Source organism: Biomphalaria glabrata, chromosome 15, assembly GCF_947242115.1.
Source record: "Biomphalaria glabrata chromosome 15, xgBioGlab47.1, whole genome shotgun sequence".
NCBI lineage: Eukaryota > Metazoa > Mollusca > Gastropoda > Planorbidae > Biomphalaria > Biomphalaria glabrata.
Genome location: NC_074725.1, coordinates 4,910,246 through 5,020,009, shown reverse-complemented (window position 1 = coordinate 5,020,009; position 109,764 = coordinate 4,910,246). Strand labels below are relative to the sequence as shown.

Sequence of the window (109,764 nt, the reverse complement as noted above, 5' to 3'; positions counted from 1 at the left end):
AGCCCCTTTCTTATGGAGGCTCTGGTTGATCTCCCTTAAATCCGGCCCTGCATGTAAATGAGTTTGTAATACTAAAACTTTGATAAAAGTTTAAAACCACGTCACTTACACGTTATTTCTCCCACACCCATTCTCGGATCAAGTTGAAACTTTAAACATTTATTTACATAACAAAATAAAAATATGTAAACTAAAAAAAAAATAAAAAATTACTCTTGGTAATTAATTATTTTGTTTTAATATCAAATAGGGGAAATAACTTCAACATTCTTGAGAGTAATAGTTGTGAGTGCGGAGTTCTTCCCCTTAGATAAACTTATTAAAAAAAGGTTTTCAAAATATTTTGCTTGTTATTCTATTTATAAGTTATGCTCATGGTTATGATTTCAGTGTGTTATGGATTATTGCTACTTTACTTTTTAGTCTTCTGTCCTGAAGCGTCTCTAAAGTTAGTGATAGTGCCACGTAATCATTTTTCTTTTATACAAGAATAGTTCGCCCCATGAATGACATACACTGACAAGACCACATTACAAATAACTATGTTCTGCTGGAGGCCGGTGTGGACAATATAGAAACACTAATTACCATTCGACAGCTGCGTTAGGTCGGACACTTATCCCGCATGGGAGACGACCGCATGCCAAAGGCTACCTTCTTTGGCGAGCTTGGAGGAGGATGGCTAACAGAGATGCCCCCCATAAGCGCTATAAAGATCAACTCCGGCGCCCTTTCGTCCTCACTGGCATATAGCAAAGTAGCTGGCAGAAGATGGCCTCTGAGAGACAGGGAGACAGTTGGAGAGCTCTCACAAAAGCTGCGAGACAAACATTTGAGACTCAAAGAAAAGCCATTATTGAAGACAGGCGCAGAAGACCGCCAGCGGACAATGGCTTTGTCTGTATGAAATGAGGGAAAGTATGCAGGTCGCAACTGGGTTCGCGCACTCAGTCTTAATTTTCGGAATCGAAGAAACATTGCCATTATTATTGTTCCATGATCTAATCAAATAAATCAAATGTGAGTATTTGTTATAAATCTCACGGCTCTATTCTGCGTCTGCTCTAGTTTCTTTATGTTCTCTTGTGGGGATGCACGTTGTGACATTGGCCTAACCAAGGTGAAATAGCAGTTTTATGTTCTTGTTTGATTTGTAAGAATTTCTTTAAATAATCCTTAATGTTTTGTTTCATTTATTTTTTCATCTCGTCAAGATGGTGATTCCTTGATAACTTTTTCATTTAAACACCTAGATATTTTGAGTAACAAATCTGTATATTACTGGTTTACTATACATAATTTTGATTTGCTTTATTTTTATTTTTTGGTTACTCTTAGTAGTTCACATTTTGTTCTGGATGGGAAGACGTGCTCCAATGAGATTTCCCTTTCTAATTTTCTTCTTTTGTGTTGCCGTATTGAAAGATATGCTGCTAACAAATGACCAAAAAAAAAACGCAAACTCTATGGCTATATTACAGGGTATTCAGGGCTCGCAAAGGCAGTATATCAGGGAACAGCACCAGGAAAAAGAGGAAGAGTCAGACAGAGAAAGAGATGGGAAGACAACATAAAAGAATGGACGGACCTGAAAGAGGTTCTATCCAAGACTAAGGAAAGAAAGGAAGGAAGGGAGGGAGATGGTTGATAAATCTTGTGTGGTACTAAACGGTCCAATAGGCAGTGTTTCCCAAACTTTGGACTGATGTGTATGTCACAAGACGCGAGCCTTGTGCTGGCGCCTTCTTCAACTGGTCGTTGTCTAGGGCGATGTCTGGAGGCCCGACTGTTCACGCTGTATTGATCTTTCGTGGCTTTAGCCCTGTCGCGATTTAGCTCTACTCCCGTACACATATAACACAGAACACCAGAATGATAATTAAAACAAGTAGCGTAGAACTTTATTAATATTGTTACGTATTTCTGATCTTCTGGCTAAATGTAGGCTACTAGTAGGCACACAAATAAAAACACTGCAAAGAACTTGACGACTCAACTTTCAGCTTTATAAAACTTTATTGAATAATAACTATAACAATTCGTCACTGTAACATGTAGCGTATACGTCTTACATCGACTGTATCGACTGTAACGGCTCAAGTCCACTCTCTTCTACTGTCTCGCACAGTAGACAACAGTAATGACGACTGTACTGAATCTTTTCATATCAACTCTCTGGTTTAAATAGAGTCCCTAATCGCTTGTCTATTGTTGCAAAAACACTGCTAGTATCCTCTGGAACAACACGTGAGGGCACGTCACATCCTGTCTTTGTTTACACTCATAGATTCCAGATAACACTCGGTGCTGTGTCATCTCGCCGGGGTCACACATAGTGACCTCTACCTGTCACTGTTCATTCGTAACAATATAGAATCATCCACAACGTTGTACATATAGATACATCAATGAAACTGACAACAAAACTAAAATATCCAAACGACTTTAAACTTTAGATTTAAATAGTGTATTCTTAAATGTAGAAGTTGAGTTGAAAATATTAGGAAAACAAGAAGCGGGTAATGCGACCCTCCGCTCTAAAAAAAAAAAAAAAACGCCGACTGCCACTTTGTCCCCAAAGTACCCAGGTCATCCTGCCTCGTTCAAGACCAGGTCACCTGGTCACGTGACAGTAAAACTAAAAGGGGAAAATATACCGGTACTTTTTTTTCCCTTTCCAATAATAAACTAAGTCTAATTTAATTAACTAAAATAGATTAGAAACACAAATAATTAAATTAGATTAGAAATAGAAATAACAATAACAAATAAATCATTCCAAAATAACTAAGGCCATGATGACGGGTAAGGGGTCAGTTGGGTTCAACATTCTATAGCCATAGCCTAGCCCCCCCCCCCACACACACACACTTTTTCAACTTTCTGGCTTGAGTGCTGTGTTAATGTTTAATGTTATCTATTCAAAATTATCTGTTTCAATCAGAAAAATAGTTGTTTCTTTTCAAGCTCATTTGCGAACAGTCCAAACGCTTAGTTATGCGTTTCAGAGTATCAGCATTAGTAACTGAATATTTGTTTTAAACTCATGAAGAGAGGGAAACGAGTCTACTTTCATTTTCAATCCATTTAGTTTTGCAATGGCAGCTTTCGCTTTATCTTGACCGTAAAACAATGAATTGTTCTTCTCCTTGTAGCGATAAACTGTGGCAGTTTAAATTAAAGAATAACTCTGCTAAATAGTCTAAATAAGAAATCCATTTCCAGTCATGCAAAACAATTTCTCAACTCATATCAATCGATGAGAAAACATTGAAGTTCATGTCTGCGTTCAATAATCGATTTAGAATTTTACCTCGAGATCGCCAACAAACATTTCATTTAATAAAACACTCAGAAAGACACAAAGATAAAGGCACATTCCTCGTTCCATATTCTAGGACAAATTTGTACAAATGCTCCTTCTTCCCTAGTGCTATTAGAAAATGGAATGGGTTGCCTGAGCTAGCCAGGAGAAGACCAGTGACTTAGCAGATTCTAAGTCATTGGTTAATATGCATGACGCGTAGGATGTAATCGTCTTCCTTTTTGCAGTAACGTCTGTATTACATAAGATAAGAAACATCAGTATGGACACGAATATGTAACGACTACCGACATACACAGACTTGCAAACAAACAAAAAAAAGTCATGCATCCAAATGAAGGTTTTTATATTAATAAACGTTTTCCATGCTTTCATCCACACCCTTCAATAAATCGATGGAATTTGACTTGCTGTCTAAGCATCATTGTGTGGGTATGACATTTAGGGCAACACTTTGAACTCGTGAAGCGAGTCCTTCATTAATTCCTACCATAAACATTGCTGCATCTGTGCTATTTCCAACACATCGATTCCAATCAATGTTGTTCTCTTGCATACTGTTTTCATAACATTAAAGATATATTCTGCTGTTGTGTGAACTTATAAAAGCCGGCAACGTCAAAATTCGTCATGAATTTCTACTTTTACTTTTTGTGTAAAAAAGAGGAATGGAGAAAGACGGTCGACAAGTCTTGCCTGGTGCCCCAACGGTCCAACAGACTAAGGGATAGGTAAAGGGTAAAGGTAAAGGTATCTAACAAACGCCATAGATTTGCAAAATTCGCAATATCGTAATTTGGCCCTTCATAAATAATTTACAACATTAGAGAGTGATAATACGTGACGATCCTGACCTTTAAAAACCACTTATATGGAAATGAAACGAATATTTCAGGACAAGTGATAAATGACCTTCCACTTTACATAGCGAAACTTTAAAGCAACTGTCTATTGTCATTTTTATAGATATTGGTACATCAAAAAAATATAAATCTTTTACAATTATTAAGTAGGGTTAGTTTTCGCATGCAATTCACAACACATTCACAACATCATAGTAACATTTCTATTTTAGAATAAAAATAACAGCGAGTATGATTTTGTACAAATATAAAATTAAAAGATGTTAAAGAATATGAATTTGAAATAAATAATTTTAATTAATTAACTAAATATAATAAATTGGTATTTTAAAACAAAATCTGCATATTTCATAAGGTGCAACGCGTAACCCCTCCAAAATCTTCTTGTACCCCTGGGCGTACTCTTACCCCACTTTGGGAAACACTGGACTAAGAGATAGATGAAGGTGATAAAAAAAATGTCAATTCTTAAAAGAAACAACGCCACATCAAGTCTCACGTTTATAGAGATAAGGTCATCCAGTACATATTACCCGAAAACCAATTTCCACCCATTTATTCTAAATCAGTTTTGTCACAGCTTCGGCCATTCAACATCACTAGGTCTTTAATCTCAAAGCAAGGTCAGGCCGAAACAATGGCCATTGACAGAGTAGTCAGAAATAGATTCTTCTCTCCTCCCACCCACACCCACTCCGAAACCTCAATGTCTTGCGGCTTGTCAGCAGGGTACAGAATAGCAGTTTGATGAGTTCCAAGGGCAAACTTCTTTTGCATGCACTGATTCGCTCCCTTACAGTTTAAATCTATGTCAATTTCAAGATTCATAAAAAAAAAAAAAAGTAAATGAAACTTAAATCTTATTATCTGAGATCATTTAAAGGAGGTGACGAAATAGAAAATGAAGAGACGTCGCATTAAAAAAAACAACAACTTTCTTTTATGTCTTTGAGAAAACGAAAAGTTGTCAATGCTTCTGATCGTCTGCTACTTTTTCTGCAAAGGATGTTTAAAAAAGTTTCAAAAATACAAACAGCTTATGCAAGAGAATGGGAAGTGGGAGAGCTAACGTGCTTAAAATGTGTGTACCAGAAAGACAGAGCGTGTTGATATAAAGCTTTGTAAAAAAAATAATTAAACGATTAACTTTTAAAATTTAGCCCACATGCCATGGTAAAAAAAAAAAAAAAAAAAAAAAAAAAAAGAGAAAGCGATATTGACAAATGTAGGGGTGATATAGGAGAAACTTTGGAAAATTGTAAAAAAAAAAAAAAAAATGAAACGAAAAAAAAATTATGAAAAATTGTACAAGAAACAAACAAATAAACACTCTTAAGGACGCTAAATTGAATGATCATTGCTGATAGCTCAACAATAAACATTAATATGTTTATGTTCTACCAGCTTAAGAGCATAGCTATTTTATTCGGTAGTGGTAAAACATTACACGTAAATGTTTTAAAATACATAGATTGTCAAAACTTTTGTTGTTGTTTTTTCACTTCTTTATAAAAAAAAAACCCACATTTTTTTTTCAATGGAAAAAAAAATTTGCACTTTTAAAGTTACGCAAAAATATTTACTTAAAAAAAAAATTTCTCTAAAAAATGTTCTTTCACGTAGGCTACACATTAAACATCGTGGCATAGAATTTACTGTATTGAGTTATTAAAGGATTATTTAGAGCTGTTTTCATGTCATTACAGACTTATTGTGGTGTGTGTGTGTGTGTGTGTATAGGTTAATGCGTGATGTCATTTAATGCTCGAAGCGTCAACAGATGTTCTTATTGATTCAATAGTTAAGAGCGATTGTAAGATGTTGCTTAATGACGACACTGACTTGAATGCTAACCAAGATCTAAATCCCTTAAGCTAGTAGAACTAATAGCAGACTCTAAAGTTCTCAAATATTAAATATATAATTCTTTAATATAGTAGGCCTAATAAATCGAATCCATAAACTCAACACCCATGAAAAAAATATTCGCCAGTTTGATTATAGGTTTCAAAAACAAATTTATTGCATTCCACGATGACCATAAGCCTACAAAGGTCTACTCTTAACAATTAAATGTTTTGGAATTGAAAAATCATTTTAAAAATTTACCATTTAGATCAAATAGCATGTACGCGAAACTTGAATTTGATTCAATCTCGTCTACAGTTTACATTTAATTTAAAGGGAAACTCCGATGGTTTTGACAATTTTTTATATAATATGTGTTTTGATTTACAGATAATGAATATATATCTTTTTTTTTTATTTGCAATAATAACTTAGTAATTGATGTTTTTTCCGACGTAATCTTCCTGCGCATCCAAAACAGTCAGACTTTCACCGGATTTCTATGTGACGTCACAAAGGTGTTTTAATCTATTGACTTATTGTATAACAGGAGACCGTACAGCAAAGTTTACATTCTCGTAAAAGAAATATATCTTGGTCTATGCAGTTAGATCTAGGATCTTGTAAGCAAAGAAAAAATACGTATTAAAAGTAGATTTACATGCTTGAGTAATCACGGCAGTGTGTATTTTCTCGCCAGACCACTCAACACAACAAACATTATCGCTTGGTTGTCTTGTCATGACCGACTACACGTAGTCTCGACTAGCCTTACACTGACCACTAGCGGATCCAGAACTTTGGAGTGGGGGGGGCGATTTTTTTCCAAACCCTAACCCTAACGCCCAGTAAACCCTAACCCTACGCATAAACATGCATACAGTGTGCGCGCGCACACACACACACACACACACACACACATATGAGAATAAAAAAGCAGCATTTCTCAACCTTCGGCGAAAAACAAAACAACTGGGGCAGCGCTGTAAGGTTCTCTGGTGAAGTTCGGGGCGAAGCCCCGACGCCATAAGCGTTTTCTTGCTTTTTTTTCACTGCAGAAACGCATTCTCCTGACAAGTACAGCTCATTATTCATCAATGGAGTTCGGGGCGAAGCCCCGACGCCATAACCGTTTTCTTGCTTTTTTGACTGCAGATACTCATTCTGCTGACAAGTACAGCTCATTCTTCACAATGTAGTTCGGGGCGAAGCCCCGACGCCAAAAGCGTTTTCTTGCTTTTTTTCACTGCAGAAACGCATTCTCCTGACAAGTACAGCTCATTATTCATCAATGGAGTTCGGGGCGAAGCCCCGACGCCATAACCGTTTTCTTGCTTTTTTGACTGCAGATACTCATTCTGCTGACAAGTACAGCTCATTCTTCACAATGTAGTTCGGGGCGAAGCCCCGACGCCAAAAGCGTTTTCTTGCTTTTTTTCACTGCAGAAACGCATTCTCCTGACAAGTACAGCTCATTATTCATCTATGGAGTTCGGGGCGAAGCCCCGACGCCATAACCGTTTTCTTGCTTTTTTGACTGCAGATACTCATTCTGCTGACAAGTACAGCTCATTCTTCACAATGTAGTTCGGGGCGAAGCCCCGACGCCAAAAGCGTTTTCTTGCTTTTTTTCACTGCAGAAACGCATTCTCCTGACAAGTACAGCTCATTATTCATCAATGGAGTTCGGGGCGAAGCCCCGACGCCATAAGCGTTTTCTTGCTTTTTTGACTGCAGATACGCATTCTCCTGACAAGTACAGCTCATTCTTCACAATGTAGTTCGGGGCGAAGCCCCGACGCCAAAAGCGTTTTCTTGCTTTTTTCAATGCAGAAACGCATTCTCCTGACAAGTACAGCTCATTATTCATCTATGGAGTTCGGGGCTAAGCCCCGACGCCAAAAGCGTTTTCTTGCATTCTTCATTGCAGAAACGCATTCTCCTGACATCTACAACTCATTACCCATAAATGAAGTTCGGGGCGAGGCCCCGACGCCAAAAGCGTTTTCTTGCATTCTTCACTGCAGAAACGCATTCTCCTGACCTGAAGCTCATTATTCATACTATTAAAAAACGACCTTTCGAATAATGTTGTACTTGAAAAATATTCTAATTTGAATTTATAGGTCCATAATACATTGCAAAATAAAACCGATTTGTTCCTTGAAAAGATAGGATACCCCACGTATTTAGATTTTTGCTTTGAGGATCGCCGCCGAAAAAAAACTTATTCGATAAATAGTATTCAAGAAATACTCTAGTATAAATTGTGAGTAATAGTCCCAAATTTATTTAGCTAGAAAAATATCAGATTGAGTAAAGGTTAGGAAAAGGCGACTATGAAAACGTTATTTGAGTTTAGAACTCATCTCAATCGTGACTCTTATACTGAAAAATTTCGTTTGAATTCTAACTTTTCCAATGCAAAGTCTTTCTTAAAATACTTATGACAAATTCAAGTGAAATTACAAAAACTCTTTCTGGAAATGGGAATGGCGGTAGAGTGAAAACGATTAATCCTCGCTCCTTTACTAATTTCTGCTAAAGCTTGCGTTTGGCTTTAAAGAATAGGTATGGGGCGACTCGATATAAGAATTTAATTTATAGTATATATAAATTATATTAGTGACAGATTTTTTTAATTTTGTAATTTCTTAACTATAATACAAAAAGAAAAAGTATTGATTTGTCCGATGGGGGAAATTCGATTGCATGTATCGCCCCTGTGACGATCACACTTGCCGGGGATTATATTATCAATACTTGACAATTCAATGAAATGAAGAAAGAAACATCTCTCTGTATTTTCTTCAAACTTCTTTAATAACTTCTTCAACTTTCACATCAAATTAACTTCTTAATTCAATAACAACTTGACACTTTATAAATAAAACTTAAAGATACATAAAACTTCACTTAGTATAACTTCAACTTCAACTACTAAAACTTTACTTAATGGACCCGCTAATATCACAAAACTTATTACTAATCGAGGACTGAGCGAGGACCATCGCTCTACAAGAATTACTACTATGCGAGGACCCCGTCTAACTGACTTTCCCCTTATTTATACTTTCTTTGATCGTACGTTCCAGAATCATGGAACCTTCTCAGATAATTATTTTAGTAACTTTGACCTTCTAGAAGCTGACGTGTGCTATTTTTTCCCTTAACCTCTTTCTTTAATTGGATATCTAAAATTAACTTGTTTACGCTGGACACTTGCACTGGTTTGAACTTGCTTCTAGAAATTGGTCGAAATAGGTCACAGACTCGACTCGTGACAGCCCCTCCCACCTGGTACAACTCTTTTTCATTTAAATTTACTAATGATACAATTTGAGATTAGAGTGTGGTACGACATATTTACAATGGGTCACATATCAATACGTAGTTTATATTATATAGATATTCAACTAATTTTATTCACAAACTATGATTCTCCACAAAAATAGGACCGCCCCCCCCCCAGCACTCAGAGGGCTAGAGTGGGGAGGGCAGTACATGCAATCGCCCCCCCCTCAACCCACCGAATCGGCCAAAATACCAGAAAGGGAGCGACATAATATAAAATGTATATATTAATTCAACTAATTTTGTTCACAAACTATGATTTCTCCATAAAAACGGACCGCCCCCCCCACTCAAAGGGTTTAGGTGGGAAGGGCAGAAGAGGTATTCGTCCCCCCCCCCCACCACCAATCGGCAAACAGGGAACGACATAATATAAAGATCGGTTAAAATATTAATAACAAGTTACAAGAATATAGATATTTAATTGATTTTGTTAGCAGGCTGTGATTTCTACAAATAAACTGGACCGCCCCCCCCCCACTCGAAAGTATAGGGGGGGGGCGGGATTGATACCATCGCCTCCTCCCGACCCCACCAAATCGGCAAACATACTAGAGAGAGGGGGGGGGCGAAATAATCTAAAAATAGGTTGAAATATAAATAATTAGTATATATTTTTAACATAAGTAATAAATTCATATACAAATTGTGTGAATCCTATACTAAAGTTCGTCCGCCCCCCCCCCTGGGGGGGGGGTCGGCCGAGTGGGGGGGGCGATCGCCCCTACCGCCCCCCCCCCTGGATCCGCCAGTGACACTGACCAGTTTGTTCGAATCATTCATACACACGATCTATTTACTTCTTGGGATAGGGAGAGGCTTAGATGAAAATGTTACTTTTTTTTCTCGAGTTGGTTATCCTAATGCTTTTGGATCTATCTATACATGTTTATATATATAACTGTATCATAGCTCTGGACTAGGCCGTCACTAAGCCTAACAGCCTAACAGCTACTGTAAGAATGAAGCGATATGATTGGTTAAATCAAGTTTCTCTTTCAGTATTGTTTAGGGAAGTGACGCATGAAATAACTTAAAACAAAATCTCAAGGAATCCCGTTTTTTTTTTTTGAGAAACTCAAGAATTTACTGACTAATTTATTAAATTTAGATAAAAAATGATATAATGTTTTTTTACTATTACAACTTTTTAAGCAGAATTTAAATATGTCAATAACTCAAATTTGAAAAACTATCGGAGTTTCCCTTTAAGAAAGAATATGAGATTAACAAAATTGTAAAATAAATAAAATGTTTAGTTAACATTTAAAATACCGAAGTCTGTGTTTGTTTAAAAAATAATGTCTCCCTCCCTTTTCCCCCTCATCCAAAAAAAAAAAATAAAAATAAATAATCCTTGTAGATCAGACAGTCAGTAAAATCACTATATTTGTCTAATATATTAACCAAGTCATAACAAAGCGTCTCTGTACGCGCGTGTTCTGTGACATGCTTCTAGTATCGAAAAATCAGACAAAGCATTAGGGTTAATTAAAAGAAATTTCTATAAATTAAATAAGAACATAAAACTAAAATGATATTTAAACTTGGTTAGGCCAATAATAGAATATGCATCCTCTGTTTGGGACCCTTCAACTCAAGAAAACATTAAGAAACTGGAACAGACACAAAATAGAGCAGTGTGATTCATAACAAACGAATATTCACATTTGACTAGAGTAACACCTTTAGTAAAATCACTAAATTTAGAAAGCCTTCAGGACAGAAGGCTCAAAAGTAAAGTAGCAATTATACATAAAACACTGAACCATAATCTTCAAATACAAAAACAAAATTAATAAAATACTCAGAAAACACAAAGATAAAGACACATTCCTCATCCCATATGCTAGGACAAATTTGTACAAATACTCCTTCTTCCCTAGTGTTATTAGAGCATGGAATGGGTTGTCTGAGCTAGCCAGGAAAACCAGTGACTTGGCAGAATTTAATTCATTATTTAATATGCATGACTGAATGCATGACGCGTAGGACGTAATCATCTTCTTTTTTTAAGTAACGTCTGTATTATATAAGATAAGATAAGATGCATGTACAGTGTGTAGTTTATACCAAAAAAAACTCAAGAAAATAAGATAGATAAGAACATTTTTTATTTTATAGGAACTTAGGACCGAGGGAATGTTTGAAGCCCCTCACTTGATGCCCCATGCAGCCCGAATCACCCGCACATTGCTAGACACGCCTCTGAATTTAAGCTTACATGATCGAAAAAAAATCGAATGTTCACCATTGTGTTGGATGCCCAGATGCTAGAAGCATGTCGCAGAACACGCGCGTACAGAGACGCTTTGTTATGACTTGGTTAATATATTAGACAAATATAGCGATTTTACTTACCGTCTGATCTACAAGGATTTTTTTTTTTTTTTGTGAATGAGGGGTAAAAGGGAGGCGGAAAGATTATTTTTTAAAACCAGTTTGGACCATTCACGGCTTTCGATTGCGATTAAAGAGTAACATATCTACAGAGTATAGTCTCTAGAGAGTAACATATCTACAGAGTATAGTCTCTAACGTATCTACAGAGTATAGTCTCTAGAGAGTAACATATCTACAGAGTATAGTCTCTAGAGAGTAACATATCTACAGAGTATAGTCTCTAGAGAGTAACATATCTACAGAGTATAGTCTCTAGAGAGTAACATATCTACAGAGTATAGTCTCTAGAGAGTGACATATCTACAGAGTATAGTCTCTAGAGAGTGACATATCTACAGAGTATAGTCTCTAGAGAGTAACATATCTACAGAGTATAGTCTCTAGAGAGTGACATATCTACAGAGTGGAGTGCTTGGAGAGTACAGCGTTTTGAGAATAGACGAGAGTTTATTCTAGGAGATTTTAGTGTTGGAGGGTAGGTTGCTTTGTGAGTGTTTAATATCAATAGCTATTCTCGAGTGAAGGCTGGCGAAACAATAAAGTTATCATCATTAGGTAAAGAAGGAACTATTTTTTTTAATCTTAAGGTTTTTAATCAAAATTATACTTTTATAATGAAAGCATCATACGGTGCAGTCTATTACAGCTACCAAATAGAATTTTTACGTAGATAAAACTATCTATAATTTTGCAGTTGATTACAGTGACTGACATAAGTTCATCTCTTTGAGTCCTTGTGACTAGCCATCGGAGCACACAAATTGCACCTCTGAATGAAATGAACAATTTTAGTTTACGAATTCACACGATGATTGCAGTTTAAACTAAAAATAGATCAACGAATAATTTGCATCCATTTCTTTCATATTTTAATTTGCAAAATTTTTAAATAGGCAAAAAAAAAAAATTCATTAGTTGTAAATATCTGTCATCAAACAGTGAATTTTATTGACAACATCAATTCTAGTTTATTTTTCGTGATATACGCCATTCCTTACACTTAATATCTCAATAAATTCGTTATGCATTTGTTAGGACATTAGGCGTAGCTAGGATGGGGGTGGAGGGGGAATTTGAAAATGGGTGTTTTTTTATATTTAATATTACGCAAAATGCAGCCCCCCCCCCCAAAGAGTTTAAGCCCCCCCGGGCCCCCAAATGATGGCAAATTCCTAGCTACACCTCTGTAGGTATTCGGTCTGGAACTAAGCTTGGTTCGAAGCATAACTTCTCTCCTGGATGGATTTTACTTTGATAGTAATTTGACGATCTCTAATAAGTTTCTGAAGTTTAAAGCGTGTACACACATTGCGGCAAGAAGTTGCATCATCTCTAGAGAGGGTTAATTTTTCTATTCAAATTTAGATCTAGATAACACTAGTGTGTATTGAAGAAAAAAATTACCTTCGTAACTTTGTAAACAATAAAGTAACAAGATGTGCCATGCGCTTCAGAATAAAGTGCGTTGCTTTCAAAGATTTAAACAATGCTAGTAATTTTGATTCAATCTGGTCTACTGCTTACATTTAAATTAAGAAAGACTAGGTAGAAGAATTTAAAAAATCTAAATAAATAAATTTTTAGCTTCTATTTTAAATACAATAGCTAAAGTTTGCTTATAAATTACATGTTTGTTATTCTTGAATAGCTCAGGGAATAGGAATTTAATGCATACTTATCGCAGCACCTGCACATTAATAGCTGGGCCTCTTTTCTGACACCTGGGTAAGTAAGTTCCCCTTTCAGACCTTGTGGTCTATAGGGCAGATGATGTAAAGGTCATCTATTTCTGCGGCCAACGGTTAAAAAGGGTGTCACGTGCCCAACACAACGACCAACCGCCTTTACTTTTCCCCAACTATTCTCAGGTACCCATTAGAGCTGGGTGTCGTCGCCCAAAGATTCCGAAATTTAAAATCCGAGTCATCACCAGAATTCGAACCCGGCACCCCCGGTTCAGAAGCCAACCGCTCAGCCACCAGGCCTCATGGGAATAAGTGTTGTTTTTTTTTTCAGAGATTTTTTTTTTCGTTGTTGTTTTTTTCTAGAACTGACTTCAATGGCAACCACGTGATGCTTGTTCAAAAATATTTCTTTTTGTTTCAGTTGAACAGTGTTGAAACTTATTGAAAATGAGATTATTCTTCTGTCAAGGCGGAAAAACAATTTTGAGATTGTCGTCTGCCTTTATATTAGTTCTGATGCTGTGTTTTGTACTAGAGTTACGGAACTTGTCCACTGTTCATTCCAAGCTACTGCACGCCTATGACTTCATGGAGGACATCGGAGAAGCCAGAAACGTCACGGAGCGTCTTCGTAGCTCAAATTTCAATTCTACCCTTAACGTCACTGTCGTAAAAGTAGAAAGTACTAACAACGATGGCGTAAGCAGACAAATGGGCGAATGTGGGGAAAATAAAAGCGTCGATGTTAGTAGTACTAATATGATAGACTCGCGGAGGAATATCACATTGAGTCCTGTAGCTGTGGAGAAAGTCAAGTCGATTGCTTCAGATTTAAACGTATCAAAAAGTGAAATTATTTACCCCACAAATATCATTGGCGAGTATGTCTTTGTCAACAGTGACCTCTGCAGAGGGGTTGGGGTCATCGACTTTATCATCATTGTACACACTGCCCCAGACAACCTGGACAGACGTCAGCGAATTCGGCAGACGTTTGCTAATGAGTCTCTCTTTGTTCCCTTTCACGTCAGAGTTGCCTTCTTGCTGGGCAGACCCAGGAACAAGAGTTTGGAGAATATTCTGTTTGAAGAGCACCAGAAATACAATGATACTGTCATGGGCGACTTCCTGGACGACTATCACAACCTGACACTTAAGGGTGTTATGGGATATCGCTGGGTCAGTCAGTTCTGCATGAATTCTAGGTTTGTTCTAAAAATAGACGATGACGTCATGATCAACACGTTTAAACTCCTGTACTCCTTCTACAGTCACATGATCGGTAAAAACAAATCCATCTTCTGCAGCCACTGGAGAAAAAACTCTATGGGGATACTGCGCGAGGGTAAATGGAAAGTGGATTCTCGCATCTTTCCTGGGAAAACGACATTTCCATTTGATTATTGTAGCGGGTTCGTTGTTATTATAACAACAGACTTAGTAACTCCGATGTATGAAGCTGCGAAGGTGACCCCATTCTTCTGGATCGATGACCTGTACCTGTTCGGCATGTTGCCCTATGTGGTGGGCGGGGTCACCTTTCACAACTACCCTCTAAGTAGCAACCTAACTTTAAATGACGCAGAGGCGATGAAGTGTATTGGTCAGCAGGGGGTAAAATGTCCGATTCTGGCGTCCATCACACGTCCCGATATATTTAGGGAATATTGGAATCTTATAAAAGACACATACCAGGCAGGTCTATGGAATCTCTCTAGTAACTTCATAGTCTGAGAACTTACACACATTGGAAAGTTTGTCTTTTTTTTTTGTGTGTGGAAATTTTGTAATAAGTTTGCTGGATAATGTATGAGTGTGGCTGTTCAGGCGTATTACTATGTCTCCACTAAGTTCGTTAATTAACAATAGAATACAAGATATGTAAATGGCGATTGCAACGTCTTCGACTCCGAAGATTAAGGATAAGTGCAGTGCGTCACAAGATAACGCAAAACCCAGTTACGACTTGCATAGTCTCTGTCAGTCTGTCACATTTAGTGCAGACACTGCCGTCATCCACAATAGATCTACTTAAGTATTCTTTTTCGCCCTGTGTGCCTGTCTTCGGCACGGGCTTATCTTATCTTATCTTAGTATAAGTCGACTGGTCAGTAGTGCTTCTATCCACACCTGCCTCCAACATAAGATTGTTATTTGTAAAATAGTCTTGCCAGCAATATGGAGCGGAGGCACCTTTGATGGAAGCTTTTGAGAAGCCAAAGATGCTTTCTATTACGTATTCAGGTCACAGGGCCATACAAAAGTATGGTGAGAACCACTGCTTTATAAACATTGACTTTTGTTGGTAGGTGAAGAGACCTGTACCACTAAGACTCAAAAATATATGTACCGTTTCATTAGATATAGATCTATTGTTCCAAAAAAGGGTTGTATTCTGTGACTTCTGTACGTAGCTCAATGTTCTCAGTTGTTGTACTTAAATACTGTGACTGTGACCTATGGTATGGATGAGTCCATTTGACCTTTGTTATGGATGACCCCTCAATGTTATGTGAACATGACCTGTGTGTAGTTGGATGTGTAGGTCTAGTACTGGTCGTCCTCTGACTGTAAACTTAGGGTTAGGGTTTGGAAAAAATCCCCCCCCCCCCACTCCAAAGTTCTGGATCCGCCAGTGCTGTAATGGGTGGCCATGGTATTGGCTTATGTAGCATGTTGGTATCTATCCATTCTTAGTGAGTATCTTAACTGCCTATTGTGCACCCGGTGCACGGCATTTTATTAGCGCCCCCCCCCCCTTTTCAGATACATCACATATAGCAGTGGTTCTCAACCTTTTAAGTTCGGCGACCCCTTTTAACAATCCCACACTCTGCCGCGACCCCCCCCCCCCCCACACACACACATACAGCAATAGAAGAGTAGACAATAACAATCCATATTTTCGATGGTCTTAGGCGACCCCTGGCAAATTGTCCATCGACCCCCCCCCCCCCAAAGGGGTCGCGACCCACAAGTTGAGAACCCCCTGACATATAGGTTTATATATAGAGACTGTATCTAATAATAAGAATGCATTACAAATAAACGAAAGAATGTAGTAAATAACTATAAATAATCACTTCTTAACTTAGGGCAGATGATGTTGAGGTCATCTGTTTCTTTGCCAACGGTTAACCGAGCAGGGTGTCATGTGTCCAGCGCAACGACCAACCGACTTGACTTTCCCAGGTACCCATTAGATTTGGGTGGATTAAGGGGTGCCCTGAAAATTTAGAAATTTAAAATCCCAGTCTTCACCGAGATTCGAACCCAGGCTCCTAAGTTTGGAAGCCAAGCGCTTAAAACTATTCAGCCATCGCGCCTCACTATATAACTTAGTTTCTACAAAATACTATTATGTCTTTCGAGCTAATAAGAGACAGAGACGTTCCTTTGTGTTTCAGATTCACGTTTAACGGCTATGTCTAAACTGATTTTTACAAAGCTTATATCAACACACTCAGTCTGTCTGTGTGTCTGTCTGTCTAACCAAAAGCTTATACATGTTATTTCTCCCGACACCCAATCTCGGATCAAACTGAAATTTTGCACATTTTTTATACTTTACCTTACAACACAAGAATCAATAGAACAAAAATTAACCAGTTAGTTAATAACGATTGGTAATAAACTACTTTGTTTGAAATCTCAAACAAGGAAAAGAAATAGTACTTGACTGAAGTGGGGGTATAATCTGAATTAGTCCCCATTATTTTGGGCTGCCGTCTCAGGCTTAGTGAACACAACCATGAAATAGAAACAATAGATGACTATACAATCTACGTTAGAAGAAAAAAGCATAACAAAATGCTTCTTAAAAAAGCTTATACGAAGTGTAATTGTATCAATTAAGTTTGGATCTGTCATGTAATTTAAATTAAAATGGATCTAGACCAACATCAATGAATCTGTGCGATAAGAATTATTTTTGGCTTTCTCAATACGTTAAGATTCTATCACTTATGTGGGTATGATGCACCGTTTGTTTCCCCCTTTCATTTCTCTTTCCGCCCCCGAATCATTACGCTTTTGGATAACTTATAGTTTTTTTTTTTTTAAGATCTTGTCTATGGTATTTTAAAAGCTATAGCTAACTAATTACAATTAGACTATATAGTTTGTGCACTATTTATTATTCAGTGGTTGTATAACTTGAGAAATTGTAGTACCTGTACCGATGGATGCATGAAGAGTGTGATTAGACGGGGAGAGAATCTAGATCTACATCTAGTCTTCTCAAGAACGAAAAACCTGTTGATATTGTGGTACCTTGCTATGCATAGACTAATGATTTAGTGCATCACCAATAAGAAGCCTTGGAGGATGTTTAAGTGAGGTTATCGAATATTGCTTTGTAATTATTGTCAGTTATTATTATTGTGTTACATGAAACTTAAATTCAACTCTATTATTTTTTCATGTAAATAAACACTCCAATGTTATATACTTATAAATACCCCAGAGTGTCAGTTAAGTATTGTATTCGTTTGTTTCTGTCTGACAAAATGTAAAGGCTCAACAGCTGTCCATTTACTCAATGTTGCTCTGTCGCCCATATTCTAATAAATTCACAATTTTATATCGCGATCTATATCGCAGCTTTTCATGAAACCTAAAGTCTGTGAGCACCAGCTGGGAAAAGGCTGTGGAAGTCTTCTATGACCAATCTATATGGAGAAAGCTTGGCGCCATATGCGCCAAACGTCGCTGGAGGACCTCTGATGTTATATTTTAAAAAACACTAAATGCTATTGTCATATGACACGAACCCAGAGGCATGTTCTGGACACCCATGTAATAAGCGCCCAGTGGCATGTTCTGGACGGTATGCTAGGCGCCAAGTGACTTTCGTGATATGTGCCCAGCTGCAAGTGCCCAATTTTATATATAAAGGATGCCAACTGTTTTCGCCAGCCACGCTCTCTAGGGCAATGAATTCTGTTTTGGCGAGATATGAGACATGCTTGTTCAATAATGAAACAGTTTAATCATACTATGAAACTACCGTTTTGAACTGAAGAGTTTATAGTGATGCGCACCAGTTCATTCTCCGTTCATTTTTAGCGGCCCCCGTAAGGGGAAAAAGCCGCTATTAGGTTTGTGCAAAATGTCCGTCTGTCCGTCTGTCCGTCTGTCCGTCTGTCCGTCTGTCACACTCAGATCTCGAAAACTAGAAGAGATATGAAAAATATTATTTCATCATTAAATCCGGCTTGAAAAGTTTAGGTGCAACGGCTACTTTTGGTTTTCTAAAAGCAAACCGTTTAATTTATAAAATTAATTATGCAAGCGATCTTTTCATTAAAATACACCAATTCTAAAACAATTACGTAAATGTAAGGGAGGCAATGTTACAATATGCTAACAAAGATGGACAATTTTTGTGTATTTTCAGTATCACTAAGTCAAATATATTTTTAAAATTTACAGGAAATGTTTACAACAAATACAAATAATAGTTAAAGACGTTTTTTCTGGTCAACTAGCTGCTAAAATTAAAAGAAAACATTTCTGTTTGTTTATAAAGGCTAATAATGCACTTTGTATGTAAATATCACGCACATTTTTTTAAATGGACTTTTTATGCAGCGATTTTCGTGCAGTAGCGTAACGTCGCAACATGATCAGGTGCTAAACCAATTCCTTAAACTTTTTTTAAAAATCAGATTTTATTTATTTTTTGTTTAGTGCCCCCATCCGAATAAAAGAAGCTTATTTTTGTGCGTTTTGTCTGTTGGTCGGTCTGTCCGTCACGATTAGATTTAAAAAACTAGAACTCTAAAAGCTATTGAAAATCTGATTTACCCTTTAATGTTCCTCCCATAACATCTCAATAGTTTTAAGTATCTAAAATTGATTGTTCCGGATTTTTTTGTGCAAAACTAATCAACGCCAACAAATGTTTGTTTGCTCTTCTAACTTATATTACATTCAATTTCCATGCTTAAACGTTGCAAAAACACATTATCAATAATATGTTGTTCCGTTTTTTATGTAAATAGCATATTAATGCTAAATCATAATCTCTATACTGACTTATATTTCATTAAGTGTAAAAATGTTCCGGATATTGTATTATAAAACATGAATTATGCCTAATGATTGTTTGAAATCGCATAAGGCTTTTAAAAAAAGTAATTTACTAGAATTGATTAATGAAAATTACTTTTTAGACATTTAATTTTCTTGTAAAACATAACATAGAAGTTTTGTAATCTATAAAGAAAGTTCCGGATTTTGTTTCTTACAAATCGTCGCCAGAAATTTCCGAATTTATTTAAAAATCTACTAACGCCAAATAATTGTTTGAACTCCCTCTTCTAATTAATAAACAAATAATCTTCTCATTTACGAAATAATGTTTTTACGGATTTTTATGAAAAATATTTTAACTCACTACTCTCTTACAGTACATTTAACTTTCTACCTAAATTATTAAAAAATCTAATTATCGTTAATATTATGTTCCGATTTTTAAGGAAAACAGAATCCAAACACCAAAGTAAGGTATGAAAATCTCTCCACGTGGCTGTAGTACATCTAATTTTTATACGAGACCATCCAAAAAATTTAATTAACGGTATTACATTTATCTGAAATTCTCTTTTTCTTTTACTATTTATACAAACATCCGGAACAATCTATTATATAAACTTTTCAATTGTGTTCATACCTAAAAATTATTGCGATGTTTTGAAACGTAAAATAAAGGTTAATCAATTTTTAATAACTTTTAGTTGTTTTTTTTTATATCAAGATAACGGACAGACCGACTGACAGACAAAACGCAAAAACAACGTGGCTTTGATCCTTTTTAAATAATATCTATTAGAACTCAGTGCACCAATGTCTATGAACCCTCGTTAAATATCTCGTGTAAATAAAGACATTTTTTTTTTATGGTACCGGTACTAGCCTATTGTGAGGTAATGGAATTTTTTTTCTTTGACGTCATATGAATGGACTCTTTACATGTAATGTTAAAAGAACGCACTCGGTGCACCAATGTCTATTAACCCTCAAAAAAATTGCTTGTATTAATGAAAACATATTTTAGTCTAACTAAGCCGTGTGACGTAGTGTTTTTTTTTCCTTTGACGTCACATGGAATGAATTCTTTAAATGAAATGCTAAAAGAACGCACTCGGTGCACCAATGTCTATGAACACTCGAGAAATGGCTCGTGTTGATAAAGGTGATTTTTAGTCTAGCTAGGCCTTGTGACGTAGTGTTTTTTTTTTCCTTTGACGTCATATGGAATGAATTCTTTAAATGAAATGCTAAAAGAACGCACTCGGTGCACCAATGTCTATGAACACTCGAGAAATGGCTCGTGTTGATAAAGGTGATTTTTAGTCTAGCTAGGCCTTGTGACGTAGTGGTTTTTTTTCCTTTGACGTCATATGGAATGAATTCTTTAAATGAAATGCTAAAAGAACGCACTCGGTGCACCAATGTCTATGAACACTCGATAAAAGGCTCGTAATGATGAAGGCGATTTTTATTCTAGCTAGGCCGTGTGACGTAGTGTTTTTTTTTCCTTTGACGTCATATGGAATGAATTCTTTAAATGAAATGCTTAAAGAACGCACTCGGTGCACCAAAGTCTATGAACACTCGATAAATGGCTCTTATAGATGAAGGCGATTTTTAGTCTAGCTAGGCCGTGTGACGTAGTGTTTTTTTTCCCTCTGACGTTATATGGAATTAATTCTTCAAATGAAATGAAAAAAGAACTCGGTATAGTAATGTTTATTAAGCCTCGTTATGTGACTCGCGTTTAAAAAAGGAATGATATCTTGATTTAGATCTAATCTAGATTTTTTAAACTAGATCTAGATTTTTATTACAGTATATCTAGATCTGGATTTATATTCTAATTAAAATTATTTTAGAGTCTAGATCTAGAATTTCTAGATCTAGTTTAGACTAAAATAGACTAGATTAAGATGTAGAATTTCAATTTCTAAACTTAAAGTGTAAAAAAAAAGTGTAGATTTTCATTTCCAAACGTTTTGATCAATATTGTAATGTTTTAATATACTAAAACTAATCTACTATTTTTTTATTAAATTTAAATTTAAATTTACGGCAAATGAATCTTTGAAACATTATTACTTTTCACCATCGGATGGCTGCCTGGTCGTGCGGTTTGCGCGCTGGACTGTCGTTCAGATTTATGGATGGCCCAGGGTTCAAACCCTGCCCGCTCCCATCCCCCGTCGTCCTGCGGGAGGTTTGGACTAGGAAGTAATTATCTTCAACTCTGAAGGAACATCCGAAACGTGTAAAACATTTTACATCAAAATTAAATCACCTCTTGAATATTATTTGCGAATATGCAGATCCGACAGGGACCCGACTTCGACGGGGGCCGCCTCTGAGTTTGTGTAACACAAACTCTCTTTGTAATCTTGTTTTGTCTTTATATTTGAACAACTTGCCCTAGTTAGTACTGTCTTTTATATGGACCATATGGCCCGATCGTTCCCCAAATTGATCACTTTGGAAGACAGTTTTAACATTCACTTTTAAAACAGCTGTCAGGCGATGTGCATTTTATCATTTCCCTCTTGTTGGACACTTGATGTGAACATTGATTGTAGTTTTTTTTTTCTTCCTCAAATATATTTGCTGTTGTATTTGCGCATTCTTCGTTCGCTTAAGCCTTAAATCCTCTTCGAGACTTCGACATACTAACAGGAAATTTGTTTAGTGCTAAGTAATATTGATTATCTTAAAATTTCACATTGCAGCAAACAGTAGGAGACATATTGGCGACTTTGTCTTCGTCAACCCTGGATCTCAGCAGAGAGGGCATATCACGCCAAGACAACTTGTGCTTAGTAAACAGATGTTTCGGTATTGACAAGATTAGATTTTAGATTTCCCCATCACTCTATCTTTGAGTTGATCGGCGTGCTGTCCCTTTTCTTGGATACCGTACTAAGTAAGGATTTATATTAATCTTATTGTGCATTCGTCACAGAGGTGCGATACTACATAAGAAGGATTTGATGGCGTCATTCGCATCATTTACCGAGTTCATGTACTATCCCACAACACTCACACACACACACACACACACACACACACACACACAATAATAGGCGTAGAACAGTGCCGGCCTTAGGTAATTGGAGTCTCAAGGCGAAGTGAATACGGTGGCCCCTAATGGATAAGAAAAACAAAAAATAAGACCGAAAAAAATATGCAAAGAATTATAAGCTGTCCTGTATCAATGTCAAAATCAACAAATAAGTTAAATTGATATAACGCGAAGAGCGGCCACACGCACTATAGACGACTCGTGATCATCAGACTAGAAATGACGTTTTAATTTCACAACAAGGAAGAAACAATGGTCCTCTAGCATATGTAGACTAACAGGTAGATCCAAAAATTCAAGAATGAACCTTGAATCAGGGCCGGCCTAAGATGATTGGAGGCCCTGTGCAAAGTTCATTTAGTGGCCCCTTAATGAAATGTGCGTATATGCTGGTAGGAATAAGGAAACAAACAATTCATCCGGCGTAGCCGGTGGATAATACTAGAAGAATGTTTAAAAAGAGAAAAAAAATACAGCAAAAAAAAACACACTAAAATTACGCAATTTATTAAAAACCTAGTGTACTCAGAGAGCCCTGCGCTCAATAGACTCACTCCCCATTGATCTCAGACAGACAACATGCTACACTACTTTCAACAAGAAAATTAAGACCTACCTGTTTAAAACTTGTTTAGATTAGTTTATAATGCTAGCTCTACTGTTTGTGTTTGTAATGTTATAACAGCGCCTTGAGCCTACATTTTTTGTTTGTTAACAGCGCTTTATAGATAAAATTATTATTATTATATCGCCACCACATTTCTACGAATTGTTTTGTCATATTTACAAAGCTTATATTAACTCACTCTGTCTGGTACACAATTTTTTACTCCTTATTTCTCACATTTCCCTATTCTCAGAGACAAGTGGAAACTTCACACATTTATTAATTGTCCCTAACAAAATATGAATCAACCAAAAAAAAAAAAACCTAAACAATTAATACATTTATTAATATAGAAAAAGGGAAATAAATCTTACAGTATTGAATAATATGGCTTTAAATGTCCTATTCTTTCCTTTATATAAATCTTTTTTATTTTTAAAGTATTTTTGTATTATGCTAGTTTTAAAATCTCTTACTGTAATTTATTGCTAAAAAATAAATAAGCAAACAAAGAGCAGATCACTGTGCAGAGCTCTTAGTGTGAAATCCCAATTTTGGCCTCCCCTTCCAAATTATATATATATATATATATATATATATATATATATATATATATATATATATATATATATATATATATATATATTAGAGCAGTGGTTCCCAAACTTTTCCTTAACGGAGCACTTCGTACATTCTGAGTATTTACCGGAACACTTTGCTTTTATTTTTGTGAGATGAATTCACGTCGTGGTCTACTAGTTAATTATTCAAGCAGTTCGCGGAACACCTATTCAGACCTGGCAGAACACTAGGGTTCCGTGAAACACGGTTTGGGAAACACTGTATCAGAGTGTAACATCTCCAGAAACTTAACGTGGCGTCGACTGTATTGTCTGAGCTGGGGAAGTTCTAAAACTGCGCATCATCCGGGGAATGTTTGTCGAAACGAAACAGGGGGAGTTAACTTCAAAAGCATGGCTGTTTACAAAAAAGTAGGACAATCGGCAGCAGAATATCAAACCAAATGGAAAGGATTAATTTAATCTATAACAGAGAGGAAAAAAAACTATGGATTTCTTGTTTCATATCTCAAAATAATTTTTATACTTTTAATATTTTTTACTTTGCTTTTTATGTAAAAGCTTTTCAAGCCGATATCATTAAGAAACTGGAACACACACAAAATAGAGCAGTAAGATTCATAACAAGAGGCATACTGCATATGACTAGAGTAACACCTTTAGTAAAATCACTTAATTTAGAAAGCCTTCAGGACAGAAGACTCAAAAGTAAAGTAGCAATTACACATAAAACACTGAACCATAATCTTTAAATACAAAAACAAAATTTAATAAAATACTCAGAAAAACACAAAGATAGAGGCACATTCCTCGTCCCATATGATAGGACAAATCTGTACAAATGCTCCTTCTTCCCTAGTGCTATTAGAGCATGGAATGGGTTGCCTGAGCTAGCCAGGAAAACCAGTGACTTGACAGAATTTAAGTCATTGGTTAATATGCATGACTGAATGCATGACGAGTAGGACGAAATCGTCTTCCTTTTTGAAGTAACGTCTCTATTATATAAGATAAAATCTTTTTAAACAAAATTAAATAATTATCTTTAATTTCTAAAATTCGATGTAGCATATTTGAGTACAGTACATACTGAGGCTGATTTATACTATATCTGAGCGTATTGAAGAGTGATCTGGACTAGTTGTAAAATTTTGGATCTAATCTTAGCGAAACAACTCCAGTGCTTGATGTGTTATAATATCTATGGTTATAGATTTGTGCTTTGAATGTATTGAAAAAGTAAACGGGAAATAATCCCTTATGGCAGTTTCTGTTCGTATTCCTACCTACAACGCGTTCAATTTTTACAAATGTTAAATTAACTCTGTCTAACTGTCTGTCTGTCGAATAAAAGTTTGAAAAATGTTATCATTGTGTTAAACTTTCCGCAATGTGCCTTTAAAGTGTAACAAAGAAAAACATGTTCATGTGATATTACGTCTGTTTCTAATTAAATAAATTTACATTTTTTTCTGTCTGTCTGTCTGTCTGTCTGTCTCTCTCTCTATATATATATGTATACAAACAATAACATTTAAAAATAGAACAGGCACTCATTTTACATGTTTATAGGTAATCAGCTGATTGTATTAGTTCAACAAAAAAAAATAGTTTTTATTGGAAACTGTTTGGGGATAGTTGATGTGGAGTGGGATGACACCCTATGTATTCGCACCGGTTAAATCCGACCGTAGTGACGCCGCTGACTGGTCTTATTTAACTCACATTATGGCTGTCCTTTTTTTTTTCTGATGATGCTACAATCCTGAAAAGCTTATATAATCGAAAAATCGAATGTTCTACCACGTGCTTGATGTCGCGCGCTATAGAGTACACAACGACATATTTTGGTTTGCTATTGTACTTTATATCTGGCCGTACAAGATTTAAAAAAAAAGGATAATAAAATTTTTTGTGGGGCAGAGGGGGGGGGGGCTGAGAGAGGAGGAGGTTGTTGTTTTTTTTTCAGTTCGGAAACCTCATTATTTTACTTTTGTTTTGATTTGTACAGCATGATGTCTACATGAATAAAGTACAGTGTTTTGATGTCATAGTGTTTTGATAGTGTAGAAATCGTCTTTAGAGAGTTTAGTCGTAGAGAGCGAAATCTTTAGAGAGCATGTTGTTTAGAGAGTTAAGTGTTTAAAGTTTAGTGTTTTGAGAGTGTCTAGTATCATTAACTTTTTTTAAACTGGATATAGAGACAGAAATAAACTTCTCAACTTGAGGCAACATTCAAACTTTGGCCAAGACATTTTGACTTACTTTTTAATTGCGAATATTCCTACATTTATATCTACGATAACTCCATTTTTTTCTGATTTTTACTGATTTTAAATACAAACTTAATTTTTTAATAAAAACTATTATTTTAATTAAAATCTCTTTCGTATAGCACACACTTTTCAAAAACGTACTCTCACTACGCTTTGGTCCAACATCTTGTTGACCTGTGGTCAAGGGGAGTAGGTTCGGTGTTGCCTTTAGGCGCTCAGCCAACCCAAATGACCTCTGGTCTAAAGTCTAAATAGGTAGCATAGCGGAAGATTCCACTCAGACACACATCCTAAACAAATAAAATACTATGTATTGTAAATGTGTATAATATAGAGAGATAAGAATAGAACATTGTAAACAAATATACATATTAAATAGGCCAATCCTAGATCACGTGTACTGGGACAAGTTGGGCATTTAGAATGCCCAGAGACTGCAACGTATTCAGCCTTGTCTTTATCCTCTGCGATCCAGTTTTCAATATTAGAATATGAGTCCAATGTATAGGACCCCTCAACTCAAGAAAACATAATGAAAAAAAATCTAAATAGATAAAAGTCTAATAGTGCAATATTTAAAAACTTATTTATCTTCTGGCCTTCATGTGTGGCTCAAATATTGGATCTGGCAAAATTGTTATCACCGACAGGAGAAGGGGCAATGTCGAGTAACAGGGACAGTAAGCTTTGGACAGGAGGGACTCCTTAGCCTTGGCTAGCTACCTAGAAGAAAATAGAGCCGTTGTATTAATGTGTTATTTGATTTACATAAAGACATTAGATCTAGGTTGTAGAAGTGTTTAATCATTAGTAATACCTGTCCACCAATATTAGATTTGTACTGTTACAACGACTGGCTCCCAAAGGAAACAGGAGAATTCAGTCGCGAATCATTTAAATTGAGTAGAATTCAACTGAGTAAACCAACATCGCGTGCGCAGCAAGAGCCCCCACAGGGTCTTTCGTAGATATCTAATTTCTATGCTGTCGCCTTCATTTCTGCTTCCTGTTTCCACTTGAGAAAACTGTTAGCAGGAAATGCGATTCTGTGGAAGCTGCAAGGATACTTCGATCTAATTATGGCGTGCGTTTACACTTGATTACCCACGATGTAATAATGGTGTTGGTTTAAACTTGATTACTCACCAAATCTTAGTAGCAGTCTAAAGAAACTAATTCAATACCTACACACACAAAAAAAAAACGGATTCATCATAGTACGCGGGATGATACAGGAGAGGAAATCTAGAGAGAAAGATGTATTGAGCAATGTTTGAAAGTTATTCTTCACTTCTTAAACTAATCAACGAACTGAGACTGTTCCATTCATCCTAATAGGACAGCGGTTCTCAACCTTTTAAGCCTGGCGACCCCTTTTTACAATCCCCCACTCTGCCGCGACCACCTCCACACACACACATACAGCAATAGAAGAATAAACAAAAACAATCCATATTTTTGATGATCTTAGGCGACCCCGACAAATCGTCATTCGACCCCCAAGGGGGTCGCGACCCACAGGTTGAGAACCCCTGTAATAGGACATGTATTCTGGTAGGTTGGTCACAAAAATGTATAATGTATTTATGTATTTTCACAGTTATGACGAAACTAAATACTTAATCTTAACCTTATCTTATCTTCTTTTCTTATATCATACAGACGTTACTTCAAAAAAGAAGATGATTACGTCGTACGCGTCATGCATTTAGTCATGCATATTAACCAATGACTTAAATTCTGCCAAGTCACCGGTTTTCCTGGCCAGCTCAGGCAACCCATTCCATGCTCTAATAGCACTAGGGAAGAAGGAGCATTTGTACAAATTTGTCCTAGCATATGGGACAAGGAATGTGCCTTTATCTTTGTCTCTTTTTTGTGAGTATTTTATTAAATTTTGTTTTTGTATTTGAAGATTATGGTTCAGTGTTTTATGTATGATTGCTACTTTACTTTTTAGCCTTCTGTCCTGAAGGCTTTCCAAATTTTGCGATTTTACTAAGGTCTATTCAAATGTGAATATTCGTTTGTTATGAATCTCACTGCTCTATTTTGTGTCTGTTCCAGTTTCTTAATGTTTTCTTGAGTTGAGGGGTCCCAAAAAGAATCAACTTCTTTAGTATCAAGTCAATGCGGGAAGGATTTATAAGATTTTAAAGTCGAAAGTCTTGGATAAAATGAAGATGGATCATTCATGGGGATCGGTAGATTATATAAGAATACGGAAAAGAAATCCAATTTGCAGCACTTTTTTTCTTTCCTTTTCATTTCAAGGAATACATTCTGTATATATTTTTTATCATCAACATGCTAGTACTGCATTTATCAGACCTTACGAAGAGCAAAGCCAAATATTCAATCTATTTCTAAGTTCATTTTTGTTTATCGTCAAATGAAAGACCACCAAGTAAAGCCAACCTGTTTTTTGTTTCAGAACTTTGTTTTCTAATTTTGTACTAATTATTATTTTTATAGCTTTTATATAGCACTACTTTCATGCTCAGAGCGCTTGTGGACCAGTTGGGGGGGGGGGGAGGGGGTTTCTAGGAGTTGGTTTACGGTGCTGCCTTTGGGCGCTTAGTAAACATAACTCGGGTGTCGAACCTCGAGCCCCCTTCTAGGTAGCCAAGTCAAGCCAAGTTTAAGCGCACTTGGCCTCTGGACCACCCTTCCCTACGCAAATCCACGCTAATCGATTATTTCAAACAGGTAAGATAGAAAACAAAAGCGTGCATGCGTTGACAATTTTTAAAAATCTTTAATGGTAAAAATAATTTTCTATAAAAAAAAAAAAATGTAAATGAAATCATGTATTGAAGACACTGGGGACCAAGTTTGAAATGAGAGAAAGTAGTGAACTAAATGGGACGAAACTAAAGGACTGCTCTAGGGTGAAATTTCACTTTGCATTAGACTACCCCTTTTTTTCATTGCATTGAATTCTCTACTTTCTCTCATTTAAAAACTTGAGCCTTGGAGCTGCTTATCTAAGTTCAATATGTATGTATCATTTGTTTCGGCACTTAGCTTCACCATTAATATTGAAGACACTAATATGGATCCACACCCATTTATCGAGCTACTTCTGGAGACTTAATTTCCACGTCTCAAATTCCTTTTCCATTCCACACTTTTCTATTCACAATCCTCATCTTCTTCTTCTTCTTCTAGCCAGCTTTATTGCTGCTGAGCTGTCAGCTCTTTTGCAGACTGTGCCAAGGAAAAAAGTGTGCTGTTTTCTTCAGTTGTTCAGCACTGCTGTATAGAGTGTTGGTTATGATGGGCTGTAGTTGTAGTAGTGTCTGTCTAAGGTGGATTAGGAAGGGGCATTCAAAGAAGATATGGTTTACGGTTTCATAAGGGTGGGCGCAGTGTCTATAAAGGAGGAGTTGTGTGTATTTTTTTTTTTGTTAAGATGGTTATTTAACAGAGGTGTGTGTCCTGTCCTTAGTTGGAAGATTGTAGATTGCTCTTTGCAGGGCCACAATCATCATAAAAATTACATTAGAAAATTGTACACACACACACATATATACACACACATACACATTTTCCATGACGCCACAGAAACAACAAAACTAAGATATGCATTTTTATGACAAAGTTAATCAGACGATAATATGTCTGCTGGCAATGTCACGATTTTTTTTCCTTTACTTATCCCTTAGTCTGTTGGACCGTTGGGGCACCAAGCAAGATTTGTCGACGGTCTTTCTCAATTCTCGCTGTCTTTTGCCTTGTTTAAAACCTCTTTCAATGGCAGGCCCGTCCATTCTTTATGTTGTCCTCCCATCGCTTTTTCTGTCTGCCTCTTCTTCTTTTTCCTGGTACTGTTCCCTAAAGGAAGGTCTTTGCCAAATGCCACGATGCCACAATTAATAAAAACCTCAGTTTTGAGGTTCACCCCCCCCCTCCCCACCTATTCCTCAATCCGTCATTGCCATACCCCAGAGAGGATCACGCAGGGGTCAATCTCAATTCTCTCTGCCATTTGACAATCTTAGTGCTTGACAAAACATTGCGTCATGGGGCAGTGAATCCAAATGAGAATTCTTTTCTAATACGTCAATCTATCATTAGCCGGAAATCCATACATGCCCTGCCAAACATCCGGTTAGAGTAGAGCAGATTAATCTTACCAACACACTGTACGGATATAAACCTTACCAACACACTGTACGGATAGAAACCTTACCAACACACTGTACGGATATAAACCTTACCAACACAATGTACGGATATGAACCTTACCAACACACTGAACGGATATAAACCTTACCAACACACTGTACGGATATAAACCTTACCAACATACTGTACGGATATGAACCTTACCAACACACTGTACGGATATGAACCTTACCAACACACTGTACGGATATGAACCTTACCAACACACTGAACGGATATAAACCTTACCAACACACTGTACGGATATAAACCTTACCAACACACTGTACGGATATAAACCTTACCAACACACTGTACGGATATAAACCTTACCAACACACTGTACGGATATGAACCTTACCAACATACTGTACGGATATAAACCTTACCAACACACTGTATGGATATAAACCTTACCAACACACTGTACGGATATAAACCTTACCAACACACTGTACGGATATGAACCTTACCAACATACTGTACGAATATAAACCTTACCAACACACTGTACGGTTATGAACCTTACCAACACACTGTACGGATATAAACCTTACCAACACACTGTACGAATATAAACTTTACCAACATACTGTACGGATATAAACCTTACCAACACACTGTACGAATATAAACCTTACCAACATACTGTACGGATATAAACCTTACCAACACACTGTACGAATATAAACCTTACCAACACACTGTACGGATATGAACCTTACCAACACACTGTACGGATATAAACCTTACCAACACACTGTACGGATATGAACCTTACCAACACACTGTACGGATATGAACCTTACCAACACACACAGTACGGATATGAACCTTACCAACACACTGTACGGATATGAACCTTACCAACACACTGTACGGATATGAACCTTACCAACACACTGTACGGATATGAACCTTACCAACACACAGTACGGATATGAACCTTACCAACACACTGTACGGATATGAACCTTACCAACACACAGTACGGATATGAACCTTACCGACACACTGAACGGATATGAACCTTACCAACACACTGTACGGATATAAACCTTACCAACACACTGTACGGATATGAACCTTACCAACATACTGTACGGATATGAACCTTACCAACACACTGAACGGATATGAACCTTACCAACACACTGTACGGATATAAACCTTACCAACACACTGTACGGATATAAACCTTACCAACACACTGTACGGATATAAACCTTACCAACAAACTGAACGGATATAAACCTTACCAACACACTGAACGGATATGAACCTTACCAACATACTGTACGGATATGAACCTTACCAACACACTGAACGGATATGAACCTTACCAACATACAGTACGGATATGAACCTTACCAACACACTGTACGGATATGAACCTTACCAACACACTGAACGGATATGAACCTTACCAACACACTGAACGGATATGAACCTTACCAACACACTGTACGGATATAAACCTTACCAACACACTGTGCGGATATAAACCTTATCAACACACTGTACGGATATAAACCTCTAGTCTATTAGGGAATCAATTAGTGAATCCTGAACAGAACACACACACACAAAAACTGTATCATTTAATTTAATGGTTGAAATCTAATCCATCCAATTTTTTTTTTCACTTCTGGTCAGGTAGAATCAAAATGAAGCCAAATTTTTTTCTTTTTTTTTTTAAATCAGAGGACGATCAAGTTTTTTGTTTTTTTTCAATTTGAGAAAGCAAGATACATTTCTTGCGTTTTAAATGTTCTATACAAATTCAACTATTTGAAAATTATTAATATGTTTAAAGTCAATACCCAAATTTCTCCAATTTCTTAAATTGTAAGATTGGCGGGCCTACCAATTTATTAACTCTTATTATATTTCATTATAATTATTTTTACGAATTTGGATATCCCATAATTCATAATGGTCTACAACTACATGATGCGCAGTGAAGACTGGGATTTTTAACTTCGTTTTCTTCGGGCGCCTCTGAGTCCACCCAGCTCTAATGGGTACCTGACATTAGTTGGGGAAAAGTAAAGGCGGTTGGTCAATGTGCTGGCCACAAGACATCTCGTTAACCGTAGGCCACAGAAACAGATGACTTTCATAGCATCTGACCTATAGACCACAAGGTCTGAAAGGGGATATTTACTTTACTTATACATAACCACGTTTTTCAATATCGGCTTTCTGGGACCAATATTGTCACTGCTAAAGCTATCCCCTTTTTAGAACCTAAGGGACCATTAGTCTAGTTTTATACCGTTCCAATAATCTGTATATAAATATTTAATTAACTTAAGACGCATGGGCAAGAATCCTAGACATAATTATGTAATGACCTACCAATAATAGGAGATAAATGACCTACTTCAGAACTTAAATATTCTACTTATCTTATATTATTAATGTTACAGCCTTTTCTTTGTTGTAGAAGATACATCTTTTTATTTTTGTTAGGTTGTGTTGTTGTTTTTTTGTATTTGTAAATTATGGTTTAGTGTATTTTATGTCTTATAGGTACTTCACTATTTAGTCTTCTGTCCTGAAGTGTTTTGTAATTTTCAAATGTTGTTACTCTAATTAAATGTGATTATTTTTTTATTTTTTTTTACAAATATCACGGTTTTTTTTTATGTTTTCCCATGTAAAGGTTTCCCTAATAGTGGTTAAATCTTCTAATATTGGTCTACTGACTGTAATAAATGAGCTATTTATCGGGATAAATGACCTGCTAATTGAATTAATTGACCCAGTAATCTAATTATTCACAGATCAGATCAGATCAGACTGATTTACAAACTAATCGGAATGATTGTCCAGTGATTAAAAAAAAAATATTGACGCCACAGCTAAGCTTGATGAACAGCAATAAAAAATAAACTAATTTTGAGTTATATGTTGATAAAGTTAACTTCATGCAACATTATAACAAGAACGTCTGATTTCTATATTGTCGAATCCGGTTAGTCGGTTTACACAAGACCATTCGTAATAGCAGGCCCTAACACTGACATGCGATGTCACAACCCGTGGGCAGGCCTGTGACGTCAGATCAGGTTAAAACTTTACACAATTATTTGTCATACCTAACTAAACAATAAATCAATGCACAAATTAACGAATTAGTAAATTATTGTTAATTAATCATTTTGTTTGATATCCAAAAAAAGAAATAAACGCTACTTTTTTTTTTTAGAGATGTGGATGTGTATGTGGAGTTATTTCCTTTACTACGTTTCATGCCCGTTTTATTTTTTTCTCCCACTTCCCATTCTCGGATCAAGGATAAAAATTTTGCATAATTATTCCTAGTCTATCACAGTACATGAATCAATACTAAATTGAACCCATTATTTGATCAATTAGTGGTAATTAATTAATGTTGTTCTGTAAGGGAGCTTACTCTTGCAGTGAGTTATTCCTGCAGATAAGTTTTTTTTTTTTTTTTGACAAACCTTTTATTTTAAATGTTCTTCTTTGTTTCTTCCAAAGAATATGAATAATTAAGAACCACTGGTAAAATCGCACTGTTTTTTTATTTTGTTTTCTCTTGCCTATCTAGCTCTAATAGCATTTATTTGTTACATAGTATTAATACTAAATTATTCTTTATAGAGATGTATTCGTTACGTTCTATCTTTGTCACGCATTGCGTATTAATGCGGCCAGCGTCTACAGTCTTGCTGCTATCCTAGTACATTAATTATTTATGTCCTGGTTCCTCCTCGTACCATCCTTAATGTCTTCGGAGGAGACTCTCCTTAGTAGCACACGAGCTTTGGGACTTTCTAGACCAGCAGTTGCTAACGCTTTCGTGACCGAATCTAAAACACAGACTCATGCACGAACAAACACACACACACATACACAAGCACGAACAAACACAAACACACACACACATACATAAGCACGAACAAACACAAACACACACACATACATACATAAGCACGAACAAACACAAACACATAAGCACGAACAAACACAAACGCACACACACATACATAAGCACGAATAAACACAAATGCACACACACATACATAAGCACGAGCAAACACAAACGCACACACATACACACATAATCACGAACAAACACAAACGCACACACACATACATAAGCACGAACAAACACAAACTCACACACACAAGCACGAACAAACACAAACACACACACATATACATAAGCACGAACAAACACACACACACACACACACACACACACACGTAAGCACGAACAAACACAAACACACACATACATACATAAGCACGAACAAACACAAACACACACACACACATACATAAGCACGAACAAACAAAACACACACACACATACATAAGCACGAACAAACACAAACTCACACATATAATCACACACGAAGACGGACGGACACTAGTCCAACACACACACAGCGGTGAAGACACACGCATACGTTAAAAGACCAAGTGACAACTTCCTGTTATTCTGGCGACTCGAACTAAAACACAATAGCCGCAATTTATCTCTTGGTAACGCCTCAACCCCCACCCCGCCTGTTAGTAAACCCCATCCCCCCCGCCCAACTTTCATCACGGCCTCTACTCGGTCCATCACCATGATGAGAAATGGATAGGGCACACTTTTGTTGGTCTGGGGGTACAAGATAAGTTGGTGTCAGAAGTGATTCAAGGTTCGGGGGAAGTGGTCAAGTATTTGGTCGATACCCTTAGCGGGAATTGAAATTGGCTATCGACTTTACTTTTCTACTTTCGTTTTTCAATATTTTTTAAACGTGATAAAAACACTAAAAAGAAATATGGAAAGTTTTGATACTTGTGTTTACAAGCACTTACAACAGCAATGCCTTTCTTTTCTATTCTTTTCTATTCTTTTCTATTTTTTTTAAGTTGTTAGGTAAAAAGTAGGATTCCCCTTTCATCCTGCGATCTATGGGTGCTAAAGATGTAAAGCTCATCTGTTTCTATGACCGATAGTTTAACATGACCTTCCTTCAGGGGACAGTTCCAGGAAGAAGAAGAGGAAGACAGAGAAAGCGATGGGAAAACAACATCAAAGAATGGATAGACCTGTCAGAGAATGAAATTCTATTCAAGGCAAAGGATAGAGACGAATGGAGAAGGGCGGTTGACAGATCCTGTGTAGTGCCCCAACTGTCCAACAGGGATAGGAGAAGGAGGTGAATGAGAAGAACGCTGATGGTCTATGTACCTCTCAAAGTCAATCTTCGTTACATTTATTGATTAGGATGTGCTGCCAACTAAAAGGGGGGACATCTAGATATAAACATTTACATTGTATTACTGTTTTAACTCTTTCGATGTGGATCATTTAGATCTAAACAATTGAGTTTTCCTAAACGAAAAAAAAAAATCTGCAAGGTGGATAGAGTTACTAAAAGTGACATAAATTTTTAATTTTATCATTTAATTTAACATTTTTAAAATTTTATTTCAAAATACAATAGGTCTCCACCATCAGCGCAAGCGAAGTTACTCCCTGAGAGTAACCTCGCACTGAAAGAGTTAAAGCTCAAAAATTAGATTCTCAGGGCAATAATGGGTTTTTGGCCGTATTAGACTGATTTTCTCATTGCCTGATGGTCAAAATGATAGGGATGACAGTGACTGAGCGATGATGGTCCACCTAGGGACATTTAAATTTCATGGGCTGCCTAGTGCCTGGTCACTGAAATATAGATACAGACTTGAACTTAAATCATTCAGCGTCATCGCCATTAAAAAAGTAAAGTAAAGTTCCCCTTTCAGACCTTGTGGTCTATAGGGCAGATCATCTGTTTCTGTGGCCTACGGTTAACAAGGGCGTCGTGTGGCCTGCACAACGACCAACCGCCTTTACTTTTCCCTAACTAATGTCAGGTACCCATTAGAGCTGGGTGGACTCAGAGGGGCCCGAAATTAAAAATCCCAGTCTTCACCAGGATTCGAACCCCGGACCCCGGTTCGGAAGACAAGCGCTTTACCGCTCAACCACCGCGCCTGCTGTCAACGCCATTAATAACCTATAATTAGAGGTCTAGAGCAGTGCTTCTCAAATGTTCATGCAGCCAGGCTCATGTTCAGATCGTTTGAACCTTTATTTCTAAAATAAAATATTTACATAATTTACAAAAAATATGTCCATCTTTAATGAAATATTTTTGAAGTACCTCCATGTCGTGAACCCAGGATGTGAATACGTCCAGGGTACGAATATGATTAGGGTGTGAATACGTCCAGGGTACAAATACGTCCAGGGTAGGAATACGTCCAGGGTAGGAATATGTCCAGTGTAGGAATACGTCCAGGGTAGGAATACGTCCAGGGTACCTGTACGTAAGATAGAGAAACATAGGTATCGAGTCAAAGAGTTTGCTGTTTCTAATAACTGCGGCCTAGAAGACAAGGACAAGAAGTCTCGATTTTGAGTTTTTTTCTGGAAAGAACAGTAAAGTACATATAAGATTAAATGTATCAACGCAGCACGTCGCAATGAGCAGTTAGCACTCTTTTTGTCCTCAAAATAATGTTGTGTGTGTGTGTGTTTTTTTTTTACACTATCTGCTTCAAAGCTTTTTGGTAGCTGGCCATCGTCGTTACTGCTCAATAAGGGCTATTTCCCGGGGGTGTTTTGAAGAGTCACCAGTATAAGATAGTGGATATATACTCTATTAAATTCCTTTTCTTTTTCTATACTTTCTTGGCTTTTTAGTCCGAAAAGGGAAAAGCTATGCTTTTAGTTTTGTGTGGTCTGTCTGTTTGTCCACCGATTGTATGTCTGTCTGCCTGACCGTCCGTCCCATTGAGATCATAAAAACTAGAAAAGATATTGAAAATCCGATACCATATTTTAGATTTTGCAAAGTTCTGGTCTAAGGACTAATGTGAACCGTTTAATTTTTAAAACTAAATGTGCAAGTGTAGTGTAACTGAGTTGATTTTCTGCGTGCGTCCAGCGTGTCAGAAGGTCACATGCCCAGTGCGTGTTTCATGTCCGGTGTGTGTGTGTGTGTGTATAGACTGCATCAGTGTTATGTGAGACGTGCTGGTTTCATTCACTGTTTACTGTAGTCTAATTTTGTCGAATAAAGCCATGTTATTGGTAGACTAGTATTTTTTGTTTCATTACAAGTCTTTCTTCTTAAAAATTCACCACTTTTAAATAAATATTTAGCTTTAACATAAACTAAACATCTTTTATTAAAATCTCTCTCTCCCTCTCTTTCTCTCTCCCTCTTTCTCTCCCCCTCTCTCCTTCTCTCCCTCGCTCACACTCTCCCTCTCTTTCTCTCCCCCTCTCTCCTTCTCTCCCTCGCTCACACTCTCCCTCTCTTTTTCTCCCCCTCTCTCCTTCTCTCCCTCGCTCACACTCTCCCTCTCTTTCTCTCTCCCTCTTTTCCCCTCTTTCCCTCCTATCTGTCTACCCTTCTCTCTCCAAATCTCTCTCCCAATCTCTCTTTCCCTCTATCTCTCTGGCACTAAGCTTTTTTTCTCTTTTTCTACTTTCTCTTTATTTATTTTTATACCCGTTCATCTCTTTTCTCTTTATTTTTCTCTTTCTCTTTTTCTAAAACTATTCCTTTCTCTCTCAGCCCTTTTTTATACATCTGCATTTCTCTTCTTATAAGAAATCACTCTCTCTCTCCCTCTCTTTCTCTCTCTCTCCCTTCTTTTTTTCTCTCTCTCCCTCTCTTTCTCTCTCTCCCTCTCTTTCTCTCTCTCTCTCTTTCGCTCTCTCTCCCTCTCTTTCTCTCTCTCTCCCTCTCTCTCCTCTCTTTTTCTCTCTCTCTCCCTCTCTTTCTCTCTCTCTCCCTCTCTTTCTCTCTCCCTCTATCTCTCTCTCCTCTCTTTTTCTCTCTCTCTCTCCCTCTCTTTCTCTCTCTCTCCCTCTCTTTCTCTCTCTCTCCCTCTCTTTCTCTCTCTCTCCCTCTCTTTCTCTCTCTCTCCCTCTCTTTCTCTCTCTCTCTCCCTCTCTTTCTCTCTCTCCCCCTCTCTCTCTCTCTCCTCTCTTTCTCTCTCCCTCTCTCTCTCCCTCTCTTTCTCTCTCTCTCTCCCTCTCTTTCTCTCTCTCATATTTCCCTCTAGAACACTCGCATGATCCTCGTCTAACAAGGTGACACTGAGCATGATAGCAAATCGCCACAGCTTTTGTCTCTCCCGGGAGTCTCAGGGCAGCTTGACTTTGTACATGACCCTCATGAGGCCAAGGTCAAGGTCAGCCATCTCCTTGTCACAGAGACGCTCGTCGCATTAAGTACACATCGATTACCGGATCCTGGGCCTGGGGTGTATCGTGCAAAACTAATAATATTAGCTTGTTTACGTCCAACGACAAAGAGATCTGGAACATATTACTTTGTTATGGAGTGTATGTGTGTGTATATAGTTCTGATGTAACCATGGGAAAATGTAGGGGGATGGTTTAGTTGTGTAGGCTGAATAGATTCTGATGAAATCACGAGCTGGTCTGTCGTAGTTCAAGTATAATAAGTAGTGTTGACTTGGTTGTAGAAGGGCAAACACGTGAGAGGCGAGTGACAGAAAGACATTTTTTTTTCTAAAGTACTTTTTTAAGTTTAAATTTTTAAAATCAATTTAATTTGTGTATTGCCTACATTGAAGTTGAATGATTTGTATATATATTAAACAAATATATAAAGTTTTGTTTTAAAAAAAGAAGATTTTCAACGTTTTGTCAAGTCCTACTTTAAGAATATAATAAACCTTCACCAGTGTAGCTCCTATAGCTGTGCAGACCTACAATCCAACGACTGAGAATCAACATCCTGACTTATGATTTATGGTCAACACATGGAAAAACATGAAAGTCGGATCTGCCATCGCTTTTTTTTTGCTATTACTTTATACAGCTTGCAAACTCTTTATGGAACTTGGAACTTGATGGACGCGGATCTCGAAAACGGCTATAACGCTTTCCTAGAAAATTGAGAGTTTATGTATATCTTTGAGAAAAAAAAATCTAATTGGTGACATCGGGAAAACTCTGGTTTGACTGTTATGATTTTCCGGACTATAACAACGTGAAACATGTATTTGGTCCGGGCATCAAGACATTCTTCATCTTGAACACACGCACACGCCAGCGGGTATTCCCGCATGTATTCAGAATTTAAGTCATTGGTTAACATGCATGACTAGATGCATGTCGCGTAGGACGTAATCATCTTCTTTTTTTGAAGTAACGTCTGTATTATCTAAGACAGGATACGATAAACAGCCATTCTTTTTAGCGCACTGTCTTCTAAGTCTAGGTCTGTAGTTCTAGCATTGGAATTTTATATACTCTTAAGTAGATTTGTACATAAACTTAACCAGGATTTTTTCTGCGAAGAATTGGGGAGAATTGGGGATGCGGGAGGGGAAAAATGTTTTAAAAAATTGCTCGTATTAAGGAGGAATTGTAAAAAAAAAAAAAACACTTTTGTTTATGTTACTTGATATGGTTGTGTAACTCTTGACAATATTTTCCTAACATTGATGTAGTGATGTAGTGATGTTGTTATTTAGTGATGTTGTGATGCTGTGATGTAGTGATATTGTTATGTAGTGATGTTGTGATGCTGTGATGTAGTGATGTTGTGATGTAGTGATGTAGTGATGTTGTGATGTTGTGATGTAGTGATGTTATGATTCTGTGATTTTGTGATGTAGTGTGTTACTGTCTAACTAGATTTGTCATTCGATGCATCGCTCTAGCCTACTTGTCACACTGGGTTCCGTCACGCTCTAGTTCCACAGAAAAGATGGTTGAAATGTAGTAGATCCTTTTTGATTGGCCACGTCCAGATGTTTTAATACTTTCAACAGAACTGACGTTGAATGTACATAACAAACAAATCAACATTTAAAATTATCACTTATGATTTCCATATAATAAATATATAAGCAGTCTTGTCTAAACTTTGTATTAATTAAAACTATTCTATCTCACATCTTTCACTTATTATAGACCTATAAATTAAGGTACAATTTTATTATTCCCTTGAAAACAAGTTGGAGTTCTAGATGAAGGTATTGATTTTAACAAAGACAAAATCAACTCGCTCTGTATGTCCGGCACAAGTCTTGTACACGTTATTTCTCCCACTTCCCATTCCCGGATCAAGGTAAAAATGCGGGAAACTATTCAGTGTCGATATCAACACATAATCAAAATAGTAGATAATTTGTTTACTAATTAGTGGTAATTAATTCATTTTGTTTTATAAAGAAAAAGGGAGATAAATATTGCAGTATCGAGCTTTAAGGCAGAAATTTGCGGTTATTTCCTTTATACAAGCTTTTTTTTCTTTTTAAAAACGTTTTTCTTATATTTGGCTAGTTTTAGCGTGGAAGGTCAGCATGGGCACTGAAATGACGATCCAGAAAAATTTCAGATGCTGATCAAACTTGGACGAGATGGCCCACTTCAACGCCTCTTCTCTCAGTGTCAACAAAAGCGTACAAAATACATTCGTGTACAGCAATACCATATTCACATGTTGCGTGTACTTATGAAAGGGAGAGAATCCAATTTGTATGACTGCTCGCATTAGGCGAAAGGATGATCAAAGAGAAGTCACATGATCCCGCGTCTTGTCATGGCGGATATTCTTCCAGTGCACTGACAGATAAATCTCTAACCATGATCATGGATCACCTGAACAAATAAAAGGGGAGATGATTCTAGTGTATTATTTTAGTTCATCTATCGATCAATAGGATCATTAATGTCTTGGTGTAGTAATCTAAAAGTCAGTTTGAAATACTGTTGCACTCGATAAATTAGGATGATACGATGTCAAGTGATACCGAATCACAAAGTCAGCTCACGGCCACTTGATAAATCAATATAAAAAAACACCTAAATAAAATAACTATTCCTCTTCTTCAGAAACAAGGAAGGACAAAGTTCTCAAAAAAGGCTCTAACGATTTTCCTAGAAATTCGACAGTCCATGAATATCTCTGGGAAAAGGATTACTAACTAATTATCAATACGATGATCCTTGCTCGCTACCATCCCCTGGTGTCCATTTAGGGCAGCGGTTCTCAACCTTTTAAACTCGGCGACCCCTTTTTTACTATTTCCCACTCTGTACGACCCCCACACACCCACACACACACACAGCAATAGAAGAACAGACAAAACATAATCCATATTTTCGATGGTCTTAGGCGACCTCTGGCAAATCATCAATCGACCCCCAAAGGGGGTCGCGACTCACAGGTTCAGAACCCCTGATTTATGGCCAGCCTTAGATAATTGTTGGCTCTAGGCAAAGTGAATTCAGTGGGCCCAAATGAAACAGAATAATAAAAATTAACAGCGTAAAAATATAATTACGCAATTTATTAAAAACCTTGGGGCGTCAACCTTAAGGAAAAATCAGGAACGGGCGACCCTTGGGCAGTTGGCAAAACACAGTGCTAATCGCCTGCGATGTCATCCAGCCCAAACATCACCACTTGCTGTACCTTCGAACATATCAGCTGAGTGAAGAGGTGGGGGGGGGGAACTGCTAGGTGGGCATTAATATAATTTGTATGAGGAGATCTTTAATCGCCTCGCGACCGGAGGAGACAGTAGATGTTGATCTCCAACGAGTACATGGTTAATGAAAAAGTGCCCATGAGAGTCCCAGAGAACGAGAACCGAGAAGATCGTTGACTAGGCTGGACAAGTTAAGGTAATCCTTGAAAGATAGACTATGGATCATGTGCTTCAAACAACTAAAGAGTTAATCTTTGTTATAAGTTTGACCATTAAACAAATTAGACACATTGTCTATAAGCTCAGACTCACAGATGCGAGAGTAAACTTTACATAATCTTTCGTGGATTAGGTCCAGACTTACTAAGCAGCTCTCGTGTCTAGGTCTCGGACTCAGCCCTAAAACCTGAGACGATAACCTGAGACCTTATAGAAAGACAAATAACAAATTCTTCTAATCCTCTAATCTAGCTACTAAATACAAATACGACCAAATCCATATTAAAATACCCTTACAATGTGAAATAAAACTCACCCTAAACAGGGGTCAAAATAATCCTTTAAGAATATATACCAAGACCAACGATTAGGCTGTCCAGTACCGAAGACACAAGGAGAATTCAACAGCTCAAAAGATACAGTCTGCTTCAGTCGAGCAATATGGCGGGAATGCACCAAACGACTAAGAAGAAATGTTTTACGTCATATGAAAAATTTATGACGAAGCGACAAGGGGAGAGCAACTAGTACACAAAATAAAATTATCTCAAATGACGTCATCACCTATTAATGAATGCGGCGCTGTTAGATTAAGAACATTTTTTATTACACAACCAATTCAATATTTACGACAATATCCTAGCCGTGTATGATTGCATGACCTCTTTAAATAAACAGACAAACAGTAGAGGACTTATTGTATCTCCTGATGTTTACTACTGTTTATTGTATTTGCTGATGTTTACTACTGTTTATTGTATTTGCTGATGTTTACTACTGTTTATTGTATCTCCTGATGTTTACTACTGTTTATTGTATTTGCTGATGTTTACTACTGTTTATTGTATCTCCTGATGTTTACTACTGTCTATTGTATCTCCTGATGTTTACTACTGTTTATTGTATTTGCTGATGTTTACTACTGTTTATTGTATCTCCTGATGTTTACTACTGTTTATTGTATCTCCTGATGTTTACTACTGTTTATTGTATCTCCTGATGTTTACTACTGTTTATTGTATCTCCTGATGTTTACTACTGTTTATTGTATCTCCTGATGTTTACTACTGTTTATTGTATCTCCTGATGTTTACTACTGTTTATTGTATCTGCTGATGTTTACTACTGTTTATTGTATCTCCTGATGTTTACTACTGTTTATTGTATCTCCTGATGTTTACTACTGTTTATTGTATCTGCTGATGTTTACTACTGTTTATTGTATCTACTGATGTTTACCACTGTTTATTGTATCTCCTGATGTTTACTACTGTTTATTGTATCTCCTGATGTTTACTACTGTTTATTGTATCTCCTGATGTTTACTACTGTTTATTGTATCTCCTGATGTTTACTACTGTTTATTGTATCTCCTGATGTTTACTACTGTTTATTGTACCTCCTGATGTTTACTACTGTTTATTGTATCTCCTGATGTTTACTACTGTTTATTGTATCTCCTGATGTTTACTACTGTTTATTGTATCTGCTGATGTTTACTACTGTTTATTGTATCTCCTGATGTTTACTACTGTTTATTGTATCTCCTGATGTTTACTACTGTTTATTGTACCTCCTGATGTTTACTACTGTTTATTGTATCTCCTGATGTTTACTACTGTTTATTGTATCTCCTGATGTTTACTACTGTTTATTGTATCTCCTGATGTTTACTACTGTTTATTGTATCTGCTGATGTTTACTACTGTTTATTGTATCTCCTGATGTTTACTACTGATTATTGTATCTGCTGATGTTTACTACTGTTTATTGTATCTCCAGATGTTTACTACTGTTTATTGTATCTCCTGATGTTTACTACTGTTTATTGTATCTCCTGATGTTTACTACTGTTTATTGTATTTGCTGATGTTTACTACTGTTTATTGTATCTCCTGATGTTTACTACTGTTTATTGTATTTGCTGATGTTTACTACTGTTTATTGTATCTCCTGATGTTTACTACTGTTTATTGTATCTCCTGATGTTTACTACTGTTTATTGTATCTCCTGATGTTTACTACTGTTTATTGTATCTCCTGATGTTTACTACTGTTTATTGTATCTCCTGATGTTTACTACTGTTTATTGTATCTCCTGATGTTTACTACTGTTTATTGTATCTCCTGATGTTTACTACTGTTTATTGTATCTCCTGATGTTTACTACTGTTTATTGTATCTCCTGATGTTTACTACTGTTTATTGTATCTCCTGATGTTTACTACTGTTTATTGTATCTCCTGATGTTTACTACTGTTTATTGTATCTCCTGATGTTTACTACTGTTTATTGTATCTCCTGATGTTTACTACTGTTTATTGTATCTCCTGATGTTTACTACTGTTTATTGTATCTCCTGATGTTTACTACTGTTTATTGTATTTGCTGATGTTTACTACTGTTTATTGTATCTCCTGATGTTTACTACTGTTTATTGTATCTCCTGATGTTTACTACTGTTTATTGTATTTGCTGATGTTTACTACTGTTTATTGTATCTCCTGATGTTTACTACTGTTTATTGTATCTCCTGATGTTTACTACTGTTTATTGTATCTGCTGATGTTTACTACTGTTTATTGTATCTCCTGATGTTTACTACTGTTTATTGTATCTCCTGATGTTTACTACTGTTTATTGTATCTCCTGATGTTTACTACTGTTTATTGTATCTGCTGATGTTTACTACTGTTTATTGTATCTCCTGATGTTTACTACTGTTTATTGTATCTCCTGATGTTTACTACTGTTTATTGTATCTCCTGATGTTTACTACTGTTTATTGTATCTCCTGATGTTTACTACTGTTTATTGTATTTGCTGATGTTTACTACTGTTTATTGTATCTCCTGATGTTTACTACTGTTTATTGTATCTCCTGATGTTTACTACTGTTTATTGTATTTGCTGATGTTTACTACTGTTTATTGTATCTCCTGATGTTTACTACTGTTTATTGTATCTCCTGATGTTTACTACTGTTTATTGTATCTCCTGATGTTTACTACTGTTTATTGTATCTCCTGATGTTTACTACTGTTTATTGTATCTACTGATGTTTACCACTGTTTATTGTATCTGCTGATGTTTACTACTGTTTATTGTACCTCCTGATGTTTAGTACTGTTTATTGTATCTCCTGATGTTTACTACTGTTTATTGTATCTCCTGATGTTTACTACTGTTTATTGTATCTCCTGATGTTTACTACTGTTTATTGTACCTCCTGATGTTTACTACTGTTTATTGTATCTCCTGATGTTTACTACTGTTTATTGTATCTCCTGATGTTTACTACTGTTTATTGTATCTGCTGATGTTTACTACTGTTTATTGTATCTCCTGATGTTTACTACTGTTTATTGTATCTCCTGATGTTTACTACTGTTTATTGTACCTCCTGATGTTTACTACTGTTTATTGTATCTCCTGATGTTTACTACTGTTTATTGTATCTCCTGATGTTTACTACTGTTTATTGTATCTCCTGATGTTTACTACTGTTTATTGTATCTGCTGATGTTTACTACTGTTTATTGTATCTCCTGATGTTTACTACTGATTATTGTATCTGCTGATGTTTACTACTGTTTATTGTATCTCCAGATGTTTACTACTGTTTATTGTATCTCCTGATGTTTACTACTGTTTATTGTATCTCCTGATGTTTACTACTGTTTATTGTATTTGCTGATGTTTACTACTGTTTATTGTATCTCCTGATGTTTACTACTGTTTATTGTATCTGCTGATGTTTACTACTGTCTATTGTATCTCCTGATGTTTACTACTGTTTATTGTATCTCCTGATGTTTACTACTGTTTATTGTATCTCCTGATGTTTACTACTGTTTATTGTATCTGCTGATGTTTACTACTGTTTATTGTATCTCCTGATGTTTACTACTGTTTATTGTATCTCCTGATGTTTACTACTGTTTATTGTATCTCCTGATGTTTACTACTGTTTATTGTATTTGCTGATGTTTACTACTGTTTATTGTATCTCCTGATGTTTACTACTGTTTATTGTATCTCCTGATGTTTACTACTGTTTATTGTATCTCCTGATGTTTACTACTGTTTATTGTATCTCCTGATGTTTACTACTGTTTATTGTATCTACTGATGTTTACCACTGTTTATTGTATCTGCTGATGTTTACTACTGTTTATTGTACCTCCTGATGTTTAGTACTGTTTATTGTATCTCCTGATGTTTACTACTGTTTATTGTATCTCCTGATGTTTACTACTGTTTATTGTATCTCCTGATGTTTACTACTGTTTATTGTATCTGCTGATGTTTACTACTGTTTATTGTATCTCCTGATGTTTACTACTGATTATTGTATCTGCTGATGTTTACTACTGTTTATTGTATCTCCAGATGTTTACTACTGTTTATTGTATCTCCTGATGTTTACTACTGTTTATTGTATCTGCTGATGTTTACTACTGTCTATTGTATCTCCTGATGTTTACTACTGTTTATTGTATCTCCTGATGTTTACTACTGTTTATTGTATCTCCTGATGTTTACTACTGTTTATTGTATCTCCTGATGTTTACTACTGTTTATTGTATCTCCTGATGTTTACTACTGTTTATTGTATCTCCTGATGTTTACTACTGTTTATTGTATCTGCTGATGTTTACTACTGTTTATTGTATCTCCTGATGTTTACTACTGTTTATTGTATCTCCTGATGTTTACTACTGTTTATTGTATCTCCTGATGTTTACTACTGTTTATTGTATTTGCTGATGTTTACTACTGTTTATTGTATCTCCTGATGTTTACTACTGTTTATTGTATCTCCTGATGTTTACTACTGTTTATTGTATCTCCTGATGTTTACTACTGTTTATTGTATCTGCTGATGTTTACTACTGTTTATTGTATCTCCTGATGTTTACTACTGTTTATTGTATCTCCTGATGTTTACTACTGTTTATTGTATCTGCTGATGTTTACTACTGTCTATTGTATCTCCTGATGTTTACTACTGTTTATTGTATCTCCTGATGTTTACTACTGTTTATTGTATCTCCTGATGTTTACTACTGTTTATTGTATCTGCTGATGTTTACTACTGTTTATTGTATCTCCTGATGTTTACTACTGTTTATTGTATCTCCTGATGTTTACTACTGTTTATTGTATCTCCTGATGTTTACTACTGTTTATTGTATTTGCTGATGTTTACTACTGTTTATTGTATCTCCTGATGTTTACTACTGTTTATTGTATCTCCTGATGTTTACTACTGTTTATTGTATCTCCTGATGTTTACTACTGTTTATTGTATCTCCTGATGTTTACTACTGTTTATTGTATCTACTGATGTTTACCACTGTTTATTGTATCTGCTGATGTTTACTACTGTTTATTGTACCTCCTGATGTTTAGTACTGTTTATTGTATCTCCTGATGTTTACTACTGTTTATTGTATCTCCTGATGTTTACTACTGTTTATTGTATCTCCTGATGTTTACTACTGTTTATTGTATCTGCTGATGTTTACTACTGTTTATTGTATCTCCTGATGTTTACTACTGATTATTGTATCTGCTGATGTTTACTACTGTTTATTGTATCTCCAGATGTTTACTACTGTTTATTGTATCTCCTGATGTTTACTACTGTTTATTGTATCTCCTGATGTTTACTACTGTTTATTGTATTTGCTGATGTTTACTACTGTTTATTGTATCTCCTGATGTTTACTACTGTTTATTGTATCTCCTGATGTTTACTACTGTTTATTGTATCTCCTGATGTTTACTACTGTTTATTGTATCTCCTGATGTTTACTACTGTTTATTGTATCTACTGATGTTTACCACTGTTTATTGTATCTGCTGATGTTTACTACTGTTTATTGTACCTCCTGATGTTTAGTACTGTTTATTGTATCTCCTGATGTTTACTACTGTTTATTGTATCTGCTGATGTTTACTACTGTCTATTGTATCTCCTGATGTTTACTACTGTTTATTGTATCTCCTGATGTTTACTACTGTTTATTGTATCTCCTGATGTTTACTACTGTTTATTGTATCTGCTGATGTTTACTACTGTTTATTGTATCTCCTGATGTTTACTACTGTTTATTGTATCTGCTGATGTTTACTACTGTCTATTGTATCTCCTGATGTTTACTACTGTTTATTGTATCTCCTGATGTTTACTACTGTTTATTGTATCTCCTGATGTTTACTACTGTTTATTGTATCTCCTGATGTTTACTACTGTTTATTGTATCTGCTGATGTTTACTACTGTCTATTGTATCTCCTGATGTTTACTACTGTTTATTGTATCTCCTGATGTTTACTACTGTTTATTGTATCTCCTGATGTTTACTACTGTTTATTGTATCTGCTGATGTTTACTACTGTTTATTGTATCTCCTGATGTTTACTACTGTTTATTGTATCTCCTGATGTTTACTACTGTTTATTGTATCTCCTGATGTTTACTACTGTTTATTGTATTTGCTGATGTTTACTACTGTTTATTGTATCTCCTGATGTTTACTACTGTTTATTGTATCTCCTGATGTTTACTACTGTTTATTGTATCTCCTGATGTTTACTACTGTTTATTGTATCTGCTGATGTTTACTACTGTTTATTGTATCTCCTGATGTTTACTACTGTTTATTGTATCTCCTGATGTTTACTACTGTTTATTGTATCTGCTGATGTTTACTACTGTCTATTGTATCTCCTGATGTTTACTACTGTTTATTGTATCTCCTGATGTTTACTACTGTTTATTGTATCTCCTGATGTTTACTACTGTTTATTGTATCTGCTGATGTTTACTACTGTTTATTGTATCTCCTGATGTTTACTACTGTTTATTGTATCTCCTGATGTTTACTACTGTTTATTGTATCTCCTGATGTTTACTACTGTTTATTGTATTTGCTGATGTTTACTACTGTTTATTGTATCTCCTGATGTTTACTACTGTTTATTGTATCTCCTGATGTTTACTACTGTTTATTGTATCTCCTGATGTTTACTACTGTTTATTGTATCTCCTGATGTTTACTACTGTTTATTGTATCTACTGATGTTTACCACTGTTTATTGTATCTGCTGATGTTTACTACTGTTTATTGTACCTCCTGATGTTTAGTACTGTTTATTGTATCTCCTGATGTTTACTACTGTTTATTGTATCTCCTGATGTTTACTACTGTTTATTGTATCTCCTGATGTTTACTACTGTTTATTGTATCTGCTGATGTTTACTACTGTTTATTGTATCTCCTGATGTTTACTACTGATTATTGTATCTGCTGATGTTTACTACTGTTTATTGTATCTCCAGATGTTTACTACTGTTTATTGTATCTCCTGATGTTTACTACTGTTTATTGTATCTCCTGATGTTTACTACTGTTTATTGTATTTGCTGATGTTTACTACTGTTTATTGTATCTCCTGATGTTTACTACTGTTTATTGTATCTCCTGATGTTTACTACTGTTTATTGTATCTCCTGATGTTTACTACTGTTTATTGTATCTCCTGATGTTTACTACTGTTTATTGTATCTACTGATGTTTACCACTGTTTATTGTATCTGCTGATGTTTACTACTGTTTATTGTACCTCCTGATGTTTAGTACTGTTTATTGTATCTCCTGATGTTTACTACTGTTTATTGTATCTCCTGATGTTTACTACTGTTTATTGTATCTCCTGATGTTTACTACTGTTTATTGTATCTACTGATGTTTACCACTGTTTATTGTATCTGCTGATGTTTATTACTGTTTATTGTATCTGCTGATGTTTACTACTGTTTTTATGTTATTTTTTTTTTCCGTGTTTGTATTTAGCTTCTTCAGATAGTCTTGCTGAAAATATCGGAAGATGTTTTCTATCTACCTGCATTGCGGACACATTGGTCGACCCGTTGTGGGCAGCTTGAGTTTGTGTTATCTTAAAAAAAAACAACTTCATCATTTAATTTTTTAGAACATTTGTCACATAACATCTTCAACACCTCCTTCAACAATCCATTAGTCTGTTGGGGCACAATGCAGGATCTGTCGACCGTCTTTCTCCATTTCTTTCGTTTTTTTTGTTTTGTTTTTTTTGCCTTGTGTTATCTTCCCATTGCTTTCTCTGTCTGCCTTCTTTTTTTTTCTTCCTGGTACTGTTCCCTGAAGGAAAGACTTTTCGAGCCCTAAGGACCTTGTGATGTGGCCATAGAGCTTAAGTATGAGTTTTTTGACAATTGTTAGCAAGTGGTTGTGGGGTCCAATTGTTAGCAAGTTGTCGTGGGGTCCAATTGTTAGCAAGTTGTTGTGGGGTCCAATTGTTAGCAAGTTGTCGTGGGGTCCAATTGTTAGCAAGTTGTCGTGGGGTTCAATTGCTGTGTTAATCCTGTTTGTAATCTTATTTTTTGATGCTGTCTTTGTAATTGATACCTATGAATCTTTCTTTTCTCGAGATCTGCAGTCTCCACGATTCTTAATATTCAACAGCGCAGATTTTATTTTTTTCATTGAAGAAGTTATTAGCAGTAATAAATGCAAGCAGATGGGTTAATTAATAAATCTATCTGCAACATACTACCTTCTATTTAGTTACTATTAGATTAAGAATGCGAAAAATGCGATAGGATGTATTTGTTATTTATATGCAAAACATCTTAATTGTGGGTTCTTTTTAACTGCATACGGAATGCACTGAACAGAGCTCGTAAAGGGGAGGGGGGGGGAGCAAAATTAATTTAGAGGTCAAAGTAACAAAGAAGTCATTTCTCAGCCAGATTTTTTTTTAAACTCGCAAATAGACTTTAGCCCCCCCCCCCCCCAAACCAAAAAAAAAAAAAAAAATCAAAATAGCGAACATGAATGAAAGACAAGGGAGAGAATTATTACTTCTGCAAAGAATAGGACGTGGGAGAACAAACTTTTCCAAATCTCTACCAGACAGACTGACAGACAGACAGACGGAGTGAGATAGAATACACTTTGTAATAGAAATACTTTTTACTTGGTTATATGGGCCTATATATACCATATCATGTCCTCTGTGCTCGGTGTCTATTGCTGAATTGAAATTGTGTCTATTTTTAAATTTTTAGCTTGTTTTTCGAGTGCGACTGTGCGTGATTATTGTAACGTGCCGGCAGCAGCCGATTTAGTAAATTTTCCTTATGAAACAAAATTAATAAATTACGACTATTTGTGTAAGTAATCGGTAATTTTTTTAACAAAATTAATTCACGTATAGTCTTTGACAGTGAATAATTGTGCAGTCTCAACGTGACTGAATGGGAAGCTAGATAAATAAAGTGAATGGATTACTTAATATAAACTTTTAAAAAAAGAGTGCAGGTCATATACATTAACATTAAGTAGGGCGGGGTAAAGGTAGATATAGTTTATTGTCCATGTTTTCAAGAAAACTTTGAAGAAATTGGACCGTTCATACTTGCTACCGATCCTAATGGGAAAATGTGCTATGATAATATAAACCCTTTTACATTTAGAAACAAAAAACTTCTATAGAAACCAAACGAAAAAAAAAAAAAAACCAGACAAAATATAGATAGAGTTGCAGAGATTTCGTTCGGGCTATTGGTATCTTGGTATACAAACAAACAGCTTTAGACGTACTATATTTAAGTTTTTATTGAACTTACAATAATTTGAATAACTTCTTTTTCAAAAATAGTGGGAAGCGTGGTCGAAAGGCTAAGTGCGCTTGAACTTAGCTTGGCTCGAGGTTCGACACCCGACTTACCACGGTTAGAAAACGCAAAACATAAACAGTTTTAACTGTATGGACATATTACAATGTCCTTCAATGGACATTACGAAGGAAAAGAAGAGGCAAAAAAAAAATACTTAAAAATCAGAAAAACAATTTACCTTATATAAAGGAAACAGCTTTACATTTATAGCCATATCTATCAATCAGTACAACAATATTTATTTTCTTTAATAATATCGAACTAAATTAAGTACTTAGAAATAATTTATTGATTTAATAGATTTTTAATTGATTCATGTTTTGTTTTACGTACAATAAATAATTGTGCAACAAATAATTCTGTAAAGTTTAAACTTCATCCGAGAATAAGTGTGGGAGAAATAATGTGCTTGGCGCAGACAGACAGACAGACAGAGTTGAAATAAGAGAGGAATGGAGAAAGAAAGTCTACAGACCATGTGTGGTGTCCCAACCATCCAACAGACTATCTATCTATCTATCTATCTATCTATCTATCTATCTATCTATCTATCTATCTATCTATCTATCTATCTATCTATCTATCTATCTATCTATCTATCTATCTATCTATCTCAAACGGTAAAGCTTTTTTGTTGTTGTTAATAGTATTATGAAGACAGTGTTGAAGTCTAGAGATAAACATATTCTTTGTTTTTTTTTCAATAAACTCCTTTTGTGCTTGCTTCATAGACAATAATCTGGCAGAACATTGACTGTACTACAATCCATTTAGCGCTGTCTGAGACCCAACAAGTCAATATCTATGTTACAAACAACAGAACCAAACTACAGCTCTCCTGTCATCCTAATTAAAAAGCCAACATCAAATGCCACGATGGGTTAACGTCAAACCAAGGTTTACCACTAGTTCTGTCTGTGTGTCAGTGAAGCTATTTAAAAGAGTCTGTTGGATGATAAAATAGAAGTGCATTCTGATCTTCGGGGATTCGCGAAAACCATTTTGGGCAAATGAGCAAAATGTGGAACAAGAAAACATGAATATGAAACAGCGTTTAAGTAGCGCGCGCGCACACACACACACACACACACACGTAAAGAATCCTGGGAATGAGTAATGAATCACTGGCAGATTGTAAACAAAGCCATTAAATGGTAATAAGCTGAAGAAAGAAATTGCGTTTTGGAACTTGACAAAACTTTGTTACATGAACGACACTTTCTAAAAAATCTGGTATAGTGTTCAGAAAAATTAATATAAAATTTACAGTTCCTACCATTAGCTTGCCAACTCTCCATAAGTTCAAGATTTAAAAAGTTGCCAAAAAGACAACAAACCCCAGCAACAAAAAGTTCGAAACTGGCTTGAAACTTAGTGGGTGGACGGGTATTTCAAAAACAATTTTTCTAGAAATGTGACAGTTATTGTATATCTTTTAGAAAACTATAACTACCTAACTGGCCAGACATTAAAATTCTTATTCTAATTATTTCAAAAAAATTGGTCACCCCTACCTCCGTTACATAGATGTAATAAAACGGGACTTCAAATCAGTGAACATCAATACTGACCATTGGGAAGACCTAGCTGTAGACCACACCAGATGGAGAGAGATAGTGACCAAGAAAGCTATGGACAGCGAAAAAACATGGGCCTCAGCTCTGGAAGAAAAACCAGCTCCTCTACCACCGAAACGAAAGCCACCTTAACCTGCGATATTTGTGGACGGGAGTGTCTCTCCAAAATAGGTCTCCACAGCCACATAAAAAAAAGTGTTCCAGATGAACCATAGTCGTTCAACGACTGAAGGAGGCCAACAATTGCATGACACTAGACTAGTCAAATAATTTTAATTATTTATTGATTATCTACAACACCTCTGCTTCGTACACAAGTTATCTCCCCTAGATTCCTAGATCTTTTGTTTTGCCATGAAGGAACTAATATTCCTTTATGTTTTTGTTTTGCCAGTTCAAGGGTTCAACCTTTTATGCTCGGCGACCCCCTTTTTAGAATCCCCCACTCTGCCGCGACCCCCACTCACACACACATACAGCAATAAAGGAATAGACAATAACAATCCATATTTTCGATGGTCTTAGGCGACCCCTGGCATTTGGCTTATGGTCAACCCCCATACAGAATACGTGCCGTGCCCAGCATAACTGTCAGACAATAAGCAGTCCCTGTTTACTGTCCAGGCCGACATTTGTAAGGACATCGCTGTTTGTAGTGCGGTCTTGCCACTACGGTACTGGCCCTGGCCAGCCTGTTAGCAAATTAATAGTGCATGGTGAATGTCGATATTTATTGGTGACAGTCAGAAAAAGGGTATTTAGCAAATAGTTCGGACCTACACCAAGATACTATGTGAATGTTGTCATTAAACTGTGAAAGTCGACCATCACCAAAGTTCTGTCTTTCACTGAGCAAACATGTGTGTATGTTCGTGTATATATGTATTTTTGTATTGGGCGTGAGTCTAAGTGCATCTCTAAATAAAAAAAAAGAAACTTTTCCTATTTTAGACCTTACGAGCTATAAGGCAGATGATGTTAAGGTCATCTGTTTCTTTGGCAAACAACGAACAGGGTGTCAAGTAGCCAATACAACGACCAACCGCCTTTACTTTCCCAATTAAAGTAAGGTACCCATTGGAGTTGGGTGGACTCCCTAAAAATGCCGAAATTCGAAATCCTAGTCTTTACCGAGATTCGAACCTAGGACCGCAGGTTCGGATGCAAAGCACTTACCTCTCATCCACCACGTCCCCTGATTTTGTAAATGGCCTTGCGTATATATTTTGTGTGCACACAATTGTAAGCGCGTGACCTAATTCCATTGTGAAGTCTCCATACAGTGCCCCAGGCGTCTCGTCGAGTGTGGCTTGGCGAGAGAGGGGGGAGCGCCCAGCGCAAGGAACGAGTGTGGCAGAATGAGTGCCAGAATCACCTGTTAAGAGACCGGGTTGTGGGTCGTGCGCTCTAGTTGGATGTATCTGGTACTAAGTGAACACTCGACGCCTGTATCACGTGAGTAGCCAACCGTAAATAATAGATAATAAGACACACACGTAAGATAATCAAAATGTCTTCTGTAACATAACGTATGCAAGCTCGATCTTAAATTCTAAATGAAGAACGGTAAAATTATATTGACGATAACAAATCTAAATGCAAACTTCATCATCCATTCAGAACAGGTAACGGCTTCCTCATCGTCCTGGGTGGCAAACTATGTAGGTTAAAGTTGGGTATTTCCAGCAACGTAAATTACAGCACTTTTTAATCATGGGTTTCGAGCATATGTCTCATAGTATTTACTATTTTACTATAAATTATGACGAAATGAAATGGTAGACTCTGAGGGAATTATCAGATTTTGGCCCTTGAGACTTTTGAGGAGAATATAATAAAAACAACAACATGAAAAGCTGGGGGGGGGGGGGGGGGTTAAACTCGAATTACCAAATAGTTTTGTTTTCATATTGCAAATCTAGATTATGGTTATATAAGATTCGTACTAGGATGTTTCCAGAGACTTAAGTAAACTTAAAGACTGACGGAGCTTAAAATGAAGATATTATTTTATTGGTCCAAACTAAGGGAAATTCGTTTGACTATTGTCCACCTCAGCTCTAGTTCTATGAAAATAACATCTCCATATAGCTCTTGCTGTGTTTTCTCTCATATTAGCCTTGTTTCTCTCTCTCTTTGTCTCTTATTCGTAATTATCTTTCTCTTCATATCATTTGTGTTGCATTCTTTCTTCTCCCCCCCTCTCTCTTTGTTCTCTCTTTCGTTACTTTCATTTTTTTCCCCTCAACCCACTGCCTAAAATAATAGAGACACGCCCACTCTAGTTTCCTCCTTTAAGTCTGAATGTACTGACTGCATTTCTTTCCGTCCATCCAAATTACGTCACTGTAGCAATCAAACCCATCAGAAATGTTAGCAGACGACATGTGTTTTAATTTCAATAGCATCATCTCATCTGGCACTCGTTTAATACTTACATTCTATTATATCATGTTGCCAGGTAATGGCCTTGAATAGTTTCCGAGACAGAAGCAGCGACATCTCTTTCCTTAAAAATGTGGCCAGGTTGGATTTACAAATTGCTTTTTAGCGGTTCCTTTAAGGTGAAAAGCCGCTATTAGGTTTGTGCAAAATGTCCGTCTGTCCGTTTGTCCGTCTGTCATACTCAGATCTCAAAATACTAGAAGAGAAATAAATTACATATTATTTCACCATGCGATGCGGCTGCAATGTTTAGGTGCAACGGCCAATTTTTTTTTTCGGGATTCAAACCCGCGACCCCTCGGTTCGGAAATCAAGCGCTTTACCCACACCGTGACATATGACATCCTCTTAGATGTATTACTAGTATTACATCTCCTCATCTCATATCTGCCTGTGGTCCCGATCTGGGGAATGGGCCACCCAGCTTCCTCCTGGCGCCTGGCGTCTCGGTTCTGGGCGAGTCTCTCCAACTATCCCCACATCTTGCCCATCTGCTTGGCATCTGCTTCCAAATCACGGCGCCATGTATTCCTGAGCCGTCCCCTCCTCCATTCCTCTAACTGCCTAAAGCCTTCAAATTCCAGCACTACGTTCGAGTGGTCTGTGTTTTGAGCTTTCGTTTTGAATGTCCCGAGTTCGAGTACTTCCTGTCGTACCCAAAGACGTAAAGGTGAAGGTCACTTTGTAAAGGTCAGACGACATCTTATAAGATATTCTGAATCAAATTCACTACCCATGTCTCGACGAAGTTAATTGCGAGCTAATCACGTGTATAGTTTTATTAGCCCATTTAAAAATGGATGCCCCCTAGGTAGCTCAGTGAACAGAGTTTAACATGACCTAAATATTCGAGCAAAGATTGCAATGTAGAAAGGCAAACATTTGGAAATAATATTCATGCTCAGAAATATAACTATTTCATTAAAAAAAAAAAAGATCGATTTCTTCTTTAATTTCATTAATTAACTCTGGTTGTGTGTCTTTAGGCACCAGCTTTGACCTTTTCATTTCTGCTATGATAAACACTTCTATACGTTTAAAGTGTTATCTTGATGCTGGTCCATTCTTTCATATCATGCAGTCAACTTTTCTTTAGTCTTTCTCTCGTTTTACCTCAGGCGCTATGCCTTGATGGATTTTTAACAAAAATCTGCTTAATTCCGGAGTGCATGTGACATACGGTGTTAGTTTGGTTTGGATAATTTTGAACAAATTTTTTAAGGATCAACATCGGTAAGTAATGACTTGCATAAGTTTATGCAGGCCACTAGCCCGAACACCTTACAATAGGAGATACGGTAAAAAGGGATGAAAGAAGTGCACATCCTCTTGGATCCCTCCCATCAGGACCGGATATAGACTTGATAAGGCCCTAAGCTTTTAGTAATTCTAGTAAAAAAAAGTTAAGTTGCAATCTATAGAGCTGACGATGTTAAGGTCATCTGTTTCTTTTGGCCAACGGTTACCGAGCAGGGTTTTATGTTGCCAGCACAACCACCAATCGCATTTACTTTCCCAACTAAGGTCAGGTTCCCATTAGAGTTGGGTGGACTCAAGGGCGCCCTGAAAATCACGAAACTCAAAATCCCAGTCTTCACCGAGATTCGAACCCAAGACAGCAGGTTCGGAAGCCAAGCTTTTTACTGCTCAGCCACAGTGCCGCCTTTAATAATTCTTCAAGGTTAATAAGAGTCATCTTTGCAAATTTCTACAACTCCACGCTTTATAATCACAGTCAGAAAAAAGAAAACACAAATGACAGAAAAAAGAGGTATGTTCTAGTTATCTGAACACTCAATAATTAAACGCTTGTTAACCTTTCGGACCCCATGAGATTGGTCGCAGTTCATACGTGGGGAGGGAGGGAACGCAGGAGGGAGGAGTGATTGGGATCAGCTGTTTGTCAAACTCAAATAGGGCAAAGGGCTCTTGTTGCCTTTCTGTTAATTTGTTTTGGGCCAAAGGTTCGCAGAAACTAATTGGGGGGCAGTCCTGGAACAATAGTCCCATGAAAGTCTCAGTAGTCTAAGAGATTATATCTGACCTTTCTATGGCGATCTAAAATGTATTCATGTAATCTTTCTGATGTAACTCTGTCAGATGTTACGTTTGAGTGAAACTAGTGTGAGTGCTGTGCCGGCATTAGGCATAGGCAAACAAGGAATAGAGAAAATAAGGCAAAACGAGTGAAACTTGTGCCCCATGTTTTTGTTGAAGTACATTACGATTTAACTAAATTGCCTTATTTTTTGCAATTTTTTTTTAAATTAATTTTTCTTTTTCAGTTGAGGCCAACAAATTCTTATCTTCTTATCTTATATATTACAGACGTTAATTCACTTCGTATAGGGCCTCCAATTATCTAATGCTAGCTCTGTCAAATGTATATTTACAAATCTTATATCAACTTAGTCTGTCTATCTGTCTGGTAAAAAGTTTGTGCACGTTATTTCTCCCACACCTAATCTGGAATCAAGCTGAAATTTGGCACATGATTACTTTTAGATGACAACCACAAGAATCAATTAAAAAAAAAAGTTAATGAACTATTGGTAATGAATTATTTTGTTTGTTATCTCGAACAAGGACAAGAAATTGTACTTGACTGAAGTGGTGATATGAACTGAATTAGTCCCCATTATAGGTTGTCGTCTGAGGCTTAGTGAACACAAATATGAAATAGAAACAATAGATAACTCTACTATCTTCCATGTTCATAAGCTCTTTGCTAGCAGAGTGGTTATCGTGTTGGCTTGAGAAGCCTGAGAACGCTTTAGCCCATAAGTTCGAATAAGTTCCCATTCCGGTTGTTGCCACCTTTTTTTTTATATGAATACATTTAAAAAGCGATGACACGGATATCCCGTTCTTTCTCCCCGGACCCCTTTCCAACTGTTCCATACAAGTGATAGGATGACAGAGTATTGAGAAAGCTAAAAGCGTGAAATTGATTTAACAAAAACAATAGACAAAAATATTTCTAATCGCACAGATTTAGTATCGTTAGTCTCAATGTATTACAAATTTAATGACATGACAAATCCAAACTAATTGATACACCGAATATAAGCATTGTTTTTCAAAAGAAAAGTTGTTTTTGTTTTGTTGTATTTTGTTTATTTAACTCCGATTGTATTGTAGTACAAATATTTTCAAGAAAGAATACCCATATAGCCTGTAACTTTCATACAAGTCAACAAGGGCTGATTATTATTCAATCTATTTCCTTTATTTTTTTATGGCAAATGGATGCTTATTATTTTGGATAGGGACTGACTTTCCAGATTGTTTTTGTTAGCTTTTGTTAATGGTACATTATACTTTTAATACACTGGATCCCCGAGAAGATGAACTTTAATAGTTTCATTATGAAGCAAAGACATAGCTTTTCTCAATACAGTCTCATAACGTATTCTCTTTTTCTTCTATAAAAAAAATTCATTTGTGCCAATCGCCTGGGGACGTGTTTCGTTCAAAAGTAAGGCATACTTTTTAAAAGTCTGGTTACCAAGGGAAATACAAATTTGATGAGGGTTTTAACTCGGAAATGAGGTCAATCAATCAAAACAGTGTGTCTGCTGGCGTTCAATGATTGTTAGAGAAACTGAGCCTGGTATTGACCACGGATTGGTTCCTGCGGCTCTTTGTGGTGTCATTTGTGGTGTCATTGTGTTAGGCGTGTTGGCTTCTAGCTCCATTTAACGAATTCACAAACACATTTTCTAAATGTAAACCTATTTTACTTTTAGCTCATAAAATATTTAAAAATATAATACAATATATAAACAATATATATGAGGGTAATATTCATGTCATAGTTGCATGCCCTACCAACCAGGTCCCTCCAGGCGTGTCGATTCCGGGCGAGTCTCTCCAACTGTTCACATGTCTTTTCCATCTACTTGGCATCTGCTTCCAAATATCGACCCCATGTATTCCTGGGCGGTCCCCTCTTCCTCTTTAATTTTTTTTTTTTGGCGTGGGGGGTGTTATACATGAGGTGTAATCTTGTGATTTTGGATGCAGGCTTACTAATGGGTGACCTATCCATCGCCAGAGTTTCTGAAGAATATCTGTGGGCTAATGCTTTGTTGTTTGCCACAACTTTTCGTTACTAATATTGTACTGCCAACTGATCATAAGGATCTTCCTGAGGCAGATATTGATGAAAACCTGGATACTAGGATAACGACCAACCACTTGGACTTTCACCAACCAATATCAGGTACCAATCTGGACCGTACTAAAAATTCCGCAATTTAAAATATCAGTGTTTCACCAAGATGGCTGCCCTGGTCGTGCGGTTTGCGCGCTGGACTGTCGTTTGGATTTATCGATGGTCCCGGGTACAAACCCTGCCCGCTCCCATTCCCCGTCGTCCTACGGGAGGTTTGGACTAGGAAGTAAACTATCTTCAACTCTGAAGGAACATCCGAAACATGTAAAACATTTTACAAACAAGATTTGAACACAGACCCGGTTCAGAAACCAAGTGCTTTGACTTTCAGCCACTGCAGCCATACAAGTGACGCTTTCCCTCATTAAGTTAGGGACACCAAACATAGAATATAGATCAATTGGTTGTTTCCCTTGATCATAAATTACATTGCTGTGTGATAGTGTCACAAATAGAAGGAAGATCTGATGTCTGATGTTTTTGTTGACAGAGTTCTGTTTGCTCCAATAATTTCATACAGCTTTAATAACTTTCTCATGTTGTGATAATGCAACTCTTAATGTTATGTGTTCGTTCCCCTGGAACAAAGGTGGATTGAATTTGCAAGTAATCCGTTTGTAAATGAGAATATTCAATGACTGTGTATGGCTGTGTATGTATAAATGTGTGTGTGTTTATGTATGATTGTAAATGAATGTGAATGGATGAGTGTGTGTCTGTGAGTGTATTTAACATTTAAGAAAACTTGTTAAGAAGATTACAAAGCTGTTTTTTTTTTTTGGGGGGGGGGGGGGGGGTTATGTTTTGAATGTTTAAATTGAACGCATTTTTAGCGGCTCCCGAAAGGGGAAAAGACGTTATTAGTTTTGTGTTTAATGTCTGTCCTTCTGTCCGTCAGTCCAGGTTACATCTCGTAAACTAGAAAATATATTGAAAATCTGACATATTTTAGACCATTCAAAGTTCTGATGCAACGGCTACTTTTTTTTTTTGAAAGCGAAAAATCTAATTTTTTAAAATCACTTATGCAAGCAGTTTTTTCATAAAAACCCACCACTTTTACAACTATTCACTATAAATAGTAACAAACACGGGAGGCTCTTTAGTAGGGAAAAGAAAAACTAACCATATTTTAAACATATTTTTGCAAACGTTTTTAGATTTTTTGTTACATTTCTATTGCCAAGTTGAGTGAGCCCTGTTATATTTACTACTACATTTACACAAAAAATGTTTACTTTTTTTTAAAGAGAAAAATTCTATTAAGTATGCATATAAGTTGGTCATAATTTTAAACAACAATTAATACGTAATCTTTCATATTATCGCGTGAACTGCAGAGCCGTCCTGTAGCACTGAACTAATAGAATTGTTTTTTAAATATTTTTTTTCTTGAGTAATAAGAGTTTGACCCTTTACAAAACAATTAGATCCATTAGATATTCATTCTATGACATCCGTTAGGCCAGTCTTGCATGTAACTTACAATTCACTTTCACCTATCCTTTGGTCTGCTGGACAAGATCTGTCAACCTTCTTTCTCCATTCTTCTCTGACATTTGTCTTTGATAGAATTTCATTCTGATGTTCTTTCTGAAAATATTGAAACCTGCCTTTTTACCTGCCTGTGTGGACCTCTTTGGAGGCCGATTTTGAGTTTGTGTTTCCACACAAACTGTCTTTGTAACCTTGTAATTATTTTTTATTAAGAACGTTTAGTGGTACATTAACCCAATATCAAAGTTTCTTAAACTTAAGTGAATCTTTAAGTAAGCACTTCAGACTTTTAATAATACACTAGCACAGTGTGTTTATTTTCCTGCATATTAGCTTCTTAGTCTGGTAATGTTTTTATCTAGAGAGATAGAGAGAGAGAGAGGGGGGAAAGAGAGAGAGAGAGAAAGAGAGAGAGAAAGAGAGAAAGAGAGAGAGAGAGAAAAAGAGAGAGAAAGTTGAAAGTTATACGAAAAGTTAATCTTTATTTGACTTGGTCATTATTTGTTATTCGTATATGTTTCTTCGTTACTGTTTGACTTTGACGTCTTTGCCCAAACCCCTACCTTTACTGGCAAGCATATTCTGATAGTTCGTTGGTCAAGAAAAACATCTACAAGACACTATATAGATACATTTCACAATTTATTTAAAAATAATTATAAGAATGACTCTATGTGTCCACTTTTCATTGTTTTCTTAAAAGAAATTTCGGGAACCAATTTCCCATTAAGCTTAATCAACATCACAGGTTTTTTCTAAAGAACGCGAGAACCATGTCTCGTACAGCTGTTGAGTATGTTAAAAAGTGTGCGTGCGTGGGAAGGAGGGAAGGTCTAGACTAGACACTCTGTGTCTGACAGTAGAAAAACTTCAGTCGAATCCATGAAAGAACTCTCTCGGAAATAAAAGTCCTACAACCTAACGAGAAAATAATACAAGCGACCCAAATGTTGACTTTTATCTCCAGACATAATCAATAGACGAAGCAAACATGTGTCTATTGGTTTACTCAAGTAGATCCAGTTCTCCGAAAACTTGGAGGATATAACTATATCATGTAAAATCGTCGTTATAAGCAGCTAAGTTATGTGTTATAGAAAATAGAGCAGTAAGATTTATAAACAAACGAATATTCCAGTTTGTTTAGAGTAACACCATTACTCAAATCACTAAACTTAGAGACACTTCAGGACAGAAGAATAAAATACAAAGTAGCTATAATACATAAAACACTAAACCATAATTTACAAATAGAAAAACAAAACCTAATGAAATACTCAGAAAGACACAAAGATAGGGGCACATTTCTTATTCCATACGCTAGAACAAATTCAAACAAGTGCTCCTTATCCACTAGTGTCATTAAAGAATGGAATGGGTTGCCTAAATCAGCCTGGAAAACCAACGACTTAGCAGACTTTAAGTCATTGATTAACATGCACGACTAGATTGACACGTGAAATGCGTAGGACGTAATTATCTTCTTTTTTGACGTCTGTAATGTATAATATAAGATAAGAAGCATGTGTGACACTTTAAAAAGGTTATGTGTAATATTGAACATGGAGTATTACATATGTAATGTAATGGCCGTCATGCCAACTGCAATGCGTTTGAACACAAAATCCATTTCTTAATGCACTTCATAGTCTTTCAAGTAAATTTCAATGTTAATTTTTAACTCTTTCTCTCCGTAATTATTTACCACATTCTGGTGGAATGAACGTTGGTATCTTCAGTTAGGAAAGAAAGAGTTAAAAAATGATTTCTAGAAATTGAAAATAAAATAAAAATTCAAGCTTGTAAAACAAGTAGCTATTTACAAAACCTTTCACTGTATACACTTTCGACTCAAGTCACAGACCTTATTACTGCAGAAATAGTCGAGTCCATACTGTCCAAATGAAGTGACCCTCTAAAGCACATCTTGCAACGTGTTGTGCACCGTGTTGTGTCACGGGCAAGATTTGCCCCGCAGACCTTAGTTTGTGTATATAAGCACTAAAGCATTGGGACAGAAGAAAAAAAAAAGATTTGAAATGCAACCCTCAGCAAACTCCCGATTCTACATGCCTCATAAATTTGTCCGATTTGTTTATTTTGACTTGTCCGAACAAGCGGCGTGTTTATTTTGAAAGAATTGTCAACTGGACAATGTGATGACCTAGTCAGATATCTAGCGGTCATAAATCGACATACAATTTCAAACAAGTTGTGCATCATTTTTTAAAATATGACTTGGTAGCCCCGGTAAAGACCAATCAAATTCTACAACAATCTTCCAAATATCTCAATGCATTCGTGTATTTGCTAGGTTGATGGTCTGTAGCTACAGACAGTTAGTACAACTAAACTGATGTAGGTATATTGCTTTTTTAGTAAAAGACTTTAAATAGACCTCCTCAAATGAGTGTTCGATTTTTTTTACATTAAATATTAATATAAATCATGTCATGATGTCAAATGTCAAAATGCAGGATCCCCTAAAGAGGTCGAGTCCCCCGGGCTACCAAATGATGGCAAATCCCTAGCGTACCCTGTATCCTTTCTTTCTTGCTTCTCTCGCTTAGTCTCCTCTTCAACTCCCCCCCCCCCCCCAGTCCTTTAACTTGAATTAAGCCTCAGACCACCTCGTGGTTTCATCAGAAACTCTTAAGCCTACACAACCAAACATCCGCTCCCCATTATATTTCGGTTCCAGTATATACAGCATACTCTCCATAACAACTCGCTAGCGTAAAGTGTGAATATAAAGAATATGGTATGATTCCACTGGACAAGTAAGGTAGCTTGGGTGCAATGCTGTAGCTGGTAAGCGTTTATCATTTTATTGGAAATATGATTTCTAAAAGTCCCTCCCCCTTTTTTTTTCTTTTCTTGAGCTCCCTGGATAAACAAGGGTGCGTGTTGTGTGTTTGTGTTAGTTCACAAGCCAAGAGCGAGTAGCTTCCCTTGACCGGACGTAATGGGATACTGAAATCCGGTACAAGCTTTAAACATTAGAGCCACGCTGATGTTATAAACTACTCAGTCAAGATCACCCATTTCTTATACAGCTTACAAGAAAGAGAGAAAAAAACGGAGAACATACAACAAAAATTCATGGATTTAATATTCGAGTTCGTCTTAAATAGCAATGAGGTTTATAGGCAATTTGTGAAGTCTTAGGGTAGTGTGGATCTAAGCCGCTGTTGACACTCTAGAGCCAGCCCAGGATCTGAGTAAACCAAATCTATTCTTTTGCCCTATAAACTAACATCATGTTGTTGTGCATAAAGCACGCTGATTTATGTAATAATACAGGTCAAGAGTTTGTGGCTTACCAGACTTTTCAGAGATCTGGGGCTATCAAAAAGAATATGAGACACGGTATGATGCATAATATGGATGGCTAGAGAACATTGTTAATCAGAAATTATAGAAATTATTTCCAATATTAATAACGCATCAAATTACTTTAAATTTTCTACTAAATTGAATCCTTAAAAGAAAGAAAATTGTATATATATTGTTTTATATAAACAGAAACAGTTTGCATACATTTTTCCTTTTTTTACTATTTCAATGAAGTGTGGAGATTATTTTTATAAATCTCTTCAATTGTTTTCTGTAGCAATACAGAAAGTAATTATAAAAAAAACAAAAACACCGATTATGTTTCCTTTCAATCAATTTTCTCTCCAGCCGGTGCCATTTATTCCAAACAGAAAAACAGAAACAAAAAAAAACAAACACAAAATCCTATTTTTTTTCAAAGTCTGTATGTGTTGTAAGTGGCGTGTGTGTGTGTAGTGTATCTGTGTGTGTGTGGCATCTAAAGTGATAATCGATTGGCATTCTCCCCACACGTTCACTTGATAGAACTGGCCACCAACTTGATGAAACTGTAGTTATACTTCCGGTCATTGTCTATTCTGTATCTAGTCACACGAATCATTGGCGACTTCCTAGCTACAATGGAGATGTGCATCTATGGCGAATAGCTATAGATGGTATTTCTGGTGTATGTATAATAATAATAATAATAATAATAATCTTTATTGTCCGTAAGGAAATCTGTCTTACAATTTGTGCATTACACCAAACAAAACATTATAACTATAGAAAAACAAAATGTACATTCACACCAGACTCACTCATAATTTACATGTGAAAAGTTTATATCAGATTGTTTCTATTTAATGATTTGATTGCCAGGGGAACAAAAGAGTGTTTGTGCCTGTTTGTCTTTGCTATCGGTGTCTTGTATCTCTTTTGTGATGGTAAAATTACAAAATCCTGACCCAAAGGGTGATTTTTATTTCTAGAATATTTTTAGCTTTTTTTTATCTTATCTTATATAATACAGACGTTACTTCAAAAAAGAAGATGATTACGTCCTACGCGTCATGCATTTAGTCATGCATATTAACCAATGACTTAAATTCTGCCAAGTCACTGGTTTTCCTGGCTAGCTCAGGCAACCCATTCCATGCTCTAATAGCACTAGGGAAGAAGGAGTATTTGTACAAATTTGTCCTAGCATATGGGACGAGGAATGTGCCTTTATCTTTGTGTCTTTCAGAGTATTTTATTAAATTTTGTTTTTGTATTTGAAGATTATGGTTCAGTGTTTTATGTATGATTGCTACTTTACTTTTGAGCCTTCTGTCCTGAAGGCTTTCTAAATTTAGTGATTTTACTAAAGGTGTTACTCTAGTCAAATGTGAATATTCGTTTGTTATGAATCTCACTGCTCTATTTTGTGTCTGTTCTAGTTTCCTTATGTTTTCTTGAGTTGAGGGGTCCCAAACGGAGGATGCATATTCTATTATTGGCCTAACCAAGGTTAAATAACATTTTAGTTTTATGTTCTTATTTGATTTATAGAAATTTCTTTTAATAAATCCTAATGCTTTGTTTGATTTTTTTGTAGTTTCATCAATATGTGGATTCCATGACAGTTTTTCATTTATTATAACACCTAGGTATTTTGCGTTTTTAGTCTGTGTTACTGGTTTGCCATGAATAAGATAAGTGGAATTAATTTGTTATAGTTTTTTTGTTACTATTAACAACTGACATTTTTCTGTGTGGAAAGACATGCTCCAATTTGATTCCCATTTCTGTAATTTATCTAATTCTCTTTGTAAAATATCTGTGTCTTGTGTTGTTTTTATTGTTCTATATATTATGGATGTTTGTCTCAAACAGCTGCCCAAATGGGGTTTGTTCTTTGCCAATGATTTTACCAGCAGCATTTAGGATTTTATGAAGTTTATTTTTATTTTTAATGCTCAGATTGCCATACCAGATAGTTATCCTAAAGCTTTAAAAAAATTGCAGATGTGAGCGTGATAAAAACATCGCCAAGGCCTTTTCGCTAACATTAAACGAGGACAGTTTTTTTTTTAAGTAATCGTAATCTTTGCTGCCCTTTTTTGCTGATGTAATCAGTATTTGCAGTAAAATTTAGTTTATTGTCTAGGATAGTACCAAGGTATTTAAAAGTTTGCACTATTTCAATAGTCTCTCCAGCTACAGAAACAATTTCATTTTCCTTTTTTTCCCTACGAAAATCGATTATCATTTCTTTGTTGTTTTTTTTTTACATTTAATAATAAAAAATTATCTTTACGGTATTTTTCAATGAGTTCTATTTCTTTGAAATACTCATTTACGTTTGAGCTCTTTTAACTATTTTCACCTCTTGTTTTTGTTTAGCGCAATTTTATGCTTTTAGCTTTCTCATTGCGCTATGTCCTTATCAGTTGTCTGGACCAGTTGGGGAAAAAAAAAGTAGGCGTGTGAGTCCGTGTGGGAGAAAGGGAAGGGGGGTATCAGTGAATGTTACCGTGATCACTTTTTAAATGTATTTAAAAAAGGTTGTACTTTTATTCGAACTCAGGGCTCAAATCTCCTCAAAGGGACTAATTCAACTTATACCACCACACCTGTCAAGTACAAATTCTTTCCCCTGTTCGATACCAAATAAAATAATAATTACCAATAGTTAATAAACTGATTGTTTAATTTTTTAAAAAATATCGATTCTTGTTTTGACTAGTTCCGGGATTGGGTGTGGGGAAAAATAACGTGAAAAAACTTTTTACAAGACAGACAGACAGACAGACAGACAAAGTGAGTTGGTATAAGCTTTATAGTTAGCCAATAAGGGGAAAAAGTAAATGAAACAAACTTTATTTTGCAGAACTGAGTCCATCAATGACATCACCTACGTCTTTCTTGGGAGATTTCTTTTTTTTTTTTACCATTAATGTTGAAAGGAAGTTTTCATCTTCTGTTTCTTTAACCTATGAACCTATTGCTTTTTGATATGCTTAAAATGAGTAGTCCACTTCTTTTAGTTAATGACAGGATGTACTTCGGAATGTAGAGAAGTAAATGTTAAGGATCCCGATAAATACTTAACACAAGACAGATGCTTGGTCATAGAGGAAAGTTTGTTTTTATCTCTTATGGAAGACACTCACACACAAACACACACACACACTGCTGCAGATTTCTATGTGTCTTTGAACTTTGAACTTTTGTTGTTGTTTTTTTTTTCTCTTTCTCACGTTAAAATGTGAAAGCTTGACGCCATATTGTTGTGAGTAGTCTAGTCAGACACCACGGGAGTTGCTTCCCCTAGAGGTGTTAATTGAGTTCAAATGAAAGTGGCCGACTACCAGAAACGCATTGATTATCGTCAGGACTGATTAAAGAGTCCCAAGTGCAATGCCCCGCATGCAGTCTTTAAAAAATTGCAAGCCCTGGCTAGTTATGTGTCAATGTTTTTGTCACTTTTTTAATTTAAAAAGTGCAGATATATCTTCACAAGTTATTGACATGAGAACTTTCTGATGTCCGAGGCACTATTTTTTTAACATATGTACTTCATGTTAAAGCTTGAGTTCCCTTCTCTCTGACCAGGAGGGCGCTCATGATGGGATTGAAGAGGGGGAGAAAAGAGAGACAGTAATTTGACGGCGGAAAATGGGGTGACAAAAAAACAAATTGAGAGGGCGTCATTTGATTCTTTACGTTCACTGGGCGAAACAAGAGCAGACAGAATGAAGCATTCCTGGTAGAGCTCAGGGGAGCTAAATTCAGTTGACGTCTGCCAGATTAGAGACAGGAGGTCAGCGAATGTTTCTAGTCAAAAAATTACAAAAAAAGAGTTGTGTGTGTGTGGGAGGGGGGGACTGTAGTTAGAAAAATTGGGCAAATAACAGAAACGTCATCTATTACAATGTTCTGGTCGATGGAAATTGTTTTTATTTATCGAAAGACAAATTTTTATGCAAACAAAAACCGGCATTTTCCATTTTTAAAATACAATTTTACACTCAATCTAGATATATTGTTTCATAGCTTGTTGTTCATGTTTTCTATAGCTGATATTTCATCACTTCCGCTTTTTAAAAAATATTTGTTTCCATCAAAACGCCCAAACAATTAGAAACTTAAACAACTTAGTAACAAAAAAAATGATCATAGTGGTCAGCTGCTAAACTTGGAACACTTTTTTTCATAATAATACAAAAGTTGTTTTTTTTTTAAATTTATTACTGCGCTTATAATATAATTATAGGGCATATGGCGCATATGGGCTATGGAGTGTGGCTATTTTTAGGCTGCAGGTAATTGTATAATACAAAACTCTATCATCCAAAACTTAGCGCTTGACAAAATCTATCCTGGTCCAGTCTCTATATGTATGTGGGTTGTTTTATTTTCTCTTGTTTAAACAGGGCACACAGCTGCTTGACATCATATAGCACATTTAGCATATTTACAAAGCTTTTATCAACTCACTCGGTCTGTCTGTCTGTCTGTCTGTCTGTTTGTCTGGCTAAAAGTTTGTACACGTTATTTCCCCGACACCCAATCTCGGATCTAGATAAAATTTGACACAATTACTTCTTTTACTTGACAACACAAGAATCAAATTGAAAAATTAACTAATTACTTAATTAACTATTGGTAATAGTTTTTTTTTTGTTTGGCTTCTCAACCAAGGGAAAGAAATAGTACTTGACTGAAATGGTGATATAAGCTGAATTAGCCCCCACTATAGATTATCTTTTTACAAATTTAATTGCATGACTGATCCAAACTAACCCCATACACTTAATCTATAAGCTTTTTTTTTTTTTGTTAATTTTTGTTTTGTTTAAGTTCTAAATATAAACCGAAGTTATTAGCACTTGTTCCTTTGTCTGACCTTTGTCTGACCTAAATTGTTTGATTCAGAAACGTAAAGAGATCTGTGCTAGGTTAAACTCCTATATGCATCCTTTCTTTACAAGTTTCAGTAAAGCTTGGCTGAATCAGCAAGGAAAACTAATTACTTCCTCCAGTCATTCCAAAACCCTGTCCTGCTGGCCTCGTCCGGCCCGCGACGCAGTACTGTTTGGTCCCTAAGACTTCGGCCCACGTTGCAAAATAAAACACATTAGACACATGTGTCGCAAATGTATACAAGTTGAGAACCTGTGTCTTGGTCAATTCTTAAAGTTTAAAGTAAACGACCAGACCAAAACATTTAACAGTTAATTAAAAAAACAACAAAAGTACTCGATAAATTTTAAATGGAATTTCGCGAGAATATGTTGTTTTCAATAACCTAGTCTTTCATACCACATGAAATGACTGCCATAAATAAATCAATACCGACTCGGCCGACGGCCGGGCTATAGTAAGGAATGAAGAAAAACGTTTGAAAGTCAACAAAGGATAGGTGAAAGGAAAGTCTTTGGCCGTGAGGTTCTGATGTAAGAAAGACATGATCAAACTAGTCTTGACGTCTTGATGTCTAGACATACGTTTCGACTAGATGAGGTTTTTTGATGTCTAGATAGACGACTAGATGTGAAGTCTAGATGTCTAGATGTCTAGATAGACTTGACCAGCAAAGTCTTCGAGATAAGAAGCTGGTAAGTTCTTTGTGTAGTTTAAGGTTGAGTCTCGAGACACTTGGACGTTCACACATTCAAAGAAAGCCGTCAGCTCTTTAGTTACTTCATAAAATCTTATTTGCAAATCACGAACGCCCAAACATCAATGTTAAGGAGCTGCGTATTTGTAGATAACTTGATCCTGAGAGAAATCATTAGTTTCCATTAAGACGGACGCCAATGTTGATTTGAATTGAATTACTCCGCGCCCCCATAGGGAGATCCTGCCTGGGTCCAAGCTGTTAAACGGACGATGTAATTAAATGCGAGTCGAGTCTATCAATCTATAATTTATTGCCCTGACCGACAGCCCCCTGCTCTCATATAATAAGACAAATGAACAGAAGGAAAGATTGTGGAACTCCCTGAACATTAGCTGTGTTTGTGTCTGTGGTGTAAATTGTGTATGTGTATGTGATTGTGTGTGTATGGTATATGATATGTGTGTCTGTGTATAAATGTTTGAGATTCTGGTGGTGGTGACCGACTTGAAGATTGTGATAGTTCTAAACCCCACTCAAGACAATAGCTTAAATTGATCTAATTAGATGCCTACCGAAAGTCGCTTGTAACCCATCGTTTATGTTTTAAGGTCTGTACACTGTTTTGGTGAGTTTATACTTAAAAGAGGAGGGGGTGGAGCTCAGAAATAGTATGTATCATTCATTGACCTTGACTATACTATATACTAGTTACTAGCATTACATACCGGCTACGCCCGGTGATTTGTTCCCAGGCTTTATAGTGTTTATAATGGACAGAATATAGTAGCTTTTTTTTTTCAAACGTCCAATAATTGGTCAGCAGTTTCTAGCCCGTCAATTCTAGTATCTGTTACTAACACATTGAATTGGAACGGACCACCCTCTTTCTATTTCCTTCTCTCTCTCTCTCTCTCTCACTCTCTTCATCGCTCTCTGGAATCACCTGTTTTTTTTGTTCACCCTGCTCATCGTAACGTCATCTGACGTAGACTTTTGGCTTCAATAAGAATCAACACGAATTTTTCGGCCGTAAATTGTAGTATCACTTTTACTATTCTGCTACCCCCGCCAGACATCCCGGCTACAACAAAAAAAAAAAGTTAGTCCTACGTACAGCCTCTGATTATGAATGAACAAACGAGTCGTCAACACCAAGATTTTTATTATGTCATTATAACTCATATGACCTAGTAACTCAAAGAACCCACTAAAATACTAAAATCTAAAGTAGCAATAATTCAAACAGCTATAATTCAGAGAAACAAAATCACAGTCTAATAAAATAAGAACTTAGTATGACAGAACTTACAAAAGGTAAAAAAAAATTTTTTGACAAAAAATCTAAAACCGTTTGCATAAATAAGATTTAGACAATGGTAACTATTACTCCGCCTTATTTGAAAGCTTCCCGTGTTTGTTACTATTAATAGTAAATAGTTGTAAAAATGGTGTATTTTTATGAAAAAAACTGCTTGCATAATTGATTTTAAAAATTAGATTTTTCGCTTTCAGAAAACTAAAAGTAGCCATTGCATTTGAACTTTGAATGGCCTAAAATATTATGATGTCGGATTTTTACTCTCTATTCTAGTTTAGGAAATCTAAACGGGACGGACGGACGAACGGACGGTCGGACCACACAAAACTAATAGAATCTTTTCCCATTTTGGGGCCGCTAAAAACAGTCGCGAAGTCTGATGTAGCCAGATTTTTGTTACGTTTGTGATCTTTTAGTCTCAATCGTAGATATCAATTATATCTGATCTTTCAGTCCTAGGCTTCTGGCTTTAAAGTTTAAAACCAAAAAAAAAAGATAACTATAAAAACTTCTATTTTGATAAGCAATTTCGTAGCATAGTGGTTTTTATTAACTTAAGGTGGGTTGAGCGCTTGAGTTCGTAATCCTGTCATTAAATATTTTTGTCTATAGTTTGCATTTAGCACTTACATTAAACATTGTTTATCATGCTTACATTTAGTAACTTGTCTACTTTAACATTTAGCACTTTCTGTCATCTGCATTACATTTAGCACTTTCAGTCTTATGTCTTACATTTAGCACTTTCTGTCATCTGCATTACTTTTAGCACTTTCTGTCATCTGCATTACATTTAGCACTTTCTGTCATCTGCATTACATTTAGCACTTTCTGTCATCTACATCACATTTAGCACTTTCTGTCATCTGCATTACATTTAGCACTTTCTGTCATCTGCATTACATTTAGAACTTTCTGTCGTATGTCTTACATTTAGCACTCTGTCATCAGCCTTACATTTAGCACTTTCTGTCATCTGCATTACATTTAGCACTTTCTTTCATCTGCATTACATTTAGAACTTTCTGTCGTATGTCTTACATTTAGCACTCTGTCATCAGCCTTACATTTAGCACTTTTTGTCGTATGTCTTACATTTAGCACTTTCTGTCATCTGCATTACATTTAGCACTTTCAGTCTTATGTCTTACATTTAGCACTTTCTGTCATCTGCATTACTTTTAGCACTTTCTGTCATCTGCATTACATTTAGCACTTTCTGTCATCTGCATTACATTTAGCACTTTCTGTCATCTACATCACATTTAGCACTTTCTGTCATCTGCATTACATTTAGAACTTTCTGTCGTATGTCTTACATTTAGCACTCTGTCATCAGCCTTACATTTAGCACTCTGTCATCAGCCTTACATTTAGCACTTTTTGTCGTATGTCTTACATTTAGCACTTTCTGTCATCTGCATTTCATTTAGCACTTTCTGTCGTATGTCTTACATTTAGCACTTTCTGTCATCTGCATTACATTTAGCACTTTCTGTCATCTGCATTACATTTAGCACTTTCTGTAATCTGCATTACATTTAGCACTTTCTGTCGTATGTCTTACATTTAGCACTCTGTTATCAGCCTTACATTTAGCACCTTCTGTCATATATCTTGCATTTAATACTTTCTATCTGAATTACCATCTAAATTCCTATCTCTTATTTGTGCTCATTCACTCTATTCAAACCACTACGACGCCATAATGACCGTAAATAACTTCATTTGCCTAAGTGTAAATACGGCGTCGTGCCCTTGGGTTCACGTAATTGGTACTTTATTTAATAGTATTACCAAGAGAGCTAGCCGTAGAGATGAGAGTGCTTAAAGCTAACTTAATGATAGGACTTGCGCCACACTATAAAACCGTCTGCTCACGGTACGCAATCATTCTGATAGTAATTACTCTGAAGTACTGAAGTACTGAGAACGTCTAGAGGGGTGCTACTAAAGACAGACATAAAAAACAGACTTTAATGGTAGAATTCTACTCAAGAAATGAGGTTATTAGATCGTTAAGAAATAAAGGAAGTTGTAACATTACGTCTATTATAAGTCTCTACGTTTTACTTCTTCGGAAGATGGTAGATACAATGGGTTAAAGCATTTATAATAGTAAGAGATTGTCTTGGAATCCGAACATTAAACCTGATGAATGAATACTTTTATGAAACAAAAATAAGAGAAAGTCTGTTTATAGTTCTTTTAACAGCTCTTATTTCAACTAACTCTCTTTGTGTCTTAGATTTTTTTTTTAATTTTTAGAATCTAGCTTGGCAAATTGTCATCAAATTTGCTTATAAGACTTCCACGATGACAACACCTGAATTAATAAAAAAATAAAATAACTAGTTAATTACACGTTACTTTAAAAAGAAGATGATTACGTCCTACGCGTCATGCATCTAGTCATGCATGTTAACCAATGACTTACATTTTGCCAAGTCATTGGTTTTCCTGGCTGGCTCAGGCAACCAATTATTTGTTGGTAATTAGTTAATGTTAATATGCTAGTATTAGCCATTAAATAAAGAAAATAACTTCTGCATTATTGAGAGATAGCTATATGAATGGAAGGTTAGAAAACTTGTTTTTATTTTAAGGAATTATTATACTTTGTTTGTTTGTTTGTTGACAAGGTTGTCTGTCTGTCACATTTAAATACCAACAGCAAAGGGCACTTAGAAAAAACGACTTCCCTCAGGCCCCGCAACTCCTACTAGGCTAGAAAATAAGTCAGCAAAGATCTTTATTGTACTCACACAAAGACTGTTCAAAGATAAGAAAGTGTTTCGTGTTTTGGAGTCTGATGTTTATGTTTAGAATGTATTCTATTGGTGAGTTTCTATGTCACTTAATGTATCCAAAATGTCTGACCCTCAGGCGCCTTGTACGAGTATTGCAGTAGCACAAACTTTTTTGTTGTTTAATCTCTCTCTCTCTGTTTTTTTCTCTCTTTCTCTTTCTTTCTCTCTCTTTCTCTCTTTTTCTTTCTTTCTCTCTCTTTCTCTTTCTTTCTCTCTCTTTTTCTTCCTTTTTCTCTCACTTTTTATTTCTTTCTTTCTCCTTTCTCTTTCTATCTTTCTCTGTTCTCTTTCTCTCTCTCGTTCTCTCTTTTCACTCTCTCTTTCTCTCTCTCTTTCTCTCTCTCTCTCTCTTTCTTTCTCTCTCTTTCTCTCTCTTTCTCTTTCTTTCTCTCTCTTTCTCTCTTTTTCTTTCTTTCTCTCTCTTTCTCTTTCTTTCTCTCTCTTTCTCTTCCTTTTTCTCTCACTTTTTATTTCTTTCTTTCTCCTTTCTCTTTCTATCTTTCTCTGTTCTCTTTCTCTCTCTCGTTCTCTCTTTTCACTCTCTCTTTCTCTCTCTCTCTCTTTCTCTCTCTTTCTCTCTCTCTCTCTCTTTCTTTCTCTCTCTTTCTCTCTCTTTCTCTTTCTTTTTCTCTCATTTTTTATTTCTTTCTTTCTCCTTTGTCTTTCTCTCTCTCTCTTTCTCTTTCTCTCGTTCTCTCTTTTCACTCTCTATTTTTCTCTCTCTCTTTCTCTTTCTCTCTCTTTCTCTGTATTGCACTCTTTCTCTTTATGTCTCTCTCCTTTACATTTCTCTCTCTCTTTATTTCTCTCTTTCTCTTCTCTCTTTCTCTTTCTTCTCTCTCTCCCTCTCTCTCTCTCTCTCTCTGTTCTAGTTTTAAAAATTTGTTTAGCTCCTCTTATCTTACAGCTTGAGACAGATCCTGAGTTTAGAAGGTTGATCTCCTGGGCAGGATTTTTATCGAGGCCCAAACCCTCTCTAAGTTCTAATATGAATCACACTTAATAATAGTCATAAATCTAAAACCATGTCATATTTGTGATAAAAAAGATATATCTTAAAAATCTCATTTTCCTTATACTATGCACACAGGGCACACATAATTGGTTAAAAAAATGTTTAAAAGACATTACCTCCGTTACAGTACTTAATAACTTTTTTGCTCTTAATAACTAATGAATGTAAGATTTAGAGAAAAAAAAAACACGCCAATTTTTACTCCTCCTCTCGAGAAAAATCCTGGTTGGGTGAATGTATAAATCTGCTAGACTTTTTTAATGTTCTAACGATAGACCTTTAGATCTGAGCTTAGAGGAAGTAGAGCAGTCTTTCTTTAATATTAATTTATAAACTCTTTCATGAATGCGACAATACCCAAAGATAAAGATTTTCTAGTTCTCTAGCCTAATTGATTTTTTTTTTAATACGTTGAAATGTTTAACTGGTCAAACTAGAGTTTTTCACAGTTTGGCCAACGAGGTAGTAATTTATTTCTCAACGATACGCATCAACTGTCAAATTCCTTGGAAAATCGTTAGAGCCTTTTTCGAGATCCGTGTTTACCCAGGTTTTGTCCAAGAATGTGTAACCTGAATGGAGGTATTGAAAAAAATATTAACTTTTTAAACGTGGAACACTTTTCATGGGCGTTTGTACAGTTTTGTTGTGTCGTAAATCTGGCCATGGCATGACTTTCTTTTTGCTGTAATCATAGACTTTTGTAGTTCATTAACATCCTTTGCTTATATAGGATTTAATTAATTTTTGTTTCGATTACAGAATTTAATGATTAAAATAAGGTGGGAGGGTGCTGGAATATAATCTTTCCCAACGTAGGAAGCCTTTAAAACGTATTATGTTGCCTCGTGTTTGTCGCAGAGGTTTCAAGCTAAAAAGAAAAAGGTTAATCCTAGCAGAAATTTAGTTGTGGGGGGTGTGTGAAGACGCCTTCGCATTTAGGCCTATTTTGATCCAGCATGCCCTGAAATAGCAACCTAAAACAAACAATGAAATGTCTTCAATTCTTCTACCGACATAGGCGAATAAAAAAAAAAAAGAAATGCAGACACATTTTAAAGGCTTTCATGCTGCTTCATCTGCGTGACAATGTAGGGAAAACTGGGTCTTCGTAGCCACATATAATACTGCACTTTCGTTCAATCTTCGGAACCGAAGGCAAGACTTTTATAGCTTAATAAGATAATCACATCATCGACTTTCAAAAACAACAGCAATTAGAAACTTTTAACAGAAGAAAATTGACAAGCCATCATGCAGTTTCTAATTTTAATCTCACTTGTAATTAAGAAGATAAAGAATTCTGGAAGCTAATAATGTCAAACAATAGCGAAGCACTTTTTCAAATTAGTCACTAAAATCAGCGGACTCTTGTTAGAAAAGTTAAACACAAAGAGATATGTATTTTCGTCCCAACCAACAAACGATCTGCAATAACATCTCATTGCAACACTCGAACAAAAGCTTGATTTAAATAATTATCTGGGAGAAAGATGTTTATCTGAGCACTGTCTAGTTCTTGTTTTAGCCTGGTTCATGGCACGTTCATTGTTCTCCTTCGAATGCCTTCAAGCGTTATTGCATTAGCTAAGCTTCAAATTTCACAATAGTGTTTTTTTTCTGAAAGAATTGGAACTTGGAATTAGTTTTACGCATTTCGGATGTTCCTTCAGTTTGAAGATTATTAAACCCAATCCCAAACCTCACACAGGACGGCGGCGGATGGAGGTGGGCAGGGTTCGGGGTTCGGACAGGGGACCATCGAGTGACAACCCAGAGCGCTTCCCCACGACCAGGCAGCCCTGTGTTTGGGAAAGCTAAGTGAGTGGAGGCTAACTCTAAAGTAATAACTCTAAGTAGTAACTCTAATTAAAAATCACCCTTTGTGTCAGGATTGTGTGATTTTACCATCACAAAAGAGATACAAGACACCGATAGCAAAGACAAACAGACACAAACACTCTTTTGTTCCCCTGGCAATCAAATCTTTAAATAGAAACAATTTGATATAAAATTTTCACATGTAAATTATGAGTGAGTCTGGTGTGAATGTGCATTGTGTTTTTTTCTAGTTACAAGGTTTTGTTTGGTGTAATGCACAAATTGTAAGACAAATTTCCATAATGAAAATAAAGATTATTATTATTATTATTATTATTATTATTAAGTAGAAAAAATTTCTGTATCTAAATTAATATGATTTTCTTATTGGAACATGGGCATATACTATGAGGTTTTTTTGACGCTGCGCAGAGCCAAAAGTACCCATTTGTCTATATCAGAAGCTATCCGCATTGAAAAGGCTTTTCAATCCTTAAATAGAATTTCAATCTTTGTTTAGAAAGCCTTGAGTGGAAAATGTAAATGTAACTGTACCCATTTCTTTATTATTTTACACTCCGTGAGGAAGTTAATCCCACAAGAACTTCATTTCATAATTGTTTATTTTCCACTAATGAATTTTGTTAATCAACAAAGTCGCAAATGTTTCACTAAAATGCTAACACCAAAGAAATCAAGGATTGTACATTTCAAACTAACAAGATTCCTCATCATGAAAACAGCTGAAAAATTCAAGGGGGAGATTATTATGTCATAAAATTATCTAATTATCTTTTCCTTGATTTTTTTAAATGATTGAAACTGTAGTATGTGAATTTAAAAGCCTCATAATTAGTACTGTCAATTATAGTTTGGACACCTCCTGGCCATTATTGTGAGAACATCTTCTTTCTATTATAATGTTCACAGTTCCTATTAAGTATAGTATGGACATCAGGGTTAGTATAACATAGGTTTTCATTGAATATCTGTTCATAATACAAAAACGATATAACTTGGTTAAATTTTCACAAGAATGTTATGAGCTCTAAGAAATGGATTTTAAAAACTCAATTCAGAAATGTGCCAATATTTCAGATTTCTACAAAGAGTAAACTATTTCATTCTTATTACGTATGCTAGGACAAATTCGTACAAGTTCTCTTTCTTCAATAGTGACGTTAGCGCATAAAACAGTGAAAAACAACGACTTAGCAGAGTTTAAGTCTCTGATTAGCATGCATGACTAGATAGACACTTGGATACGCGTAGGACTAAACACGCTTCTCTTCAGAGTAACGTCTGTGGTATATAAGATAAGTAGAGTAAAGTTTATAAGATAACATCCCCGGATGTCTTGACCAAATCTTCCTTCTGGAAAAGGTTGGGCTTTAGGGCGGGAGAGTCCGGTTGACGTGTTGGCGAATCCTCCTCACTTTAATCAGAATTTTCAGCACAAGTCATCCCCCCATTTAGTCATATATGTACATTTTAAAGAAATCCTAACCCTAATAAGAATGGAATGTTTAATGTAGTGCCATGTTAAAAAAAAAACCTCTCCGCTTTCACTAGAAATCGATTACTAATTTAGCACGCAGGAAAATCAATAATTAAATTATGCAAATAATCTAGTTTATACATGTATTTTTTTTTTGGTAGCATCTTGTAAAAGTGTCACCAAATATTTATTGTGCAGTTTGTCCGTCTTTTATTTTGACTGCTAACAAGTTCAGACGGACGTGAAATAAAATATACCGGCCTTGGTTCCTGTTGCGAGGATGGTCGATGACGCGATTGGCTTCGATCTTTTCCTTACTGCCTGGAAAGTCTTATTAAGCTAAGCGAATTAATGGCACGTCGCGCCCAATCTATCTCCTGAAGCGTAAACAAATTAAACTAATACCTCGGCTGCTTGAATATCACGGAAACTGGAGAGTTGCTTTAAAAATAAACAGTCAACAGAATAAACATGGTGGTTTTTTTTTAACTTCTGTTTTCCTCTTTTTTGGAGTTAGAATATTTCCTAGCTCTTGGGCTTGATCTTTATAGTTTTGATCTTAAAAAAGGTGAATCCATAAACATCGATTTATGATTTGATTTGAGATGATTGATTAAGGATTTCTTTGGATCTTTTTTGTCGAGATTCAAAGCAAAGGAGATTCAATTACAAATAGTTTGACTTGAAGAGGAAAGAAATTTTAAATGGAATTTTGTCACGCAATCGCGGAGTGAGCACTAATTGTCCAGGGGAGGAGGTTCTTCTCCAAATAAACTTTTTTTGGCTGGTATTTGATGAAGAAAATGCTCATTCTGTTCTGAAAAGAGATTTTTTTGAAGTGATGCTTAATGAATCACGTGACATGGTGTCAGAATCGGTAGTGTAAAAAGACAGAAACAAAGGAAGAAGTCGAAATATATAGATAAGAATCTGTTGACACACTACCTCTACTCAAGCGTGACCATTCGTTTATAGGAGGCCTCAACACTGACCTGCATCGTCGCAACCTGAGGGCAATGGAGACCAATAGCTCGTCGACATTTCGTATTGACCTGTGACGTGGCAACAAGCTATTGGTCTCCACTGCCCACAGGTTTGCGACATTGCAGGTACTGACCTTCAGGCCTCCTATGACGATTGGTCTCAATTCAGGTCGCGCAGGGAGGGGGAGGGGCTAAAAAGTGAGTGGGTGGACATAGTTCTGCAATGAAACAGTAAAATGTAAGTAAAGTTTCCCTTTCAGAACTTGCGATGTATTGGGCAGATAATGTTAAGGTCATCTGTTTTTGTTGGCCAACGGTTAACGAGGAGAGTGTCACGTGGCCAGCACAACGACCAACCGCCTTTACTTTCCTCAACTAAAGTCAGGTACCCATTAGAGTTGGGTAGGCTTCCTAAAAATTAGCTCAGGGGCGCCCTTAAAATCCCGAAATTCAAAATTCCAGTCTTCTCCAAGATTCGAACTCAGGACCCCAGGTTTAGAAGCCAAGCGCTTAACAACTCAACCACCTCCCCCCCCCCGCCCCCCCCCCCCAGTTAGACAGTAAAATCGACAAAACCCATTACCTTTTTGTTTTAAGATAGTTTATGTACTGTCTGTTCAGATCATTAAAACTATCTGGACCTGAGACTGCTTCAACGTTGATTTGGTTTTAAGTTTTTTAAAAAAGTTTTCCTTTGGTCCCAGATTTACTAAATATCTGCGTTGCCAAGCGTGAGTCGAATAAAAGAAATACATTAGATTGTGGGCACAACGGACGTGATTTCTCTGACTCTTATCTCGCCCGTGTGACTCTCCAGAAGGCTTTTCATTCGTTCTTATCAGAAGTGATGTCTGTAGTCTATCTCAAGTTCAGGGTGACCGAAGAGTCGTCATTGATTTTCTAAGGTCCTATCTGACCCCTTTTTTTTCTCTTGTACTTGAATTAATAGTTCCCTCCCCCGTTTGAGACCTTGTGGTCTATAAGGCAGATGATGTTAGTGTCATCTTTTTCTGTAGCCTACGAAAAAGAGGGTGTCATGTAGCTAGAAAAACGACCAACCGCGTTTACTTTTCCAAACATTAGAGCGGGCTGGACTCAGAGGCGCCCAAAGATCACGTTACCCCTCAGCCACCACGCCTTGAATTATTAACCCCCATGAAGGTATGGACGGTTGGGTGAAAGCAGATTTGTCTAATATCTGGAGACTTTTCCATTAAAAAATATATATTTTTTTATAGTTTATCCGTTAATAAAAATAAAGACCACTTCAATAGATGAATTACAAAGTTTAACTTTCACAAAGTAAGTATTTATATTGTTTATAAGTGTTGCATAGATTAGTTTTTTTTTAAATCAATAGATCAATTATTTATCAAGAAATGGCATTTAACCTTTTTAGATTGAGCACTGACCTATGTAAACAAATTGATTCACCTAAAGTGAAAATTTAAAAATCTTACTTCATGTTTTGGGGTATGTTTTTATGATGCATCTCCAGATTACTTATGCAACCAATCCTGCATGCCAGTGGTTCTCAATTTTTTTCCTTAACCGAACACTTCGCAATACTGAGTAGTTTGCGGAGCACTTTGCAAATTTTTTTAGAGAGACTAATTCATGTGGTTGCCTACTAGTAAATTGTTCCAGCAGTTTGTGGAACACCTAGTCAGGCATCACGGAACACTAGGGTTCCGCGGAACACAGTTTTGGAAACATTGCTGTAGGCCAACGTTTTTTCAAACTGTCGGAAGCGCTAAGCCAGGAAAGCGTGACGTCCTGACGAAACAGGGGGGGGGGGGGGAGGCGGGGACGTCATAACAACTGGAGTAGGGGTGGGGGTGCGAATCCTGTCAATTCGTCATGAGACATAAAAAAAAATAAAATGCATAATGATTGTAGTTACAGATCCATGTTTGAAAATTAACCAACTAAATTTACAATGTTTTGTTTGGTGTAATCCACAAATTGTACGACAAATTTCCTTATGGATATTAATGGTTATTATATATACTAAATTGATAATGCTTAAAAAAAAAAGAGGCTGTGTTTTATCCTTGAACTTTAACCTTGAAAAATGTACTTCGTTTTCCACAGAGGCGTCTGAAACTATAGAACTCAAAATTTTGTTGAAGAAGACATTTCGGGTGTCTTTGTTTAAGCGATTCCTGATGCTCAGAACGCAATGCAGCGCTTGGTGCTCTCCCCTGGCCCCTTGCTTGCTGAAGGGGGGAACCTGCTGCCTCTTCATACGTTTTCCAAAAATATTTTTTTTCTAGAATAAAAAAACCTTTTACGGAAAAAAATAGACTAAACGTAGGCATACTACCTTTTTTATTACAAACATTTATTACGTAAATTTGAATTTCAAATATATTATAAATGTTAATTTCTACATATAAAAGAGGGGAAATTTTTTAAATAACTATGTCAGGTGTAAGTTTCTTTTTATCATAATTGCATACTTAAGACTTTCTCGGATAGCACTGAACACATAAAGCTCATAAAGATATATCGCTCCCCCCCCCCTCCAGCCCAGCCAGACTATGTAAGACGTTCCAGACACACTGCTGTAGGCGTACGAATGGACCCAAACGCACACAACTGAAATAAGATTGAAATCCACTTTTCTAAAAAAATATATAACATTATTTTAGAGTTTCCATGTTTCAAACGACACGTGTGGTTCTCTTGTATGTGTGGTTGTCAGGTGTGTGGTTGTCATTTGTAAAAATTATTAAATGTGTACTTGTCATTTAATGCCAGTACACAATTAAAATAAGATTGAAATCCATTATATGATCACATTCATAATTCCACCTTGGTTTATTTATGCTTCTTATCCTTGATCGGGATTTATAAGGAATGGCAAAGGCGGGGACTAATTTTCCTCCCAGCTAGGTGAGACTTATGACTCACCACACTTAGTTTGTATTCCTACGCCGTATTTCGAAATTCAGTAAAGAAGTTGAAACCTTACTAACAGTTGCCTCTGCCAACACCAAGATAGACAATGTAGACATTAGATTGGATGAGTAATCTGCCTCTCTTCTTAAGATTCATAAATTATTGAGACACTGAAGAAGTATGTTGTGACAGTGTCATTAAGGACTAGTCAAGTGGGAAGCATAAGTGAAATTTAATCGTGATATATTGAGAATGTCCTGTAGTCCACTGTTTTATTTATGATTTATATCGATGATCTGAATCAGTGGGCGATGTTGTCAGACAGAGTCATTAAGAAGATGTTTTTAATAAATCAGTTTTTGTTTTCATTTTCGGCCACTGTGAGCCATAAGAGGCGCCTTAGCAGTGCACGGGCCCCTGTGTGAGTGTCATATCAGGGCCATGAATGGTCTGACGGTTTCAAAAGATTCTCTTTGTCTCGGGGTGCCCCAAAGGCTAGGGCGATTGCCACACTCGCCACATTCTAAGGCCGCCTCTGAGTAAGATTTCAGAAGGCAGGAGTGTCCAAATAAAAGGTTCATTGACTACATATATCTGGGTCAAGTCTATTTTTTTTCTGTCTTTAAAAAAAAAAAAAAACGGGAAAAAATACTTTATTTTCAAAGTGACCTTGACCTGTGTAAAAGATAAACTATATTACTAATTAAATAGTTAGGCTTTTTTTTTTCTTGTTTCACTAATGTGATGGTCCATTTATTGTATTCTTTTAATCTTCAAACACAAGTAATACTACTACTACTAATAATAATAATAATAACAATATACCCCATTTTTATATCAACCGAGGAGATAATGACATCTGATCTCACAGATACCTTCAAGGCCCTTAACATTCCTAAGAAGACTCTCGTTGCCTGTCAGAGGGGGGTACTGCTGCAGACCTGCCATATCACCAGAAAATTCTTCAGTGGACACGATGAATTTTGTTTCTCTTTAGCGAAACTCGGCCATGGCAGTGCCAGAGAATGACTACGCGTTCGTTTCTAACATAATAATCATATATGAAAATGTCTTCGATTCCGAAGATTAAGGATAAATACAGTGTTTGTATGACTACGCAAAACCAATCTGCAACCTGCATATTTTTCCACAACTACTGCAGATAAAGCCGTTGTCCGCCGGCGGTCTATTTAAGTTTTCTTTCCGTCTTCTGCGCCTGTCTTCAATAATGGTTTATCATTGGGTCTCAAATGTGCGTCCCGCAGCCTTTGTGAGAGCTCTTCAACTTTCTCCTGCCAGTTACTTTTGCTCTATGCCTCTTATGGGCTTAATTGAGTTGATCTTCATAGCGCCAACAGTGTGTGTGGGGAGGGGGGGGGCAATAGTGCTACGCGTCCTCCTTTTAGCTCACCATTATATGACTAAGAAAAAGAAGCCAATCTACTCTTGTAGTATATAAAACTAAGACTCTCATCAGAAATATTTTACTTTCAACATCTCTGTCTAGTTTGTTCATATCAGCATTAAAAATAAAACTGTCGTTATAGTGTTTTGTTATGAGTAATTCACAACTTACCTCAAACTACCTCAAAGACTTATGTTATTATTATTATAAAAAAGTGTCTCAAACTCTGTGGATCCTGGATCGAACATTTTTTTAACGGTAAACAAACGTCATTGTAGTCCTCATAAGAGTGCCCGTTATGAAATGTCCCTGTCCTCTCTCTCTCTTTCTCTCTCTCCCCCTCTCTATCTCTCTCTTTCTTTCTCTCTCTTTCTCTCTATCTCTCTCTCACTCTCTCTCTCTTTTTCTCTCTTTCTCTCTCTCTCTCGCTTTCTGTCTTTCTCTATTCCTCTCTCTCTCTTTCTCTCTCTTTTTCTCTCTCTCTCTTTTTCTCTGCTTTCTCTCTCCTTCTCGCTCTCTCTTTCTCTCTCTCTCTTTCTCTCACTCTTTCTCTTTCTCTCTCTATTTCTCTCTTTCGTTCTCTTTCTCTCTTTTTCTCTCTCTTTCACTCTCCCTCTCTCTTTTTCTTTTTATCTTTCCTCTCTCTCTCCTTCTCTCTCTCTCTCTTTCTCTCACTCTTTCTCTTTCTCTTTCTCTCTTTCTTTCTCTCTTTCTTTCTCTTTCTCTCTCTCTTTCTCTCTCTTTCACTCTCCCTCTCTCTTTTTCTCTTTATCTTTCCTCTCTCTCTCCCTTTCTCCTTCTTCCTCTCTATCTCTCTCTCTTTCTCTCTCTTCCTCCATCTCTCTCTTTCTCTCTTTATCTCTCCCTCTCTTTTTCTCTTTTCTCTCTCTCTCTCCCTCTCTCTTCCTCTCTCTCTCCCCCCTCTCTCTCTTTCTCTTTCTCTCTCCCTCTCTCTCTCTATCTCTCTCCCACTATTTCTCTCATTCTCTCTCTCTCCCTCTTTCTGTTTTTTCTTTCTATTTATCTCTCCTGTCTCTCTCCCTCTTCTTCTGGAATTCCTGTTACACCCCCACTAAAGCTAACCCCTGCTGAAAATGTAAAAAAAGGGGGAATAACTTTAGCTTGAACTCATACATCACGACACACACATATGCACACAAAAATCCGATTCATAACAACCAATAAAATCAGCCGTGTTGGCATGGCCCGACTTATGCTACTGCAACCTATGCGGTTGCAGTGGGCCCCACACTTTCATAGGCCCCCGCGCTAATTCTAAATATAAATTATCAAATTAAACCATTATAACTTTTATTCATGTATATAACAGAGTTTCCGTGGCCTTCCTGACTTTCCAGGGCCTCATGGAAATCTTCTGTAATTGCAAAATATTTTTTGAAAAGTTTTAGACATCTCCGGAAATTATTAAAATCTCCTTAAAACTCATAAAAATCTCCTGAAAAATAGACTAAATTGTCATTTAGGGGTGTCAATCCTACGCGCGATTAAAAAAAAAAACTGCTTTGTCAGTTTTCATTAATAAAAAAATTTTGCAAAGACGAATGTATTTTCTAATACAAAGTCGTAATTTCGACGTTATGCTTATCCCTACCCGCGCAATCCGTCTCGCATAGGGCCCCGCAATTGTTACAGCCGGCCCTTCGTGTTGGTTCTCAAAGCAAACTCTTTTTTTTTTGTGTGTGTTTCTTTGAAGTACTTAAAATAGTTTGGGAATTCCCGATCTTCGCGACATGCAATTCTGGATCAAGAATGTGCTTTTTGGTAGAACGGTCTAACGAAGGGGGCGTTCCAGACCTTCAGATCATGCTTCTAAACCCTAACCTTCATTCAAGCAGACACCAGTTTTGCTTCAGCTCCCTGGATATCGATCTCATTAAGATCGTTGCCTCTAGTTAATAAATCTTTCAAGCTGATAACACACTCAGTTTTCAATTTAAAATCCACAAGAAAAAAAAACAACTTTAATTAAATGTACTAGCTTGGCAGCAATAAAAAATCAATGAGTATATTATAAAATGGATCATAGCAATGTCAAGTTGTTGTTTTTTTATTGGCCTAAAACCCCAAAAAAATATTTCTTTCTTTCTAGTTCTTTTATTTAATTCTTAATTTCCTCTGTTATTTTTGTTACAGTTTTCTATGTTTTTTTCTTCCTCTAGAAACTAAGTCGTCTGGTCAAGGAGAATGCTGGAGGACAGAAAGATTAAATCAAATAACTTGACGTCTGACATTTGAAGCAGTCACGAACTATTCAGCCCAGTGTCTTCGCGGTCACAGACTTCTGCGCCACCGTGTACACTTAATTAACACCTTGCTTGGTTCAAATGAGAGAAATACAGAAGTGAACAAATGGAACAAGTTATGGAAAAAATTATGCTACTATTTGTAAACCTAAATAGTTTCCTGCATCTAGTATATAAATAGATGTGTAAGCAGGATCTTTATTCATAGAAAATCCTATATGTCGCTTTAAATACACATGCATGTGTATCTACGTTATTAAACCTTAAAGGTAACTCCGAAGATAACCTCCAGCTTTCATTTTACGATAAATAATTAGTCTCTTCCTTCTGAAATTTTACTATAGGTTTTGTCCTGTCAGCTTTAGGTCAGCATGACTTTACATGAAAAGAAATAAACGATTGTGATATTTTTGTTAGGGTGTAAAGGGGAAATAACTTCGACTAACTAAAAACGCAGTTGTTTCCCCAAATTAAAGTTCTCAATGCACGCTTACAAACAATAACGGCTAAATGCGACTAATGAAATACTGCATGTACTATACAAAGCTGATTCTGTGTGTTTCAGAGAAGCAAAACGTGTTTAAATTAGATGGCGTAAATGCTAAACATTATGAACGTGATGTTTCTAAACATGTTTACGATATTCGGGATAGCAGATAATAAGAATGTCTAGAAACTTCTCTACCATGATGCAAGAGTTCCCTGACGTTGCAACGTATCAGAGTTACATGAGCATCCAGAGAGCACAGACTCTAATCTTGCCTGCCATTTGTGTGATGGGTTTTTTCGCCAACACTCTATCGCTCATGGTGTTTCTGCAACCTTGCCTACGTAGGCTTTCGTGCAGCTTCTATCTCGCAGCCAAATCAGCTTCGGATTTTGTGTTTTTGGCCACAGTGTTTATAATTTGGCTTGTAAGAGTGGATATACACGTGTTCAACACCACGGGCGTATGCCAGATTGTCGTGTTCTTCTCGTATTTGACAGCGTTCATTTCGATTTGGCTGGCCGTGGTGTTGACTGTGGAAAATTTGCTGTGCATCTGGAGACCCTGGTATGTGCAGAGGACCTGCAATGCGACATCCGCCTGTGTCTTGACTTTCAGCATCGTTGCAATCGGGATAGCATTGTACCAGTTCTCACTCTGGAACAACGGGATCGGCTACGACAAAATGTCGAGTCATGACTCCACGACTGACTCAAACCTCCAAAACATTGCCAACCATTCGCCCAACGCTACTTCTGAAAGGTTCGATTATAGAACAGACTCCACAGGAGAAAAACTTGAAGTGGACCTAAATGAGGACTCAAGAACAACTACATTAGCAGCAAATCCGCCTTCGTCCACCAACAGCAGCGGTCTAACGACCACGCACGCGAAGACGTGTATGCAGCTGGAGAAATTCGAACATTTCATCGTCATCACCACGTACATCGACTCCATCATCACCATCTTTCTGCCCATCGTCATTCTCGCCGTCACCAACTCGGCCATCGCTTTCATTGCGGTACGCTCATCGCGGCGGTCCAGGACTCTGCGAAAAGAGAAGGCGGTGTACCAGCTCCCAGAACGACAGGGCGCCTCCTCCTCGAGGGGCTCGGCCTCAGCCACTCTGGAGAAGCAGGCCTCCAAGTTCCTGTTCTTCGTATCGGTGACGCTGCTGGTCTTTCACTTCCCCATTCACATTGTGAGACTTAAAATGTTGGTGTTTAGTCCCAGCTATCAAGACGTTTTTCTACAAAGGATATTTGAGACCCTTTATTACACGCACTACGCCATCGGCTTCTTTATTTATCTGATCTACGGCTCCAATTTTAGACGTGTCTTTATCTCTATCCTAACACGAAACAGTTACTGACTCATTTCTCTTGTGCCATGAATTTGTTTTAATCTTAATTTAAAACAGCTGTTTCAACATTATCAACAGTATTATCAACAGCGCGGTATTTTATCTGTAAAATGCGCTTTCATTATGTTGAAAGGCTGGATGCCTTGCATTGTTTCATATATTTAAAATAGCTGCACTCATCCGTAATCTTCGGAATCATTGCCATTATTATGTTGTACATATTTGTTATGTTGGATTATATTATTGTACCAAATTAGCTTGCTTTAGAAAATGTTATGATTTGATGATAAATAAATAAAAAACAACGTATCAAAGAAAACAATTATTACAAATTTCAATTAAACGAATGAAAAGAAGAATGCCTTGCAGATGTAGATTACACATTGATCAGCTTTTTTTTTTAAACAGAAAAAAATTCGAAATAAAAAAAAACAACAAAAAAAAACAAAGCTTATCTAAGAAAAAGAATTCCGCACTTACAACTATATCTATCAATTATGTAGAAGTTGTTTCCCTTATTTGACAGCATACAAATAATTAATTACCATAAATTAATTGATCAATCGGTTAATTGTTTGATTTAATTCATGTTTTGTTAGGTACAGTAAATGATTTTGTAAAGTTTCAACTTGATCCGAGAAAGGGCGTGGGAGAAATAACGTGTTCAATCATCTAAGGGGAAGAAAACCCTACATATCTAGCCGTATATGTGCATACTGAAAGATTAATTTCCATTGCTAAATCATGACCAGTAATTAATTAAATAAGTGATTATTTTAAATTGATTGATGTCTTGTCTTTACCAGTGGATAAGTGTACAAAGTTTCAAAATGGGTGTAGGACAAATAATGTGTACACACTTTTTATCAGACAGACAGACAAACAGACAGAGTTGACAAGTTGACATTAGTTTCGTAAAAAAGTGCAGTGGTTTTCTATGGAGATCTATAAAGTCGTAGGCAGGCCATAAGGTTGTTTCAAAAGCTCATAACAAGATTGTATTTTCTCACTTGACTAGATTGAGCGTGTGGAGGTATTGACAAGGGCAATGACCTGTTAGACAATGTTGTTGAAAGCCCCACGTGACCACTATGTCAAGGTCAACTCTTACCTCGTTCTTCTTTTAAAAACTGTTGTTCCTAATAGTAAACAAGTATTAGAACAATAGAAAACTGATTGCTACTTTCTGATTTTAATGTGTAATCAATATTAAATTGAAAACAAATTTACACCAAATTATATTCATAGTTGTTAAATACAATCTTATGATACATATTAATATAGTCAAGATTCTATATTACCTTTGCATGGATATTACTGATACTCAGTAATAAGAAAATACGATATAATAGCCCCACAGAGGGATTACTGAGTTTTAGGGGTCAATGATTTTATACATATGTATGTGATGATTAATGAAGGGATCTTTCTGAAATTTTAATTAAATAAGTTGCCATACTGGATGAGTATATCTTATCTTATCTTATCCTAGATGCATTGCCTTACTAGGCTGCCCGAAGCTCCCAGTTTTGTGGGCGCCAGGTATCCGCCTTCACCCCATCTGTTTTATTAAGAGCAGTTTCACAGGACTTAGTATCTTAGCCACACCTGCTGGCCAGGTGCTGGGCTTTGTTGTCAAAGGCTAATGCACCTCATTCACCAATCGTAAACAAACAACATTTAGTCACGTGATCTTATTGATAAAACAACGTGAAAAACTGTCACGTGACAACCATCATGAATTAAACATGAGATCGTAAATTATATAGAAGAGATAGAGCACCACGTGGCTAAATGTTGTTTGTTTACGATTGGTGAATGATGTCCGTTGAGACACATGCCGTTTTGGCATAATGAAATGTTCTGCTTCAATATTCCTACTTCTCATGCTCTACCAGCAATTTTCAACGTCTGAACGTAACCATTTATCTTATCTTATCTTATATAATACAGACGTTACTTCAAAAAAGAAGATGATTACCATTTGAGAAGCTACACTGCAAAAAACTTTTTTTTCCAAGCCAATAAAAGGCTAATAGTTATACCCAAAAGCTGCAATATATGTTATTTGTAAAATATTTTACATGTTTCGGATGTTCCTTCAGAGTTCAAGATAATCTACTCTCTAATCCAAACCTCCCGCAGGATGACGGGGGATGGGAGCGGGCAGGGTTTGAACCCGAGACCATTGATAAATCCAAACGACAGTCCAGCGCGCAAAACGCACGACCGGGCAGCAATATATTACACGGCTTGTCGTTAGCATTTTTTTTTCTAGACTGTAGGGGCTTTCTTTTGGACAATAACATTTAGAACTAACATAACATACCAGCAACTCTTTGGATTGGTTGTCCTTTCCCGATCGCTCACACTTTAATCAATTATTTATTGCACCTAACAAAACATGCATCAATAATAATAATAATAACAATAAAACAATTAGCCTATTCATTATTTGTAATGAATTATTTTGTTTGATATCGAATAAGGGAAATAACTTGTACATTATTGATAGATATAGTTCTAAAGCTGGAGTTTTTCCCCTTTACTTAAGCTTTTTTTTTTTTTTGCTTGTTTTTCTGAATATAGCCTACAGACATTCTAAGTACACTAGACGCTATTTATTGGAAGTTTTCTCGATAAATTAAACAATGTCAAGAAACCTAAAGTAATTTTCAATGTTGCCAACTATAACAAAGCAAAAAATCGGAAGAACCTGCAGTGCAACAAAGTGCACGGAAATGATCATTTTTGACTTTTTAAACTAACCTAGTTTATCCTAACTTCCTTTATTCTGTACACCTGATATACCAAAAAGTTTGATATTCATGGATTTGGCTCTAGGTATAAACAGGGTCCAACATAAAGAAATGAGCTGGTCTCTTACAATGAGCTGAAGGGTAACGTCCCTTGTCTCTTCTGTTATTGACTAAGCTAGTGTCATTCTATTGACTGTTTCAATATTTATTTTCTCTTTTAGTTAGAGTCTTTTGACCAGCACAAGATGGTAGCTACACATTCTCCTGGTCATTTTCTAGAAAGTATCAATTATACTTTCCTATTTTATAGCAGAATAAGATAATTCGGTACTGAAACTTTGGCCCTGGAAGCTTGTCCCTCCTGAGTTCAACAAAAATATTGACGGAGACATTAAAAGAAATGAGAAGTCCCGTCGGTCCCGTGTTGGTTCTAGAATCATATTATCAGCTCGACTGGTACCCCGACCCTTCACTTAAGTGGTAATAGGAAATGAATGTATTATTACTGGTTAAGGCTAAAGTCAAAGTTTTCATGCTAAACAATGGTTTCGACCTCTGCATAAACAGCTTCGAAGTAAGGGGTTGATAATTGAAGTAACAAATAAATATATACGCGAACTAATGACCAGAGAGAGAGAGAGAGAGAGAAAGAAAGAGAGAGGGAGAAAGAGAGAGAAAGATAGAAAAAGAGAGAAAGAAAGAAATAGAAAATGATAGAGAAAGAGTAAGAGGGAAAGAGAGGAAGAAAAAGAGAGAGATAAAGAGAGAGAGGGAAAGAGAGAAAGAGAGAGAAAGAGAGAGAGAAAGAGAGAGAGAAAAAGAGAGAGAGAAAGAGAGAGAGAGAAAAGAGAGAGAGAAAGAGAGAGAAAGAGAGAAAGAGAGAGAGAGAAAGAGAGAGAGAGATAGGGAGAACGAACGTCGGGTTAGTGAATGACGGAGTTGGGAGTGCCAGATTTTGAAGCCTTGTGCTCATTGATGAGCGGAACAAAAGAGGCTGCAGTATCTTGCCATTGAACTAATATGAAGATGAAATGTTTTGAGGCTGCATGATATTGGCATTGAACTAATATCTTAAAGATGTAATGTTTTGAGGCTGCATGATATTGGCATTGAACTAATATCTTGGAGATGGAATGTTTTTAAGCTGCATGATATTGGCATTGAACTAATATCTTAAAGATGTAATGTTTTGAGGCTGCATTATATTGACATTGAACTAATATCTTGGAGATGGAATGTTTTGAGGCTGCATTATATTGACATTGAACTAATATCATAAAGATGGAATGTTTTGAGTCTGCATTATATTGGTAGTGAACTAATATCATGAAGATGGAATGTTTTGAGGCTGCATTATATTGGCAGTGAACTAATATCATGAAGATGGAATGTTTTAAAGCTGCATTATATTGGTATTGAACTAACATCATAAAGATGGAATGTTTTTATGCTGCATTATATTGGCAGTGAACTAATATGAAGATGGAATGTTTTGAGGCGGCATTATATTGACATTGAACTAATATCATTAAGATGGAATGTTTTGAGGCTGCATTATATTGGCATTGGACTAATATCTTGAAGATGGAATGTTTTGAGGCTGCATTATATTGGCATTGAACTAATATGAAGATGGAATGTTTTGATCAAATTGTTTCTGAAGCCACTTTTCAAGACCTTAAATCGGCTGAAACTATTGTTTGAAATAGAAAGAGTAACATGAAATTAGTTTCTATTGCCTCGGAAAATTGTATGATGTTCCTGAATCCACTCAACCTAACCCTATTAGGAACAATTTGTAGGCCTCTATGCACTAAGACTGGTGATATCACACATTTGTCGCTAGCTCCAGGTGTCTCGTAGTGTTCCTAGATGTTTTCTTAACCCCATACAAGGCAAGATTCTCTAATACACTTCTACCTTTTTGTTTTGTTGACCTGTAGCACCAAACTGATTGTAGACAACTAAACCACAGTAAGGGCTTTATGTTTTAACTTGTAAAACTTAAAATAACTTAAATAACTCCTTGGTGAGCAAGACTAGATACAACATTTATTACAATATAAACTAATTCGACTTGAAATAAATGTACTAGACTTTTGTAATAAAATAAAAATAATATTCTGAACACGTCTTTTCACTCTAGTATTATAATAATTGTAGCTTTTATATAGCGCTACTTTCATGCTTATAGCATGCTCAGAGCGCTATGGTCAGAGAGCTATGGTCAGAGAGCTATGGTCAGAGAGCTATGGTCAGAGCGCTATGGTCAGAGAGCTATGCTCAGAGCGCTATGGTCAGAGAGCTATGCTCAGAGCGCTATGGTCAGAGAGCTATGGTCAGAGAGCTATGCTCAGAGCGCTATGGTCAGAGAGCTATGGTCAGAGAGCTATGCTCAGAGAGCTATGGTCAGAGAGCTATGCTCAGAGCGCTATGGTCAGAGAGCTATGCTCAGAGCGCTATGGTCAGAGCGCTATGGTCAGAGAGCTATGGTCAGAGAGCTATGGTCAGAGAGCTATGGTCAGAGAGCTATGGTCAGAGAGCTATGGTCAGAGAGCTATGGTCAGAGCGCTATGGTCAGAGAGCTATGCTCAGAGCGCTATGGTCAGAGCGCTATGGTCAGAGAGCTATGGTCAGAGCGCTATGGACAGAGAGCTATGCTCAGAGCGCTATGGTCAGAGAGCTATGGTCAGAGAGCTATGGTCAGAGAGCTATGGTCAGAGCGCTATGGTCAGAGAGCTATGGTCAGAGAGCTATGCTCAGAGCACTATGGTCAGAGAGCTATGGTCAGAGAGCTATGCTCAGAGAGCTATGGTCAGAGCGCTATGGTCAGCTGATGTACTGGTTGTCTGTGAGAGGGTTTTTGTACTGCCATTAGGCTCTCAGTAAACACAACTCTGCTCGAGTCGGGTGACGAATCTCGAGCCCCCTTTCATAGAGGGCCAAGCCAAGCCATGTTCAAGCGTACTTGGCCTATCGACCTCGCTTCTCCCATTCTGGAGTCGTCTGGCTTACCCACAACAGCTGACGACAGTGCTGCTTATCTTGCATCATTCACACGGCATAGCCACCAATCAAACGCTAGCTTCTTCTCACCGTCACCATAGAAACACGCATACACTCAATAACCCCTTTGAAGTCATTTCTGAGCATCTATAAATGAGCACCTGAGCTAGGATAAAGACATTGCGGTTGGTCGTTGTGCTGGCTACATCAGCCTACATGACACCCTAACTAACCGTTATCAATCATAAACCCCAAGGCCCAAAAGGGAATCTTTTAGTTGAATATTTACTAAACTATATCTGTTTAAACATTTGAAAGATAAAGAAATTTGAAAGCTGTGAGCTGAACATTTGAAACTTGAAATATACAACTGCTAGTTATATAACATTATATATTGTGAAGAAACAAGTCCCTTTACGTTTAAAGTGCCTTTTTATTGTCAAGCATTTCAACATAACATATATACACGGCAGACATTATATATAGATAACCTACTCCACTTAATGACTTCCTCTCGTTTACACACTCGTCACTTCCCACAAGTCCCCTAACTCTCGATACCCAACACTTGACCGTGTGTCACGGTTGACCCACACAGTAACTGTGTCACAACATATATGCTAGTGAGAAAAGAGACATATATGTTAGTAAATTAAAAGAGACAGACATGGAAGCAACAAGAGACAAGCGTTTGTTGTTTAAAACATAGTGTTACTAATGCTATCTCTAGAAACGTCTCTGCATTGTTTCTGGAATTTATTTTTTTGTTGATTAAAGTCATACCTTTAGTAAACAATGACACATCCAAGTCAAAAGTTGAATCTAGCTAGACAAAAAAAAAATTACATGTGAACATGAAACTTGACAAGGTATATATTGGGCAACTGGTGTAAAGGTCATCTATTTCTATGGCCCAGGGTGTCATGTGGCCAGCACAACAACCAACCGCCTTTACTTTTCCCAAATTAATGTAAGGTACACATTAAAGCTGGGTGGACTCAGAGTCGCCCTTAAGATACTGAAATTCAAATTCCCAGTCTACACAGAGATTCGACCCAAAGACATCCGTTTCGGAAGCCAAGCGCTTTATCATTCGACTACCGCGCCTCCTTGAGGTCCATTTGTTTTTTAAAGTTTCAGAAATTTCGTCTGAAATGAAGATTTTGGCGTCAGCGATCAAATCTCCTGCAGGACAACAAGAACTGACATCAGTGAAGGATCAAACTTTGGATCATAATGAAAAAGAGTAAAAAGTTGACAATAAAAATATTCTGCTTAATAATGCACAACATCAAATGTTATTAATTTAGAAAGATGTCTCGAATTGAGCTCATCAACATAATTTTGTTTGTTTTGTTTGTATTAATTAATACCTTGAGATATGCATTCTTTTTAAGTGCTCTATTTTTTATTTATCTTAATTATATATCATGGTCGTATTATCAATATGATTTGTCGTTCTTTCCAAGCAATAAATTTAATGAGCTAATTGTGCTCTGAAACCAATGAGGTTTCTTCTTTTTTTAAGACTTTGACAGCATTTAAGAAATTAAATTCTCCATTCAGCTCTCAAAACATTTCGTCACATGTTTGAAGCTTAATGATTAGCGACGTCTGCCACTTAATTATCCATTTTATCGAAATGGTTTCATTTATCATTTAAAATTTCAACAAATCTTTTAAGTGCAGGCACAAATTAATCCGAAGTGTTTTTCTATTGTCGATTCCCGATTGAGGATTCAAAACAAATAAAAAAATTGTTAGTGTTTTGGTTAAAGATAATAGATACATTTCCTTTTCCATTAAAGAGTTTGTCCGTCACTGCATGCTTACGCTGTTAGACCGTTGGGACCACACAAGATCTGTTGAAGATCTTTCTCCACATCTCTGTCTTTTGCTTTGGATAGAATCCAAACAATGAAAGTGTACCGTATGTTTCAAGGTAAACTTTCAATTTTGATGTTGGCTTTTGATGTGTATACACCTATATGGCATTATACGTTAAGCTAAAAAAAAACTAGTATAAATTATAATATTAAAATTGTTATCTTAAAACCGCTATACAGACAAAAAGCAAAAGGCAGGTTATACAAAGGCAGATCTCGAATGTTTTTTAAAATCAAAGGGATGTAACTCTCCGCCATTACGCCAAGACAATCAACGAGTATTCCCATACCAGACTGTACACTCATAGAGACTCAAACAGTTAAAACATGTAAAAAGAGAAGAGAAAAATGAAGTAGTTTTTTTTTAAAAAGGATGGCTGACTGGACAATGTTTGCTTATCACTGGTACTTAATATGTTGGACCGTTGGAGCACCATTAGAGATCCGCTAACGGTCGTACTCTAGGCCTCTCTCTCTTTTTCTTGAATAAAGTCTCTCTCTAATGTGCGTTGCTATCTGCTTTAGCTAGTTTAATATAATTTTTTAAAGGACTTTGAATGATGTCTTATGAGTCTGACGGTGCAGTAGATTTGACAGAGTTGTAAATTTCCTTTTATTGGAAGGGTAATGACGAGCGGTTGTAAAACGAGGTTTGGTCCATTCTCCAGATTACCAGATCTTTTTGTAAATATTAAAAAAATAAATTTATTTAGAATTCCTCTCCAGCCTGTGGAAGTTTACCTAAAACGGGGTGAACTGCAACTTTTATTCCCCCTTTTAGTTAAGTATTGGAAAGCGAGTTACATCCCTTTGATTTATATACTAAAAAAAAAGCCAACAACATGTATCTTATGAGAGAGAAGAATGGCTCAACTTGAAGCGTTAAATCCATGGCGCGCTGGGATTTATGAGAATTTGCTTAAGGACAAGAACCTTTTTTTTCGTTGGTGCAGTGATGATAAAGTGTGTCCACTTTTTAGACGATTCTTGCATATTCGGGTTCCAATGGAGCCATTGAGAAAAAATACTAAATCTGCATACAGAAATAAGGAAAAAGAATAATTAAGTTTGTACTTTAACATTTTGGCTGGCAAACAAGGAGGATTTCCTAAATACTGTATGGAGGCGAACATTGAGCTGGTTCAAACATATTGATAGGTAGATATCGCTGTCAAAATCATCCTAAATAAATGTACTAAATAATAAAATTACCAATATAATATAGGTGATTGACGTCTGAAAAAAAGAAGACCGGCATTTTTCTTGTTTTCTGATCAGGAAAGCTGCTTAATTTTAGGAGTGGGAAAAAATGTGTTAGCAAACCGTAATAGCAGCCTAGAGAAATTTTGTATCAGATAATGATAAAATAGTTAAAATAGAAAGCACTCAATATATTTTCTTTACAAAATAGGAAGTTTTAAATTATATTGATACAGTTATTCTTTTGTTCAAAAATTTATGACTTAAAAAATAAAAATAAAAATGTACATCTTCAGGGATTCGAACTCTCTACCTTTTGCATGAAATACCTTTGTTCTACGCGAGTGCCACATGACACAGTATGTAAAACGAAAATCTTGGCTATTTAAAAAGTTTTTAAATACATGTTTTGCTGAAACATAAATCTACAATTGTTTAGTAAGATTTTTGCAATTATTTCTTTAAAATGTTGAGCTTTATATTAATTATTACATTTTATATGATTGTAAACACTATTAGCAAAAAGATAGAGTATTTTTTTACCGACACTATATTTGACCTTTATAATTCTAAATCTGGTAATATTTATATAAACTAAAAATAGATGACATCTTTTCCAAGAGTTATTCATCCTTCAAGGAATAACCTTTCCGTTTTTTATTTTGGTAGTACAACGACATAGAGAACTCTATAGGTGTTTAAAGAAGAAAATTTTGCATTTTTTATTAAAATAAATTTCAATTTACAGTAAATTTACAAAGTAGTATAAAATTACAAAATTGTTTCTAAAATACGTCATTATAAAAATTTGACAAATAAAAAGAATCTTTCCTAATATTTATTTTAACAAAATATATTTTTTTACAATATAGTACATTTATGTAATTTACCAATTTTACTTTTGATATTTAATTTATATAAAACGAAAACATCGCCACTATTTAATCGACATAGTAGTATAGATTTAAAATTATTTATGCAATGAACATCTAAAGGTAGTCTTGCCGTTTTTACCGCATAATACTACACATATTTTTGGTTGAGTTGATCTTGACGGTCTCTGTCTATGAATTCTTAAAGTATTTTGTGTATTTTTTGTGTATTCATTATTGGATTATTGTGTTATTCTATGGATTATTAGTGTGACGCGAGAAGCCCTTTTATTTTGGTATTCACTTTACACACTCCATAGTGTTTATACTCTAAATATTTTATTTTTTTGTTCACTCGTGTATTCACTCTACACACTCTATTCTAGATATTTCAATTTTTTGTTCACTCGTTCATCTTTACTTCTATTTGATTTACTATTTACTATTTGATTAATTCATTTGAGTTTACATTTATTTACACAGTCATGTCAATAAAAACTTTCTTAATTGAGAAGAAAGACTTGGAAGGTGGTTTGGTTCACCCTTCTGGTACTCTGCTGCTCAAATTGATAGGGCAAGAGTCTATTAAGGCTTCAATGGCTAGCCTCATGACTGTTTTAAGTCTGTCTCCTGACGAAGTGGGTTCTCTCTATAGATTCGAGAACCCTTTCGTCTGGTTCTTAGTTCCCAATAGTCCAAGGGTGAGAGCCCGTATTCTAGGAAAGACTTTTGGGACTGAAAGCACCCTCAAAGTTGAAGTTTCAACCATTGAGGATGAAAAAGTAAAAATTACACTGCATTGGGTGGCACCCACTATTGTAAAAAACAAAATCATTGAGATTTTCCAATCTTTCAGTGAAGAAGGCTCCAAAGTAGAGCCTGTCAAGTTAGGCAATTCGGACAAGTGGGCCGCTTGGTTGAAAATCAAGAAAGGGACAGAAGTCCCTCATTACATCCACCTGAAATATGTAGATGATCCCAGAGTATATAAAGTGCTTATCACCATTCCGGGGAGAAGACAGCAATGTTGGCACTGTGGACAAGACCAACACTGGTCAAATCAGTGTCCAAATAGGACCACCCTGAAAGGGAAGGGAAAAATCCTCGATAAAAAACAGGAGCACAATGCTAAAGGTACCTATGCCTCGGTCCTGAGGGGGGAGGAAACAGTAGAAAAAAGTACTAAACAAAACGTACAAAATGAAACACAAAAGGACACATGGCTAGAGAGAGATGGGTTTACTTTGGTGGGTAACCACAAAAGGGATGGGGCCGTGGCCAACACAGTAGACACAGATACAAAAGGTGGGGATCTCTCCCCTACAAATCCTATCGATAAGAAAAAAACCCACAAAAAAATGAAAACGATGGGGGACAGTTCAACACCAACTTCCCCTACCAAATTGACAAGAAAAAGAACGCTATCCTCCTCTTCAGACGACCCTAACGGGGACACACAGCTAGAGAGGACGAATGAAGATCCTCGGTTGGAGGAAGAGAGAGGGGAAGAAGAGGGGGAGATAGAGGAGAATTCTTCCGACTCCTCGACTAAATTAGTAATAGACGAGGGGGGAAGCCCCACATCCATACAGTAAATAAACAACAAAACAGGTTAATGAAAAACATTTTATAAAATGATCACAAACATTCATACACACCCACACGAATATACACACAACCCATCATCACGTATTCATGGCAGACATTAAAATCTTAACTCTCAACATCCGTAGCTTAAATAATAAACATAAATACATAGTACATCTCGCTAGAAAATATAAACCGGATTTTATTTTCCTTCAAGAAACAAATACTTCTACCACATATCAAGCAAAACAAACTACAACACACATGGGATTCATGGGAGGTTATTTTAGCTTAGGCAGAGACTATAAGGGGGTAGCCATCTTACAAACATCCGATAGATACAAAATCACACACACTCACAACGACAACAATGGGAGGGTAGTAATACTTAGAGTAGTTTCACAAGAACAGAAATACACACTAGTCAATATCTACGCACCCGCTCAGAGAGGGAGAGAAAAACGTGAGTTTTTCCAAAACCTCAATGACACACTACAAACCATAAACATAGGAGAACAACTAATAATAGGAGGGGATTTTAACTTTATAGAGGCACAGTTAGACAAACAATACACACACACACAATATCCACCCTCTCAGCCGGTAGCAGAAACACACAACTACATGGGAGAAATAGTAAACTATTTCCACCTGGTAGATGCTTATAGGAAATTAGAACCGAATGGAAAGGAAACTACATTAAGACACAGATCCTACCAGGTTGAAACCAGAATTGACCGTTTTTACGCACCCACGGACACCAACATACTTAGTGTGACACATTTAGGAGAAACCCTACATTACTCCGACCATAAAGGTGTACTTTTGGAACTTGGAAAAAAAATAATAAAAAGAAAAAAAACAAAAGAATCCCATTATAAATTAAACAACAACCTTTTGGAAGACCCACTAATCCAAAGAGTAATAAACCAACTCCTGCTAGCAACAACACAAGACATAGAAAATGAATACAAATTAACCAAGACGTGGACAATAATAAAAAATTCCATCAAACAACAATTCAAAATTTTAGCAAGAATCAAACAAACAAAGAGGGTAAATGAAGAAAACAGAATAAAAAATCTGCTTACTCAAACGCAGGATGAAATTGAAAAAACAGACCTAACCACACAACTTGAAGAGTTATACAAACACAAATATAGAGGAGCCGAAATCAGATGCAAAAACACCCAAATGTCGGAAGGGCCTAATAAATTATACTTGGCGCTAGAACAAAATACACAACAAAATAGAATAATAACCAACATAACAGACAAAGAAGGAAACAAAATACAGGAGAGTGACAAAATTATAGAAATTTTTACAAAACACTTCGTCAACATGTATAATGAAGAACAAACAGATACAGACGCACAAAACATATTTCTAAAACACTGTAAAACATTACCTCCATCAGAAAAACAAACGACAAATAGACCCTTTACATTAGAGGAGCTGAGGGCTGCTTTAGACACAACACAAAATAACAAATCCCCTGGCCCAGACGGTTTAACATATGAATTCTATAAAACCTTTTTCTCCCAAATAGGACCCCTACTACTAAGACTATACAATGATATGTTAGAAACAGGACAGACGCCTGCAGACTTTAATCTTGCATACATCACACTATTACCAAAAAAACCTGAAAACAACACAACACCTAGTGACTTTAGACCCATTTCCCTTTTAAATGCTGACTATAAACTGCTGACCAAAATGATTTTTTTAAGAGTTAGGCCCCTTATACCCCACCTACTAGGACAAGACCAGTACTGTAGCAACCCGGAAAAAAATATAGACGAACTGAACCACTTTCTACGAGACATCATATATTACTGTAAAGACAAAGACTTCAAAGCAGCCCTCATGTCCATTGATCAAGAAAAAGCTTTCGACAGAATTGACCATGACTACTTATTCAAAATACTAGACAAGACTGACATAGACAAGACTTTGATAACATACATAAAGCTAGTCTACACCGATGCCACAAGTCAACTAATAATAAATCAAACACTAAGCACCAAGATTTCTATTAGAAGATCTGTTAGGCAAGGTTGTCCCCTATCCCCCTTTTTATACACCCTTTGCCTAGAACCCCTGTTAGAGAATATTAGGTTAGACAAAGAAATTTTAGGAATAAAAATCCCCGGTACAACCCCCGTAGTAAAAATTAAGGCTTATGCCGACGATACCACCCTTTTCCCCACCTCAGAAAAAGACATAGCTAAAATTATAGAGAAATTTACATTATTTGGGAGGGCGAGCGGGTCCAAAATAAACATTAATAAATCCTCAATTATGGGACTAGGTAGGTGGGAAATCCCCCCCAACATTCCCTTTAACCTTAAAATACAGAAAGAAATAAAAGTATGTGGCATCGTGTGGACTAGCAACCCAGCACACTATTGCCGTGAACAGTGGGCGGAGATTCTGGCCCACACAAAGAACGTGATTAGAATGTTTCAGTACATGGCGACAACCATATTTGGGAGAGCTATATTAATAAACAACTTGGTCATCCCGAAGATAATCTACTTAGCAAATATAGTAGAACCTCCTCCTAATTTCATAAACAACATCAATACCACTATCAGAAATTTTATTTTCAAAAACACAATAAGGAACATAAAACACACAACACTCATACAAGACAAAAAAGAAGGAGGTATAGGCTTACAAGACATTCACACAAAAATCAAAACGCTTAGAATAAAATTTGTAGGGAAAGTAGTAAGGTCTCCCAATAACTTCCCCTTAGTATTATATTATTTTGGACTTAGACTAAACAAACTCCTCCCCATTCAAAACAACACACCCCATCATTTTGGTAACCATACACATCCATTCTATAGATCACTCACAAGACACTTACCCAGCAATGAAAACATAACACACCACGACTCAAAAACAATATACACTATACTCAGAGACAAGTTGAAAGAAAACCTAGAAGTTAGAATAAAGTGGGTCAGGGAGTTAGGGGTTAAACCAACCAACTGGACAGACACATTCACGCATTTACACAACAAATACATAACACCCAAAGCACGAGAAGTGGCCTACAGATTACTCTTCGGGATGACCCCAATAAAAGGAAGACTTTCAACTACAACAGGGTCCAAATATACCTGTGCAATTTGTAAAAAAGAAAACCATAACCCAGAGAAACACTTATTTAGTGAATGTGAGCTGGTTGAGGAAGCAAAAAAAACTTTAGAAGATATTATTGACGCAAACAGTCAAACCTGTGCAAATGTAAATACTGCTATTTTCTTTAACAAAGTACCTAAAGCCATAAATAAAAAACTAAGAGACATCAATGTAATTATTTTATCAGAATATAGAAACCTTATTTGGAATACCTACTTACAAATTGTCTACCATAATAAACAATATGCTAAAGTATTATTAGATCACATTTTTAAGAAAATTATTGAACGCAAAGTGAAACAATATAGCGCTACATAAAAATACCAAGATTGTCCATTAACTTAAAGAAAAGGGAATATATATATATGAATATGTGTATGCGAGTGTGTATGCGTGTGTATAGATATATATCCTAAATGATCCTTTTTGTATGTTAAAAGACCCTGTAACCATATCATTAAAAAAGCTAGTACTCCAAATAAAAAAAAAAAACAGTGATCGCCCCTTAAAATTGACAAGAGTTAAGACAATTCAAGACAGTACACAATCACGAAGGCCACGCCTTGACCTTGTGACTGTAAAGACTTTAACCAAAGTTTTGATCTACAAAGACGAGCGAGTTAGGCAGGAGAAAACGAGAGATCTCATTCGATTAAAACAGAGAATCATATCGAAATGGAACATTAGGCCGTCAAGTCAAGGAACGGAAAAAACAATGAGGAACCAGGAGCGAACACGTGAAAACCCAAGAAAAGGGAAAGAAAAGAGTAACTCCAAGAAATCAAGAACAAGGGCAGACCTTTACGTTTTATGTAAACATTGTTTTTCTTCTGTTGTTACTGTATTGAGAATCAGGCATGACCACATGATATCTAAGCAAACAATTCTTTGTATAAATTTGTACTTTTTAACAATTATGTTCATAGTAACTTTTTTACGAATATTGAAAAAATACCACCACTATCCGTATTGTGCATACCTGTGCAGTCTACATATATATTATTTCTTACTACCTTGCAAACGTTTACAGTCTGTACATATATTATTTTTCTTCTGTTTTTCTAATATTGAGCATCAACATAACTTCATATCTCAACAAGCTTCTACATCAAATTGTTACTAAATTAGTATTTAGTTTCATTGTCAAAAGTTGTAAAAAAAAAAATAAAAAAAAATTCTCCACTATCATTGTCAATATTGCGCATGCTTGTGCAGTCTACAGAGAAATAATATATTAAAGAGGGGAAGAGTAAAAATTTAAAAAGGGGGGAAAAAAAAAGAAGAAGGGGGAAAATATTCAAGAAAAAAAAAGTATATATATATATATACATATATATAGAGATAAAAAGACACATATAAAATAACTTTCAGTACGACTCTAATTGGTCCCTGTGACCAGCCACAGAGAAATTGTTTCTGAACAGAAACTCCCGATATACTGACTCTAGCAGACAGGATTTCCACCTTGATGATGAGGAAGTAGTTTTCCAAATCTCAAGGGAGGAAATCAAAAATTGTCTTTAAAAGGGAGACAACAAAAGAAACAATATAAAAGTTGAAATGCCTATGTTCGCATAAGTGTGTACACACATAGATGTGTATGCATGTTCGATAGAAGTTAATATAAAGAACTGGGGTAATGTAGCAAAGCACAAAGGAAACAACCATAAGCAATGTAGACAAAGTGGAAAAAAATGTGACTACGATGTTTAAAATGTTTTAATATCATTTAAGTTTCTACTTTCACTCTTTGATTGTTGCTATTTAATTACCTATTGTTGACATTCTCACCACATATATTTTAAGACCTTAAATTTCAAAAATATTCATTATATGCTATTGGAAAAAATAACGCCATATCTAAATGTAACTATATGCATTGCTATGTTTTGCAATCATTGTACTTTAAAATGTAACTACTTAATTTGTACGCTTACTAATAAAATATGCACCTTTTTTTTTTATTATTAAAAAAAAAAAAAAAAAAAAAAAAAAAAAAAGCCCAATAAAGAGGCCAATAGCCCAAAAAAGAGGCAATGCCCAAAAAAGAGGCAAAGAAAAGAGGCAAAGGCCCAAGGATTCCTAGGATGTAAACAGCTCGACAACTGAAGTCAAAAGCTAAAAAGCTGAGGTATCCTAAAAAAAAAAAAAAAAAAAAAAAAAAAAGCAATGACCATCACATGATCTGTAAAGAAACCCAAGTGCATGCCAGATTCGTAGTCATGAAAAAGAAAGACTCAAACATTTAAAACATGTACTCATCACTGCAGTTTTTTATAATTATTTAATTATTATTAAAAAGGCTATGGCTGACCGGATAAAACTTCTCTGCTAAACGCAGTTGGCCTACAGGCCGATGTTTGCTTATCACTGGTATTTAATGTGTTAGACCGTTGGAGCACCACTAGAGATCCGCTAACAGTCATTTCTCTAGTTCTCTCTGTCTTTTCCTAAATAGCATCTCTTTAGTGCATAGTGCAGTGCGTATTAGTTAGTTTGGTATCATTTTTTATAAGACTTAAAACAATGTCTTATGACTCTGACGGTGCAGAAGATTTGACAGAGTTGTACATTTCCCTTTATTGGAAGTGTAATGACTAGCGGTTGTAAAACGGGGTTTGGTCCATTCTCCAAATTACCAGATCTTTTTGTAAATATTAAAAAAATATTTTTTTTTAGAGTTCCTCTCCAGCCTGTGGAAGTTTACCTAAAACGGGATGAACTGCAACTTTTATTCCCCCTTTTTAGTTAAGTATTGTAAAGCAAGTTACATCCCTTTGGTTTATATACTTTAAAAAGCCAGCAAAACGTATCTTATGAGAGAGAAGAATGGCACAACTTGAAGCGTTCAATCCATGGAGCGCTGGGATTTCCAAGAAATTGCTTAGGGACAAGAATCTTTTTTTTTCGTTTGTGCAGTGATGATAAAGTGTGTCCACTTTTTAGACGATTCTTGCATATTCGGGTTCAAATTGAGTCATTGAGAAAAAATACTAAATCTGCATACAGAAATTAGGAAAAAGAATAATTAAGTTTGTACTTTAACATTTTGGCTGGCAAACAAGGAGGATTTCCTAAATACTGTAGGGTGGCGAACATTGAGCTGGTTCGGACATATTGATAGGTAGATTTCGATGTCAAAATCATCCTAAATAAATGTACTAAATAATAAAATTACCAATATAATATATGTGATTGACGTCAAAAAAAAAAACAAGACCGGAATTTTTCTTGTTTTCTGATCAGGATAGCTGCTTAACTTTAGTAGTAGGAAAAATGTGTTAGGAAACCGTAATAGCAGCCTAGAGAAATTTTGTATCAGATCATGATAAAATAGTTAAAATAGAAAGCATTGAGTATATTTTCTGACAAAATAGCAAGTTTTAAATTATATTGATACAGTTATTCTTTTGTTCAAAAATTTATGACTTAAAAAAAAAAAAAAAAATTTACATCTTCTGGGATTCGAACTCTCTACCTTTTGCATGAAAAACCTCTGTTCTAGGCAAGTGCCACATGACACAGTATGTAAAAGGAAAATCTTGGCTATTTAAAAAGTTATTAAATACATGTTTTGCTGAAACATAAATCTACAATTGTTTAGTAAGATTTTTGCAATTCGTTCTCCAAAATGTTGAGCTTTATATGAATTATTACATTTTATATGATTTTAAACACTATTATCAAAAAGATAGAGTATTTTTTTACCGACACTATATTTGACCTTATTAATTCTAAATCTGGTAATATATTTATATAAACTAAAAATAGATGACATCTTTTCCAAGAGTTATTCATCCTTCAAGGAATAACCTTTCCGTTTTTTATTTTGGTAGTACAACGACATAGAGAACTCTATAGGTGTTTAAAGAAGAAAATTTTGCATTTTTTATTAAAATAAATTTCAATTTACAGTAAATTTACAAAGTAGTATAAAATTACAAAATTGTTTCTTAAATACGTCATTATAAAAATTTGACAAATAAAAAGATTCTTTCCTAATATTTATTTTAACAAAATATATTTTTTTACAATATAGTACATTTATGTAACTTACCAATTTTACTTTTAATATTTAATTTATATAAAACGAAAACATCGCCCCTATCTAATCGGCGTAGCATTATAGATTTAAAATTATTTCAACCTCATTGCAATGACCATCACATGATCTGTAAAGAAACCCAAGTGCATGCCAGATTCGTAGTCATGTAAAAGAAAGACTCAAACATTTAAAACATGTACTCATCACTGCAGTTTTTTATAATTATTATTAAAAAGTCTATGGCTGACCGGATAAAACTTCTCTGCTGAACGCAGTTGGCCTACAGGCCGATGTTTGCTTATCACTGGTATTTAATGTGTTGGACCGTTGGAGCACCACTAGAGATCCGCTAACAGTCATTTCTCTAGTTCTCTCTGTCTTTTCCTTAAATAGCATCTCTTTAGTGTATAGCGGAATGTGTGGTAGTTAGTTTGGTATCATTTTTTATAAGACTTAAAACAATGTCTTATGAATCTGACGGTGCAGAAGATTTGACAGAGTTGTACATTTCCCTTTATTGGAAGTGTAATGACTAGCGGTTGTAAAACGGGGTTTCGTCAATTCTCCTAATTACCAGATCTTTTTGTAAATATTAAAAAAATCTTTTTTTTAGAGTTTCTCTCCAGCCTGTGGAAGTTTACCTAAAACGGGATGAACTGCAACTTTTATTCCCCCTTTTTAGTTAAGTATTGTAAAGCAAGTTACATCCCTTTGGTTTATATACTTATAAAAGCCAGCAAAATGTATCTTATGAGAGAGAAGAATGGCACAACTTGAAGCGTTCAATCCATGGAGCGCTGGGATTTCCAAAAAATTGCTTAGGGACAAGAATCTTTTTTTTTCGTTTCTGCAGTGATGATAAAGTGTGTCCACTTTTTAGACGATTCTTGCATATTCGGGTTCCAATGGAGCCATTGAGAATAAATACTAAATCTGCATACAGAAATAAGGAAAAAGAATAATTAAGTTTGTACTTTGACATTCTGGCTGGCTAACAAGGAGGATTTCCTAAATACTATAGGGAGGCGAACATTGAGCTGGTTCGGACATATTGATAGGTAGATTTCGCTGTCAAAATCATCCTAAATAAATGTACTAAATAATAAACTTACCAATATAATATAGGTGATTGAATTAAAAAAAAAAACAAGACCGGCATTTTTCTTGTTTTCTGATCAGGATAGCTGCTTAATTTTAGGAGTGTGAAAAAATGTGTTAGCAAACCGTAATAGCAGCCTAGAGAAATTTTGTATAAGATAATGATAAAATAGTTAAAATAGAAAGCACTGAATATATTTTCTGACAAAATAGCAAGTTTTAAATTATATTGATACAGTTATTCTTTTGTTCAAAAATGTATGACTTAAAAAAAATAAATAAAAATTTACATTTTCTGGGATTCGAACTCTCTCCCTTTTGCGTGAAAAACCTCCGTTCTACGCAAGTGCCACATGACACATAATGTAAAATGAAAATCTTGGCTATTTAAAAAGTTTTTAAATACATGTTTTGCTGAAACATAAATCTACAATTGTTTAGTAAGATTTTTGCAATTAGTTCTCCGAAATGTTGAGCTTTATATGAATTATTACATTTTATATGATTTTAAACACTATTGGCAAAAAGATAGAGTATTTTTTTTACCGACACTATATTTGACCTTTATAATTCTAAATCTGGTAATATTAATATAAACTAAAAATAGATGACATCTTTTCCAAGAGTTATTCATCCTTCAAGGAATAACCTTTCCGTTTTTTATTTTTGTAGTACAACGACATAGAGAACTCTATAGGTGTTTAAAGAAGAAAATTTTGCATTTTTTATTAAAATAAATTTCAATTTACAATAAATTTACAAAGTAGTATAAAATTACAAAATTGTTTCTAAAATATATCATTATAAAAATTTGACAAATAAAAAGAACTTTTCATAATATTTATTTTAACAAAATATATTTTTTTACAATATAGTACATTTATGTAACTTACCAATTTTACTTTTAATATTTAATTTATATAAAACGAAAACATCGCCCCTATTTATTTAGCATGAATCTATAGATTTAAAATTATTTCAACCTCTTTGCAATATGACCATCACACGACCCGTTAAGAAACCCAAGTGCATGCCAGATTCGTAGTCATGTAAAAGAAAGACTCAAACATTTAAAACATGTACTCATCACTGCAGTTTTTTATAATTATTTTTAAAAAGGCTATGGCTGACCGGATAAAACTTCTCTGCTGAACGCAGTTGGCCTACAGGCCGATGTTTGCTTATCACTGGTATTTAATGTGTTGGACCGTTGGAGCACCACTAGAGATCCGCTAACAGTCGTTTCTCTAGTCCTCTCTGTCTTTTCCTTGGATAGCATCTCTTTAGTGTTTAGAAACATCTGTAATAGTTAGTTTAGTATCATTTTTTACATGACTTAAAACAATGTCTTATGAGTATGACGGTGCAGAAGATTTGACAGAGTTGTACATTTCCTTTTAATGGAAGTGTAATGACTAGCGGTTGTAAAACGGGGTTTGGTCCATTCTCCTGATTACCAGAACTTTTTGTAAATATTAAAAAGTAATTTAATTTAGAGTTCCTCTCCAGCCTGTGAAAGTTTACCTGAAACGGGGTGAACTGCAACTTTTATTCTCCTTTTTAGTTAAGTATTGGAAAGCAAGTTCCATCCCTTTGGTTTATATACTTAAAAAAAACAGCTAAACGTATCTTAGAGAGAGAGAAAAATGGCACAATATGAAGCGTTCAATCCATGGAGCGCTAAGAATTCCAAGAAATTGCTTAGGGACAAGAATCTTTTTTTATCATTCGTGCAGTGACGATAAAGTGTGTCCACTTTCTAGACGATTCTTGCATATTCGGGTGCCAATGGAGCCTTTGAGAAAAAATACTAAATCTTCATATAGAAATAAGGAAAAAGAATACTTAAGTTTGTACTTTAACATTTTGGCTAGCAAACAAGGAGGATTTCCTAATTACTGTAGAGAGGCAAACATTGAGCTGGTTCGGACATATGGATAGTTTAATTTTGCTGTCAAAATCATTCTAAATAAATGTAGTAAATAATA

General features: G+C 36.0%; 2 protein-coding genes across 3 annotated transcripts; both read left to right on the top strand.

Annotated features, from left to right (window-relative positions):
• Nucleotides 1-11,791: 11,791 nt before the first annotated feature.
• LOC106066702 (lactosylceramide 1,3-N-acetyl-beta-D-glucosaminyltransferase B-like) lies at nt 11,792-18,305 on the top strand. Of its 2 annotated transcripts, none has more exons than XM_013225782.2 (2): nt 11,792-12,268; nt 13,900-18,305. In XM_013225782.2, exon 2 carries the CDS (start codon nt 13,926-13,928, stop codon nt 15,210-15,212), a length of 1,287 nt encoding a protein of 428 aa, XP_013081236.2. In that variant the 5' UTR covers nt 11,792-12,268; nt 13,900-13,925; the 3' UTR covers nt 15,213-18,305. The 2 variants fall into 2 exon arrangements, with proteins under 2 accessions (XP_013081236.2, XP_055869290.1); XM_056013315.1 differs by having other exon boundaries at nt 11,792-12,348.
• Nucleotides 18,306-54,585: 36,280 nt separating this feature from the next.
• LOC106066701 (uncharacterized) lies at nt 54,586-88,477 on the top strand. Its single transcript, XM_013225781.2, has 2 exons — nt 54,586-54,709; nt 86,234-88,477. The coding sequence occupies exon 2, from the start codon at nt 86,983-86,985 to the stop codon at nt 88,174-88,176; it is 1,194 nt and encodes a 397-aa protein (XP_013081235.2). The 5' UTR covers nt 54,586-54,709; nt 86,234-86,982; the 3' UTR covers nt 88,177-88,477.
• The last annotated feature ends 21,287 nt before the right edge of the window (nt 88,478-109,764 follow it).

Excerpts from the sequence above, each read along its gene's own strand:
- LOC106066701 (XM_013225781.2), top strand. The coding sequence starts at position 86,983 with ATGTCTAGAAACTTCTCTACCATGATGCAAGAGTTCCCTGACGTTGCA.
- LOC106066702 (XM_013225782.2), top strand. The coding sequence starts at position 13,926 with ATGAGATTATTCTTCTGTCAAGGCGGAAAAACAATTTTGAGATTGTCG.